This window comes from Globicephala melas, chromosome 19 (assembly GCF_963455315.2).
Source record: "Globicephala melas chromosome 19, mGloMel1.2, whole genome shotgun sequence".
Lineage (NCBI taxonomy): Eukaryota > Metazoa > Chordata > Mammalia > Artiodactyla > Delphinidae > Globicephala > Globicephala melas.
In genome coordinates this window covers 38,655,472-38,799,650 of record NC_083332.1, presented here as the reverse complement: position 1 = coordinate 38,799,650, position 144,179 = coordinate 38,655,472, and positions in this window count along the sequence as shown.

The following is a 144,179-nucleotide window of genomic DNA, read 5'->3' as shown; positions in this document are numbered from 1 at the left end:
AGAAATGAAGAGAAATGAAACAATCTGTACACTAATGCAGCATGAAGTATACGCTGTTTCATATTCTTTGATGAGAAGGATAAAAACTGGAAACACACCAGCAGGGCTGAATGAGGCATGAACCACATAGTCTTTGGCTGGGGGCTGGGAAGAAATATTTACGTTTTCCCAAACCTGAAGTTAAAATAACTTCTGCCAAAATAATAGGGGTATTTATAGTCAATATATTATCTCAAAAGGAATAGAATATCTGATGTGTAATTTTATAACCTGTGTATCAGATGCAAAAAAAAAAAAAAGCAAGAAAAGCCAAGTTGTTTAGTTGGTCTTTTTTTTTTTTTTTTATATAGTGGTGACATATGTCCTTTACTTTGTGTTGAATGAGTGAAATGACCCAGTCTTCACCTTTAGATCAGTAAATTTCATCTGGCTCTAAAGGCAAAAAAATAATGTGATTACACTATAGTTTCTTTTGAAAGACCAAATCGAAGTAATAATTAAAACCCTATAGCTTTAAACAGAATAACAAGCCTTGAAAAATATAGAGCATTATCTTCTGGGCTAGCAACAAATAATTCACCTAATTTGTTCTCTATTAAGTCTAACTGACTCTATTACTTAACAGCCTTAGGGGAATGGGGTGGTGGTATAAAGGGAGCTAGAAAGTGTTATTTTGGATTTTTTTTCTTTAAACATTTTATAGTTGAAGGTAGTGTTTCAGGCAGTCAAGGACTAGGTGATTCTGGCTAACCCTCTCACTCAGAAAACTAGAAAAAATGCCTGAAGTCACTGGAGAAATAGTCAAAAAAGTGAGAAATTAAGTTTTTTTTTTTTAAGTTCAAAAATTAAGAGTTAAAAAATGTTTGAAGTTATTATAGGAATACCAAGTCAGAAAAGCGAGCAATTGAGGGATAAGGTCTCAGGTGGGACAAAAAGCTCTGAGAGCTGAAACTGGCATTGTGCGCTGTGTTTCCACTGAGGCACTGGATGATTCCATAGGTTGTGTCCTGTTCAGTCCTACAAGACCCCCCCGCCCCGCAACCCCTAGCCAACTTCAAACTCCAATCGCAAGCTCAGGCTATTGCCTAGGCTTCTGGCCCACCAGCTGTAGATCAGAGGTCCCAACAACACCTTCCTTGGGTTTGATTAATTTGTTAGAGTGACTCACAGAATTTGGATAAACATTTTACTTAGTAGATTACAGTAGGACATAATTTCAGGAACAGCCAGATAAAAGCGCTGCATAGGGCAAGGTGTGGAGAAAGTGTGTAGCTTCCATGTTCTGAGTAGTCAACTCTCCCCAAATCTCTACATGTCCATCAACCCGGAAGTTCTCTGAAAGCCATCCTTCAGTTGTTGTTGTTGCTGTTTTTAATGGAGGCTTCATTACATAGTCATGACTGAATAAATCATTGGCCATTAGCAACTGATTCAACCTCCAGCCCCTCTGCCCTCCCCAGAGGTTGGGGGGCAGTGGTGAAACTGAAAGTTCCAACCCTCTAATCACATGGTTGGGTAGCCACCAGCCCCTGTCCTTAAGTTTACCCAGGTGCTTTCCAAAAGTCACATCATTAACATAACAATAGGCAACTCTATCATTCTCATCACTTAGAAAATTTAAATGGTTTTAGGAGCTCTGTCCACCCCAGAAAGCTGGACGAAGCCCAAATATATATTTCTTTTTATAAATTACAATATCACAAGGACCTAAGTTACAAAAGTTCAGATATGTGTCTGTGTGTTGCTCTACATATAAGATGGCAGATATACAATAAATCTAGAAATATTTGCAAGCAAGAATACTTTTTTACTCAAATTTGTTCAATGATATAGCCCTGTTACATTGAAAATTTGTTTATGGAGTATTATGTCCTCTTAAATGGCAAGAAGAAATCAAGCATCATTTTGAATATTTTATACAAATGTGCTTGCATAAAAGAGTATACTGCATGTGTGTCTGTGTGTAATATGTAATTCATAAGCCTCATTCTCACAATACAGACTGAAGATTCCAATAAAAATTGTATCCTCTTACATGAGAAATATTAAAGGGTGAGTGGCATGTAGATGGTCAGAGGAAGGACAGACAGCTGAACAGGATAGACAGAATCTGGAATAATCATCAGAAGTGGGATAGACAGGATTTTTGTCCCCAGTATGTCACCCTTCCCTGTATCCATGCTCTTTGCTATGTAATTTCATAATCCCTCCCCCTGAAGCTAGAATGTACTTCCCTGTCTCATTTTGAACTTGCTGATGCGATGTTATTTAGCACATGAAATATTAGCAGACATAACACTAAGAGGGGCTTGGAAAGTGCCTGTCCCCATTGAACTTTGGGCCTCTTGATTTCTGCCATTGCCATGAGAAGAGCTTTCCTAGATTAGCTCCGTGCCTTCAGTCTGAGCCACAGAAAAAGCACACGAGGACCAGAACCACCAGCTGGGCTCAGGCAGGATGAGCTTCTCCAGTCATACCCAGAGATCCATGATAGTGAGTGATGGGTATTTTAAGTGACTGAGCTTTCAGGTGGATTTTAAAGCAGCAGTATTATGGTATTTGTTTACTGACACAGATTGATTTGGTATAACTTTTGTGAATCTATATAATAAGATATTCTTATATGTATATAATAAAGCTTCTAAATCGGGAATCTTATTGTAATCTATCCATTTTTCTTTGATACATGCAGGAAGTCATGGCATTACTTGATTTCACAGATGAAGAAACTGAATCTCAGATATTCGGCTGAGACCACAGCTATCATGTGACAGAGCCAGGATTCAAAGCCAAGCTGTCTGACTCTCAGCTTATCGAAATTTCCCACTTCACTGTGCTGCTTTTTCAGAAAGATGAAGGGACAAGAAGAATAACGGAAGCAAATGTAATGATCATATAATCTGTTTATTCCATAACAAATTGCTTGAATATCCCTAAATTTGGGGGTAGATTTACTAACAGAGATCTAAAGACTAACTTTATTTTCACTTTTTCCACTCCCCATGCTTCTGTTTATGACAAAAGCCCATGAAGGATTAAGTGAAGAAATAAGGATTGGAGAGGAATGGAGAAGGGGGAAAAAAACACAGTAGCTAGATAATCCATAAGCTAAAACAATCAACCCTTAACTGAATGCACATGTGTAGACTGAGATGCTTCCCTAACAGTGAGGCAGTAGGCGATGATTAATGACTGGAAGAAATCAGTAAAGAATTCTTGCTGAGCTCTGAACTGTGCTCTGAATATAAAAATCTGTTGGAACAGGTGACATGTTGCCAAGGGTTCTGAGGAGCAAGACAGAAGAAATTGCAGATCTGCCAACAATTTATCTCCAAAGGCAGAGAGGAATGGTGATGTAGCAGTGTCACACAATAAAGCAGAAAGCTTTTTTATTTTTTCTTCTGTCTGAAGAATGGTGAGCCAGACTATGGTTTTATTATCAGAGCTACAGAGAAAGACAAAATGCAATAATTAAGAAATCCAAAGACTGTCATAAAAGACAAGATGAAGCAGGAAGTTGAACTTAAAGTGCTCCAAAAGCTCAGCTCGGAACTTCACTGCTCTAAGTATTTTGGAAGAAATGAAGAGTTACCTCAGGAAGAGGGAAGTGTTCCATTTCTAGACAAATAAAATTGAATACATAGGAATATTTATTTAGCCTCCCATCAAATATATCTTGAAACCCTACAATGCCCCCAAATGTAAATTTTGTAAGAGAAGAAACGAAGATACTGTTCGCTGTTCCATCCCCATCAACTAGAACAGAGTCTATTACATAGAAGACCCTTTAAAAATACTTAATCAAAGAATTAATAAGGGGTGACACTGCCCTCATGAGGCTTACAAAGGAGGGAGAAAGATATTTGGTATATTTCTGGATTTTTCTTTCAATTTATAGAATTACAAAGGACAGGTACATGAACACAGTCACGATGTAGCATATGAAACAATTATTCTCATACTTGTAATAATACTAATGTCTACCTCTTTACCTCCATGAATCTGAGTTAATTTATCTGAGTTGATGCCCAGGCATTGGTATTTGAGAAGTTTAATGTGCAGCTAGGATGGAGAAATATAAATATATAAAGGAAAAACTGACTTAGTCTACAAGTTCCGAGGGAAGAGGGAGGGCTTAACCAAGGCAAGGATAGTATATGTGGGGTGTAGCGTCCCAGGCATAGAGACAAATATGGACAAAAACCCTGTGGCTAGAAGAAACACAGTACTATTAACACACTTGAAGGGCAGCATGGCTTATACACACAGGAAAGAGACATGAGATGAAGCTGATAAGGTAGACAAGGGCCAGAACACACACATTTTTAAGTCTGTGTCTTTAAAACCTTTCATGGATTCTTATTCTTAGGATAATGAAGGTAGAAAGCTTATGGGAGGAATTTTGCCTTTCAAATCATTACTTTGCCATCAGGTTTAAAAATAAATGGAAGGGGAAAATATTTGTGCAGAGGACCATTAGGAGACTGCTGCAAACTTCTACACAGAAGCTAAGAACAGCTTGGCCTAGACAGAAGATGGAAGTGAGCAGTTCTGCCTGCTAATAGTCCCAGGCAACTGGTGTTCTGAGTTTCAGAGTTTAGAGGGTCCTGCTGTGGACCCTGTCCAACTTTTCTCTTTCTTATAAGGCCTTCAGTTTTTCTTCCAGAGCCTATGCAGACCTCCTTCCTCATATGATCTCCCAAGGGAGGCCCACACCATTGGTTTAAATGTATGCTAGGGGGTTGCTATTAGTAGTAGAGTGGCGGATAACGCACTGTAAGCTGGGGTGATCACATAGATGCGCACTAGCTTCTTCAGATGTGGATTAGAGGTTGGGGTACAAGAGAAGCAGGCTGGGCTTGGGGTCAGGCTCAGGCTTGTGGCCTGTATGTTCCACGTGTGATTTTGTGAGCGGCCCTGTATATATTAAGGGAAGATCTGGCAGTGAGGAGAGAGACAAGTGCAAGATGCATGGTCTCAAAATTAATAGGTGGAAAGGACAATAATACAATATCAGCTTCATCCTTTGAAATAATATTTAAAAAAAATTCTAGCATCTGTAATTTTCTAAATTATTTTTTGTTTACATTTTCCCTAATTATTGTCACAACAGTTCAGTGAGTTGATAAAAACAGATATTATAAAATGAAGAAACTGACATTTATATAGACTAGGATGTGGCAAATTGTTTTCTGAAAAGGGCAAGGTAGTAAATATTTCTGGGTTGCAGGCTGTATGTTCTCTGTCATCTCTGTCTTTGTGGGTACTCCTCTCTGACACTGTAGCTCAAAAGTAGCCATAGACAATATGTAAATAAATGGGTGTGTCTTTGTTCCAATAAAGCTTTATTTATAAAAAGAGGCAGAGGCCAGATTTGCCTCATGGGTAGTAATTTGCAGACTCCTGATGAAGACTGTTATTAACTGATGGATAGTAGATAGTATTTGTGGGACTAGAAGTCAGATCCTTAAGTTTCTGGTTCTGTGCCGGGTTCTTCAAAATGCTTCAGTGATAGAGAGATCAGATACTAGTTTATTGTCCAAGGGACATAGAAATCTCATCTGCACTCATTCTACATATGAGAAAACTAAGGACTATAGCAGTCAAATGGGCAAGTGAGCTCCTCAAGGTCTCAGGGTTTATAGAGCCAGAATTTAGAGCTTTTTAATTCTGTCTTGTGTTCTTTCCATCAACCCCCTGCAAAAGTCAATGACGCTATGAACTGACCTGGGCCAGCTCTGGCTTTTCTACTGTGTGCTCCTGTTATAATGTATCGTTAGAGGTCAATGAGCCAAGACCTAAAGAAAATTATAGCAAAATAACAACAGATTGAGCAAAGTTGGGAAGCACTTTTTTGGTATCTTCTAGGTTCCTAAAGAGGTTAATTTTAGCTCTGAAATTCCTAATTCTGCTAGTCTTTTTTAATTCTTTTAAACCAAATCACTCAGAAAATTACATTTCTATTTCGTTTAACACCTGCATTTTACATCAACTTAGGTTAGCCTTGCTGTGGTTGTATTTGCTATAGCTACTGTTGTTTCTGTGTATGCTCTGATTGAATGAGACATAGAGATACTCTGTAACCTCCTTGAAGCAGTAGACCACTTGATCCAAACTCAGAGCAGAGTCACAGTCTAGAAAATACAATCAGGAAGGCAGAAATAGTTCCAAGTTAGCGCAAGTGTTTTATTGCATTTCTTGAGCATGATGCAGAGTATCTTCTTAAAATTCACCATTTTCTCCTCATCACTTTCCTCCAATCCACAGCAGCACTTGTGTCCATATCTCTTCTCTAGCCATCACATTCCTTTTCTTCCTACCTCTCCTCTGTCTCCAGATTTTGCTCAAAGCACCAAGAATAAACAACCAGCAAAATATTGTGCAGAGAGAAGACGGAAATAGAGTAGGGAGATAAAACCAGAATCTTCTTCATAGAAGAGAGAGAGAAAGGCCAGGATTCCTCAGACCCAAATAATGTTCGTCCAGACACATTTTAAAAAATTACCCTTTTACTAAGAATACATCAACATTCATAGTTGTTTTTAATGAATGGACCAAAGGCCTCTTTTTGGAGACAAAGTGTCTGCTGGCAGACATACAGTATTTGATAATAAAACTTGAGCATGTCAGACACAATTGATAGCTTTCCTTGACTCTTGTTAGAGTTGGAAACCAATTCAGAAGGTGTAATTTATTTAGAGTTTAGTAAACCATTCAAAAAAGTTCTGCTGGGAAATCTAATAGAGAAATTAGAAGCATTCTGTCTGATTGAAACTACCAGCGTCCATCTACATGAAACTGACTGACAGACAATAAAATAGGTAATTACCATTAGTACAACACTGAATGGGGGATAAGATTAAAGGATTAGATTAGAACAGCCACCACTGAAGGCAGAATTTGGAATTTAAAATGCATTTGTAAGCTAGACAAGTAACCATTTAAGAAGCACTCTTATGTACTTCAATTGTATTGGAAGTGAAATACAATGAAATATGAAGAAAATTTCTTCAAGTTGAAGGTTTTACTTAAGAATAAAAAAGTGAAAAAGTAGTAAAACAACGTCCACACAAAAATCTCTATGCAAATATTTATAGCAACTTTATTAATAATCACCAAAAAAATGGAAGCACCAGAGACGTCTTTTACAAGTAAGTGGATAGAATAAACTGCGGCACACTCACACAAGAGAATACTATTCAGTGACAAAAAGGAACGGGCTATCCTGCCATTCAAAGACATGGATGAATCTTAAATGCATAATTCCAAGTGGAAGAAGCCAGGCTGAAAAGGCTACATACTATATAATCCCATTTATATGCCAACACTATAGACAATGTAAACTGATCAATGGCTGCCAGAGATCAGGAAGAAGAGGAGGGTAAATAGGTGAAGCACAGGGGATTTTCTTAGGGTGGTACAACTACTCTTTATGGTACTGTATTGGTGATACATGACATTATATTTGTAAAATCCATAGAAATTCATAGCAAAAGAGTGAAACCTAATACATGCAAATTAAAACTAAACATTATTTAGGAGGTTGGGAGGTCCCGGAATGGAACGCGGAATGTGACCAAGGAATCAATCTAGCCCATTGTAGAGGTGGGGAAAAGGATGCTGACCTAAACTTTGGAAGTAAGTGGAGTCTGTAAGATTAAAGACAAACAGAAATAAATATAAGCACTGTACTCTAGTTGATAAAGTACCCTCCCCACAGTGGTGCTGGTTAACATTTCTAAAACCACTATACATGTATACTGGAATGGAACAATTAAACAGAGGGATGGTGGATGGTGGATGGTGGAATTCAGGTTCCAACTGTTGAAGTGAAAGGTTACAAATAAGCAAAGGGAGCAAGCTGCAATGATCCATGTATAATGGTTTATAGTTGGAGACATCAGCCTAAACTAATGTTTAGTTTAATATAGATACAGACATACTTACTGACATGCATATATGTGAGTTAGTGTATACACACATACTCCTTTGCTCTGTCAGCTGAGAGATCCAAGAATCGACAACATCCCAGTAGCAATGAGCACAGCTAGTGTACAGAACTTTGTTTCTAATACCATTTTCTATAAAAAGAGGACCCAGGGTTTCTTGGAGAAATGGTGAATGCTAAGACCAGCGTGGCATCTTATAGTTCCAGAAAGGAAGTGTACAAAACATACACACACAAGGATGGAAGTATGTCAAAGGGATACAGGAGCCAACTGAAATAGCTCCCAATGGCAAGGCTACAATAATTTGAAGAAAAAGTAAAGTAGTATTGGATTATAACTCAAAGTATAAAATAAGTATCTGTAAGTTCATACTCCTATAAATAAATGATAGAATAAAAGAAATAAATGGAAGAGAAAAGTCTCCTATGTAGAAGTACTGTAAATAATGAATTATGGTATTATACCCTCAAGGAAGTGGAATATAAATCCCACTGTGCATATTGCTTTCTTTCCAAAAGTACACTAAGAAAATGGAAGAAAAGGGTAACTCTACATTGGAAAAGGATGACAAGCACTACAGCAGCTGGTTTAATCAATGCTAACATCAACAGTGATAAGTCATGTTAATAGTAGATACACTTGATTTGATATGATGTGACACTTGACCACCACGATCTTCCTCCCCCAAATCCAAACTCCAGTTCAATAATGAGAAATAACTGAGAAATTCCAGTTGAAGGACATTCTGTATAATACCTGATCAGTTCTCCTCAATACTCTCAAGGTAATCAAAAAAAATTTTTTAAGTCTCAGCAACTGTTGCAGCCAAGAGGAGCCTAAGAAGATCTAATAATTAAATCTAATGAAGTATCTTGGATAGGGTCTTGGATTGGAAGAAGAACATTAGGTAAAATCTATTGAATCTAAGAAGTTATGGACTTTGATTGATAATAATATATCAATATTGGTTAATGAATTCTGACAAAGATATCATAGTAACGTAACATGTTAATAATAGTGGAAAGGGTATGAGGTATACGAAACTTTCTACTATGATCACAAATTTTCTGTAATTATAAAACTGTTATAAAACAAAAATTTCACTAAAAAGCTGTTGAAGAGTTCAGTTTAGGAATATTTTTATTTAATAAGCATAACCCAATGCCAGGCACTAACAGAGTAATGTAATAATTAGACCATAGACTCTCTTTACAGTATTGGACAATTTGATTTTATGATTTCTCACATCCTCTAATCCTAAACGTAATTTTCATTACAGTGGATTGTATCTTATTTACCCTTATATTCTCATAGTGTCTAGCACATTAGTTTGTAAATACACGTGCTCAAAAGGTTTTGGTAGAATCGAAGTAACATACATAAATGGTTCCACAGAACTAGGTAGTGAATACGAGCATTCATAACTACTGCAAAAATTCAGATGCATCATTCATTGCAGAAGGGCTCTGACCACACAACATGGATTTAGTGGTCAGTAGATATAATTAATATTCATTGCAGACTAAAGAGAGAAGATTAAATTTCAACTGGTACTTGAAGTTTGAGTCACAGAATGAGCAGCATTTGAATAGGCTCTCAAGAAGAACCATGCACCTGGACTCAACATTGCCAAATTCTTGATTTTAGAAATAAGTGTGTACTGTATGTGTCCAGAGTGCCTCAATAAGTGTTTATTTAAATAAAAACATAGTAAATCTTTAATGTTCATCCATTCAACAACCATTATTCCTACTTCTGGAAGTAACTTGCAAGGTGTATAATACATCAGTTTGAGTCAAATTCATGCCTCTGTGCAATTACCAATTGCTATGTGACTGGTGAGCAGAATTAATCATGCAGCCTAGCTAAAAACACCCAACATCTTCATCTCAAACTAGTTTTGTTTCCTTGTTTAATAGTCACAGTGATTATTATACCTTCTGCTTATAAATTGTTTTCTAGTTTATTTCAGTGGACTTTAAGAAGCTTTTAAAAATAGTGAAAGTAAAATATGCACAAAATAAACATTAAAAGGAGTACAAAAGTGCATTCAATGAAAGAGTCGCCTGACCAAAATAGAACACCAGTATTTCTTTCTAGATATAACCACTATGTTTTATATTCCTATTCCATGCACAGAAAACTTGATTTTTTTGTTCCCCTTCAAGATTATTTTTTTTAATAAATGGAGTGTATTCTAATGTACAAGATTATTTTTTTTAATAAATGGAGTGTATTCTAATGTAACCAGGCTCCTAGTGATGGATATTTAGCATATTTTCAGTCTTATGCTCTTATCAACAATGTGACAAAAACCTTCCTTTACTTACAAATATGTGTAAATGTACACAGCCTATTTATATACATCTGTAGAATTCATTCAACAATGTTTTCGCTCACAAAACATATATGTGCATTTTTACTTTGGATAGATACTGCCAAACTGACCTCAAAAGAGACCACACAAATTTACTGTTCTACCGATAGAGTCTGTTTTCCCACATCCTTACCAAGTCAGTCTAGCTTGTCACTCTGACCAAGGTTTAAAAGTAAGATGCATAGGAAGTCACAAGAAACAAATAATACTTCCTTGAAATGACATGATAGACGTATGTATTGGTCCGGATCCTGAAAAAAGCAGATGCTTTATTAAAGTCTCTTCAATCATCTCTTTTTAATGTGCCAGTTTTTCTCCAGGGCCCTAATTAATTTACATATTTATCTCTAGTTTTAAATGAGATTTATTTCTTGTGTATATCCACAACATCCTATATTTAAACCTTGGCAAGAGACCTGTAAGTCAGGAGTTGTGGCTTTGGGTAGAGAAGGATATTATCAAAGTGCAGCTCAGCAGGAAAGCAGTTTGCATTCACTCTTTTTTCATCATCCAATCTCCACAGGCCAAACACAACGGAAATTCAAGGGCAAGGGAGCCCAGATGATACAGTCTATAGAGGCTAGCTTTCTGAGTCACAGAGTAAGGTTAGAAAAGGCTAGAGACTGTCATACTGAGTGAAGTCAGTCAGACAAATATCGTATGATATTGCTTATACATAGAATCTAAAAAAATGGTACAAATGAATTTATTTACAAAACAGAAAGAGAGTCACAGATGTAGAAAGCAAACTTATGGTTACTAGGGGGTAAAGGGGGCGGTGTGGATAAACTGGGAGATTGGGACTGACATATACACACTACTATATATAAAATAGGTAACTAATACGAACCTACTGTATAGCATAGGGAACTCTACTCAATGCTCTGTAACGTCCTATATGGGAAAAGAATCTCAAAAAGAGTGGATATAGTATATGTATAACTGATTTACTTTGTTGTACATCAGAAACTAACGCAACATTGTAAATCAACTGTACTCCAATGAAAATTAATTAAAAAACAAAGAAAAGGCTAGGAGCAAATCTGGAGGGGCAAAACTTTTTAAAGGTAGCATATTAACATATCCACAAACTTGCATAGTCAAGCTCTCATTTTGATTCCACCAGGAATATTAATGATCTACTTTGAGAAGAATACATAGATCCAAGTAGAAGAAGTTTCATGGTAGAATATAGTGGAAGGCAATATTGTTAAAAACAGGATCATGGATTACTTTGAACTTGAAATTCCATCAGAGATAAACATTTTAACCATTTCGTTTTTATAAATGGAAAAATGTAGACCTAGGAAAGTGACTTGTAAAAATGTGAGTCTAGTAAGGGAAAGTGCTTGATTCTAAACACAGGATCTAAATCTCCCCCAGGCCTCTGAGCTGTCTCTTCACCTATTCATGAAGTATCTTATATAACTGACTGAGGTATTTACACTTTTACCAAGAAGCATTCGTTTTGTGGTTTGTCCTTCAGAACGCCTCTTTTATAGGTGATCTATAGCTATTTAGAATAAATACAATGGTGATATATAAAGGAATGGGTGAAATTGTTTTAGGTTACTCATTCAGGCTACTGCCCTTCCAGTGTTTCATTTCCTGTATGGGATACTGGGTTTCCACCAAAAAGTTCAATAAAGATATTTTAACTTAAAAATAAAGATGTACATATGCACATGTGCATACATGTGCATATACATGTATACGTACACACATATACATGTATATATTTATGTGTGTGTATGCTTTATTCTGTGATAACAATAAAAATAAACAGATCATATCATAAAGCAGAATAAAACGATATAAACTGTCTTTAGAAACAGGAATAAGCAGCCTTGGGAAGGCAGAGGAGAGGAGGGCTATTGCTTTGCTAAATGTGGATAAATTTAAATGTTTTGTCGTATCTTTTCAATCTACCCACTATGGCTGAGGTCAGTAAGGAAATGCAAAAGCTCAGCATGAAATTTTAAGCAGTGATTCCAATGGAGTAAAAAAGACCTTGTCGCATACTCATGACATAGCTCACCATTTCCTTGGAGGGAGGACTACTGGCTGTTCTATTTCTGAAGAGGAGAGAGTGGAAAGTAAACAGCAGAGTCCAGAAAAAATTCCATCCTGGCAAACGAACCATGTGGCTGACAGGGTCTTGGTGCTCTGGCCGGGTGTCAAGCCTGAGCCACGGAGGTGGGAGAGCCAAGTTCAGGACATTGGACCACCAGAGACCTCCCAGCCCCATGTAATATCAATCAGCGAGAGCTCTCCCAAAGATCTCCACCTCAACACTAAGACCCAGCTCCACTCAAAGACCAGCAAGCTCCAGTGCTGGACACCCCATGCCAAGAAACTACCAAGACAGGAACACAAGCCCACCTATTAGCAGAGAGGCTGTCTAAAATCATACTAAGTTCACAGACACCCCAAAACACACCACTGGAATTGGTACTGCCCACCACAAAGAAAAGATCCAGCCTCATCCACCACAACAGAGGCAACAGTCCACTCCACCAGGAAGCCTACAGAACCCACTGAACCAACCTTACCCACTGGAGGCAGACACTAAAAACGACGGGAACTACGAATCTGCAGCCTGTGAAAAGGAGACCCCAAACACAGTAAGTTAGGCAAAATGAGAAGACAGAAAAACCCACAACAGATGAAGGAGCAAGGTAAAAACACACCAGACCAAACAAATGAAGAGGAAATAGGCAGTCTACCTGAAAAAGAGTTCAGAGTAATGATAATAAAGATGATGCAAAATCTTGCAAACAGAATGGAGAAAATACAAGAAACGTTGCATAACAACCCAGAACTAAAGAGCAAACAAACAATGTTGAACAACCCAATAAATGAAATGAAAAATTCTCTAGAAGGAATCAATAGCAGAAACACTGAGGCAGAAGAACAGATAAGTGACCTGTAAGATAAAATAGTGGAAATAAGTACCGTAGAGCAGATTAAAGAAAAAAGATTGAAAAGATTTAAGGACAGTCTCAGAGACCTCTGGGACAACATTAAATGCACCAACATTTGAATTATAGGGGTCTCAAGAAGAAGAGAAAAAGAAAGGGTCTGAGAAAATACTTGAAAAGATTATACTTGAAAATTACCCTAACAGGGGAAAGGAAATAGTCAACCAAGTCCAGGAAGTGCAGAGAATCCCATACAGGATAAAACCAAGGAGAAACATGCCAAGACACATGTTAATCAAAAATCAAAAATTGAATACAAAGAAAAAATATTAGAAGCAGCAAGGGAAAAGCAACAAATGACACACAAGGAAACCCCCATAAGGTTAACAGCTGATCTTTCAGCAGCAACTCTGCAAGCCAGAAGGGAGTGGCAGGACATATTTAAAGTGATAAAAGGGAAAAAGCTACAACCAAGATTACTCTACCCAGCAAGGATCTCATTCAGATTCGAGGGAGAAATTAAAACCTTTACAGACAAGCAAAAGTTAAGAAAATTCAGCACCACCAAACCAGCTTTACAACAAATGCTAAAGGAACTACTCTAGGCAGGAAACACAAGAGAAGGAAAAGACCTACAAAAACAAACTCAAAACAATTAAGAAAACGGGAATAGGAACACACATATTGATAATTACCTTAAATGTAAATGGATTAAATGCTCCAACCCAAAGACATAGACTGGCTAAATAGATACAAAAACAAGACCCATATATATGCTGTCTACAAGACACCCACTTCAGACCTAGGGACACACACGGACTGAAAGTGAGGGGATGGAAAAAGTTATTCCATGCAAATAGAAATCAAAAGAAAGCTGGAGTAGCAATTCTCATATCAGAAAAAATAGACTTAAAACTAAAGACTATTACAAGAGACAAAAAGGACACTACATAATGATCAAGGGATCAATCCAAAAAGAAGATAAATAAATATTTATGCACCCCACATAGGAACACCTCAATACATAAGGCAAATGCTAACAGCTATAAAAGGGGAAATCGACAGTAACACAGTAATAGTAGGGGGCTTTAACACACCACTTTCACCAATGGACAGATCATCCAAAATGATAATAAAAAAGGAAACACAAGCTTTAAATGATACTTAAACAAGCTGGACCTTATTGATATTTATAGGACATTGCATCCAAAAACAACAGAATACACTTTCTTCTCAAGTGCTCATAGAACATTCTCCAGGACAGAGCATATCTTAGGTCACAAATCAAGTCTTGGTAAATGTAAGAAAACTGAAATCATATCAAGTATCTTTTCTGACCACAATGCTATGATACTAGATGTCAATTATAGGAAAAAAAACTGTAAAAAATACAAACACATGGAAGCTAAGCAATACGCTACTAAATAACCAAGAGATCACTGAGGAAATAAAAGAAGAAATAAAAAAAATACCTAGAAACAAATGAGAATGGAAGCACGATGGCCCAAAAACTATGGGATGCAGCAAAAGCAGTTCTAAGAGGGAAGTTTATAGCAATACAATCCTACCTCAATAAACAAGAAACATCTCAAATAAACAACCTAACCTTACACCTAAAGCAATTAGAGAAAGAAGAACAAAAAAACCCCCCAAAGTTAGCAGAAGGAAAGAAATCATAAAGATCAGATCAGAAATAAAAGAAAAGGAAATGATAGCAAAGATCAATAAAACTAAAAGATGGTTCTTTGAGAAGGTAAACAAATTTGATAAACCATTAGCCAGACTCATCAAGAAAAAAAGGGAGAAGACTCAAATCAATAGAATTAGAAATCAAAAAGGAGAAGTAACAACTGACACTGCAGATATACAAAGGATCATGAAAGATTACTATAAGCAACTATATGCCAATAAAATGGACAAATTGTTAGAAATGCACAACCTTCCAAGACTGAACCAGGAAAAACTAGAAAATATACACAGAGTAATCACAAGCACTGAAATTAAAACTGTGATTAAAAATTTTCCAACAAACAAAAGCCTAGGACCAGATGGATTCACAGGTGAACTCTATCAAACAGAAGAGCTAACACCTATCCTTCTGACACTTCCAAAATACAGCAGAGGGAGGAACACTCCCAAACTCATTCTACGAGGCCACCATCACCCTGATACCAAAACCAGACAAAGATATCAACAAAAAAAGAAAACTACAGGACAATATCACTGATGAACATAGATGCGAAAATCCTCGACAAAATACTAGCAAACAGAATCCAGCAGCACATTGAAAGGATCATACACTATGATCAAGTGGGGCTTATCCCAGGAATGCAAGGATTCTTCAATATACACAAATCAATCAATGTGATACACCATATTAACAAATGGAAGGATAAAATCCATATGATCATCTCAATAGATACAGAAAAAGCTTTCAACAAAATTCAACACAATTTATGATAAAAACTCTCCAGAAAGTAGGCAAAGAGGGAACTTACCTCAATATAATAAAGGCCATATATGACAAACCCACAGCCAACGTTGTTCTCAGTGGTGAAAATCTGAAACATTTCCACTAAGATCAGGAAGAAGACAAGGTTGCCCACTATTATTCAACATAGTTTTGGAAGTTATAGCCACCACAATCAGAAAAGAAAAAGAAATAAAAGGAATCCAAATTGGAAAAGAAGAAGTAAAGCTGTCGCTGTTTGCAGATAACATGATACTATACATAGAGAACCCTAAAGATGCTACCAGAAAACTACTAGAGGCAATCAATGAATTTGCTAAAGTAGCAGGATACAAAATTAATGCACAGAAATCTCCTGCATTCCTATACACTAATGATGAAAAATCTGAAAGAGAAATTAAGAAAACACTCCCATTTACCATTGCAAGAAAAAGAATAAAATACCTAGGGATAAACCTACCTATGGAGACAAAAGACCTGTATGCAGAAAATTATAAGACACTGATGAAAGTAATTAAAGATAATACAAACAGATGGAGAGATATATCATGTTTTGGATTGGAAGAAACAACATTGTGAAAATGACTATACTACCCAAAGCAATGTACAGATTCAATGCAATCCCAGCTTTCTGTTTCTGGTCCCTGTGAAGCCTAATTGAACCTCTGTTCCTAAAGCTATAAAACATCATCAAACCATTATATATGTGAGAACTCACAAATATAATTGAGCAAGCTTCAGTAACTTTGGAGTTTTGATATAAAAATTGATTTGACTGATGTAGAAGTTCTCTGTGTCCCCATCTGACATTTTTCCTTGAATTGCAAATTCTCGTTGCATTAAATTTAATATGCCAACTATAAAGATATCTAGCTTTTAGAGAGCTCTACAGCATGCTGACAGAAACCCCAGAAATATCCATCGATTGTAGACACTTTCCCACAAAGCAGAAGTGACATCTATTCATCAAATACTGGGTCTAAATATTTCCTTCTAGGAATTTTGGTCAATTCATTGAAAGTATTTTCTAAAACCCAAAGCACTCATTTGCTTATTTATTTTATTTATTGTTTTATTATTTTCCCCACTGTTGTATTATCAGGTCCTAACAAAAATTCCTGAGGATGGCCCTTTTTAGGAGTATAATTACAGATCCAAGAGGACTTCATGCCCTCTAACATCTTGTGATCATCATAAATGTTCAAAGGCTTTGATGAATACTCAAAGCAAGATTAGAGAACCAAGCTGTCAGGAGCGCTAAAATCATTTAAGCATAACCTCTTTGTGAACTCAGCCACTATTCGACATTGCCAGGATCTAAGAAATATTAACGTTTTGGAAAATCTCAACTATCCATGAGGTAGAAAATAAAGGCTTCAAATCTAGGCCTTTTTACTTTTCTCCTGGGTCTATACCCACAGATAATATGGTGTTTTGGAGAAGTCTCAAACACTCTTACAATCACATTTAAAATAAAAAATAGAAAAATGGAGAAATTAAAATAAATGAGAGAAAAGGGGTGGGGGGAGTACTAGATTGGAAAAACCCTAAGCACTTTTAAGATACTTTCAAACATCTTCTCCACCAAAAGCTTCACTAATGATCAAAGGCTGAGAAAGTGAAAGGCATTTTCCAGGGTCATACAACTAATTCTGATGACTGAATAAATCTCAAGTCCCTAGTACCTGGTTTTTTGCTGTGATTAAGGAGCAAACACACTCAGGCTTAAACCAAGCCTGGATTTCTGACATAGGTACCATTCAGCTCATGTGTCCTTTAGACCAATCGGTCAGCAGCTTCATGCCTAGAGGAAAAGTTGCTCAGTTGGAAGTCTGTGGTTCAGATTTATCCAACTGCATGTTTTTGTTTTGGTTTCTGCTTTTGTTTTTGTGTTTCTGTCCATGCCACCTTTAAACGATTTTTACTTGGTCTCAATATTGAAAATTAAAGGGATTGCCCATAACATTCTGGATTTCTGGCATCTCCCTAAGATGAATGAATACTATCAACAGTGGGTCAGCATCACTGCCTTTCAAGTCTAACTACTCTGTTTAGACAGGAAATGCATGATTTAATCCCCCTCTGCTCCCAGTCTGCTTCATTTTTTTCTTTCTTTTTTAAAACTTTTTTATTTTATATTGGAGTATCGTTGGTTAACAATGCTGTGAGAGTTTCAGTTGTACAGCAAAGTGATTCAGTTATACATATACGTGTATCTATTCCTTTTCAAATGTTTTTTTCCCATTTAGGTTGTTACATAATATTGAGCACATGTCCCTATGTTATACAGTAGGTCCTTGTTGGTTATGCATTTTAAATATAGCAGTGTGTACGTCAATCCCAAACTCCCTAACTATCCCTTCCCCATGGAACCATAAGTTTGTTCTCTAAATCTGAGTCTGTTTATGTATTTACAAAACTGCTTCATTTATTTCTATTATTGTACTAGCCTAGCACTGACGTTTGATGTTCCCTTAGGTTTCATATTAACAACTTCATGTCATATTGGAGTTTCTTTGCAAAGTCCACCTTCCCTTTCCATAGAGAATGGTTCCATCTACAGTACACACATTATAGGTTAGTGGTTAAGAATGTGGACTTTGGAGTCAGACTCTTTCGATTCAAATTCTGTCTTTACAGCTTCCTAGTTGTGTGAGCTTGGGCAAACTATTTAACAGCTCTTGCCTCAGGTTCCTCACCTACAAAATGGTGTTGGTATTACTACTAAACTCACATTACTGTGTGAGCCATTGTGAGCATTCACTGACTAAATAAAGAATACATTTGCCAGAAAATATCTCATGTTCTTTTACATATAAGTGTTAGCTATTATTATATTGCTTAGATAGTCCTGTTGTCCCATAAAATGCAAATGTGATTTACGAAGCAAAGTCAATATGGGGAACTCTGGATTCACATATGTAGACTTTGTTTTACCCAAAGGACGTGTGTTTTCTTCTGTAATTAACTGATCCTTCAGCTGTAACCTCCACCCTAATTATCAACCTTATTGTATCTAAGTGAGTATATTAAGATTTTTAATATCTTTGTTCCTGTATTCCATTTTAATATAACAAAAACATAACAAGAAAAAAAAAGATCTGTTGGCAATAATCTTTAGAATAGTCCACCAATTAGAAATAAGTCAAATAGACTAGTGAACCTCTTCTTTCTTTTTTTTCCCCATATGAGACACCAAGGATGGAAAATATCTGACATCCATGTGTATGTTATCTCAACCTGTACCTACGGCAGACAAAACTAATCCATCCTGGTGCTCTTTCCCAAAGACTTTAGATTTGGACACACACTCCTTATCAGAGTGGTTCCGAAAGATACTACCTTATTATTGGAGTTGACCCATTTATTGAAAACTATTATTTTAGCTATTTTCTTATCTGTTAACTGTACTATCATTCTACCATACAAGTTCAATATCTAAGAGTCATCTTCAATTTTTTTCTCTCCTAGGAAGAGAGCATCACTTTCAATATTGTGCCAATTATACTCTTAACAAAGTCTTTTGAAACTGTCTCTTTCTCTCAGTTTTCATTGTCATTGCCTTGGTTTAGGCTTCCATTGCCTCGCACTTGGACAAGTGCACTGGCTTCCTAACATTTTCCTTGTCTCAAGCTCCCTTCAGGTAATTTTTCCCAAACTGATTTTCTAAGAGCACAGGTTAAATCATGTCATTCCTTCTTTTGTGACCCCTCAGTGTCTATTCCATTTCCAGCACAATTATGGCCCAATCTGCCATCTTCTGCTCTCAATTTCCATCTACAACCTTATCTCTAAAAACGGTCCTTGAATCTAGCCATAGTTCCTGCACTCCATTTCCTCAACATGGCTTTTAATTTTGTAATCCTTGTTTGCTCATGCCTTGTCTCTGTCTCCACATTTAAAATATATACTCATCTATCTAAAGTATCTCAAATGCTTTTATTTCATAATTACATATTCCATGGATTTTTATAGTGTATTGTATACATTTCCTAATATTCATATATCACATTGTGTTATAACTAGTTGTATGTAACTCGAACTCTAAAAGGAAAGAAATCTTGTGTTAGCAAGTATTTCTGAACATCAACTTAGTTTATATCTGCATTTCCAAGTACATAATCCATGTGTTGCACACAAACAGACATGGGAAAACAGGTAGACAAAGATGAAACAAACTAGTGTTGTTTTTGATTTTTTGCAACTCTGTGGTAATTCTGATCAAATATTAGGTGGAAGAGAATATTAAGACTTTTGACTGAAAGGAAATTTATGTACGGTCAGTAATTTTTAAAATTTTAATTAATTAATTTATTTATTTAGGCCACGCTACTCAGCTTGTGGGATCTCAGTTCCCTGACAAGGGACTGAATCCAGGCCATGGCAGTGGAAGTCCTGAATCCTAACCATTAGGCCACCAAGGAACTCCGTTTTTTGTTTGTTTGTTTTTGTTCTTAGTAATTTTTTTTTCTTGTTCTTAGTCATTTTTAATTATTCAGCTGCTGACACTTGTCAGAACTATGGAATTAGATTTGATCTAAAGATAAATTATTTTAGTCTCACTACATATTTCTTAATTTAGTACCTAAATTTTATCTTTAATTTTTAAAAATAAAAGTTTATCTCAATATGATGCCAATAAGAGTGCCGAATGGAAAGTATTACTGAGCTAGCATTTCTACAATTAGCTTAGGATATAGTAAGTGGCCTCTAGTCTTTATTTCAGATTTATGAGGGCAAATGCTTATCACTTGAAATCACTCATTTTGCCTGCCATTCCTCCAGTTTAATTGAAGCAGGCCAACCGATAAAACCATAGATCAAAGGGTCACAAGAGAAAGGGAAAGAAACATAAATCAATAGCTTGCAAATTCTGATATTGTCTTCCAATGAGTAGTTTCATCCTTTAGTCTTAATATGACAACAAACTGTGCAAATGAGTGATTTTTTTCAGTTAGCAATTTAGAAATTATGTATGTTTTTTTATACTATGTTGTTTTTTTTCCAAACAATTTTACACACATGTAAATGACACTGATGTACCTAAAGGTCACTCGTAAGTATTTGTAAATAGGTAATAAAATTATGTTTCTCTAAATCCAAAAGTGGTATGATCAAATAAGAAGCTAGCTAGACTTGGAGCTAGAAGACTATAGCTTGAGTACTTAGTAGCTGTGGGATGCTATGAAGGACTGGCATTCCCAATAGGTTCTTAAAGCAGAGACCTTGTTACTGAAACCAGCATAAACAGAACGGGGAAGGAATCCATTTACTCAACTTTCCCATAAGATAGGACATAAGGGAGGACTTTAGCTGTAGGCACATGAAGCAGATGGGTCAGGGAGCTTCAAATGTTACTTCTCATGTTGCCAATACACACACATACACATCCATAGATGCAGATTTCCATAATACATGCAACTCATTTCACACAGTCAAACTTTCTCTTCTTAAAATTTCACCACAGAGCAGCAGCCATCACAGCATTTTCCCATGATTTTCTTTGCCTTTATCCTGGAATTGTTTTACTTTCAGGAAGGAAACTATGATAATGTAAGATATTGATTTCAAATCCTTAGTTCAGGGGATAGATCAGAAAATGTATAATGAGCTAGAGTTTTACCGAAATGGACAGAGCGATCACATAAAAGTGCAAAAGAAAAAATATCTGGTTTGTTATTCACGATTTGAAAGGTACAGATACTGTGTATATGCAGCCTAATATTAATTGAACTTTCTCTACATTTTCATACATTTTTGTAAGATATCATTGAAATTAACTTTGGATTCTCAGATGTTAAGCTTAACAGGTTCATGAAACAAGATATCACCTGGGTAGTTAATGCAATATAACTTCATCAAACAGAGTCGGGCACTAGAAAGTCAAGACCATTAGTGGCTAGATGTGAAGTTCAACTCTCTAGTGGGTATGGCCACACTCTGGTGAACTCAAAGAGGCAATCATGAAATGCTGCTTTCTGGGAGTTACAACCAATACAATATGCGAGACTTGGAAAAACAACATCAAATGTTCAGTGCTGTCCTCAGGCTGACGAAATTTTTCTTAGCTTGCCAAATTTTGTCAGTCTGTTTCCTTCTTATGCCTTATTGTTTTGCAGTTCATCCTAAGTATAGAATATCCATTAAGTAGTCTTGCTACAAATCAGACACTACAGATGATATTTGAACATTTCCACTACCTAGTACTTAAAATGTTAATTTATTCTTGCCCAGGAGCAAATGGACCATCTGGAGCTACTTCCAAACAAAGTCACTAGTGCAGTTTACCTTCTGAATAGGAATGTGATGGGTGGGCTAGAGGGTAAACCAGTGGCATGTGTGATAGAAAGCAGGCATAGTAGAAAAAAGCAGAGATTTTAGTAACATGCTTCCTGTAAAAAATGGCTGGAACATTCATTAGATTCTTATTTCACTTGCAAATGGCTCTCACCTACCTTAAATAAAAAATTTGAAACTTTGACCTATGACTATTGAACACATCAAATTATTCATCTGTGGTGACAAGGAATCTATTAAAGATACCATGAGGTGGCAATTTGCATCTTTTTCACACCATATGGCTTGTCACCACACCCAAAGTTGGGCACTGGAGTTCAAACCCATTGGAAAAGCTGTAGGCGTTAATGATTAGAACTCTGGGATTGCTTATGTTCATAAAGAGAAGAAAATAAAAGGAGGCATTAATCTAATAGGTATGAGACATTGTGGATAATGTTAAAAATGAGGATAATTTTCTAACAATTCACAACTCCACATGTTTATTTAAGAGAGAGTACAGTCAATAAGAGGCATTATTGTTTAAGCAACACATATCGGAAATCTTGGGACCTAGGTTTTGGAATTTCTATACAAACTTATTAAAAAAATAACTTTAAAGCTCAGAGGTAGAGGACAGTCTTTCTGAAACAAGAAAGAAGCTCCTTTACAGCTCCACTCCCACCCCTTTCAGTGTGTTGATGTCACAGAATTACACCTTTATAGACTGTGTTTGCAACAATATAAACTAATAATCTTTTAAATGCATTAGTCTCTTAAAGTATGTAGAAAACCAGATTTGGAGTTACCAACCAAGGTTATAGTAATAGTGTTTACACTAATAATTATTCTTTTTTTTTTCTTTAAAGGTATTAGACTCTGAAACCAGGGAGGGAACAAAAAGTGCAGTTACAAACCAGTGTTACAATAATACTACCTTCTGTAATTGCCCATGTGTTTACCTTTATTGAGATATTTACTCTTCCATACAGCTTCAATTTACTGTCTAGTGTACTTTCACCTCTCCTTGCAGGACTCCCTTGAGCATTTCTTGCAAGGCAGGTGGAATGTGCATGAATACCCTCAGTTTTTGTTTATCTCCAAATGTCTTAATTTCTCCCTCACTTTTGAAAGAGAGCATTGCTGGATATGTAATTTTTGGTTGACAGTTTTTTGTTTTTGTTTCTGTTTTTTTCCCTTTTAGCGCTTTGAATATATTGACTCACTGTCTTCTGGCTTCCAAAGCTTCTGATGAAAAATCTGTTGATAATCTTATTGAGGATTCTTTCTATGTGACAATTTGCTTCTTTTTTGCTGCTTTCATGGTTTTCACTTTGTCTTTTGAAAGCCTGATTATAATGTGTCTCGTGGTGGATCTCCTTGAGTTTATCTTGGAGTTTGTTGAGCTTCTTGGATGTTTTATTTGTGTCGCTCATCAAATATGGCAAGTCTTCAGCCAATATATCTTCAGATATTCTCTCTGCCCACTCCCTTCTTCTGGAACATCCACAATGCATATGTTGCTGCTCTTGACGGTGTCCCATTGATCTCTTAGGCTCTGGTTTTTTTCTTCAATATTTTTTCTTTATGTTCCTCAAACAATAATTCCAAATATTCTATCTTCAAGTTCACTGATTCTTTCCTCTGCCTGATCAAATGTGCCTCTGAATTCCCCTAGTAAGATTTTTATTTCAATTATTATACTTTACTGCTCCAGAATTTCTTTTTGCTTTCTTTTTTTAAGCTTTCTAGCTCTTTATTGATGTTTCCATTTTATTCATACAATGTTTTCTTGACTTTCTCCCCATCTTCCTTTAGTTCTTTGAGTATCTTTAAAACAACTGGTTTAAAATCTTTGTCTAGTATATCTGCCATTAGGTCTTTTTCACAGACAGTTTCTATTAATTTATTTGTTTTTTTGAGTAGAACATATTTCCTGTTTTCTTGTATACTTTGTGATTTTTTTTGTTTGACATTTACATCTAATAATATAGTAACTCTGGAAATCAGATTCTACCTCTTTCTTAGGGTTTGCTGGATTTTGTTATTATTTTGTTGTTTTTGTTTGATTTTTGTAGGCTCTCTTCTCAGTTCTTTTCTGAGCCTTTCCCTAGACATGTATTGTCACTCTCTGATTTTTTCTGTATATGCAGCTGCTTTTGAATGTCCTAGTCTTTAATGTCTGGCTTCTAAAAGAGGAAAAATCAAAGAAATTGTGTAGGAGGGGAGAGCACTGGCCCTTTAAATCCCCTGGAAGTCATTTCATCTCAAGGGGAGGGGTGCTTGTGAAAATGGGAGAGGTGCAACAATAATGGCTGCCTGCCTCTTTGTCTGCACCTCTGTGATCAGAAGCAGAAATGAGTAACAGAGCAGAGCTTCCTGATATTTAAAGGACAGGGCATTTCTGCCCATGTTGGCTCCCACAAGCTATGTCCAAGCCTCTCTAGGAACACACACACAGTTGCCTGCCTGTCATGTGGCTGAGGGTGGAGAGTGGTAGCTGTTACTTCGCTAAGAGATAAAATTGACCAAAATTAACACAGTTTACCAGCAAAGCCTCTCTCTGGAAGTTGCAAGCCTTCTACAGACTCCAGAGTTCCAAAGTAGTTATATTAGACAGATTCTGCCAGTGAAGTTGTTGTCTAGGTGGGGAGACAGATTCCTGGTGCTAACTACTTTACCTTCTTCCCATAATCCTCTCTAGTTTCCTCACTTTTTAAGTTATCTGTATATACATCTATCTGTGTAATAAAGAGTTATAGATGGTATTCTACCTGATTAAAATATTTTTTTTTTCTTTTTTAATATATTGAAGGCAGCTATTAAAACTCAAATGTAAGGGGACTTCCCTGGTGGCGCAGTGGTTAAGAATCTGCCTGCCAATGCAGGGGACATGGGTTCAAGCCCTTGTCCGGGAATATCCCGCATGCCACGGAGCAACTAAGCCCGTGTGCCACAACTACTGAGCCTGTGCTCTAGAGCCCATGAGCCACAACTACTGAGCCTGTGTGCCACAACTACTGAAGCCCGTGTGCCTAGAGCCCACCCATGCTCCACAACAAGAGAAGCCACCATAATGAGAAGCCCGCGTACCAGAACAAAGAGTAGCCCCCACTTGCCACAAGTAGAGAAAGCCCGTGTGCAGCAACAAAGACCCAAAGCAGCCAAAAAAAAAAAGTCAAATGTAAGAGAATAAAGTGGTAAAATTTCATTAACTGATAGTATCACTAAAATTTGGTTATCAGTTTAACAACAATCCTCATACACTGTGAGCTGCCAAGGTGAATGTCATTAGAGTTCAATAGTAAATAATGTCTGTTGCCAGGCCTCCTATTTATTACAGCTTAACTGTAGAAACTGGACTCTTAAAAGGAGAAATAATAATTTAGAGTTGTTGTGCTAAGTGTTCACTGACTAACACAGGGTTCAAAACTGAGATAGATTTCAGAAGGCAGAGTATTAGGAGAAGAGTTTTTGAGGAGAGTGGTACTTGGCCCAGGTCTTAAAGGAAGTAATGAGGAGAGAGCATAGTGCAAACAACATTCAAAGTACATCACCAGTGTATAAAGAATGGCATGATTAGTTTGTTTCTAGCATCCTTTCTTTCCTCCAAACAAACCAGAGTGTATTATATTTTTCTCTTTTACCCCCAAATGAGTATCTTTTATATGTCATTTCCCTAAGATCCTTAAATATGAATGACTAGCTAATCTTGAACTACAGAATATTAACACAATAGAAGCTTGAAGTTGAATCAGAATTTGGCTGCATTTTGCCTGTGTCATCATAAGCAAGTTGCTCAAGGAAAAAAACTAACACAGTTGCATCTGCCCCATGTGTTCATTTGAACATTAAATGTGGTAATGCACCTAAGCTGCTTGGCCTGGCATCTCCTATGTACATATATCACATATGAGCATGGCACTTTCTGGAATTTTGACAGGGAGAAACGTTCCTCTCTAATAGTGCTCCTGGGAGATAAAATATTAAAGACATACTCCTATCTTATATTCATGTATTTGAATTACTCTCTTTTTGAGCATGGCATAGTGGATTAGCCAGGCCATAAGGACCTGGCCAAAAAGAAGGTCTGCTTCCCACAGTTCCAGACTATGATAAAAAATCAAAAGATGTAAGAAACCAAGTCAGATGGGAAACTTGTGAACTACAGAGGGAAGACGTAGCCATTAAAAACTTTTCAGTGGCTCCAAGGATGGTAAGGATAAAGAAATGAGAGAATAAAACTGTGGACCAGGAACTCAGTAAAGCAGGTAAGAACAGAACTTAGAAATCAGCATTCTCTTCATACTTTTTATGCTATAGAAGGGCCAGCTGTGTTGAAAATGATAGGGATAAAGGGATATTTACTAAAAATAAATGTAATTAAAGAATATAGCATATAGTGAAATAAAGATAGCAACTAGTTTGAAAACCATAACTCTCTGTGACAGTCAAATGCTAAATGGTAGCAGTATCTCCCCGTCTATACCTCAAAGCATGAGGCATGCTCTATGGCTCATCAGTCTAACCTGAAGCACCTTTCAGAATTCTAGAATGTGCTATTAATTATGTTACTTGTGTCACAGCCTCTACTCATTCCTCAGAGCTTTCTAGCAAAGAAAAAGGGAATTCCTACTTACAAATGACGCATTTCCCTACTGGTCACCATACTGGTCACCATCTTTTATTTCTTTCCCTTTTTATGCCCTGAATTGTTCTTTGTAGGTTATATAGGTGCCTTCTCCTCATTTGGGGGCCTTCTCTTTCCATTCAGACCTCTGGCATATTTCCTTCTAGAGAATATTCTTCTGTTATAGATATTAGAGATATAGATATGTTAGGTTATTCACCATAGAATATTTACAAAATGTTCCTTCTTGCTTCTCTTCCCTGCTTCCTCCTTCTTATTTTTCTTATGTGTAAATGGAGTGAATGGATGAAGAAAATCTCAGAGAGGCTGTTAAGAAAATTCTTTTTCTCTGTAGCAGAGAATAGCAATCCATATGAAAGGTACCGAATTTTATATGCCTGATACAATAGTTTTTCACCTATCATCATGCTTGATATTGGAAAGATTCTTAAAGTATTATGAGAATATAATTATACAACAGGTTTGTGGGGCAGCCAATACCCCATAAGCCACATATCATCAGCAGTTTAATTTTCAGGTAAAACATTGGATTTTGGTATCTAGAATACCCAGTACATTTACATGATCCTATTTTCCAATGCAGGGAGGTAGTTAGAAGTAAAGGTCAACCATGGCAATTAAAAATATAGATTTTAGAGTCACAGGTCACAATCAAAGTTCTGTGGTTTACTGATCTTGTGATCTTGAACAGATTAATTAACCTCCTTTAAGCTTTAGATTCTTTAGATTTGTGTATGTCAGGAAAATAGTTTTAAGATATTAGGGGGAAAGAAATAGAATATTTATTTCCTGCTTTCCTTTTCCACAATCTGAGCAAAGAGTTCTCAGTTCATTGCTTTAGGGAGGAGGGAAGGAACAGGGGAGAAGGCAGAAAACTCTTCCAGTTTCTTCCTTCTTTGGTTTTCAACAGCTTAACCTACTAAGGAGAGTAAGCTCTGTGGCTCTGAGACTAAAACATGCAGATAAGAGTATGATTATAAGTACAAAGAAAGATGAAAGAGTGACGTTTAAGAAGGATTTGAGGAACTTATCTACGCTGAAGACCAGGGCCCTACCTTCCACCCTTATCCCTCAGGCTGGTGGTTGAGGTTGGGTATGGATAACTAGGGAGGAAAAAGCTGAGAGAGAAACGATTTTATAAAAATGTCCAGACAGATTAAGGGCTAGAAATTTACCATGCATGTAGAAACAACCAGGAAAATATCAACAACCTTTGATCAGGAATTGAGTGAAACCAAATTCCACAGACGGTTCAGTCTTCTCCAAACAATCATAGCAAGCTATCCGTCACAACAGTGACCTGTGGCCTCAGGAGCCAGCACCTTGCCTGCAATACTCAACACAGTGGTACCAGTCCTACCTTGGGATTCTGTGAGAGAGGATTGCCTGTGTGGATTCAGTCAGATTAAGTCATCTAGAGACAGATTAAGGTACTGATGCAGCAATCGACCCCAAAGTATATCCTGGGCTATTGTATGTGATGGGAGGAGCAGGGGAAATGCTTTATCTCCAAGGGGTTTAGGCTATGGGAGTAGAGCTGTAACATACCAGCCTCATTAGGATTATTATCAGGATTACGTTATACTGAGAGACAGAAAAAGTGACTGTAGACATAAGCCAACATCCATACATAGTGAAAAAATATTGTGTCAAATATATATTCAATAAATGGCATTTTTCTTTAATAAATTGACTTCGCCATCGTCATCATCACAATCATCACAGATAAGAATGCCAAAGCCTACAAAGGAGGAAAATCACTTTTCCAACAGCACATATCGTATCAGAATGCACTGGAGAAGTACTGAGTGGTGAGGATAAAGATCCCTGAGCTGGGGTATCAGGATACCAAAGTCCTGACGTACTGCAGTTAATTGCCCGAGAAATTATAAGGTTCGGCTCGATAAAGTTTGGGTGCACAGCCTTCACATTGAAAACAAAGACAAATCTCTCAAAATACAATCAGTTCTGCTTTGTATTTGTTTTATGTATTTATTTTTTTGATTATCAGAACATTTAGCCATCATACCTGATAAATGCCAACATCTGCTACTCTGTATTTAATTTTCCTAAAAGGAAAAGCTCATCTGTGTGCCAGTGTGTCAGAAACTAGAGTACTGAATGTGTGAGTTTGGAGGGCAAAGCTGACCTTTGTTTCTCTGGCCAGGAGAACCTCTTTGATTGTATATCAGCCTATGATGGCATATGGACCAGCTTGGGGCTCCAGCTGGATTCTCATGAATTTAACCAGCTGGATGGTACCAAGTCTCACCGAGAGACTGAGATAATAAATACCAATGTGCTCCTCACCCAACTCTAAATTATCTACATTGGGGACAATATAGCCACAGTGGGCATTGATTGTTCATGCTCACCTGGAACATTTTTATACCCTATTTTGCATGTTTTGAAGTCTACACAGGCTTCCAGTGTAAATAAATAAAATGTCCAGCTTCCCCTATAGCTAGAATGTGGACATACAGGTTGGGTTCTGCCAACCAGTGATGGCAGAGGCAGCTTGATTCTGTGGTCTATGTTATTGGTGGAAGCTTCCAGACTGCTGCAGAGGCACAAGGTTATTAGTCAGTGATGACAGCAGCTCTGTAACAAGTTAAATGTAAAGTGTGGTCTGGGACACAGAGAACAGACCTGTGGTTGCCAAGGGGGAGGGGGTTGGGGTAGGCATGGACTGGGAGTTGGGTAGCAGATGTAAGCTATCATATATAGGATGGATAAACTACGAGGTTCTACTGTATAGCACAGAGAACTATATTCAATGTCCCTTGATAAATCATAATGGAAATGAATATTTTAAAATAATGTATATATATGTATAACTGAATTACTTTTCTGTACAGCAGAAATTAACACAACATTGTAAATCAACTATACTTCAATTAAAAAACAACAACAACAAAAATAAAGTGCGGTCTGGAAGTTGCTTCTATTAACTTAGCTTCCAGCAAATGCTTGCAGCCTCCCAAAGATTCTGTGCAATACTCAGTAGTTGTGTTAAATCTCTCCCTGCTTGCATATGTTAGAGTAGATTCTTCTATCTACAAAGAAAATACTATATATTTCCAGAAAATATATATATTTTCTGGAAGTATATAGTAGGGTAGTGATAAAGAGCTCTATGAACCTTGGACTTTTGAGCTGAATATTTCGCTTTTGTAAAAGGGTAAGGGACAGAATATGAGCTTCTGAACTGAGAGAGAGAGAGAGAGAGAGAGAGAGAGAGAGAGAGAGAAAGAGAGAAAGAGAGAGAGAGAATCTCTATCTTTCAGTTCTGTTTACCCTCTCAAACCTGACGAAGTTATGAGACCCCCACCTGGACAGAGCTTACTTGTACCCTCACAATTTAGCAACCTCAGCAGGGAAATATCCTTCCCAGTAGTTCTACCAATGGTACCAAGTTGCCTTCTTTTGGTCTTACCAGCTTCCCATGCCTACCTACTTCTGAACCAATTCACTGTGGTCAGGGGGTTGTAAAGATCTCACTGGACAGAACTGAGACAAAAATTCACACAAATCACAAAATTACACAAATTAAGGGTGGATAAGCAGTTGTCTCCTAAGAAAAATTAGAGTTTTATTCCCTGAATAAGAGGAACACGGTGCTGAGCAGATTCAAACAACTGATTGATTCTAGGTGTAAGAGGATGCTCTCTGCTTCCATCTTGCTGTAGCCATGATGTAACCAGGGGTGAACCTGATCTCTCTGACTATATTTTCTAAAATGGTGCTCTTTCAACAATTATTAAGATACTATGTTAGATAGACGATTTTTAATCTCTGATAAAATAATATTAGATAAAGCACTTTGAAAGCAAGTCTGTGAGGCTCATAGAGAAGATGGTCAAAGGATGACACTTTTCACAGGACACCTGCCTGATTATCAGAAATGCTTGCACCCTCTCCATGCTTCTCAGGTTTTAGAAGTTAAACCAAGACTCCCTTTTTTCACTTTTCTTCTGAGTACCCTAAACCCGTTCCTCTCCACCATGAAAATGCGTACCTATGGAAACAATGCTGTTTAGTAGGAATAGGTCTATTTAAAAATAACTGTAATTAGTACTAATTACCCTCCCCCTAGGCTCACAATGTTAAAGAGAGATTATTATTGTTATTAGTAGTATTTTATGACTGCCAGAAAAGACTGAGAGATCAAATTTACTCAAGAGGTCTTTATGCCTAGAAGTTAAAGCCTGAATGTATTAGACATGTATATCTGTACAAATGCATTTATGCTGATGTACGCAGAATGACAGATTCACACTCACACTTGTATGGTTGCATATATGGACCTAGATGTACTTTTCAATCAATACTTTTTTCAATAATTATTTCTTAATTATTCAGAAGGAGAGGAGCTACACCAGGTTCCACGGCAGGTAATCCAACTAACTTATGACACCAGAACACTTACTCTAATTTACACTTTACAAAGAAGCCTAAATATATCTTCCCCTGAGCTGAAACAGTAATTCAGCTTGTGCTCACTGTGGAACTGAAGGTGACATTTTCTTTCTGAGGTTAGAAATTATGCCTAATATATGCAATGTTTCTCTTTTGTAATGCTAATTAAAACAGAGACTGAAGGAGACAACCGATTTGTGTTATTTATGCTGAACTACCTGCACCTCCCTTCATTTTCATCAAAACAAAATACCAAACCACCTTTGGTTTGCACAGAGGTTTACCGTTTTTCCCTCCATTTTTATATGTAACACTTAAAAAAGAAATATTTGAATGTGATGTTAATTGAATGTTAATCATCAGGTTTAGTCTAGCACCTTATAGATACAGTGGTGTATAGATATACACCACTGTGGTTTAGATACTCAATGAAATTTTAGATGGTGAACCTAAATGTCTGCCTATTTAATGCTTAAAATGAGGACTTTACGGTCCCTTAGATGATGTAATGGAAACAGCCCTGGCTTGGGAGAAAAAAGATGTGGCCATGGTGATACTTGTTTTTTGGTTAAACCAGAAGCTTGGACCAGGATGTGATTACGTCCTCTATCTTTAAACTGAGGATTTATTAATATGTTATTGTTATTTTCTTTTTAGAAAGCATGGAATGAGCAAGTAATTTCCTTCTGGGTTGTTCCAGAGAGTCTGAGTTGAAATGGTGTCATAAAGGAAGTACTACGGCACCTAGGCTTCTGCCACTCATGTTACAGAAGGCTCCAATTTCTTTCCTGATAAAGGGAGTAGAATAAACAGTTATCCCCCTGTAACAGCAGTACAGGCAGAACCAGCCAGGCCCAGCATCCTCAGAGGGCTGTGCAACCACTGAGGAGACGCAAACAATGATTTCACCCTACCTATGGCACAGTGAGGGGGATTTGCTTCACAGTATTTTGATCAAAAAGATGCTCAACTTGCAGGAGACATTTGTTTTAAACATTTACTTTAGTAAATAAATGTCTAAAGTAAAATTACATATTTATTGACCAAAATTAACTCATTTAAACTAGTTGTTTTAGTGTTTGCTCATATTTATTTACTTATCTCCCTGCACTTCCCAACATCAGGATAGAGAGTGGGGGACTTTATGGACTGGACCACTGATATCCTGGGGACCCAAGCAGAGTATCTAGTGTCCATCAAAATCGTACAGTACAATCAAAATCCATCAGCAGAGGTAACATCCCAAGTGGTTCCTAGGTCAGCAGAAGCAATAGCGGTTGTAGCATCAGTGGTGGTGGTGATGACAGTAGTGGTAAAATGAGTAACAGTACGATCACTAGTAGCAGTAGCTAACATCCATGGGAGGGAGGTATACATAAGTCGCATCAGGCACCAAATTGACTATTTTACATGGATTATTCCATTTACGCCTTACTCTAACTATGATACAGATACTATTATGCCCATGTAACAGATATGGTATCTGAACCTTAAAAGCGTTAAATACTTTTACAAGGCTGTACAGCTATTTAGACACATAACCAATATCTGAACTGCTGTGAAATGGCACAAAGAAGATTTTTTCAGTGGTAAGGGGTGCATTAAGAAGACTGAGGCAAAAAGTGTAACTAATTCAACAGATTCAAGAGGGACTAAGGAGAGTAACTGCTTGAGGCAGTCTGAGAAGATAAAATTAAAAACGAATTGGGTGACTTTTCACACCTAAGTGCAGCCATGCACTGTTTGTAGCCTGGCACAGGCTGGGGACAGTTAGAAAGAATCAACACAAAGCAAATGGAAAGACTGGCACCCCAGCACACACCTGTGCAGGAAACATCCAGAGTTTGAGACAAAGTCAAGCATTAGTCTTTGGACAAGTAAATGAGAGTATTGATTGGTCTGAATTACAGGATGTTTTTCTAGTGACATGTTCATAGAAGTCTTCCCAGATTATAGCAATTCTCTGTCTCTCTTACCAGTTTTCTTCATCTCCTTAGATGCGTCCCCTGAGTCATACTGTGTATTAAATCCCCACACACAAGCTCTAGACGCAATTTATATACTCACCTCTGATCCAAGCTGATTTTCTAACTACAAATTTGGAATTGGAGCTATGAAATATCATTAGATTCTCATGGACAGTAAAAATTCAGGTTTTCTTTTTGGGATATTCTTTCTTGTGGACTGAATAGCACAGAGCTGGAGGAAATTTCATATGATTTCCAATTTCTGTTTCTTATCCTGTCTATGTTCCTGCTTCTGAATTCCATAAGCTATCTTAATAATAACACCTGGATTTAAAAAGTAGCCAGAGGAGAGGGGGAAGATGGCGGAAGAGTAAGACGCGGAGATCACCTTCCTCCCCACAGATACATCAGAAATACATCTACATGTGGAACAACTCCTGCAGAACACCTACTGAACGCTGGCAGAAGACCTGAGACCTCCCAAAAGGCAAGAAACTCCCCACGTACCTGGGAAGGGCAAAAGAAAAAAGAATAAACAGAGACAAAAGAATAGGGATGGGACCTGCACCAGTGGGAGGGAGCCGTGAAGGAGGAAAGGTTTCCACACACTAGGAAGGCCCTTCGTGGGCGGAGACTGCGGGTGGTGGAGCGGGGAAGCTTCGGAGCCGCGGAGGAGAGCGCAGCCACAGAGGTGCGGAGGGCAAAGCGGAGAGATTCCCGCACAGAGGATCAGTGTCGACCGGCACTCACCAGCCCGAGAGTCTTGTCGGCTCACCTGCCAGGGTGGGCGGGTCTGGGAGCTGAGGCTCCGGCTTCGGTCGGAGCGCAGGGAGAGGACTGGGGTTGGCGGCGTGAACACAGCCTGAAGGGGTTGGTGCACCACAGCTAGCCGGGAGGGAGTCCGGAAGAAAGTCTGGAGCTGCTGAAGAGGCAAGAGACTTTTTCTTGCCTCTTGTTTCCTGGTGCGTGAGGAGAAGGAATTAAGAGCACTGCTTAAAGGAGCTCCAGAGAAGGGGGCGAGCCGCGGCTAACAGCATGGACCCCGGAGACGGGCATGAGACGCTAAGGCTGCTGCTGCTTCACTAAGAAGCCTGTGTGCGAGCACAGGTCATTATCCACACCTCCATTCCAGGGAGCCTGTGCAGCCCGCCACTGCCAGGGTCCCGGGACCCAGGGACAAACTCCCCGGGAGAACGCACGGCGCGCCTCAGGCTGGTGCAACGTCACGCCGGCCTCTGCCGCTGCAGGCGCGCCCCTCATCCATGCCCCTCTGTCCCCGGGGCCTGAGTGAGCCAGAGGCCCCCAATCAGGGGCTCCTTTAACCCCGTCCTGTCTGAACAAAGAACAGACGCCCTCCAGCGACCTACACGCAGAGGCGGGGCCAAATCCAAAGCTGAACCCCTGGAGCTGTGAGAACAAAGAAGAGAAAGGGAAATCTCTCCCAGCAGCCTCAGAAGCAGCGGAATAAATCTCCACAATCAACTTGATGTGCCCTGCATCTGTGGAATACCTGAATAGACAACGAATCATCCCAAACTGAGGAGGTGGACTTTGACAGCAAGATTTATTATTTTTTCCCCTTTTCCTCTTTTTGTGAATGTGTATGTATGTGTATGCTTCTATGTGAGATTTTGTCTGTATAGCTTTGCTTTCACCATTTGTCCTAGGGTTCTATCCATCCATTTTTTTTGTATTTTTTTGTTATTTACTTTTAAAAAAAATTCTTTCTTAATAATTATTTTTAATTTTAATAACTTTATTTTTTCTTACTTTATTTTATTTTATCTTATTTCCCTTTTTCTTTCTCTCTTTCTTTGCTCCCTCCCTTCTTCCTTCCTTCCTTCCTTCCTTCCTCTCTCTCTCTCTCTCTCTTTCTTCTCCCTTTTATTCCGAGCCATGTGGATGAAAGGCTCTTGGTGCTGCAGCCAGGAGTCAGTGCTGTGCCTCTGAGGTGGGAGACCCAACTTCAGGACACTGGTCCACAAGAGACCTTCCATCTCCACGTATCAAACTGCAAAAATTTCCCAGAGATTGCCATCTCAACACCCAGCTTCACTCAACGACCAGCAAGCTACAGTGCAGGACATCCTATGCCAAACAACTAGCAAGACAGGAACACAACACCAACCATTAGCAGAGAGGCTGCCTAAAATCATAGTAAGTCCACAGATACCCCAAAACACACTACCAGACGTGGACCTGCCCACCAGATAGACAAGATCCAGCCTCATCCACCAGAACACAGGCACTAGTCCCCTCCACCAGGAAGCCTACACAACCCACTGAACCAACTTTAGCCACTGGGGACAGACACCACAAACAACGGGAACTACGAACCTGCAGCCTGCAAAAAGGAGACCCCAAACACAGTAAGATAAGTAAAATGAAAAGACAGAAAAACACACAACAGATGAAGGAGCAAGATAAAAACCCACCAGACCTAACAAATGAAGACGAAACAGGCAGTCTACCTGAAAAAGAATTCAGAATAATGATAGTAAAGATGACCCAAAATCTTGGAAATAGAATAGAGAAAATGCAAGGAACATTTAACAAGGACCTAGAAGAACTAAAGATGAAACAAGCAATGATGAACAAAACAATAAATGAAATTAAAAATACTCTAGAAGGGATCAATAGCAGAATAACTGAAGCAGAAGAAAGGATAAGTGACCTGGAAGATAAAATAGTGGAAATAACTACTGCAGAACAGAATAAGGAAAAAAGAATGAAAAGAACCGAGGACAGTCTCAGAGACCTCTGGGACAACATTAAACGCACCAACATTCGAATTATAGGGGTTCCAGAAGAAGAAGAGAAAAAGAAAGGACTGAGAAAATATTTGAAGAGATTATAGTTGAAAACTTCCCTAATATGGGAGGGGAAATAGTTAATCAAGTCCAGAAAGCACAGAGAGTCCCATACAGGATAAATCCAAGGAGAAATACGCCAAGACACATATTAATCAAACTGTCAAAAATTAAATACAAAGAAAACATATTAAAAGCAGCAAGTGAAAAACAACAAATAACACATAAGGGAATCCCCATAAGGTTAACAGCTGATCTCTCAGCAGAAACTATGCAAGCCAGAAGGGACTGGCCGGACATATTTAAAGTGATGAAGGAGAAAAACCTAAACCAAGATTACTCTACCCAGCAAGGATCTCATTCAGATATGATGGAGAAATTAAAACCTTTATAGACAAGCAAAAGCTGAGAGAGTTCAGCACCACCAAACCAGCTTTACAACAAATGCTAAAGGGTGAACTCTAGGCAAGAAACACAAGAAAATGAAAAGACCTACAATAACAAACCCAAAACAATTAAGAAAATGGTAATAGGAACATACCTATTGATAATTACCTTATATGTAAATGGATTAAATGCTCCAATCCCACCAAAAGAAATGGACTGGCTGAATGGATACAAAATCAAGACCCATATATATGCTGTCTACAAGAGACCCACTTAGACCTAGAGACACATACAGACTGAAAGTGAGGGGATGGAAAAAGATATTCCATGCAAATGGAAATCAAAAGAAAGCTGGAGCAGCAATTCTCATATCTGACAAAATAGACTTAAAAATAAAGACTATTAGAATAGACAAAGAAGGACACTACATAATGATCAAGGGATCAATCCAAGAAGAAGATATAACAATTGTAAATATTTATGCACCCAACATAGGAGCAACTCAATACATAAGGCAAATACTAACATCCATGAAAGGGGAAATCGACAGTAACACAATCATAGTAGGAGACTGTAACACCCCACTTTCACCAATGGACAGATCATCCAAAATGAAAATAAATAAGGAAACACAAGCTTTAAATGATATATTAAACAAGATGGACTTAATTGGTATTTATAGGACATTCCATCCAAAAGCAACAGAATACAACTTTTTCTCTAGTGCTCATGGAACATTCTCCAGGACAGATCATATCTTGGGTCACAAATCAAGCCTTGGTAAATTTAAGAAAATTGAAATTGTATCAAGTATCTTTTCCCACCACAATGGTATGAGAGTAGATATCACTTACAGTAAAACATCTGTAAAAAATACAAACACATGGAGGCTAAACAATACACTACTTAAAAACGAAGTGGGGCTTCCCTGGTGGCGCAGTGGTGGAGAGTCCACCTGCTGATGCAGGGGATGCGGGTTCGTGTCCCGGTCCAGGAGGATCCCACGTGCCGCAGAGCATCTGGGCCTGTGAGCCATGGCCGCTGAGCCTGCACGCCCAGAGCCTGTGCTCCGCAATGAGAGAGGCCACAGCAGTGAGAGGCCCACATACCGCAAAAAACAAAAAAACAAAAAACGAAGTGATCACTGAAGAAATCAAAGAGGAAATCAAAAAATACCTAGAAACAAATGACAATGGAGACACGACGACCCAAAACCTATGGGATGCAGCAAAAGCAGTTCTAAGAGGGAAGTTTATAGCATTACAATCCTACCTTAAGAAACAGGAAACATCTCGAATAAACAACCTAACCTTACACCTAAAGCAATTAGAGAAAGAAGAACAAAAAAAAACCAAAGTTAGCAGAAGGAAAGAAATCACAAAGATCAGATCAGAAATAAATGAAAAAGAAATGAAGGAAACGATAGCAAAGATCAATAAAACTAAAAGCTGGTTCTTTGAGAAGATAAACAAAATCGATAAACCATTAGGCAGACTCATCAGGAAAAAAAGGGAGAAGACTCAAATCAATAGAATTAGAAATGAAAAAGGAGAAGTAACAACTGACACTGCAGAAATACAAAAGATCATGAGAGATTACTACAAGCAACTCTATGCCAGTAAAATGGACAAACTGGAAGAAATGACAAATTCTTAGAAATGCATAACCTTCCAAGACTGAACCAGGAAGAAATAGAAAATATGAACAGACCAATCACAAGGACTGAAATTGAAAATGAGATTAAAACTCTTCCAACAGGGGCTTCCCTGGTGGCGCAGTGGTTGAGAGTCCTCTTGCTGATGCAAGGGACATGGGTTCGTGCCCCGGTCCAGGAAGATCCCACATGTCGTGGAGCGACTGGGCCCGTGAGGCATGGCCGCTGAGCCTGTGCATCCAGACCCTGTGCTCCGCAGCGGGAGAGGCCACAACAGTGAGAGGCCCACGTATCGCAAAAACAAACAAACAAAATCTTCCAACAAACAAAGCCCAGGACCAGATGGCTTCACAGGCGAATTCTATCAAACATTTAGAGAAGAGCTAACACCTATCCTTCTCAAATTCTTCCAAAATATAGCAGATGGAGGAACACTCCCAAACTCATTCTACAAGGCCACCATCACCCTGATACCAAAACCAGACAAGGATGTCACAAAGACAGAAAACTACAGGCCAATATCACTGATGAACATAGATGCAAAAATCCTCAACAAAATACTAGCAAACAGAATCCAACAGCACATTAAGAGGATCATACACCATGATCAAGTGGGATTTATTCCAGGAATGCAAGGATTCTTCAATATATACAAATCAATCAATGTGATACACTATATTAACAAACTGAAGGAGAAAAACCATATGGTCATCTCAATAGATGCACAGAAAGCTTTCAACAAAATTCAACACCCATTTATGATAAAAACCCTTCAGAAAGTAGGCATAGAGGGAACTTTCCTCAACATATAATAAAGGCCATATGTGAGAAACCCAAGCCCACATTGTCCTCAATGGTGAAAAACTGAAAGCAGTTCCACTAAGATCAGGAACGAGACAAGGTTGCCCACTCTCACCACTCTTATTCAACATAGTTTTGGAAGTTTTAGCCACAGCAATCAGAGAAGAAAAGGAAATAAAAGGAATCCAAATTGGAAAAGAAGAAGTAAAGCTGTCACTGTTTGCAGGTGACATGATACTATATATAGAGAATCCTAAAGATGCTACCAGAAAACTACTAGAGCTAATCAATGAATTTGGTAAAGTAGCAGGATACAAAATTAATGCACAGAAATCTCTTGCATTTCTATATACTAATGATGAAAAATCTGAAAGTGAAATTAAGAAAACACTCCCATTTAGCACTGCAAGATAAAGAATAAAATATCCAGGAATAAACCGACCTAAGGAGACAAAAGACTTGTATGCAGAAAATTATAAGACATTGATGAAAGAAATTAAAGAAGATACAAATAGATGGAGAGATATACCATGTTCTTGGATTAGAAGAATCAACATTGTGAAAATGACTCTACTACCCAAAGCAATCTACAGATTCAATGCAATCCCTATCAAACTACCACTGGCATTTTTCACAAAACTAGAACAAAAAATTTCACAATTTGTATGGAAACACAAAAGACCCCGAATAGCCAAAGCAAGCTTGAGAACGAAAAATGGAGCTGGAAGAATCAGGCTCCCTGACTTCAGACTATACTACAAAGCTACAGTAATCAAGACAGTATGGTACTGGCAGAAAAACAGAAATATAGATAATGGAACAGGATAGAAATCCCAGAAATAAACCCACACACATATGGTCACCTTATCTTTGATAAAGGAGACAGGAATGTACAGTGGAGAAAGGACAGCCTCTTCAATAAGTGGTTCTGGGAAAACTAGACAGGTACATGTAAAAGTGTGAGATTAGAACACTCCCTAACACCATACACAAAAATAAGCTCAAAATGGATTAAAGACCTAAATGTAAGGCCAGAAACTATCAAACTCTTAGAGGAAAACATAGGCAGAATACTCTATGACATAAATCACAGCAAGATCCTTTTTGACCCACCTCCTAAAGAAATGGAAATAAAAACAAAAATAAACAAATGGGACCTAATGAAACTTCAAAGCTTTTGCACAGCAAAGGAAACCATAAACAAGACCAAAAGACAACCCTCAGAATGGGAGAAAATATTTGCAAATGAAGCAACTGACAAAGGATTAGTCTCCAAAATTTATAAGCAGCTCATACAGCTTAATACCAAAAAAACAAACAACCCAATCCAAAAATGGGCAGAAGACCTAAATAGACATTTCTCCAAAGAAGGTATACAGACTGCCAACAAACACATGAAAGAATGCTCAACATCACTAATCATTAGAGAAATGCAAATGAAAACTACAATGAGATACCATCTCACACCAGTCAGAATGGCCATCATCAAAAAATCTAGAAACAATAAGTGCTGGAGAGGGTGTGGAGAAAAGGGAACCCTCTTGCACTGCTGGTGGGAATGTGAATTGGTACAGCCACTAAGGAGAACAGTATGGAGGTTCCTTAAAAAACTAAAAATAGAACTACCATACGACCCAGCAATCCCACTACTGGGCATATACCCTGAGAAAACCACAATTCAAAAATAGTCATGTACCAAAATGTTCATTGCAGCTCTATTTACAACAGCCAGGACATGGAAGCAACCTAAGTGTCCATCATCGGATGAATGGATAAAGAAGATGTGGCACATATATATAATGGATCATTACTCAGCCTTAAAAAGAAACGAAATTGATTTATTTGTAGTGAGGTGGATGGACCTAGAGTCTGTCATACAGAGTGAAGTAAGTCAGAAAGAGAAAGACAAATACCGTATGCTAACGCATATATATGGAATCTAAGAAAAAAAAATGTCATGAAGAACCTAGGGGTAAGACGGGAATAAAGACACAGACCTACTAGAGAATGGACTTGAGGATATGGGGAGGGGGAAGGGTACGCTGTGACACAGTGAGAGAGTGGCATGGACATATATACACTACCAAATGTAAAACAGATAGCTAGTGGGAAGCAGCCGCATGGCACAGGGAGATCAGCTCGGTGCTTCGTGACCACCTAGACGGGTGGGATAGAGAGGTTGGGAGGGAGGGAGATGCAGGAGGGAAGAGATATGGGAACATATGTATATGTATAGCTGATTCACTTTGTTATAAAACAGAAACTGGCACACTATTGTAAAGCAATTTTACTCCGATAAAGATGTAAAAAAAAAAAAAAGAAAAGTAGCCAATTTAAGTTGGTTTCTGTAATTTGAAAAAAAAACACCTCAAATAACACAACTGATTTAAGAAACATGGTATCTTATAAACTATATTATTATTATTATTTTGAGGAACAGGCTAAGGCTTTCTCAATAATGCTTTCTCATCCTTTATGAGCATGTAAGGCAGGGGACTCTGCCAAGTCCTATAATGAGCAGACATCTGGACTATGTAAATTTTATATAACTATGTAAGATTAGATTCTGGAGTTTAATCAGATAAGGTTTATTCCATTCAAAATACTGCTTTACAAAAAGTTAGGATGTGCTATATTTCATACTATACTATTAAATGTCTCACAATTCCTTACTTTACTGAATATGAATACATTATGAATGTGCAATTTAAAAATTCACAGATGAAGAAGGAGCACTTGACACAATCTATCACCTTGCCCAAATATAAAATTTGGTTTTAATTACACTAATTAGAAAATAGACTCTAAAAACTGTATCTAACTTTCAACAGGATAGTAACATAACTTTTTATGTTTCATAATCGGTTATAGAACTGTGAAATTCCCCATTGGTATCATTGCTAATTTATATGCCTCATACTTACAAACTTACTTTAGCTCTGATTAATAAAATAAAAAATGCCCACTTGCATTTCTTTGGGTGATGCACAGGGATTAAAGGATAAGTAGACTCTCATCCAGTTTGTGTTCACTCTGTAATGTAGTGGTGAGTCCTAAAAACAGTTACCTGCTGTCTGAGAATACTGTCGTCTATAATTTCAATATGATTGGTTGTTGACTCAAATCCAACAGTACTGCCAGTCTTGATTATGCTGCCATATAAGGCTCTGGTTCCCATCAACCACACTTGGATGCTTTTTGTGGAAATCATCATGCCATAGTCAATGGAGATATGACCCCTGAAAGTATCTAAATAATTAAAATTAAGTTTTTACTTATTTTTCCATTATGTTAAAATGACCGATGATCTTATGCCTATATTTACATATTTATTTTAGCCAATTTTGATAGGATCTTTGAGATGGGCTGAAAAATATGTAGGTAATAATATACATACGGAATTCACTTCAGGGCAGTATTTCTCAAACCAGGGAGGCAATTTTGCCTCTAGGGAATATTTATAAATTTTTGGAGACAAGTGCTTTGATGTAACTGGGGTGGAGGAGTGAGACTGGCATCTAGTGTATGAAAGTCAGAGATGCTGCTAAATATCGTACAATGCACAAGAAAGAAATCTTCCACCTAAAATGGTAACAGTACTGAGGCTGTGGAAACTCTGCTGTAGGGGGGCCCTCTATATACCCTAAATAGGTATTTTTAGTTATTTTGGTTGATGACTGAGTGAGATGTGAAACTACATTTTGCAGCTACTCACAGATAGGGAATTGTATGGTGATGTCAGATATGAGCCCCTTGGAATATAAGGGCACCCTCAATTAAATTATCTGTTGATCAAGTTGCTTCTCACATGGTCAGATCTTTGTAATTTACCCCAGGATGAGAAGTTAGAGTTTTTTTTTTTCTTTGAATTTAATGATGGACATTGAAAAATCTGAACAACAGAGTGAGAACAGAATTACTAATCAATGAATTAATCGTTTTCATAGACTATCCTACATTTGTCTCCAAGTATTTAACAGATTTTTTGTTAGATATTATAAGATGTCTTAAACGTAAGAAAAATAGGTAATTTTACTCCAACTTTGCGTATGGCAATTATGTGTCTCAAATGGGTAAACAGCCAGGACCCTGAACTCCTTCTGCAAATATGGTAATTTAAGTGCGTAACACTTGAAGTGTCATGTCCCCATTCAAGAAAAGATGATTTTCATTTGAAATCCCAAGCAGAAACTGACTCTGCTCCTTACAGGGTGAAACTATAAACCTTCCCAAGGGACAGTGTGGCAGAAAATGTTGATTGTGACCGAGAAGGTGACACATGGAGACAAGTATTTCAGAACACAGAAGAGCTGCAGCACCGTGAAGCCATTCCTAGCCTGAGAAGTAAAACAGGCAACTCCCATTTGATAGAACACTGAAAGGCAGCAGACTCTTCATGGTAATCAAGTGATAATGACTGTATTTAAAGCGGACTTTACGCTGATATCGGTCACTTCCTTTTTTAAGTGTACCATTTGCAGATAATTCTTGGTCTGTGCTAAGGCTCAGAAAATGTAAGAAAAGAATGCCATACTACACAGCAGGAAAAATAGCCATGATGCTAGAAGAAGTGAGAAATAAGAGGCACACTTATTCTCCTCACCCTCATGAGCACTGGAGTACTGTTCTGAGTCAGATTCCTGTCATCCCTTACCAAAGTTCTCGGACAAAGTGGTCCTAAACGGTATGTCGACCTTCAGGACACCCATCTCTCTCTCTCATACATACATACATGCATACACAAAAACACAATTTTAAATTGAAGGCCATTCTCAAAAGATGATAATGAAATTTAAAAATAATTATGAGTTCTTCAAATTCATCATTCTAGTAAGTTATATATGTTTCCCCTTTTTCACTTTTTATTTCTGTTCTAACAGTGTGGTGATCAAACAATATAATTTTTAATTCTAATTTGTTCTTACTATCTAATAACAATTTATTTTTGCTTTATAATCTCCATTACTAGAATTTTTACGGATATATAATTTTCAATATAGGTAATGTGTCACAAATTTACTACTAATAAGGACGTGTTAAGAAAACCTTGCTTATTGCTTTTCCCTTTATTTTTAGATAAAGATGCTCATTACAGTGTTACTTATTCTGAGCAATTAGGATGTTTCTAATGATTCTCCAACAGAAAATCAGGATTACACGGTCAATATATAGGATCCTTTTTTTCCCTGTTTCATAAAAATAACCAAACTGCTCTCCAAAAATGGTGTATACGTTAACATGGGATTCTGGTAATACATGAAGATATGTTTTAAAATATCTTCATTTGTACTTAGTGTTACCTTTATTTTTAACTTCTATTAATTTAAAATAATACATTGTCACCTTAACTGTAAAATTAGAATTTTGCATTGTGAGCCTAACGGTTAGGTCTATCTTAGAAAGGCTCATACTTATGAATACTCAGGGTATTGTTTGCCATAATTTTTGGTTTGTGATCATTCATCAAAAATAGCTGCAGATCACTTATGTGCAAAACTCAGTGATAAATAACAAAGAGGAAAAATATGTGGTCTCTGACTTCCATAAGTTTGTCACTGGTAGGAAAAACAAGTTGTGTGTTCAGATAACTGTGATAATGTGAAACATGATAAATGACGGAAAAGAGATGGTTACAGCAGTGAAAGTTTAGTAACGAAGAGTAGAACAGAGAAGCTTTTAGGAAGTTATGGCATTTAAGCTGGCTCTTGAGGAGAGAGTAATTTAGGAAAGGAAGACAGGACATGCAAAGGGGAGACACCTAAGCAAAGGAGCAAGGCAGAAAACACAGAGCAGTGGCTTCTAACGGGGGAAGAAGGCTTGTACCCTCTAAAATTGTAGCGCAAATGTGTGTGGGGGGGTGTGCATATATTTTAAAGTGGTCCAGAAGTTTTCATCACATTTTCAGAGCCATCACTGACTGCACCACTATATATGTGTATGTATAAGTGTATGTATATATAGGCTTGAAGCAATAAGTAGAGGGAGGGAATTCTCAAGATAAGCATACATTTGTTGTTTACAAATTAGCAGGGATAAGATTAGCTCATAATATCCAACATCTTGCTAATACCCAACATCTTAATTTATTTTGATATTTATGTTTGAGGAGATAGATTGAAACTCATTCCTTGGTGGAAATAACATCTTATGCATGATGACCACATTTTTCTTTAAAACTTTTTTTACTTATCTTTTTTTTTTTCCATATAGATCTTTTGAAAGAGACCCAACCAAATCCTATAAAGGAGAATATTATATATATATATATATACACACACACACACACATAAATATATATACATAATATATGTCTCTGTGTGTTATATAATAAAAGAAATTAGAACACTAACATCAAAATTATTTAATAACTCCATCAAGAAAGATTCAACAATGACACAGTGGCAGAGATGAGACTTATCTCTTATCTCTGGTAATTTGCCTCCTAATTCCATTCCCCTTGTACTATATCACCTACCCCTCAGGTCAAAGTCACTTGGAGTTTAGGGGTTGGAACAATGGGTTCTTAATGCACTTAAAGGTCACTCCCTTAATGCTACTTCTGTCAACTCCCATTTCTTGCACCTGTATTCCCTGGGCCTTCCCTCTTTTCCTGGTCTTCTGTGCTTTGCCACTTCTCCCTCTTTTCTTTTTTTTATTTCTGTAAATGTCAAAAAAGTTATTTCATTTTTTATTGTGGTAAGAACACATAACATGACATCTACTAACAAAATTTTCAGTGCACAGCACAGTATTGTGAACTATACTCACCATGCTGTACAGTAGATATCTAGACTTACTCATCCTGCATAACTGAAACTTTATACCGGTTCAACAGCAACTCGCCCCAGACTTTGGCAACTACACTTTTACTCTCTGCTTCTGTGACTTTGACTATTTTAGATACTGCATATAAGTGGAATCATGTGGTATTTGTCCTTCTGTGAATGGCTTATTTCACTCAACATGGTGTCCTCAAGGTTCATCCATGTTGTTGCATATGGCAGGATTTCTTTCTTCTTTCAATGCTGAGTAATACCTCATTTTAATATCTCAAGGCTAAAAGAATATAATACATTTTCTTTAGCCAGTCACCCATTGAGTGCATTGAGGAAAAAAATTACTGTAATTAGCACTGCATTGTACTGTCATAAAGATAGCTGTCTGTTTTCTTAAAGGGCATATGACTCTTATTTCCCTTCTCTTTCCAATGGCCATGCTATTTGACAACTGATGATTAAATGCCCTAAGGTGGATTTCCTGTTGTAAAATGTCTGTCCCCAAACATTCATCTCTCTTTCATTTATAGGATTCCTGGAAACTAACATGATCAATCTCTTCACACTTTAGATGTGGAATAGATTGCAGGTATTGTGTATTTTTTGAGCTAAAGAACTGAGTAAGGGGAAGGGAAGAGATCTGATGCACCACTGAGGAATGTAATGGAAACACAATTACTCATTTCTAAAGTGTCTCAAATATAATAAAGAGAAGTTACCTCTTGACAATTTAATGATGCAGAATAGAATAAGTTGGTAGAACTGTCATTTGAAAATGGAAAATTAGGGTTTTATAAAAAATATTGTATGATCTTGGTTATTATTCAGCTCTAATGTGAATTCACAAGATCTTTAGCAGCCTGGAAATTCCAAATGCACGTATTTTGTTGATCTTCAAAAAAATTCAGCTTTTATACTGATGTCTCTCAATACCTGGAACAGGATGTGAAAGCTTCTTCAGTGTCTAGTTTATGAGTTTAGCTATAGCTTCTTCTCAAATTTCTTTTTACATTTTCTCAAGGGGGAAACCAATTCTTCTAGATGCTTTAAAATACACATTGTTCGGAGAGCGTGTCAAAATTCGTTTCAAAAAGTTGACAGAAGAGTCCAACTCTTCTTTACCACTTCTAAGAGTGCTCACTACTCTTAGAATTTTACTTAATTCTCCTACAACAGGGACCAGACAAGATGGTTTCATGTCAGACTGTGAGGTAAATGACCCTGGCTGATGCTTCTTGGGACACCCCCTGAGAAGACAAGCACAGGGTCACCAGGTGCCACATAACAGCTAGGCATACCTAGATTAAAAGTTTAACATCACAGGAATTGGACGAGCCATATAGTTGTTATGTCATTAAGCTCCAGATAACTTGCCTTGGTTGCTGGGGTTTTCCCAGTTTAGTACTGAACATCCCATGTCCTGGGAATACATCCAGTTCTGGGCAAATTTAATATACAGATGGTTGCTGACTTAAGATGGTGCAAAAGTGATACTCGTTCATTAGAAAACATCCTCGGAATTTTGCATTTTCATCTTTTTCTCAGACTGACGATAGGTGGTATGATAACTCGTGATGCTGGGCAGGGCAGCAAGCCTGCAGCTCCCAGTCAGCCAGGCAATCACGAGGGTAAACCACCAGTACACTTACACCATTCTGTACCTAACCGTTCTGTTTTGCATTTTCAGTATAGTATTCAATAAATTACATGAGATACTCAGCACTTTATTATAAAATGAGCTTTGTGGAGGAGGCAGAGTCAAGATGGCGGTATGGAAAGACACGGAGTTAGCGTCTCCCCACAACTAGGGCACCTGCTGGCCGCTGGTGAGGGACTCTGACACCCAAGGAGATGGGAGGAACCCCACAGTGAACTGGTAGGATGTAGGGGGACTAAGCGGGGAGGAGAAGTGGAGGCCAGACAGGATCGGCGCCCCTGAGGCGGGGGAGATCAGGAGAGGCAGTGGGGAGGGGCTCTCCAGGAGGAGTGGGAGAGGAGCGGAGGGCGATTGCCCCGCCCACTCAGGCCTGGGGAGCCTGCTGAGCTCCCAGGCTGATCCCCTGCCCTCCAAAGTCCCCTCCAGGCCACGTAGGTCCTTGGGGGCATAGGAGGGAGGCTGGGGAGATCAGGAGCGGCAGGCAGGAGGGGCCCTCCCAGACCGGAGGAGGGAGAGGAGAGGAGGGTGTTTGCCCCACCCACTCGGACATGGGAAGTCTGCTGGGCTCCCAGGTGAGGTTACCTGCCCTCTGAGACCAGGTGTGGGGGGCATGCCTGGGCCCCTTCTGTTCCTTGAGCCTAAGCCCCACCCCACACAGCCCCCAAGGCCTTTTCCAGCCCTGTGGGTTCTGAGCATTGGTCCTGCCCGATGCCCAAACCTTGCCCTTGCTTAGGCCCCACCCTCCACAGCCAAAGCCTTCTCCCCCCCACCCCCCTCGCTTTTATTTTTTGGTCCTTTCCCCTCCTCCTGTTTTTTTACTATTGTGGTACTCATGTACCTTCCGGTTGCTGATTCAGCGATATATTAATTTTTATATTTTTCCTAACATATCTGTTAGTTTCCTAGTCTAATTTTATATTTTACTTTGTTATTGTTATTTATTTTTTTGCCACCCCAGGGAGGTGGCTTGCAGGATCTTGATTCATGAGCCCAGGGTCGGGAAGAAGTTCCTGTGGGGGGAGCACCGAGTACGAACCACTGGACTAACAGAGAACCTCAGACCCCAGGGAATATTCATCTGAGTGAGATCTCATGGAGTTCCTCATCTCAGCACTAAGACCCAGCTCTATCCAACAGCCTACAAACTCCAGTGCTGGAAGCCTCAGGCCAAACAACCAGTAAGACAGGAACACAATCCCACTCATTAAAAAAACAAACAAAAAAAGTGAGATGGCAAAAAATTACATCATAGATGAAGGAGCAAGTTAAAAACCTCCAAGACCAAATGAATGAAGAGGAAATAGGCAATCTACCTGAAAAAGAATTCAGAGTAATGATAGTAATGATCCAGAATCTCAGAAATAGAATGGAGGCATGGATTGAGAAAATACAAGAAATGTTTAACAAAGATCTAGAAGAATTAAGGAACAAACAAACAGAGATGAGCTACACAATAACTGAAAGGAAAAATATACTAGAAGGAATCAATAACAGAATAACTGAGGCAGAAGAACGAATAAGTGATCTGGAAGAAAAAATGGTGGAAATAACTGCTGAGGAGCAGAATAAAGAAAAAAGAATGAAAGAATTGAAGACAATCTCAGAGACCTCTGGGACAACACTAAACACACCAATATTCTAATTATAGGGGCTGCAGAAGAAGAAGAGAAAAAGAATGGGTCTGAGAAAATATTTGAAGAGATTATAGTTGAAAACTTTGCTCACATGGGAGAGGAAATAGTCACCCAAGTCCAGGAAGCACAGAGAGTCCCATACAGGATAAACCATGGTAAAAACACACCAAGGCACATATTAATCAAACTAACAAAAGTTAAATTCAAAGAAAAAGTATTAAAAGCAACAAGAGAAAACCAAAAAATAACATACAAAGGAATCCCCATAAGGTTATCAGCTGATTTTTCAGCAGAAACTCTGCAGGCCAGAAGGGAGTGACAGGATATACTTAAAGTGATGAAAAGGAAAAACCTGCAACCAAGATTACTCTACCCAGCAAGGATCTCATTCAGATTTGATGAAGAAGTCAAAAGCTTTTCAGACAAGCAAAAGCTAAGAGGATTCAGCACCACCAAACCAGCTTTACAACAAATGTTAAAGAAACTTCTCTAAGTGGGAAACACAAGAGAAGAAAAAGACCCACAAAAACAAACCCAAAACAGTTAAGAAATGGTAATAGGCACTTACATATCAATAATAACCTTGAATGTAAATGGATTAAATGCCCCAACCAAAAGACACAGACTGGCTGAATTGATACAAAAACAAGACCCATATATATGCTGTCTACAAGAGACCCACTTCAGGCCTAGGGATACATACAGACTGAAAGTGATGGGATGGAAAAAGATACTCCATGCAAATGGAAATCAAAAGAAAGCTGCAGTAGCAATATTCATAGCAGATAAAATAGACTTTATAATAAAGACTGTTATGAGAGATAAAGAGGGACACTACATAACAATCAAAGGATCAATCCAAGAAGAAGATATAACAATTATAAATGTTTATGCACCCAACATAAGAGCACCTCAATACATAGGCAAATGCTAACAACCATGAAAGAAGAAAGCAACAGTAACACAATAATAGTAGGGGTATTTACACCTGCTTACACCAATAGACAGATCATCCAAACAGAAAATAAATAAGGAAACACAAGTTTAAATGACACCATAGACCAGTTATATCTAATTGATATTTATAGAACATTCCACCCAAAAGTTGCAGAATACACTTTCTTCTCAAGTGCACATAGCACATTCTCTAGGATAGATCACATCTTGGGTCACAAATCAAGGCTTGGAAAATTTAAGAAAACTGAAGTTGAATCAAGCATGTTTTCTGACCACAATGCTACAATATTGGAAATCAATTACAGGAAAAAAATTGTAAAAAACACAAACACATGGAGGCTAATCAGTGTGCTACTAAATAACCAAGAGATTACTGAAGAAATCAAAGAAGAAATAAAAAAAATACATAGATACAAATGACAAAGAAAACACGACGAACCAAACTCTATGGGACACAGCAAAAGCAGTTCTAAGAGGGAAGTTCATAGCAATACAATCTCACCTCAGGAAACTAGAAAAATTTCAAATAAACAATCTATCCCTACACTTAAAACAACTAGAGAAAGAACAAAGAAAACCCAAAGTCAGTAGAAGGAAAGAAATCATAAAGATCAGAGCAGAAATAAATGAAATAGAAATGAAGAAAACAATAGAAAAGATCAATAAAACTAAAAGCTGGTTCTTTGAGAAGATAAGTAAAATTGATAAAACCCTTAGCCAGACTCGTCAAGAAAAAAAGGGAGAGGATGAAAATCAATAAAATTAGAAATGAAAAAAGAGAAATCACAACTGACACTGCAGAAATACAAAGGATTATAAGAGAGTACTCCAAACAACTAAATGTCAATAAAATGGACAACTTGGGAGAAATGGACAAATTCTTAGAAAGGTACAATTTTCCAAGACTGAACGAGGAATAATTAGAAAATATAAACAGACCTATCACAAGTAATGAAATTGAAACCGTAATTTAAAATCTTGCAACAAACGAAAGTCCAATACCAGATGGCTTCACAGGTGAATTCTATCAAACATTTAGAGAAAAGCTGACACCGATCTTTCTCAAACTCTTCCAAAAAACTGCAGAGGGAGAAACACTCCCAAATTCATTCTAAGAAGCAACCATCACCCTGATATCAAATTCAGAAAAAGATATTACAAAAAAAAGAAAATTATAGACCAATACCACTGATGAACATAGATGTAAAAATCCTGAACAAAATATTAGCAAATAGAATCCAACAACACATTAAAAGGATCATACACCATGATCAAGTGGGATTTATACCAGGGATGCAAGGATTCTTCAGTATACACAAATCAATCAATGTAATATACCACATTAACAAATTAAGGAATAAAAACCATATGATCATCTCAATAGATGCAGAAAAAGCTTTTGACAAAATTCAACACTAACTTATGATAAAAACTCTCCAGAAAATGGGCATAGAGGGAACCTACCTCAACATAATAAAGGCCATTTATGACAAACCCACAGCAAACATCATTCTCAATGGTGAAAAACTGAAAGCATTTCCTCTAAGATCAGGAACAATACAAGGATGTCCACTCTCACCACTATTACTGAACATAGTTTTGGAAGTCCTAGCCTCGGAAATCAGAGAAGAAAAAGAAATACAAATTGGAAAAGAAGAAGTAAAATTGTCAGTGTTTGCAGATGACACGATACTATACATAGAAAATCCTAAAGATGCCAGCAGAAAACTACTAGAACTAATCAACAAAGTTAGTAAGCTTGCAGGATGCAAAATTAAGGCACAGAAACCTCTGGCATTCCTATACACCAACAATGAAAAATCAGAAAGAGAAATTAAGGAAACACTCCCATTTACCATTGCAACAAAAAGAATAAAATACCTGGGAATAAACCTGCCTGAGGAGGCAAAAGACTTATACTCAGAAAAATATAAAACACTGAGGAAAGAAATCAAAGGTGACATAAACAGGTGGAGAAATATACCATGTTCTTGGACTGGAAGAATCAATACTGTGAAAATGACTATACTACCCAAAGCAATCTACAGATTCCATGCAATTCCTATCAAATTACCACTGGCATTCTTCACAGAATTATAACAAAGAATTTTACAATTCGTATGCAAACACAAAAGATCCCTAACAGCCAAAGCAATCTGGAGAAAGAAAAACAGAGTTGGAGGAATCAGGCTCCCTGACTTCAAACTATACCACAAAAGTACAGTAATCAACACAGTATGGTACTGGCACAAGAACAGAAATATAGATCAATGGTACAGGATAGAATGCCCAGAGATAAATCCACACACATATGGGCACCTAATTTACGACAAAGGAGGCAAGAACATACAATGGAGAAAAGACAGCCTCTTCAATAAGTGCTTCTGGGAAAACTGGACAGTTACATGTAAAAGAACGAAATTAGAACACTCCCTAACACCATACACAAAAATAAACTCCAAATGGATTAAAGACTTAAATGTAATACGAGACACTATAAAACTCTTAGAGGAAAACATAGGAAAAACACTCTTTGACATAAACCACAGCACGATCTTTTTTGGCCCACCACCTAGAGTAACAGAAATAAAACCAAAAATAAACAAATGGGACTTAATTAAACTTAGAAGCTTTTGCACAGCAAAGAATACCATAAACAAGACGAAAGGACAACCCTCAGAATGCGAGAAAATATTCGCAACTGAAACAACAGACAAAGGATTAATTTCCAAAATATACAAACAGCTCATGGAGCTCAATATCAAAACCACAAACAATCCAGTTGAAACATGGGCAGAAGACCTAAATAGACATTTCACCAAGGAAGACATACAGATGGCCAAGAGGTACGTGAAAAGATGCTCAACATCACTAGCTATTAGATAAATGCAAATCAAAACTATAATGAGGTATCACCTCACGCCGGTCAGTATGGCCATTATCAAAAAATCTAGAAACAGGGCTTTCCTGGTGGCGCAGTGGTTGAGAGTCCGCCTGCCACTGCGGGGGACACAGGTTCATGCCCCGGTCTGGGAAGATCCCACATGCCGCGGAGCGGCTAGGCCCGTGAGCCATGGCCCATTAAAAAACTAAAAATAGAACTACCATATGACCCAGTAATCCCACTACTGGGCATATATCCAGAGAAAACCATAATTCAAAAAGACACATGCACCCCAATGTTCACTGCAGAACTATTTACAATAGCCAGGACATGGACGCAACCTAAGGGTCCATCGACAGATGAATGGATAAAGAAGACGTGGCACATATATACAATGGAATATTACTCAGCCATAAAAAGAAACAAAATTGAGTTATTTGTAGTGAGGTGGATGGACCTAGAGTCTGTCATACAGAATGAAGTCAGTCAGAAAGAGAAAAACAAATACTGTACGCTAAGACGTATATATGGAATCTAAAAAAAAAAAAAAAAAAAAAGGTTCTGAAGAACCTAGGGGCAGGACAGGCATAAAGACGCAGATGTAGAAAATGGACTTGAGGGCATGGGAAGGGGGAAGGGTAAGCTGGGACGAAGTGAGAGAGTGGCATGGACATATATACACTACCAAATATAAAATCGATAGCTAGTGGGAAGCAGTCTTATAGCACAGGGAGATCAGCTTGGTGCTTTGTGACCACCTAGAGGGGTGGGATAGGGAGGGTGGGACGGAGACACAAGAGGGAGGGGATATGGGAATATATGTATATGTATAGCCGATTCACTTTGTTATAAAGCAGCAATAACACACCATTGTAGAGCAATTATACTACAATAAAGATGTTAAAAAAAAAACCAAATAAAACACAAAGAAACGAAATTGAGTTGTTTGTAGTGAGGTGGATGGACCTAGAGTCTGTCATACAGAGTGAAGTAAGTCAGAACGAGGAAAACAAATACTGCATGCTAATGCATATATAAGGAATCTAAAAAAAAAAAAAAAAAAAGAAATGTTACTGATGAACTTAGTTGCAGGGCAGGACAAAAAGAGGTAGACATAGAAAATGGACTTGAGGACATGGGGTGGGCGGGCGAAGCTGTGGCAAAGTGAGAGTAGTATCGACATATATACACTACCCAATGTAAAACAGCTGACTGGTGGGAAGCAGCCGCATAGCACAGGGAGATCGGCTCGGTGCTTTGCAATGACATAGAGGGGTGGGATAGGGAGGGTGGGAGGGAGGCTCAATAGGGAGGGGATATTGGGACATGTGTATGCATATGGCTGATTTGCTTTGTTGTGCGACAGAAACTAACACAGTACTGTGAGGCAATTATACTGGAATAAAGATCTATTAAAAAAAATGGGTTTTGTGTTAGATGATTTTCCCAACCGTAGGCTAACATAAGTGTCCTGAGCATATTTAAGGCAGGTAGGCTAAGCTCTGATGTTGGGTAAGTTAGTATATTAAATGCATTCTCCACTTATGATATTTTCTACTTACAGTGAGTTTATCGGGGACGTAACTCCATTGTAAGTCAAGGAAGATCTGTACATGTGTATGTATAAATATGTATGTGTACATATATGTATAACAGTCTGAAAGAATATAGAATAAATTATAATTCTTATTCACAGTGATCGGGTTATACATTTCCTTTTGTTTTTTGATTGAGGGAGAGGGAGATGCATATAAGTGAGCATTTCTTTAGAAAAATAATATTTTTAAAACAATTGAACATTCTAAACAGTATACACAGGGGGCATGAGTTTTGTGGCAAAGCTTATGTGCATCAGTGGTAGCATGAACGTATTTGTAATGAGAGTTTTAGAGTTTAATCAATATTTACATATTTATTTTAATTGAGAGTTTATTTATTCAGCTTTAGCAAAGCCAAACCCAAAAGTGGTGTGATGCGCACTAACAGGAGCCAGTTTTGCTTAGTCAGCTTTTGGATTCTAATAACTACTGATTCTCACTTCCCACTTGGCCTTGCGCAAATCAACTTCCCCTTGGAATCTCAATTTCCTGTCATTTAAAATATTAGGATTAGAGTAAATGAGTTTCAGCATCGCAGATATGCCATTTTGTTTTGTTTTTCTATTTTTGTGTAGAATCAAATTACAAGTCCCTACACTTATACCATCTAAGAAAGGAGCAAGGAAGTGGCTTCAGGGAGTGATGGAAGCAAAGAGAATTAATAAAGGTCCATAAATCATGAATAGAATGTGCTGCTAAAAGGTACTGTGATGCTCTGAAAGAGAAAATTGCCCTTAGCAGGGGCAGGATTTGACCTTCTATGCTTTGCTGCAACATCAACGTCAAGTCCCAAGTTCAGAAAAACATAATCCTTCTTCCTGTACTAGAACATTCTAAAAATTTGTTAGGAAATGAAGTTGTGGGCTTCCCTCGTGGCGCAGTGGTTGGGAGTCTGCCTGCTAATGCAGGGGACACGGGTTCGAGCCCTGGTCTGGGAAGATCCCACATGCCGTGGAGCAACTGGGCCCATGAGCCGCAACTGCTGAGCCTGTGCTCCGCGACGGGAGAGGCCGCGACAGTGAGAGGCCCACGCACCGCGTTGAAGAGTGGCCCCTGCTTGCCACAACTAGAGAAAGCCCTCGCACAGAAACGAAGACCCAACACAGCCAAAAATAAAAATAAAATAAATTAAAAGAAGGCTCAACATTAAAAAAAAGAAAAAGAAAGAAAGAAAGAAATGAAGTTGTGATTGAGGTGCAGAGGTGCCGAGGCTCCAAAGGGTCCAAAGAGTTCAAGAAATCAAGCTGACTTGGCCAAGAACATAGACAATGGTGATTTGGAAAAGATTTACCGAAATTTGGTCTTAGGATCTTTCTACAATGCAATCCAAGTCCAACCCTTCTTTTCTCCATGCCAAAACACAACAGAAGCATAGAATGGGAGCAGAGGAAGGGGAAAGGGTGAGAAGGTTTCTGATACATGTGTGCTCCTGGTTGTTGGAATCTGCAGGTCCCACATTAGAGTGGAGGTTTACTGCTGCTATGTATTTGAAACATTTATTTGTTATTTCATTCATACAATAAACACTTATTGAACATCTAGTATGTTCCAGATATTTTATGAAGCACTAAATATACAGATATCATGAAAGACTTTGAAGATTTATGGGAGAAGTAAAGAAACTGACAAGTATTATTACACTGATATATTGTGAACATCAGGATAAATAAAAAATTTTGAAGTAAAAATTTGGGGAAAAATTGGAGGGAATAAGAGTTTTTGCCCAGAAGTAATTATTTTGCAGTGTTAAGAGGGAGAAAAGATCTATGGTTTATTCCATAGTGGAAAACCTGGTGGAAAACTCAGTCAACCCAGGCAGTTTACTCCAGAATTCATGTTATTAATCACTCCGCTATGCTGCTTCATAGCCATCAGTAGCTGTCATTTTCTAATAGTAATAATAACAATAGCTAAAATGTATTGAGCACTTACATGTATACTCACTCATTAGTCACATTTAATCCTCATTACAATTTTATGATGTAGGTACCATTTTAAATTTTATTTTACAAACAGAAAACGAATTAAGAAAGATTAAATAACTTGCCCAAGGGTCAACAGAACTGGAAGTCACCAATCCAGGATCCCAGCCCAGTTCTGATTAACGTAAGGAACTATGCTTTTTATCATCAACTTACATCATGCTGCTGGTATGTCACATGAGCCATTTCCCCTCCTGCTCTATACCTCCTTCCCTCCTATTGTGCGTATGTTTGGTAGATGTTTCAAACTCTGATTTTCAAATGAGCCAACATCTTTTTATGGAAACATTAGTTCAACTTTACAATGTATTAGACTATCTGTTAACAATCATGCTACTTTAATAAAAGTACATTTTGTTTTGACTTTTTTCTTTTTTATAAAGTATTCTGTGAATGGAAATTTTGCAAACTGTGAATGCATATACACAATTCCTTTTGCTTTGAGTCAAGACTACAAGAGGACTGATATAGGTCACTGTGAAGGGATAAGGAACAGATAATCTTTTATTTGCAATCCATAGTTGCCATATATAACACAGAAGGCGGTATCAAATCCCCTGATTAACCCATCACTACTCCCCATAATAATTTATGTCCCTTGACTTTCACCTCAGACCCTCCTGAACATCTTCCAAAGAAGACTTTCCTGATACCCATTGTTACTTGTTCAATTTCCATCTTTCCCACTTAATCAAGCACTCTATTAGGGCAGCAGCTTTATCTGACTCGTTCCCAGCTGTATCTCCAGCATTTAACAGAGTATGATACCCCAAGATATGCTTTAAATCCAACCATGTTTCTTCCCTTTCACATCAACATTATTTCTCATTGTCTGTATTTCTACTCTTATTCTTTAACAAACTCTATTCTACAGAGCATCCCGTGAGACTTTTTAAAAGCATAAAGCAGATCATACCACCCCCTTAAAAGCCTCTAGTGACTTCCATTTGCACTTGGCATAAATCTAAGCTCCATAAGCTGGCTTAAGCAGAAAGATCACCTTCTGTCCTCTTTAACTTCATACCTTTCACTGTCACCTTCTTTCACAATGTTCCAGCCATGCTGATTCCTTAAACAGACCAAAGCTACATCTATATCTCCAAGCATCTGATCCCACTATGTGTATTAAAATATTCTTTTTCCTGATTTCCACTTGACTGGGTCCCTCTTATCATCCACTATGTAGAGTATATTTCAGCTGTTCAGAGAGGTCTTCTCTGATAATCCTTTCTAGACTCTCTAACCCCTTGCTCAGTTGACCTTATTTATATCATACATGTCTTATTAACTAAGAAAATAAGATGACTTTTGATAGTGATATTTTATTTCACCAGAACGTACACTGGAAACAGAAAATGTGACTATCTTCTTCTGAGCACTTAGAGTTCAAGGGTTAATAATGTCTAGCAAATAGTAAATATTCAAATGTTAATGGAATTACTGAAGCATGAACATAAGTATATCCTAGATGTATGCTCATGCAATGTTCATTGATTTAAAAAAAAGATCAGGTGGATAAGTGGACATCAGGTCATGTTTGGCTTCATATGTTTAGTATGCCTTTTTGGGGGAATGCACGGTACTACCTCTTTGCCTGGACCATGTTGCTCTACATGGGCATGCAATATCAGTTACTTTTAATCATATTTTCTCTCCTAAAAATGTAGATCTGAATCAAGGTAACACAGTTATGGAAGGCAGCTAAAACAATCATTTGAAGGAAATGAAAGCAGCAGAAACTCACAGATTGAGATTTCTTCAGTTGGACAGTGTCTTCTTTCAGATGCCCAACATATTTAATGCATGTCTTTTACTTGTGGAAGCTTATCAGAGTTGTTTTCTGTTGCTAAGAACCACACGACTGCCATAAATTATGGGAGAGATATGACATCAAGAGCTCGAGGTGAAGCAGAGGAATTAAAGTATCAGGAAAGTTGAGTTGGGGTAACAAGTGAACTGTTGGAATTGTGCCAGTGCTGTTACAATGACTCTAGCAGACTTTTAGACAGTTTAAGTAGGGTCTATACTTTTGTGGGCAAACAAGGTTTATTTAAAGAGGAGTAAAGTGATGGACAGTGGGAGGTATGACAGTGGCCTCCAGTTAGTGTGTCAGATGAACTACAATTTTTTTGAAAAGCAAAAAGAAGATGAAAATATTAAAAATATATTAAAAAGAAATCTCTTTTTGAAGTTACTTGTGATTTCCTATTGTTTTGTATCTCTCTGACACTTTAAATATTGCTTCTGAGTAAGTTTTTCTGAAGATCTCCTATTTACATTTTAAATAGCCAAAGAACAAAAATACCTCTATTCTGCATCTCTAAAAATGTACGACACACGATCAAAATGAGCTTCCTTGGGACTCATCTCAAACTTCTCTTCTCCTTGATATGTCTGTGTTTCCCAAAAGTCTCTATGATTTGGGTCAATTGGTTATTGACACTTAATATCTTCATTCTTCAGATGGGGATCTGATATAAGCAGAGCCCTCTTAGAACAAAGGCAGTTTCATTACACTGGATAATTACATTTTTGGATATAATTGTTTCCACTGGGATCTCATGAAAACCTAAAGCAACAGAAATATTAAAAGGCTATGGATAGCCTTCTACTGGGAGATTGGGATTGACATATATACACTAATATGTATAAAATAGATAACTAATAAGAACCTGCTGTATAGAAAATTAAATAAAATTCAAAAATTCAAAAAAAAGATGATTTTTAATAGAGAAAATTTCTATAATAAAACAAAATATTTCCTTGTATTACATAACTATGAAACCATCATTTTCCTATTCCCTTTCATTTACTCCCTTACATTCTTATTCAGTGTTTAATTACAGCCCAGGTAGCAGTTTAACACTATTAAAGCTATTAATATTGGTAGGCAATTAAAATTCACTTAACAGATATAGTTTCCTTTATATGCTTGCCTCTCTCTTAATTGTAACATGGGAGATGATTGACCTTCAACGTCAATGTAAGTAACATTTGTATAGTGTTTTCTGGTTTACAATTCACTTCTACTCATTCACCTGATTCCTAAATCTGTGCTAAATATCAATGTCTTCATTTTGCAAGGAAACAAAATAGGGCTCAGGAGATAAAGGAACATGTAGTCGGCAAATGAAAGAGCAGGGATTTGAGGCTAAGTTTATAGGGTCTCAAAGTCCACATTATTTTCCCCAAAATCATAGGAAATCTGTGGTCATACAAGGCTAAGCTGTATTTGGGGAGTGGTCAATAAGCCAATTCTTCTCCCTCTACTCTGGAAAAATAAGTTGCTGTTTTGCATTAAAATAGTTAATTGTGCTTGTAGAACTCTGATACTGATGCCCCGTCAGTAAACAGTCATGTCCAAATAGACACAGGGTCTCTAATTTTTATCTCATCTTATTGTTACTATTATTGTTGTTGTTGTTGTTTATGATAAGTAGGTGCAATCCTAAAAGGTGAGTGTTTTCTCACAATAATCAGATGCGATGATGAGTGTTTTATACCTGCATGACTGACAGGTAGATGAAACCAGGGAAGCAAGTTAGTACACCCCACCCAATCATACGCCACTTCAAATCTCCACACTGAGTTTCAGAGCACAGCAGCTTCTAGTGGTTCTTGGGAACAGAACAGTAATCCTGAATGTTATAAATAGGTTGTTTGGTCAAAATATTGACAACCTAATCGAAAAACATATATCCTACTATTTCACTGTTTGCTAGCCAGTGAAATGAGACAGAAACCCCAAGGAATCAGAAGGCTTCATACGACCTGCGACCTTGACTTATGTAACTGCATTACCCTGGCGAATGCAAGACCTTGTTTATACTTAGTTTCTTATCTTTTCCCCATCAACCTAGTCTACGAAGCAACTGTAAACAACAAATGTTGAAAAGACAAAAAAATGTTGTTAAAACTTTCTCGGCTTAAGCCTTCATGTAGGTTCTTCTTAAAGAGACAGGGAAGAAAATTACTGGTGCATCTTTACCTCACCCAACATCCACACAACGGAGCAGGGAATATTCCTATGCTTGGAAATAAAATACTGAAGCTGCTAGTGAACAAAATCAAGGTTGTTTAAGAGGACGGGGCCTTGGGGAGTGTCCTTCACATTCTGCCATCCTGATTCATTCATGATTAATATCCACATCTATGTATATTACAAAAGAGGAATCTGTTCCCTTGACTACTTGATTTTGTCATCCTAAAACACGTATTGAGCACTCTTTTGGGCAAAGTAATGGAGAAGACTCAAACCTGAAAGAAAATGAGAGATAGTAATACTCGCTGGATGCCTATGGAATCTCGCTGCTCAGCGTGGGTTTTGTGGAGGAGCCGCACAGACACATTATTTAACTTCTCTAAGCTACAGCTTTATTCTGTTAACTGGGGATAAATCATATTTACTTTAAGTCTAGTCATCAGACAACCACAAATACAACACTCTTAGTATATCACCTAGTTCAACACTTTCAATCATTGTCATGCCTAACTAACCCTATACCTGACACTTTTCTTCTTTTTTAACCATGTCACGCTGTATCTAAAATTAATATTCTTAAATTCCTTTTGGAAACAGCTTGCAATTCTCCCCCGAGACTTCTTGCTCATAATGCCTTAGAGGAGAGACTACTAAAATATTCATTGTTCTGTTTTTTAATTAACAGTACCCGAGTTTTTAATGAAACTAATGTGCTTAATTAAAACAAAACAAAACACATAAAAAACACTACATGTGAAGGAGATTTCATGGAAGTCCTTTCTGGCAACTTCTATTTGCATCAAATTGTCCAGAACTTTGTCACATGTTCCTGCTGAAGTGAATAGAGGATGGGTGATGTGGGACAGCAGACAGAATAATTGGGGGACACCATTATCTTTGTTGCCTTAACTGATACAAGAGTACTCAACTTCTTCTTGAGTAAATAAAAAAAGTGTTATGTACATTTTACCATATTAAAAAAAGACAGCATAAGCAAATTAAAAAATAATACATGAAGTATTAGAACTTGAGACCCTCTGAAGAAAAACTGTATTTTCTTAAGAGAAATCAATATAAAGAAAAGAGAAGGCTTTCAGAAAGAACATCTTTCACTCTTTCTCCCACATCCTATATGGAAGGTGGGTATGATGCCTGGAAACACATCATCCTTTGCTTTTTACCGTGAGTCAACTAAAGTGAGGAAAATTTCAATTACATTGCAGAAATGCTGATACTGACTGACCCTATTGGCTGTTGAACCAATCATAGCAGCCACCCATTCAGAAAGCATTTTGTAAGACCATTAGGACCCTATTCATTGAAGCTGCCAGTTCTTGAAATTGAAACCATTCCTAATGAATACACTTAGTTATTCAGGCTGTATTGGATCCCAAACAAACTTCTGTTTCCAGAAACAAGTTCCAATCTCTGTGATACACCTCTTAGGTTGGTTAATCTCTTCTCTTCTTTGAAGCCTCTTAGTTGAGACGCCTATCTCTCTTCTTGGTTGATCAAGTCACAAGGCTCAAATAAGTAGCAAAACTGGTATGATTCTTTGTTTAAAGAGGACATCTTCAGAGTTGGCTGAGTGTCACAGAAGAGTAATGAATAGGTCACCAAATCTTAGACCCTGATATTAGGAAGGCCTATGTGGTTATCTAATCCAGTGTTTCCCAACCTGGTTACATTACGTATGCATTGAGTATCATAAGTAGGGAGGGAGGGAGGGAGGGAAGGAGGGAAAGAGAGAGCGAGATTTCCTGGCTTCTCTCCAAAGCAACAGAATTTGTGGTAGGAGGAGATAGTTGATGGCAGGCAATCCAAGAGAATAAGATGCACATTTATTTTTATAGAAACTTTTCCAGCTGGGTCAGTGATTGCCAAGGTCAATTTGACAGCTGAAGGAACTTAGGCCCAAATAAGGGAATTGACAACACCTTTGGGGTCAAAGTGATTGATGGCAGAATCAACATTACAATCCTATGTCCAGGCTACCTGTGTCAAATTCATTCCACTGAGCACCTGTCTGGTGAGGTCCTTGGAGATATTTCTTTCTGGTCCCTTCTCTATAAGGAAACTGAAAACTGAATATTGGATGCCTTTTTGCACATGTCGCATGCATATCTCATATGCATGCGAAACTAAGACTCATTTTTTTCTTTACCCACCTATAAACAGAAAGTGAAAGGAAGAGGGGAAAATGGGGAAACTGTTAAGACCCACTATGTAAGGTATAGACATCATTAAAGTCCTTCTTAGGTGAGCAAAGTAAGACTCAGGCAGTTCAAGAAAATTACCTATATTCACAAAGCTGGACAACAACAGAGCTAGGATTACAAATAATCCGAATGCCTTCAACCTTTGTGTTGCTTTGTCAATATTGTGCAGCTACTAGTGAAGGACATGGCTTGCTGCACACACTGTTTAAAGAAATACAGGACTATTGAAATTGGGATCTGAAATCCCAAACAGCCTTGGTATTCTTTACTTGAAGGTCCCTCAAAGCAAACTGAAGTCTAAGTGTGAAAGCTGGATTTTAGAATTAGTTTTGTCCAAGGTAGAAATCATACACTGTTTTTCTTAATATTTGCAATGAGCTTGCAAAAAATTGAAAGAAGCAGAACTTCCATATTGATGCTGTTTTTAGGTCTCTATTTCGGTTTTTCTTCCACGTTCTCCCTAGGTTGTAGCCCACAGTCTTCCCAATTGCATAGAATTTATGTCAAAAGCAAGAAGATGAGAAAAGACAGTATACCTTGGAGTACTGATTCCAGATTTTTTCCAAATGAAAATGGTCAAATATGAATTTCTATACAGAACAAGTTTGCCAGGGGTAGGAACAAGACATGACAGTCAATTAAGATAAATATTTTTCTAAGCCTCATTCTACCAGTGTTACACAATCATCAGTCCTTTTTACTCTTCCACAGAATCATAGAATTATCTGATGAATAAATCTTGATTTCCCAGCTCTCAAAGAAAAAGTCAAACCCTGTGATCTCTGAAGCCCTGCAAAAGGATGTGATTTACCAAAGTCATATAAAGGCACCTCTTTCTGTAACTCTGGATGATAAAACAGAACCTAACTGGAGTCCCTGATTCTGCTCTTGCTCTCATAAAACTCTTTTCACAGCAGCAAGAGTTTAAAAAAGTAAACCAGATCAGATTCTTCTTCTTCTCAAAATCCTCCACTGGTTTTCCATCACTCTTAAAACTGAATCCATACTCCTTGCATGGTCTCCAATGTGTGACAATTGGGCCCAAGGGCCCCAGAGGGGACTAGGTAAGAGGCCCTTGCCCTCTTACCTAGTCCCATCTGCTTTTTTATGCCCTAGCACCCTCACCTTTTCTCATCAACTCAGCAAACTGGTCCTGTCTCAGAGCTCCTCACTCATTATTCTCCGTTCCAGGAATGTTCTTTCCAGATCTCTCCCTGGGTATGTCCTCCTGTTCAGGTCTCTGGTCCCAAGTTCCTGCCTCAGGGAGACCATCTCTATCCACCTTACATCCTCCCCCTTAAAAAAAAAATTCTGATAAAATATGCATAACATAAAAATGCCATCTTGCCCATGTTTAAATATATAGTTTAGTAGTGTGAAGTACACTGACATAGTTGTGGAACCAAACTGCAGAATTTTTTCATCTTGCAAAATTGAACCTCTATGCCCATTAAACAGCTTCCGATTTCTCTCTCTTCAGTCCCTTGTAACCACAACTCTACTTTCTGTTTCTGTGAGTTTGACTACTCTAGGTGCCTCATACAAGTGGAATCATACAGCTATTTGTCTTTTGGGGACTGGCTTATTTCCCTTAGCATTAGTCCTCAAGGTTCATCTTTGTTGTAGCATGTGTCAGAATTTCCTTCCTTTTTAGGTTGAATAACATTCCATTTTATCTATATATCACATTTTGCTTATCCATTCATGTGTTGATGGACATTTGGGCTTTTGGCTATTATGTACAATGCTGCTATGAACATGGGTATACAAATATCTATTGGAGAGCTTGCTTTCAATTCTTTATATCCAGAATTGAGTTGCTGGATCATAACGTAGATCTAATTTTCTGAGGAATTGTTTTCTACTGTGGCAGCACCACTTTACATCAACACCAACAGTGCACAAGTGTTCCAATTTCTCCACATCTTTGCCAATACTTGTTATTTTCTATTTTTGTGATAGCAGCCATTCCAGTGGATGTGAAATAATATCTCATTATGATTTTGATTTTCATTTCCTTAGTGATTAGTGATGTTGAGCGTTTTTTCATTTGCTTGTTAAAGGTTGGTATATCTTCTTTGGCGAAATGTCTATTCAAGTCCTTTTTAATAATTTCACAATAGTTTAGGTCTAATACTGGTAAATTAGGCTGTTTAAAATGTTCCCCTACTATAATTATTGATGTAATAATACCATTGTACATAAATAATGATTGATAATTCTTATTTTTCCCTCAGGAAAAATTTCTTAGGAGAATTACAAATACTAGGTCAAGATGTGAAGACATTTTATGAGATTTTGATTCATGTTTCCAACAGCTTTCCAGAAGTGATGCACCAGTTTACACTCCCACTAGCAGGGTATAAAAGAAATACCTCCATTTTAAGTACACAGTAGTAAGGTATCAATGTGCAAAACTGAAAAAAATATAAACAGTTACTAATTTAAGAGCTGAAGAAATGTCCTCCTATCTTACCCTGACTCACTAGAATGTTTTCCTTTTGCTTTCTGTAAATTGGCCTTATTAACTCAGATAATGGGGAAAATGTGATGCTAAGAGACCGCTCAAGAGCTGAAATTCACACATCAGTCTGTTCTGTGCTTGTCATAATTATTTAGACACAGTTTTGAAAGACACAGTTCTAATCTTGGAACAGGACAAAGCCAAAGAGAGATGGATTCTGAGACAATTTTGAGGACTTACGGAGAATCTGAGTATTACTGATTGTCTTCAGCAATTTAGGATTCAAACTTTTGGGTTTGTAGCACACTCTCAAATATTGTTCTAGAATTTCCTGTGGCATTATGAGAGGGACTGAAAACCAGCCATGGACGAGTCAGTAATATTAAATGTAACCTATCTCATAATGTCTATAAAAATAATTCATGGCTATTTCACCATTCTCTGGGTTGTCATAATGCCTTATGCAGCAGGTGGTTTGCAGCCAAGGCAATAAAAAGCTCTATTCACTCCATTTATTTGTATGTAAAATGTGAATATTGAACTGTATTCATGATTCTCAAACTGAGTTCCCTAAAGTCACGTGGGGTGCTGCAGTAGAGTAGGTCATTATATTTTGGGGGGAGCAGGGGATAATCTATGTAAGAGATCCCATAAACTGTACAGTCCTTTTTAAAAAAACATAGCAATAATCTTGGAAACTACTAGACTTGTATCTTTCTAACTGTGAGTCTATGGCTCTACCCTTTCCCTTCCATACTTCATTACATTTAGCAGCTAATGCTCACGACAGTTATAGGCAATAGAGAAAAGATGAATTTTTGATTACATTTTTTTTCTTTTTACGTGCCGATATGTATTTTCATGATACCTGTGTTACCTGTGTAACTCATATGTCAGCTGGAGTTTTCTAGCCCCTTTCAAGTAAATACATTGTTGAATCCATTCTTTGATCCCTATGAAAATCCAAAGACCTCTGGTAGATAGATTTCAGCCAACAAATGTTGGAGAGAGAATGGGGGAGGGTAGAGAGCTGTCATCCCTTGATTACTCTGCTTCTAAACCAGCATCTGTGTGCCCTGTCTCTGTTCTGAAAAGTATCAGATGAAATAATTTTCTCATATCCCTTAAAAATCTTGTTTCACAGGAGGCATTGTGTAGTGTAGTATATTTTATAAAATATAGAAGAATGGGCTGGGATTGTAGGAGTTGGGACATAATAGGAAATTGGCTTAATCACAACCACAACAACTTCAAAATGGACACTAAGTATACGGCTTTTAAAACAGTCTTTGGCTATTCCACCATGAAAAAAACATAAACTATTTTTCAGTCATAACTGCCCACTTCATATCCTCTCAAGATGTCCTCCCTTCACTCTCTTTCCCCATTTTTCTTCTTCCTTCACTCCCACATGGATTGCCAGGGAGTTAGTAGCGTCTTCTTACTCAATAAAGAAGAATCATTCATTTCTCCTGCACTCTTTCTGCTGTAATCTACTCCAAGCCCACCTTCCTACATCCAGACCAAATAGCAAACCAAAGCCTCACAAAGAGACTTTCCATTTAATAGGATTCACTCTTCCACAAAACATTCTGGTTGAAAATAATTATGTTGTCTTAATTTTCTGTATTTTTTAAAAATTCTAAGTTCTTTTAGGAAGACTCATATATGATGCCCATAATCACATGAGTCATACGTGTATTATCTCATATGGGTCATGCTTCGACTATGTAGAATGTTGTTCTACTCATTATTTAAACATTTTTTTTCAAGTAGTTTTCAAAGGTATTTTGCCCTTCAGTGCCCCAAATGTTTCTTTTAATAACGCTCTTTCCTGATCTCAAATGATTCAGAATTTTTAGTGGGCATTGAGAAGCTATGTCAAATCCATTTGTAAAAGCTTTATTAACTTTAACAGCAAAATCTCATAAGTTTGGCTTGCTTAATCTATCAATTTAAGGCTCATTAAGATAAGGAACACAAAGCTGGAAGAGAATGCCTCTCTTTTCTTTGAAAATGCTTATAAAATCAAGCACTCAGCTGTTTTCTCATTGTATGTGGCTTTGGAAATGTCAGGCGAGTTTGAACTGTCAAAGCCATCAAAAATACTGCTGAAATTGCAAAGGAAACAATGACCACCTGGGGAAAACACAGTAAACTGTAGGGCCCAGGAGTCTGCTTTTCCCATAAGAAGGGAAGTAAATCTTGAAAGGGCAAAGTTGGAGAGCCAAATTCTTCCATATGAAGTTTACAGAAGATTTATCAGTTGTGGGGCTGTGTGGTGAAACACAATATACTATTAGAACATAATTGTCTTATAAAGACTCTCCTCACTTTTGGGGATCACTGTTTCCACTCTATCCTGCCCACCTCTGCCAGTTGTGTCTTCCTTAAAAATCCAGAAAACCTATCCTTGTCTTTCCCCCCAAATCCTTCAACTGACTTTTGGTGGAGATTTGCCCTGATCTGGTGCAAAGAAGATGGTCATCTGAGTGAAAGAAAGTAAGTTCTGAAGGATGCAATTCCACATAATGAACCTTAGAATAATTACCCAGATGCTCTGGATGTTTTCACATTCTCCTGAAAGCAGAGTCTGAGACAAGGACTTAGTTCTCATTGTAGACTGCTGGGGAGGGGGGCCGGGGGGGTGGCCTCAATCCTTCTAGCTGATTTTTTTTAAATAAATAATTTATTTGTTTTTATTTTTGTCTGTGTTGGGTCTTTGTTGCTGTGCATGGGCTTTCTCTAGTTGTGGCAAGTTGGGGCTACTCTTTGTTGAGGTGCACGGGCTTCTCATTGTGGTGGCTTCTCTTGTTGTGGAGCACGGGCTCTAGGCACGTGGGCTTCAGTAGTTGTGGCTCGTGGGCTCTAGAGCACAGGCTCAGTAGTTGTGGTGCACAGGCTTATTTGCTCCATGGCATGTGGGATCTTCCCGGACCAGGGATCGAACCCGTGTACCCTGAATTGGCAGGTGGATTCTTAACCACTGCACCACCAGGGAAGCCCCTTTCTAGCTGATTTTGAAGTACCATGTGGAATGTGTCACTTTGAGGGATGAGATATAGAAACACTTTGTCCATGATTCACATTCTCCATGGGTAGAGGTTGACCACTTGGCATGCCAATTCCTTTACATGTGTGGGCTCTTCAATGTATCAGCTGAGCAAGCCCCTAAGAATTTGGCCAACAGTCCCAAAGTAGAAAACTAGAGAGATACAGCAGAAACTTTAGATGTAGCACTCTCATGAAACACAGGAACTGTCTGCCATGGTTGCATCTCTGAAATCAGAGGTTGATCTGAGAGATGTGAAATAGATTATCAAAAGTGTCTGCTACAGTGTATCTTCATATATTACCCATTGTAAAGATGGTTTTGTTAATACAAAAGTAATAACACAGCGCCCATTAATATCCTACTGACAAACTCAATGGTTATTTTCAATTTCTGCTTTTGTGAATATTTGGTGGAATTTGATGCAGTTGGTTGCACCCTTTTCTTTAAATGCTCTAGTCTCCGTTCAACTCTGCTTGAGTCTCTTTATTTCTGTCTCACTACTCTCTTAGTTTTCTTTCAGACTTCTCTCATTTACCTACTCCTTAATTTTAATGTTGACCAAGTTTCCATCCTTGGCCCTCTGCTATTCTCTGGAAGTCCTTTCCTAGACAACATGGTGACAGAAGAAGTCATCTGATCTGCAGATTATTTGGAGATTTTATTGTAAATGGCCACATGCTCACAATAATGCACTAAGTGCTTGACCTAGTTACTTATAAGCTGCATCCGCTAAGAAACATGCTTTATTTTATCCATATGAGCTTCTAGAGAAAATGGACTATATCACAAAACAATCCAGATTTTCTGCTTCTCAAAAAAATTGAGACAAAACTAGGTCAGCATGTCTGTACACAAAAACTGGCTTAGACCGAATAACAGCCTTCTAACTTCAGACCAGTGAGCTCCTAAAATATGTCCACACATCCATTTCCTCACCCATGTATGCTTTCATCTTATTCCTCACGAACGTCTCCAAATTTTAAATAGGATGGTAAGGAGTAGAAAACAAGATAACCTTCTATCCAATATAATTTAAGTCTATCATCCTATCATTACCTTCATGGTCAAATTCAATACTTTTTAACTAGCTCTTCTTAAAGTTTGACTATCCTTGGATCACTTGACTTCCCTTTTCTTCCTAACTTTACATAGAACACTGAAATTGCGTCTTAGTCTTTTTTTCCCTTGTATTCTTAGTCTTTATTCCCAGTATCCTGATACTACATGCTTAATTTTTGGCATTTTTTAAAGATTTATTTTTGGAATAATTATCTATCTATCTGTCTCACTTGTAGCTAACATTTGGGGAGACAGTATGGCTTAGGGAAAATAGCACCGGATTGGGGTGAGGCACTGTGTGTCCTAATCTTTCCTGAGTCAGTAAGTAGCACTTAGTGTTGAACTACATTATTGTGAAGGGTCATTCTGGCTCAATAGTTCTAATTTTGCTGCCTTTCTAACCTAGACAAGCTAAGTTCTCAAAGTAAAGAAGATCTCCTAAGTAAATTTTGACCAGATTTACTGTGCAATTTATTGTGCTTTTGATAAATTTTATGTAACTTTACATTTAAATTCCTAATAGCCCTCTTTCAGAGTATACTGACAGCTCAGTTATTTTTTGACAAATACTTACACTCTAGTAAATATGACTGGCCTGATATGTTTTTTCAAAAACTCCTTTTCCCCCATGTATGCCTGAAGGAAATTATCTTAGAAGTGAAAGGGTGGTCTCCAAGGAAACAGAGCTAAATTCTAAACATTGAACTGTAGCAAACAGTTTTTTTTTTCCAACAGAGTTAGAATAAAACTGCCTGTTTCTTCTAGGTTTCCCCAAGGGGTCAATCCCAGAATCTGAGCTTGGATCCAATGGCAGTGACCCTCCCTGACTTTCAATTCTCTTTTTATAATACCTTCATGCTTCTGAGAGGAAAGAGGTAGAAACAGCCCTCCAGTGGTTCAACAAATGCATTCAACATACCTATACAACGTTGGGCACAAACTAAGAACTGGGTACATATAGACTTTATTGTTTAATCCTCATTATTCTCATCACTACTCATGTTTGTATCTTTAGTTCTGTCGCAGCCAATGACTATGAGATTCATTGGTGAGTTACAGAACCGTTCTAGAGTTGAATAATATTCACCTCCTGGTGTTTGTGCAGATTCAGTCTCAGGAATGGCACAGGTTTATAACAGGTATCAACTGTGGACTTGGTTGCATCATTAATTTATTTGGGCCACAGTTTCTCCAGGAGGCAAAATAAGGCATTTGGGAGAGAAGATATTTCATTCTACTCAGTCTCTCTTTTTCTGTTCTATGATTTTAACATATTATTTCAGGGGGTTTTCACCTGGCATGTAAGGAAGATTCATGCCTTTGTTTCTTATAAATCCTGAAGTTCTATGATTTATTCCCTTAAATTTTATGAAGTAATTACTTGCAAGAGTTCTTCCTTGTATGAACTGTAATAAAAATGACTTAAGAAAAATGGTTAGTCTTTGCATAAAATTAAGCAGAAATTAAATTAAAAGGCAGGACATCTGTTCATTTTACATCAAGTCTTTGAGGACGTTCCCAATGAACTGCAGAGTTGGTGATGATAAGGAAAATTGGGGCAAATTTCGATTTCTATAATTGACCTTTCCTATCTCCATGCCATGGATCGCTCCATTTCCTATTTTCTGCCTAATCTGAGCCCAGACTTCTAATCGTGACACAGTAAGTTCCATCAGCTAATGAATCAACTGGTTCAAGAGGAATTTTCCTTCTTCAAACAGACCTTATCCAGGAGAAAAGAGTGAAACGCGAGGCTATATAATGTAGAGAGAATGAAATATAATAATAACTATCATTGATTGAGAACGTATGTCAAGAACTGTATTTACATTTACATTCATTATTTCAATAAGTCCTCAAAACAAACCAAAACATAATGAAATAAGTCCAAAAGGTTGGTTTGAAACATGGAATCATCTTTTCCAGAAAGGTACAGAAAGACGTGTAAAGATATGAGGTAATAAGAGCTAAAATTTACTGACCACCTGCTGTATACTTTTGATGTAATTTGTTTTTCTAAATCTCAGACAATCCCATGAGGTGTAATGTCATTAATCCCTGTTTTCTAGATTAGAAACGTGAAGACAAAGAAAAATTAAGTAATTAGCTCCAGGTCACATGACAATGAAGTTCACTTCGGATTAAAGATTGAAAATTAATTATAATCTTGCGTCTCTAAGTTCACAAACAGACATTGCTTCACAATGCTTTCCATCCAGCGACTGAATGTTCCTTCGTGGAGACATGAGGACACAGGGAGAGTTTTCTCTAATAAGCTGGACACAGAAACACTTGCTCTTACGATCACATCATATAAAGAAAGAAAGAAAGAGAGGAATAGTTATCAGAAGCTATTTCTGGGACGGATGTAATTTGGAAGAAAGTAAAGACAAATGCGATATTGCTATTGTATTTTAATATCATTATAAAGTCATTTTGCTTTTTTATAGGTTCCTTTGTTTTTTTCTCAGAGTGTTAGGGAAAATTGGGCTTATTTCTTTTGTCAAACGAATTTCCTCCAGGTCAGAAAACCAATCACAGAGGAGGAGGCAGTATTTCTTGGGAGCATATAAACAAGTTTCACAGTTTACAAAGGATTTTAGAGTCCCATTTTCTCCCACTAATGTAGTCTGCAAAAGGAAAAATAGGTGATGGGTACACCAAGGCAGCTAAAATGGCAGAGAAGGTGAGAGAGGGAGAGAGAGAGGGAGGAAGGATAACTTCAGGAAAGAAAAGTTTTCCTGCTAAGAACCCCTAGAGTTCAGGGAATGATCTGGCAATGGTCACTGCTGAAGGATTAATACAGAAGGCATCTGCTGGGGACAGGTGGCAGCCCAGCAGAGAGGGAAACAGAGGCATTTGGTATCAGAAAAAGAAAACAAATAAAAATCTCTTAATTCCACTCTTCCATTTTTGCAAAAGAAAACTAGTTGGTGTGTATTAATGATAATATCTCCATTTTAAATGAGAATAGGTATTGTGTTTAGCCTCCATGTGTTATCTGCATATGAAATTTTGTTGAAGAAAAGGATGTAATCAAAAGTGGAGATACATAATCTGATGCTATATATAGCAGGCATTCCCAGAAGTGTTGGGAGGAGAAATTTCACATTACACAGAGATTTTTAGAAATTGTGACTAGAAGAAACTGAACGAAGTGTGCTGGACGAAGTTTCCCCACATCAGTGAACCATGAGAGAGAAAGGGGATTCCCTTCACAGAAACACTCTTGTCTACTGAGACTCTAACACAAGAATATTCCTGCCATTTACCAGCACAGAGGTGAACACTTCATTCCCCTCACAATCCCTTTGACTCCACCATTGTTGAAGCAAAGTTCTGCTTAGGATTCTACCCGTCCCTTTTTCCTGGTAATATCCTCTTCAAGCCACATTTTGATTATGAATTTGTCTATTTCTATCACTTTAATTATTTATTGCAGGAAGTATAACTGATAAACACATTTAAAAAAGAGACACAGGGCTTCCCTGGTGGCGCAGTGGTTGAGAGTCCGCCTGCCGATGCAGGGGACACGGGTTCGTGCCCCGGTCCGGGAAGATCCCACATGCCGCGGAGCGGCTGGGCCCGTGAGCCATGGTCGCTGAGCCTGCGCGTCCGGAGCCTGTGCTCCGCAACGGGAGAGGCCACAACAGTGAGAGGCCCGTGTACCGCAAAAAAAAAAAAAAAAGAGAGACATAAAAAGTAGAAATCAATAGAAGTATGATGATGGGAGTGCTCCATAAAGGAGCACTGACAGTGTAAAACTGTAATTTTCGTTTTTTAAACTGAAATTGTTTACTTTGGCATCTAGTTTATGATGGTATTACTGAGTGTCAAGTGAGACCTCCTTTGAGTGAGTGTCCTGTAGTTTTTGTAAATTTTGTCTTGCTAATACTTGCCTCAATCTTTTAATGCTGGGCCAAGATAAGGTTGTCCATGTTCTGAGAATTTCTGGGAGATCCCAGGAATTTATCTGTTAAGTTTTTCTCTTTTTTAAAATTCTCTTTTCTTTTGCATTACCCATTTCTACCTGGCTATTACAAAGTAACGGTAGACAGCAAAGGAAACCAAACAGACTTATTCACAGTGTCTATTGAGGCACTGGCATAGTGTCTATTCTGGCATTGTTGCTGCTTACACTGGGAAGCCTCTCACAGGCACTGGGGTCTGGCACATGGACAAGACACCCTCTGACTCAGGCCCAGGTCCTTGGGAGTTGAGGCCTCTACAGATAAATACCTGTAGCTCTTTATGGGAGGAGGATGTCTGGCAGAGGCCAGCATGCTGGCTGCTAAAGCCTGTATTGGGTGCCCTGGGAGTACATATCAGCTTCTGTCTTCAGAGGATGGTGTCCTGGGCCCCTGGTCCTGTGTTTGAGTGCTGGTATGGCTCTTGAAGAGAGAGTTTATTCTCCTTTGAAACAGATATGTAGGTAGCCAACAGGCACCTTAGAACTTGGTAGGAACGATGTAAGAGTGTGTGAGTGGGGCTCTGGTCAGCACTGAAGAAGTGTGATTGAAACCAGCCTTGAGCCCCTGGCAGCCTGGCTAGAGAGCTCTGCGTGGAAAGGGGTATCTGTGGCTGGGCCAACGAGAGTACTTTAGGCTTCAGGGAGCCTAAGTTAAGCTATTGTGTCCAAGGAATTATTGTTTTGGCAGCCTATTAACAGACTGTAATAAGGAAAAGAAGAGGTGTTCCCAACCTTGTCACAGAGTATCTTAAACCCTTGATATCAAGAGCAACATGATTACCTTACCTGTCTCAGGACACTGTGACTTCTAAAAACCAAGGCTTTTTTTCTAGGTTAACCTTGACTTCTTTGGTTTTATTGCTTAAAATGATAAGTTCTATCTTTGGAAGCAGCTTGGGTCCATATGCAAATTAAATTGTGGGCAGGCTCATCACATACCTTTGTCCCATTCAGGCTCTTTCGGGATTCAAGAATAAGTAGGCACTGTGACAGCTCAGACTATCACATTTTCCCAGAATCTATCTAAAGACGTGGTATAAATAAATAGAGGAAGAGACGCATAGAGGCTAGAAATGGAGTTCCCAGCATATACAAATATAGCAATATTTCAAGCATTATCCATGGAGAGGGCACAGGGCTATGGACTCAAATATACCTACTGCTCGATGGCTGTAATTCCACAGTGGAGATGAAACTGCCAGGCTCACAGTCACAGTAATCACAAACAGTGATGTCCCTGAGCTGATGCCCTTTGTTCTGATTCCATCTAGTTAACTATCTACCACCCTATTCTAATCGTGTCCCCTGTCAATCACGTGCTAATAACTTTTCTAGGTATAGAGGACACAGTGATGAATGAAATAGACCATGAAGTCCCTACCTTCCTGGAACTTGCATTCCTGTAAGTGAAGCAAAATTCAACAAATAAATGTATGACACATTTGTTGTGACCCACACAACGGAGAACAATGAACTCTGGCAAGGAAGATAAAGGATGCTGAAGGACTGGCGGCTTTATTTTATGTGGGATTATCAAGGAGGACTTCACCAACGAGGAGGGCATCTTAACAGAAGAAGTGAGGTCTGAAGAAGTGAGGAAGTAATCTTTCTCACTGGAGGAAGAATGTCTCCAGCAGAGGAAACAGCAAATACAGAGTCCCTGAGGTGGGAAAAAGCCTGAGCTGTTCTGTCAACTGGAAAAAAAAAAAAAAAAAAGTGTCAAGGAGGAGAGGTGAATAAGGGAGTGGAAGAAAGGGTGAGGGGCGAGGTCAGAAGCAGTCGAAGGACAAGTCACTTGGAAGCATTGGACCATTGTAAATACACTGCCTTTGCTCTGAGATGAGAAGACTTTGGAGAGTGCTGAGCAGTGGAGTTACATGATTTCATTTACATTTTAGCAGGCTCATTCTTCCCAGGAGTTTGACAAAAAGGCCACAAAGAAGTGAGGTGGGAGATGTGATGTGGGAGGCAATAAAAATTTTTGTTGTGGAGAAATTAAAAGCATTTTTATGTGTGTTTGGAGAAAATTCACCAGAGGGGAGGGGAGTCGGGTTTTAGAATGCAACAAAGGAATAGAAGAATTATCACAATGATGGAAATTAGAGAAGGGATAGAATCTAATACATTGGTGGGAGGATCGATTTATGTGAGAAGACAATTCAAATTAATTGACAGAATGCTGATCTATATAGGGGACTATACATAGACATGGATAAACATGACGGTTTGGTCATGTGGAAGTCCTTCCATTTTCTTGATGAAATAGAATGCAAGAGTATTAGCCGAGAATGAGCATTAGGGAGGTCATATGCATTTTGATCACCTGGCTTTTTTCTTTCAAATCCCTTCCTTTGCCCAAGTCACCCTTCCTGGGGTGCACAACGGGCCCCGCCTGCCCTGTGCCCTTGCAAGAACTGAATAAGTCTGCCCAGGAAAAGTCAGTGGGACTTACACTGCAGTCATACTATGAAACTTCTAACTCGAGGTGATTTTTTTCAGCCAGAGGGGCCTAACCTTCCTTAAATGTTCTTCACAGAAGCAATCAGATCCAGAATTCATATCTTTAGAAAAGCAGCCTTCCTCTTTCTCAAAGCAAACCAGGCACATAAGAAGTATTCTTGCGATAGCCAGCCTACTAAGCCACATAAAACTGGGCCATTATTACTTGTGTCCTTGTAGGTATTTTAGCCTTTAAATGGTGATACTATCATTTTAATTAAAGCTGAGGTTTCTTCAGAATTCAATTCAAAAAGAGACTGCAGGGCCCCATTTTACAATAGAAACTAAATCCTCAGTCCACAAGTAAAACAAAGTATATATATGAAGGTAGGCAGAGTTGGAAGGTTTCAAAATTTGATGGTGGGAGATCAGTGTTACAAGGGCACAGCAGACAGATACTCCCAGGACTATGAAATTATAAAATTCCTTTTATGAAGCACAAGATGAGATACAGAAAAAATCTATAAATCGGGGACTGTGTAGGGAGTGAGATACACCTTGTGGAAAATGTTACTCTACTTTTATCCCTGAGTGATATGAGTAATTTAATTAATATGCCCATTTTACACATAGGATATGGAGATACTGAAATCTTCAACCTACACAATACTGGAAAATAATTAAGATAGAGCAGAGTGTTGCAATGGCAGCATTATTCACATTTGGAGCTGGAAAATCACCTGTCGGAGGCTATCCTGTGCATCATAGTATGTGCAACAGCATCCCTGGCCTAAACCCATGGATGTCAGTCGTACTTCCTAACTGTAACAAACAAAAACGTCGCCAGGTGTTGATAAATACCCCTTGGAAGGGCAATATCAACATCACCCTTGACTGAAAACCACTGGTATAGACAAAGTGCCCAGCATTGTGTATGGAGCATAATTCTTGCCCTGTAAAGATAATTTCATAAAAATAACAAAAGTCAGAACGTTTCCCACTTCCAATACAATAGGGCCAGGATTTTTTTCCTCAGCAAAGTTTTTGTTTCAACAGCTTTTAAAAAAACTTTATTTAGGAATAATTGATAAATATAATTGTATATATTTAATGTGTAAAATGTGATCTAGGTAATTAACACATCCATCACCTCACATAATTAACTCTGTGTGTGTGTGTGTGTGTGTGAGAGAGAGATAGGAATGCTTCAGATTTGCTCTCAGTAGCTTTCAAATATACAATTCCATATTCTTAACTATAGTGACCACAGGGCATTTTAGATCCTCAGAACTTATTTTCTTATAATTGAAAATTTGTACCCTTTGACCTACATCACTCCATTTCCCCCTCCCCACAGCTCTCGGCAAATACCATTCAATTCTCAGTTTCTGTGACTGAGGTTCTACACTACATGTCAATATTCAATAGGTTATTCAGTGTAAATATCTCCCTCAGAGACACATCAATTCTTGGATGTAGTATCACCTTGGATTGAATAGGTGGAGCCTGTATTTGGGGCCTTGTGTCTCAAAGTTCTTTCTAGAAATTTTCTAAATCCCCTTCGGTTCCTGGGAGCCACCAGGCTGGCAGTGAGTGACAAAGGGGTGAGGTGCCCTGAGCCCAGATGGGACCCCCACCATTGAGTCCAGTGATCAATGTCTCACACACTTCAGGGATGGCCCTGTCTGGGTACAGGACAAGATTGAGTATAGGATCCTTCAAACAAGTACTTGTTTCACTTCACCCATGAATCCTGTTTGGAGTTGTGATAGTTATAAATATTGTCTAGAGAGGCTAATTACTGATATAAATTTTATTAACAGATTGACACAATTATCAGCATTATTGGATGATAAAAATAAGCAGAGGTTACTTATGTAAGGAACACTGAGAGCTTCAAGGTGTCTCTGATGCCCCTGAACAAATGTCTATATGTGTCCATACGTGAATTATTATTGGGAACGTGTTTGTGGATTTCCTCAGATTCTGAATCAATCAGCAATACAATTCTGTACTATTCTCGAAAAAGAATTTGGATTTGGAAAATGTGGGTCCACGTCGAGCATCTATGCACTTAAATGCTTGCCTTCCAAAGGCTTTTCTTCTGGGAGTTTTAGTGATTTGCAAATTTCTCGACAAAAGCTTTTTAAGTTTTATGGATAATTTGTGAAACACAGGAAGACTGGCACATTTATAGGTGAGTCAATAGTTTTAGGGTTGCAATGATATATTTTCCATCTCGTTTAGATCTTAGAAAAAGTTTGTCTGATCTTTCTTTCAGAGACATCCTTGGTCTCCTCACCTCTTTCTGAAAAAGTCTTACTTCAATACCAGTGACCTTACAATGAGGAAGAGACTCTCTGGCATGTCTTCTTGTAACCTGTCACAGTTTGCCAGTCAGATATGCTGTACATACTAAAGGTCTTAACTAGGTCAGATCATTTTTCTTTTCTTAAATTTCAAATGTTAACACTTCACTTAAAGGAGGTTCAATTAAAGTTCTCATCTTAGATATTCTGTGATAGTTGAGTATTTCTACTACTTAACCTGTGACATTCTCTTTCAGTATACTATTATGTGAATGATATGTCTTAGTCTTATAGCTTTTATAGGGTAGGTTCCAAATTCCATTAGTGTTACGTTACTAAATCTGCCTAAATTCTATTAACTCATTTTCAATAAAGCAACACTCTCTGTTAGTCTGTAGATGTCTATGGCTGTGTGGAGCCGTGTGGAGGACAGGCTCTTGGTGCTCCAGCCAGGCATCAGGGCTGTGCCACTTACATGGGAGAGCCAAGTTAAGGACACTGGTCCACAAGAGACCTCCCAGTTCCACGTAATATCAAACGGCGAAAATCTCCCAGAGACCTCCATCTCAACACCAACACCCAGCTTCACTCAACGACCAGCAAGCTACAGTTCAGGACACCCTATGCCAAACAACTAGCAAAACAATAACACAACCCCATCCATTAGCACAGAAGCTGCCTAAAATCATAATAAGGCCACAGACACCCCAAAACACACCACAACATGTGGACCTGCCCACCAGAAAGACAAAATCCAGCCTCAACCACCAGAACACAGGCACTACTCTCCTCCACCAGGAAGCCTACACAACCTACTGAACCAACCTTAGCCACTGGGGACAGACACCAAAAACAACGGAAACTATGAAACTGCAGCCTGCAAAAAGGAGACCCCAAACACAGAAAGTTAAGCAAAATGAGAAGACAGAGAAACACACAGCACATGAAGGAGCAAGGCAACAACCCACTAGACCTAACAAATGAAGAGGAAATAGGCAGTCTACCTGAAAAAGAATTCAGAATAATGATAGTAAAGATGACCCAAAATCTTGGAAATAGAAAGGAGAAAATACAACAACCGTTTAACAAGGACGTAGAAAAACTAAAGAGCAAACAGTGATGAACAACACAATAAATGAAATGAAAAATTCTCTAGAAGGGATCAATAGCAGAATAACTGAGGCAGAAGAATGGATAAGTGACCTGGAAGATAAAATAGTGGAAATAACTACTGCAGAACAGAATAAAGAAAAAACAATGAAAAGAATTGAGGATAGTCTCAGAGACCTCTGGGACAACATTAAATGCACCAACATTCGAATTATAGGGGTTCCAGAAGAAGAGAAAAAGAAAGGGACTGAGAAAATATTTGAAGAGATTATAGTTGAAAATTCCCTAATATGAGAAAGGAAATAGTTAATCAAGTCCAGGGAGTACAGAGAGTCCCATACAGGATAAATCCAAGGAGAAACATACCAAGACACATATTTATTAAACTATCAAAAAATAAATACAAAGCACAAATATCAAAAGCAGCAAGGGAAAAACAACAAGTAACACATAAGGGAATCCCCATAAGGTTAACAGCTGATCTTTCAGCAGAAACTTTGCAAGCCAGAAGGGAGTGGCAGGACATATTAAAGTGATGAAGGAGAAAAACCTACAACCAAGATTACTCTACCCAGCAAGGATCTCATTCAAATTTGACGGAGAAATTAAAAGCTTTACAGACAAGCAAAAGCTAAGAGAATTCAGCACCACCAAACCAACTTTACAACAAATGCTAAAGGAACTTTTCTAGGCAGGAAGTAAAAGAGAAGGAAAAGACCTACAATAATAAACCCAAAACAATTAAGAAACTGGTAATACGAACATACATATTGATAATTACCTTAAATGTAAATGGATTAAATGCTCCCACCAAAAGACACAGACTGGCTGAATGGATACAAAAACAAGACCCATATATATGCTGTCTACAAGAGACCCACTTGAGACCTAGGGACACATACAGACTGAAAGTGAGGGGATGGAAAAAGATATTCCATGCAAATGGAAATCAAAATAAACCTGCAGTGGCAATTCTCATATCAGACAAAATAAACTTTAAAACAAAGACTATTACAAGAAACTAAGAAGGACACTACATAATGATCAAGGGAGCGATCCAAGAAGAAGGTATTAACAACTGTAAATATTTATGCACCCAACATAGGGGCACCTCAATATATAAGGCAAATACTAACAGTCATAAAAGGGGAAATCGACAGTAACACAATAATAGTAGGGGATTTTAACACCCCACTTTCACCAATAGACAGATCATCCAAAATGAAAATAAATAAGGAAACAAATACTGTATGCTAACACATATATATGAAATCTAAAAAAAGAAAAAAAATGGTCAGAAGAACCTAGGGGCAAGACGGGAATAAAGATGCAGACCTACTAGACAACGGACTTGAGGATACGGGGAGGGGGAAGGGTAAGCTGGGACAAAGTGAGAGAGTGGCATGGACATATATACACTGCCAAACGTAAAAAAGAGAGCTAGTGGGAAGCAGCCACATAGCACAGGGAGATCAGCTCAGTGCTTTGTGACGGCCTAGAGGGGTTGGATAGGGAGGGTGGGAGGGAGGGAGATAAGGGGGAAGAGATATGGGGACATATGCATATGTATAACTGATTCACTTTGTTATAAAGCAGAAACTAGCACACCACTGTAAAGCAACTGTACTCTAATAAAGATGTTATAAAAAAACAGGCCAAATGAAAATCTTATTCATACTTTATAGCAATTCTGTGCTGTAGGTTCCAGTGGTCCCATTTTAAAGGTGATGAAACTAAGGTTCAAAGGAACACTGGACTGGTTATTTCTAAATATAGAAGCAATACTTTGATCTATAGGTCACCAAAGCACATACCTTTCCTTAGGTTATTCTGAAATATTGTAAAAGAGAAAAGAAAATAATAAAAAGGTCTTTGTTGGGAAAATAAAGGTCAGGAACCACAGGACCATCTGGCTGTGGTCTTACAAACCCACGGAGTTTATTAAATAATAATCAACTAACAATTCATTATTAATCAAAGGAATATACAACATACAAATCATAACTTTTTTGTTTATATGAGAAAACCAAAGTTATCAGCCTTAGTTCAAATGAGAGCACGCATATTAACAAAAATATGAGGATGCTTTAACTGGGGCAGGAATTTCCGCCATTACATTTATGATTCTTAATAAATTTTAAAAATTTGCTCTAGAATATAGGGTAAAGAGCCTCACTGTTAGCTTTGTAGACTTTTTGTTTGTTTGTTTTTTGCAGTACGCGGGCCTCTCACTGTTGTGGCCTCTTCCGTTGCGGAGCACAGGCTCCGGACACGCGGGCTCAGCGGCCATGGCTCACGGGCCCAGCCGCTCCGCGGCACGTGGGATCTTCCCGGACCGGGGCACGAACCCATGTCCTCTGCATCGGCAGGCAGACTCCCAACCACTGTGCCAGCAGGGAAGCCCTGTAGACTTTTTTTAGGAATTCAGGAACTTGATTTGGAACCAATGGTTGGTTGACCCTCTACTTATTTGAGTAAATGAAACATTTTCACCAAATGCCATAAGACAAATTAAAAGTAGATCCAGAATTAAAACCCATTTCTTCTGTCCCCCTAGATCATTAGTCTCATGATTATTTTGCCCCTTTGCCTCTTCTTTCATGGCCCAAATACAATTTAACATTAAATCCATTTTCTGCCTTTAACCTCACCTCCATATATATATTTTTTGTTTACAAAAAGTCTTAGTATAAAATCTAAGACAAGAAGTCAGAGTAACAGAGAAAGGTCATAACTAGTAAAGGTAATTTTAGATATTATTTTTAGTCATTTTACTTAAGACTGTTTAAGAATATCTTTCTCTAATGAATTAAAACGTGTATTGATTTCAGAAAGTTGTATAGGAATAAAATAGAAAGGAATGATAGTGACAAATGTATTGGCTTATATAACTCAACAGTTAAGGGATAGTTTGCTTCCAACTCAGCTGGATCCAGGTGCTCTGATAATGTTTTCAGGGCTCTGCACCTCCTCTACATTTCTTGGTGCTGCTCTCTTCTGTGGAGACTTCATTCTTAAACAGACTTCCCTCACACAGTTTGGAAGATGACCAAAAGCAGCACCAGGGTTAAGTGGTTTTGAAACTTGCCTTTCCAGATTTACTAGAATGTGTCCTTTGAAATAACTCTGAAGGGTACTGCTCTAGTCATGTCTACCACACTTAGACCAACAGTTGTGGACACAGGGTACCATGTTTGCCCAAAACCAAGTCACTCCTTCATACCCACAACCACAGGTGGCTCTGTGATTGGCAGTCTCCAGAAACTATATGAGGTGGGGAAGAGGCAATTCCTCAAGCTAAGGGAAACTGGACAAACATCTTTCCATTACAACTTTCCATAGAAAAGACTACTGAGATTATAAAAGGCCATTTATTTGACAAAACACCATCACAGTAGTCCCTCTACTCAATAACCTACATTTTGCTTAAGGTTAAACTATCCCTAAAAATAAAGGCTATATATCAATATTTTACATCCTTAAGCAGTTAGAACTTATAATGTATCTCTTTTCCTAATGCAGTCAATGGAAAATTATGTGGCCTGTTCTCTCATGTAGTAATGATCATATCAATGATATCTATAATATCATTATCAATGCACTTTCCACAAGAGCAGCCTCAGAAAGTTTTGCTTTCACCCTCATGATTTTTTACATTTTTCTTAATATAATATGCAGTTTAAGACTTGGAAAGGTCAATTCTCTAGGTAAAAATCAGCTTCTACATGTGGGTTCTGATACTTGCCTGAGATTCTCTTGGATTGATAGATAGCAAGGAGATGATATCCTATAGTCCCTCAATCCCGGAGGAGAAGGAGGAAATGATTTGCATTCTAACAAGTAACACTTTGTACTAAGCATCTGGGATGAGAGAGTAAAACTCAGATGAATAAGTTACAGGCTACCTGTCCTCCTCAACTTTTAATCTTTTCCTTATGTTCATTCATCTGCATTTATTCATCTCTGAATGCCTAACATCTAAAACAGCTCCAGGCGTTGATAGGAGTTCAATAAGATTTCTCTTAAGGAGGAAAGAGTGACAAGAAAATCAATGATTATAATGCAGAATATAAAGTTCTTTGATGGAAGAAGTAGAACAGAGGAGAACTAATCAAGCCTCAAGAGGTACCATGAAGTATTTACATAAGAAGCTATCGGAGCCGATCCACAATGGACCTCTTACACTCCTACACATCTTTCTGAGTATGTAAAAATTGCAAGGCACTGATCTTGATGGTTCTTTCATCCAGACCACTTCTCGGGATTGAGTATGTGGTTATAAATCCTGAAAATTCGAAAACACAGCACAGGAATGCACTGTGAGGTCCTACAATGCACCTGGTCTTGTTCTGTGCGAACTGCTTACACTTGCTATAAAAGGAGAGGAAATTTACCCTAAAATGACACCCAGCAATATGGAGATATATATGTACAAAGTAATTCAATGTAGCATTGTTTGCATTGTTTGTAATCTCCTACATGCCTTTAAATTGAGGAGTGGTTGAGGAAGTTGTGGTATATTTAAAAACTGAACTGCTGTGTATCTATAAAAAAATGAAATTCTATGAACCAACATGGAGAAGTTTCCAGGATATATTGTTAAGTGTAAAAGCAAAGTATATAAAAGTATCTTTAGAAGAAAATAAACAGGAAAATACACCGCTATCTACTCATTTTAAAAAAATGAAGAAAAAATAAACAGAGACTAGTGGGATTGCTTACCTACAAGGAGTGGGTGAAAACAAAGTGAAAATGATAGAAGAAATGTGCTGAATGGGTGAAGACACTTCTCTGAATATACGGTTTGTACAGTTCTGGCTTCTGCAACCATGTTAATGTTCTGCACACTCAAGAATATCACATTTTTAAAAAAATCAGCAGGGTTGGGCACAAACCCTAGGACCACAAAACAAATGAATCAAACCATGTTTCAAATGAATGACATAACCTTACTGAAAGAGGAAAACAGAAAAATAACTTTTGAATATAGTATTTATAGAAATGTAAACAAATACTGAACTCTAATTGGTAGGTTTTTTTAAATTTTACAATTCTGACACTAGTTTCTGACTTTCTGTATATTCTAGGATTAAACAAATTGGTAAATATATTATACATAGATATCTACAACTTACTTTCAAATGATTCGGAATAAAATTCATAATTATGTGTGTGTGTATTATAAGGTCAAATACAAATTAAAAATAAGAGGCTTAATTTTCCTTATTGAAAATAAGGAAAGGGGGACACTTCCCTTTTTTTAGAACATTTACTTTAGAAAATATTTAATTGTAGACTCTTTCTCTGTCTTTTTGAAATGTATGTAAATCTTTCAAGAGGCTAAATATGACTCTTACCAGCTGGATAATGATGCAACAATATATACAGTCAATATATATATAAGAAGATGAAATTATATACATACATATGACATATATACATGACAATATGTATAAGAAGATGTGATATTAGATATAATATAGTAATAGAATAATAATCTACATATAATATATGTAGAATAAGATAGAATATTATTCATCCATAAGAAAGAAGGAAATCCTGTCATTTGTGACAACACGCATGAGAACATTATCCTAAGAGACCTTGAGAGCATTATTCTAAGTGACAAAAGCCAGCCAAAGACTAATACTATATGAGATAACGTATATGTAGAATCTAAAAACTGAACTTATAGAAACAGAGGGTAGAATCATAATGGCTGTCAAGCCCTGGGGCGGTAAGGGAGGTGAAGAGATATATTGGTCAAATGGTACAAACTTCCAGTTATAAGATGAATAAGTTCTGGGAAAGTTAATGTACAGCATGGTGACTACAGTTAACAATTCTGTATTATGTACTCGAAAGTTGCTAAGAGAGTTGATCTTAAAAGTCCTCACCATAAAAAAGAAATGGTAATTATGTGAATTAATGGAGGTATTAACTAACCCTACTGTGTTAATCATTTTGCAATCTATAAGTGTATCAAGTCATCGTTATACTTAATGTTATATGTCAATTATATCTCAAAAAAGCTGGAAAATTTTTCTTTCTTTTCCAAAAAAAAAAAAAAAAAGAGTGTTTCTTATGCTACCCATGTTACAGGTTCTTCACCGTAATGCACCCTGCTGCATGTTCAGGCTTCACCTGGCCCTTCACATCAACCTGTAGGATTTGGATCTTGGGTAACTGGCATGAATGGATAGCCATTAGGAAGATTGTTTTAATGAATGTAGCATGATTGTATCAATTGGTGTTATTAGCACATATATTAATAAAGGCTTGCAATGAAGCAGGTAGAGTGAGTGAGGAGAAACCATTCTTAGTAAAGTAGAAAAGAGAGAAAGAGAATGAGAAAGTAGGATTCTTGACACATTCCATGTCCCAAAGGAAGCTTGGAAGGCTTTGAATGTCAATTCTTAGACCTGCAGTCAATGGCATCGTTCTAGTAGGGACTGGTATCTGTGATGTTTTCATCAAGAAGATGACTGAAGCATACTTTTTCAGGTGGAACAATACTTATTGAATAGCCAAGTGGTTGCTAACACTGTAAATCATGTCAAGATAGACCTTATTTCAAATTTTAGCTTTAGCCATATGCACTATCTCATGCAGTCCTCATATGTAGGCATATTACAGAACAGGAAATAATATGAAGGTTAAGTAATTGAACGAAGTCTGCCATATTTAGTACTGTGCTTGGTGTGTAATAAATATTAATAATTTCAATAGGTAGCTAATTATTATAATGAAGAGAAAGATGATGATGATTCTATGGTTACCTATGTAAGCCACTGAACAAAGACATAAACAAAATATCCCTAAACCTCTCAAAGTTCTCACAAAATGATGAAAAACACTTATATGTTAGGAAGTAGACTCAGAAATGTTAACTGACTTGCACAAGGTTACACACTAATGATTGATGATGCTGGAATTTGAGTTCATATCTGTCTCGATACAAAGACAGTATCTTAATGACATTTTGCATATCTATACTGAACTCCATCAGCATTCAACTGTTTTATGCAGCCTGTGCAAAAGTCCCTCCTCCTTCCCATACACTAACCGGAATAGCTTCAGGGTATTTGGTTTCCACACATAAGTGTCCTTTCCTTAAAGCAGAATGTTTGCCCTTTAAATAGGATGAACATGCCTTTTGGTCTCACAAGTATATCTGTGAGAGACACGGATTAGCCTTGACATCTGTTACTAATTTAGGACTTTAAGGATCAAAATGCTTTAAAATGGTTAAAGCTCAATCCTATATGTTTAGATGGGGAAGCTAGGAATAAATAGTTCATTTTTGCTATCACCATTTAAAACTTAATTTAATAAACAGCTATTATAAACCAGTCCCTGACAAAAGTTGTACACGTTTAATCTTACTTAGTATTTTTTTAAAAATACCTTCTGGCTTGGTTATTTTAACATAGTAACAAGTATTTTAAAGGTAATACCAGGAAAGGATCTTCAAGATGGTGGAGGAGTAAGATGTGGAGATCACCTTCCTCCCCACAAATACATCAAAAAATACATCTATATGTGGAACAGCTCCTACAGAATGCCTACTGAATGCTGGCAGAAGACTCAGACCTCTCAAAAGGCAAGAAACTCCCCACGTATCTGGGTAGGGCAAAAGAAAAAAGAAAAAACAGAGACAAAAGAATAGCGAAGGGACCTGCACCTCTGGGAGGGAGCTGTGAAGGAGGAAAGGTTTCCACACACTAGGAAGCCCCTTCACTGGTGGAGACTGCGGGTGGCAGAGGGGGCAAGCCTTGGAGCCACGGAGGAGAGGGCAGCAACAGGGGTGCAGAGGGCAAAGCGGAGAGATTCCCGCACAGAGGATCGGTGCCAACCAGCACTCAACAGCCTGAGAGGCTCGTCTGCTCACCTGCTGGGGCAGGCGGGAGCTGGGAGCTGAAGCTCCGGCTTCGGAGGTCGGATCTCAGGGAGAGGACTGGGGTTGGCTGCGTGAACACAGCCTGAAGGGAGCTAGTGCACCACAGAGAGCATGGAGGGAATCCAGGAAGAAGTCTGGAACTGCCTAAGAGTCAAGAGACCATTGTTTGGGGGTGCACGAGGAGAGGGGATTCAGAGCACCACCTAAACGAGCTTCAGAGATGGGCACAAGCCATGGTTATCAGAGTGGACACCAGAGACGGGCATGAAACACTAACGCTGCTGCTGCAGCTACCAAGAATCCTGTGTGCAAGCACAGATCACTATCCACAGCTCCCCTCTCTGAAGCCTGTGCAGCCCGCCACTGCCAGGGTCCCGTGACCCAGGGACAACTTCCCCGGGAGAATACACAGCGTGCCTCAGGCTGCTGTAACTTCATGCTGGCCTCTGCCACTGCAGGCTTGTCCCGCATTCCATACCCATCCCTCCCCAGAGCCTGAGTGACCCAGAGCCCCCTAATCAGCCACTCCTTTAACCCCCTCCTGCCTGGGGGAAGCACAGATGCCAGAGGGTGACCTAAATAAAGAGGTGGGGCCAAATCCAAATCTGAACCTCAGGAGCTGTGCAACCAAAGAAGAGAAAGGGAAATTTCTCCCAGCAGCCTCAGGAGCAGCAGATTAAATCTCCACAATCAACTTGATGTACCTGCATCAGTGGAATACCTGAATAGACAACGAATCATCCCAAAATGGAGGCGGTGGACTTTGGGAGCAACTGTAGACTTGGGGATTGCTGTATGCGAAAGACTAGTTTCTGATTTTTATGTTTATCTTAGTTTAGTTTTTACGCTTGCTTTCATTTGTGGATTTGTTTATTGGTTTGGTTGCTCTCTTTTTATTAATTTTTTACTTTTAATAATATCTTTTAGTTTTTATTTTAAAACTTTATTTTATATAATAACTGAACTTATTTATTTTCTTTCTTTTTTTTCTCCCTTTTCTTCTAAGCAGTGTGGTGACACACAAAGGTGGTCTTGGTGCTACAGCTGGGTGTCAGGCCTGAGCCTCTAAGGTGGGAGAGCCGAGATCAGGACATTGGACCACCAGAGAACTCCTGGCTCAACGTAATATCAATTGGTGATAGCTCACCCAGATATCTCTGTCTCAATGCTAAGAACCAGCTCCACTCAACGACCAGCAAATTCCAGTGCTGGACACCCCATGCTAAACAACTAGCAAGACAGGAATACAAGCCCACCAATTAGCAGAGAGGCTGCTTAAAATCATACTAAGTTCAGAGACACCCCAAAACACACCACTGGACGCGGCCCTGCCCACCAGAAAGGCAAGATCCAGCCTCATCCACCAGAACACTGCCACCATCCCCTCCACCAGGAAGCCTACACAAGCCACTGGACCAAGTTTACCCACTGGGGGTAGACACCAAAAACAATGGGAACTACGAACCTGAAGCCTGTGAAAATGAGACCCCAAACACAGTAAGTTAAGCAAGATGAGAAGACACAAAAATATGCAGGAGATGAAGGAGCAAGGTAAAAACCCACCAGACCAAACAAATGAAGAGGAAATAGGCAGTCTACTTGAAAAAGAATTCAGAGTAATGATAGTAAAGATGGTCCAAAATCTTGGAAATAGAATGGAGAAAATAGAAGAAATGTTGAACAAGGACCTAGAAGAACTAAAGAGCAAACAAACAATGATGAACACAATAAGTGAAATTAAAAATTCTCTAGAAGGAATCAATAGCAGAATAACTGAGGCAGAAGAATGGATAAGTGACCTGGAAGATAAGAGTGGAAATAAGTATTGCAAAGCAGATTAAAGAAAAAAGAATGAAAAGAATTAAGGACAGTCTCAGAGAGCTTTAGGACAACATTAAATGCACCAACATTCGAATTATAGAGGTTCAAGAAGAAGAAGAGAAATAGAAAGGGACTGAGAAAATATTTAAAGAGATTACAACTGAAAACTTCCCTAAAATGGGGAAGGAAATAGTCAATCAAGTCCAGGAAGTGCAGAGAGTCCCATAGAGGATAAATTCAAGGAGAAACACACCAAGACACACACTAATCAAACTATCAAAAATTAAATACATAGAAAAAATATTAAAAGCAGCAAGGGAAAAGCAACAAATGACATACAAGCTAACACCCATAAGGTTAACAGCTGATCTTTCAGCAGAAATTCTGCAAGCCAGAAGGGAGTGGCAGGGCTATTTAAAGTGATGAAAGGAAAAAACCTACAACCAAGATTACTCTACTCAGCAAGAATTTCATTCAGATTTGACGGAGAAATTAAAACCTTTACAGACAAGCAAAAGCTAAGAGAATGCAGCACCACCAAACCAACTTTACAACAAATGCTAAAGAAACTTCTCTAGGCAGGAAACACAAGAGAAGGAAAAGACCTACAAAAACGAACCCAAAACAATTAAGAAAAATGGTAATAGGGACATACATATTGATAATTACCTTAAATGTAAATGGATTAAATGCTCCAACCAAAAGACAGAGACTGGCTGAATGGATATAAAAACAAGACCCATATATATGCTGTCTACAAGAGACCCACTTCAGACCTAGGGACACACACAGACTGAAAGTAAGGGGATGGAAAAAGATATTCCATGAAAATGAAAATCAAAAGAAAGCTGGTGGGCTTCCCTGATGGTGCAGTGATTGAGATTCCCCCTGCCGCTGCAGAGGACGTGGGTTCGTGCCCCAGTCTGGGAGGATCCCACATTCCGCAGGGCAGCTGGGCCCGTGAGCCATGGCCGTTGGGCCTGCGCATCTGGAGCCTGTGCTCTGCAATGGGAGAGGCCACAGCAGTGAGAGGCCCGTCTACAGCCAAAAAAAAAGAAAACAAACAAAAAAAACGAAAGCTGGAGTAGCAATTCTCATATCAGAAAAAATAAACTTTAAAATAAAGACTATTACAAGAGACAAAGAAGGACACTACATACTGATCAAGGGATCACTCCAACAGAATACACTTTCTTCTCAAGTGCTCATGGAACATTCTCCAGGACAGATCATATCTTAGGTCACAAATGAAGCCTTGGTAAATTTAACAAAATTGAAATCATATCAAGTATCTTTTCTAACCACAACACTTTGAGACTAGATATCAATTACAGGAAAAAAAAAACTGTAAAAAAATACAAACACATGGAGGCTAAACAATACGCTACTAAATAACCAAGAGATCACTGAGGAAATAAAAGTGGAAAAAAAAAACCTAGAAACAAATGACAACGGAAACACGACGGCCCAAAAACTATGGGATGCAGCAAAAGCAGTTCTAAGAGGGAAGTTTATAGCAATACAACCTTACCCCAAGAAACAATAAAAAATTCAAATAAACAACCTAACCTTACACCTAAAGCAATTAGAGAAAGAAGAACAAAAAAACTCCCAAAGTTAGCAGAAGGGAAGAAATCATAAAGATCAGATCAGAAATAAATGAAAAAGATGAAGGAAATGATAGCAAAGATCAATAAAACTAAAAGCTGGTTCTTTTAGAAGGTAACAAAATTGATAAACCATTAGCCAGACTCCTCAAGAAAAAAAGGGAGAAGACTCAAATCAATAGAATTAGAAGTGAAAAAGGAGAAGTAACAACTGACACTGCAGAAATAGACAGATCATGAGAGATTACTACAAGCAACTATATGCTAATAAAATGGACAACCTAGAAGAAATGGACAAATTCTTAGAAAAGCACAACCTTCTGAGACTGAACCTGGAAGAGATAGAAAATATAAACAGACCAATCACAAGCAATGAAATTGAAACTGTGATTTAAAATCTCCAACAGGGCTTCCCTGGTGGCGCAGTGGTTGAGAGTCTGCCTGCTAATGCAGGGGACACGGGTTCGAGCCCTGGTCTGGGAGGATCCCACATGCCACGGAGCAACTAGGCCCGTGAGCCACAACTACTGAGCCTGCGCGTCTGCAGCCTGTGCTCCGCAACAAGAGAGGCCACGTTAGTGAAAGGCCCGCGCACCGTGATGAAGAGTGGCTCCCGCTTGCCACAACTAGAGAAAGCCCTTGCACAGAAACAAAGACCCAACACAGCAAAAATAAATAAAATTAATAAAAGGCAGAAAAGGTGATAGTGTGCCCTGAGCACACTATTAAAAAGAAAAAAAAGAAGTCTAGTAAGTAACTTGTGAGCAGCACTGTGATGGGGCTTTTAAAAATAATAATAATAAAAAAAATAAAATCTCCAACAAATAAAAGCCCAGGGCCAGATGGCTTCACAGGCAAATTCTATCAAAAATTTAAGGAAGAGCTAACACCTATCCTTCTCAAACTCTTCCAAAATATAGCAGAGGGAGAAACACACCCAAACTCATTCTACGAGGCCACCATCACTCTGATACCAAAATCAGAAAAAGATGTCACAAAAAAAGAAAACTACAGGGCAATATCACTGATGAGCATAGATGAAAAAATCCTCAACAAAATACTAGCCAACAGAATCCAGTAGCACATTAAAAGGATCATCAACCATGATCAAGTGGGGTTTATCCCAGGAATACAAGGATTCTTCAATATATGCAAATCAGTCAATGTGATACACCATATTAACAAAGTGAAGGAGAAAAAGCATATGATCATCTCAGCAGATGCAGAAAAACCTTTTGACAAAATTCAACACCCATTTATGATATAATCTCTCCAGAAAGTAGGCAAAGAGGGAACTTACCTCAACATATTAAAGGCCATGTATAAAACCCAAAGCCAACATCTTTCTCATGCTGAAAAACTGAAACAACTTCCACTAAGATCAGGAAGAAGACAAGGTTGGCCACTCTCACCACTATTATTCAATATAGTTTTGGAAATTTTAGCCACAGCATTCAGAGACAAAAGAGAAATAAAAGGAATCCAAATTTTAAAAGAAGAAGTAAAACTGTCACTGTTTGCAGGTGACATGATACTATACACACAGAAACCTAAAGATGCTACCAGAAAACTACAAGAGCTAATCAATGAATTTGGTAAAGTAGCAGGATACAAAATTAATGCACAGAAATCTCTTGTATTTCTATACATTAATGATGAAAAATCTGAAAGAGAAATAAAGGAAATACTCCCATTTACCATTGCAACAAAAAGTAAAAATACTTAGGAATAAAGCTACCTAAGGAGACAAAAGACCTGTATGCAGAAAACTATATGAAAGAAATGAAAGGTAATCCAAACAGATGGAGAGATATACCATGTTCTTGGATTGGAAGAATCAACATTGTGAAAATGACGATACTACTCAAAGCAATATACAGATTCAATGCAATCCCTATCAAACTCCCAATGGCATTTTTCACAGAACTAGAACAAAAAATTTCACAATTTGTATGGAAACACAAAAGACCCCGAATAGCAAAAGCAATCTTGAGAAAGAATTGTGGAATCAGGCTCCCTGATTTCAGACTATACTACAAAGCTACAGTCATCAAGACAGTATGGTACTGGCACAAAAACAGAAATATAGATGAATGGAAAGGATAGAAAACCCAGATATAAACGCACACACATATGGTCACCTTATCTTTGATAAAGGAGGCAAGAATAGACAATGGAGAAAAGACAGCCTCTTCAATAAGTGTTGCTGGGAAAACTGGACAGCTACATTAAAAGAATGAAATTAGAAAACTCCCTAACACCAACACCATACACAAGAATAAACTCAAAATGGTTTAAAGACCTAAATGTAAGGTCAGACACCATCAAACTCTTAGAGGAAAACATAGGCAGAACACTGTATGACATAAATCACAGCAAGATCCTTTTTGATCCACCTCCTAGAGAAATGGAAATAACAAAAATAAAGAAGTGGGACCTAATGAACTTAAATGCTTTTGCACAGCAAAGGAAACCATAAACAAGACGAAAAAGCAACCCTCAGAATGGGAGAAAATATTTGCAAATGAAGCAACAGACAAAGGATTAATCTCCAAAATTTACAAGCAGCTCATGCAGCTCAATATCAAAAAAACAACCCAATCCAAAAATGGGCAGAAGACCTAAAAAGACATTTCTCCAAAGAAGATATACAGATTGTCAACAAACACATGAAAGAATGCTCAACATCATTAATCATTAGAGAAATGCAAATCAAAACTACAATGAGATATCATCTCACACCGGTCAGAATGGCCATCATCAAAAAAGCTACAAACAATAAATGCTGGAGAGGATGTGGAGAAAAGGGAACCCTCTTGCACTGTTGGTGGGAATGTAAATTGATACAGCCACTATGGAGAGCAGTATGGAGGTTCCTTAAAAAATTAAAAATAGAACTACCATATGACACAGCAATCCCACCACTGGGCATATACCCTGAGAAAACCATAATTCAAAAAGAGTTATGCACAGAATGTTCATTGCAGCACTATTTACAATAGCCAGGACATGGAAGCAACCTAAGTGTCCACTGACAGATAAATGGATAAAGAAGATGTGGCTCATATATACAATGGAATATTGCTCAGCCATAAAAGGAAATGAAATTGAGTTATTTGTAGTGAGGTGGATGGACCTAAAGACTGTCATACAGAGTGAAGTAAGTCACAAAGAGAAAAACAAATACTGTATGCTAACACATATATATGGAATCTAAAAAAAAAAAAAAAAAAAAGGTTCTGATGAACCTAGGGGCAAGACAGGAATAAAGATGCAGACGTAGAGAATGGACTTGAGGACACGGGGATGGGGAAGGGTAAGCTGGGACGAAGTGACAGAGTAGTGTTGACATATATACACTACCAAATGTAAAACAGATAGATAGTGGGAAGCAGCTACATAGCACAGGGAGATCAGCTCGTTCATTGTGACCACCTAGAGGGCTGGGATAGGAGCATGGGTGGAAGATGCAAGAGGGATGGGATATGGGGATATATGTATATGTATAGCTGATTCACTTTGTTATATAGCAGCAACTAACACAACAATGTAAAGCAGTTATACGCCAATAAAGATGTTAAAAAAAAAAAAGAGGATAGCTCCAGTATTACACTTTTACTAGTGGAATTCAGAATCTTACTTTCAGTAATCATGTTTGTGCACACACATATGAACACACACACATCACAGTGTAGAATAGATCATGCTACATTTTAACATAGGTTAAAGATACATTGTCTGAGGGAAGAAGAACAGAAGTTGCCATTCTAATAGTCAACTGATCCTCACCTTCTCAAAAGACATGTGTCACTTTACCTAGACTTTGGGTCACTCTCACTGGCCTTCATCACTAATTGAGACAAAACTACATCTCCTTGGACCAAAGGAAACTAATCCATCTAGAGTCCTCTTCTCACATTACACCACGTTTTCCCTCTTTCTTCTATTCCGTTTTGTTCCAATAAGCACCATACTGGACAAATGAGTGAAACATGTTAATAAAGAACTGATACCAATAATAATAATAATGGCATCGTGCTTGCAACTAGGAAACTTCTCAACACATGTTAACTAATGTATCATATCTCATTTAATCCTTACCGTTTTATGTATGGGAAATATGGGGTGAGAAGGTTTTAAATCATGTAACTGTAAGTATCCACATGTAGAAGTATTAAATCCTGGTCTTTCTTACTTGAATTGTGATACTGCAGAGCTTTCCAGTAGTTTTCTAACTGTAGTCATTTATTCCAGTTAAATGACTCTGAATATTAGTTCAGAAGAGTTATTTGTATATATAAACTCAAATGTTATGACATTCTTTCCTGAGGAAGTATTATACCTTTATATCTCAATGTGACGTATAGGCACAGTATTCAGGTAACCAATAGTAATATTAATGACAATAAATAATTGGTCAGACTTTGATATCAAATTTCACTTGTTAGAATATTCAAATGTGAAAAAATAAAAACAAAGTAAAAAACTGCTCTGAGCCAGTTGGAGTTTATAGCATTAATTGAAACCAACCTCATTTAAATTATTTTGAAAGGTTTCATCTGCAACAATAATTGCCTGAGGATGACAAAGCAAATATGTCAGAAGCCTCAAGGAAAAAGACATGTCACTTAACCACTGGGGAGAGAAGGGGGTAAAAACTGCATATATGAAGACAGTAAGTTTCTAAGATCTACATCTTTCACAGGCAGTTAAGTTTACAACTTATAAGGAAAATCAGCAGAACAGAGTCTTTGCTTTTAGAAATTGAATGGATAAATAATAATCCCAGTTATTTATTCATTCATTCATCTATCCCTCCATCTATTCATTCATTCATGTATTCATTCATTCATGCATGCATTCATTCATTCATGATTTATTTGTTCCTTAAATATGTATTTAATATTTATAGTGTGCCTGGCACTGTGCTAATTGCTTCAGAAGGAGCAGGAAATCAAACAGACCCATTGGACTGTGATCTTCACAAGAAGGACTTTCGACTTCTGGGTTTGTTTGGATGGGTTTGAGTCTACCGGTCACGGTCTTGACATGAAAAGGTGGCACACTTCAACTAGGTAACTTGAGAAGAATGTTAAAATAGGCTATTTGCAAAGGTTACCAGTAGCATTTAGAAAAAGAAGTAACAGACAGTATACTGCTTCAGGGGTTGGCACCATGGGAAGATATTACCACCCCCAGGCTTGAAGGAGCAAGGATAGGGATCCTTCCCCAGAATGCTGAGAGAAGGTAATGAGAGAAGCTGGCCAAAGGCGCTATGGCCATAAATATCCAGATCATAGGAGAGAAGGCACCTGGGGAATAAATGCCTCAATTCACTCTCCTATTACCCTCTGATTTTCTTCCCATCTTTCTCATTGCTCTGACTCAACCACAATCTAGAACGTGGGAAAACCCATTGAGGCACTGTCCACGTCAGCCTTCTGGGGCATAGAGCAGGTAAAAATGAGTAGAGAGTGGGTGGAAGGCTGGATGGGTGAGATCCAGCATACTGAGTGAGCATTTAAATCTTACAATTCTGTGATAATTAACTTTAACATTTGAATGGACATGTAAGTAAAACGTAAATTTTCTTTCATCTACTTATGTCTCTCCCCAGAATTAATTCTTTAAATTTGTATAAAACCTACTAGGGTGACCATTTTAAGGATTACATTAACAGAGGAAAAGTCCAATACTCAAAGACTTTGGGGTAACTTGTACATTACCCAATTACTAAATGGAGCCAGACATTAAACCCAAAGAGTTTAATTATGGACTGTTCTCTTAGACATCACCCAATACTAGTTTCTTCTTTGTGAGTTTTATGCAAAGGCAACTGTCAAGGCATATAGATCTATTTCATTTTTATAGGCTATATGTTACACTATTTTTAATGTACCACATTTTGTTTAAACAGTGAAAAACTTGAAAACAACCTAAATTTTCATCAATAGATAACAATTACAAACAATGTCACAATGAATGTACTTATGTAGTTACTGTCAGAAATGGGCAAAGACGTCTTTAGGATAAAATTGTATTTGCAGATTTACTAACACAAAGGCTGTGTGCACGTAAAGTCTGGCAAACTCTCCTCAACTAAGTAATGATGTTTGAGAATTTATATTTTAGCATATCTGCTTCAACACAAGATCCTATACATCGACTATTTTCTACCTATGATATTAACTGGATTCATTTGGAAATGTAGGGTAGTTGTAGGTTTCTAGGAAAATCCCATCGAAATACTGATTTAATAATTTCATCAATGAGTACCTCTCCACAGCATGAAAAAAAGAATGCCTTGCATGTTTTCCTTTTTTACTATCAGACTTTGAAACTACTTCAGAATCTTTGAGACCTTCCACTGACATGTTTGTCTATGGTATGTGATTTTTCTCACTGGTAGAGCAAGACGCAAGCAAATATCACTTAAACATCCTTTTTCAAATAAAATAGCATAAAATGGAAACAAATGAAGTTTCCTTTTAGACAGATTCAAGCTGCCCACCCAGAATACGACCTTTTCTCTGAACTTTCTTCTTACGCTACCCTAGAGAGCGACATATAGAAGAGGAAGAATTCTACAGAAGTGTGGTGAGGATTGGGGGTCCTGTTCACATCTAAGCAGAAAGACACCAGACAGCCTCTTTACAACTAGAAAATACCAGCCTCTAGCCATACATTTAAATTGTAAGCGTGAAAAAACGATGCCTGGAAACCACACCGATATCAAACTATGTCACATAGCTCTCTTATGCCTTGTGCCAAAAGCCTGATATATGTACCTTATGATCTATGAGGATACTTAAGATTGGAGAGACCAGTACTACATATTAACTTTGCTTAGGAGGTGCCTTGACTATACTGATTCCTCAAATTATCTACGACTACCTGCTGAATCACATTATGTATGTATTTTTGAAAAAGAGGAAAAAAATCTAATGAAGTGGAATATTACTACCTGCTGCAATTAATGATGCTTTCTAATTTATTTTAAACTTCTTCAAATTTAGAAATAAAAAATATAGATGTGCTTTAGACTTTTTTTTTTTTTGCTAAAAAATAATTCTTGGTTGAATGCAATGCTGTGGGACATTTATCAAACCAAGTTACAAATAAAAATGGAGACAGAAGTCTGACTTCCGTACACTGGCTCTGGGGTAGGACATAGAAAAATCAAAACCAGTCACCTGTTATGGATTGATACTATAGGAGCAGAAGCTGAAATGCCCTATTATCCCGGAGTGACTTGGACGGGTCCTGAATCTCCCTTAGTCCCTCAAGGCTCCAAGTATCAGAATGGAACAATTTCAAGAACTGAAGTGGGGTAAGTAGCAGGGCTCAGAGTCAAGAACAAGAGGCAAAATCAAGCACAGAGGGGAAGTCCTGCGTTTCTCCACTTTATGAATCCAAACCACCAGTGAGACAAATGATCGTAAGTTAGATTTAAAGCAATACAATCACCTAGATCTGATGTCTAGCGTGGCTTCCTCAGTGTTAACATTCTGATAAAACTGAAATGGGACTGTCAAAAATGGTCACATCCCAGCCACCTGGTATAAATAACCTGTCTGCAGAGGATCCAGTTCCTTTGGTACCTTTGATACTGTTCTTGCTAGCTGCCTTCCTACACAGTCTGACACAACCACTATAATAGGGAGGCGTCAGAAGAGGAAAACACACAGGTTGAAGAAAAGAAAATACTGGTGCTATTTTACTGTTGTTGAAGTTGCTATGTATTTCTTCCCTACGGCACAACACTGAGTGCCTCACTACTGCAATATGCAAATTCCCTAATACTGACCCTCTTTAAAACCCAGCCTGTAGCACTTATTGTTTGTGTGCTCAGGGGCCAAATTCAGTTCATTTGTCCTACAAAATGAAGATAGGTCTACCCCATTTTGAGTACTTTAAGAGATAATAATACTGCAAAGAGCTGATATTTATTAGGAGCTTCCAATGTTCCAAGAAATACCCAAAACCCTAAAATGAGGTTTACAGTTGCAATAGTTAATTTGTGAGGTAGATGTTATCATCCTCGTTTTCTAAGTAAATAAATGAAAGATCAAGGAGTTTTAAATGACTGTCTGATCACAATGAAAATAAGTGTTTAAGCTGGCATATAAACCCAACTCAATTACTGATCCCCAAACTACGGCCCTAATCTTAGACAAAATGTTTTATCAGCTCAGCTTTCCGGATATTTCCTTGATTGTGCAGACAATCATTATATGCATCATTATATGATAGTTCTATGCTAATATCTTTTTACTGTCATTGGACTGGAAAAGAAGGAAAAACTACCAAAGATAATCCTTTTAAATTTTTCTCTTTTTTAAGGTTTCAAAAATATTGAATGCTTTCCATATTATCACTAATTATATTAATAGATTTGTGGAAACAGGGTATTAATAGATACGTGGAAACAATGTAATACCTTCATGTAGTATTAATGCACTAATGGATGTGCCAAGCTATTATTGTCATTCAAACTGATAAGGTATTTTGCCTTTAATGGCTTTGAGTGTTCATCTCCTTGAGAAGTTTTAGAGTCCATGCTAGCTAGTATTTTAATAAAAGCCCTTCCTGTTGACTTGATATTTCACAATTAAATGGAAAATGCTCTGTAACTAATGTGTTTAGAAAGTAGTGATCAGTTACCTATTGAAAATAATAAGTCACAATTTTGGAGCATCTGTGTTTACTGACTTGCAGTTGTCAAAGTAAATTAGTATTTAATTAGGGGGTGCATCTTTATCAGTGATTTGTAAACACCTAAGCTATACCAAGGGTAATGAAGGAACTACAGTAATTGTTGAAGTTAGTAGTCAAGTTTTGTTTTCTACATGAAACAAATATTTCAAAAGTGTTGGAAAAAGACAGAAAAAAAAAAAGAGACAGAGAGAGAGAAATTATTACTGAATTGGCTCAATCTGTTCTCATTTTCTAGAATCTAACAACTAATCCTAGAATTATGAGAATGTTGTCATCCTAGACTATTCTCTATCAAAATATGCCAGTGGATTTATTTCTCTTGTTTTGACTCTATCAGTCATATTGCAGATTGATAACTATAGACACATTGGTTAAATACAATGTGATATCAACCATAATGATTAAACAAATATGTTTCTCTCTCTCTCTCTCTTTCTCTGTATTCGAGAAGGAATCATCTCTATTTCTAAAGGAAAGATCTGCACCTGAGATTGTTCTATAAAGCCAGAATTTATTTAAAAATCTCACACAACTACCAATTATAGTATTGTTTTAGAATACTGAGGTAGAATATTTATTACAGAGCTTGGAATAATGCTTGGGTAAACTAAATAGTTTGATACTTATATAATTTTCAAACATGAGAATTAAATCTGTTGGAAATAAGTCTCCTTAAACCATTTACAACCTATGTGTAAAGCAATTCCTTAGTTTAGTTGACTTCTAATAATTTTCTTATGGGATGAGCAAGTTCAGCAAATATTACAGTTTGAATATTTAATAAAACACATGACATTCATTTTAATACATAACACTTTTTATGAAGAGCAATGAATATAAAAGCATTTTCCCCAACATGCGGCAAATGCTTAAGTTAATGTTATCATGATCAAAGGTGCTTAAAACACTCTCCACGCACATCAAAATTACTGTACCTACCTCTTCTTGTTTTGCGCATTCAGATCTATCTTTACTTTGACCATCTTAGCATTATTCCCAACAATTTAAGCTTAATGAAAAGATTTCAAAATATGACACTGTGTCCAAATTAAATTTTAGAGAAACATTCTGTATTATTATTATCTTGGATTCAATAGGTTTATGAATTGCACCAATGGGCAATAAATGAGTTGAATATGTTGAGGATATAGTATGCAGGCACTGAGTCTCTGGAAAGTTTTTCCAAAGTAGCACAGCACCAGATATTGTGTTGAGGTTGAGGAAGAGGATTTCTGTGTCTGTGTCTAATACAGACAATGGGCAAGGGCTTTGTCTTACCAGGACCGATTTAGAAATCAGGTGACTAGATCAGACGTGGTCTTATAACCAGGAATTCTTGTGCATCACAAAGTGAGAAGTAATTCATCAAGGTTTGACTGTGAGGGACACTTGGTTAGGTGCTAGGAACACAGAGATAAATATCTGAAGCTATGATTTTATAAAACTTAACAACTGGTTGAAGAAACCAACTAGAAAACCAATGGTCTATAAACATCATGGTCACCAAACTAATAACGAATTGAGAGCAAGGGATTTAGAAGTGTGCTCTAGATTCTAGAGGAAATAGGTCCTGCCTCTGCCACATGCTTAGCTGTCCTGATTTTAAACAGTGAGGAAAGAGAATCCATACTACATCAATAGTGGGAATTTGATATTCATGACTTATTACAAAGGTGTTAGCAAAACTTACAGGACAAAAGTGACCAATGAAGCAAGAAATTAGTATCAACAAAAAGCCATTATCACCTTTACAAGCTAGGGATATAAAAAGGAAAGCTGGAGTTACCAGAGTTGAGTAGCTGAAGCCATCTGGCATCAGTAGGATAATGGGGGAGGGGTATTCAATAGGCAGTAGAACCACTGAAGGACTGCAGTCACTTCTGAAGATTCTACGCCATATAGACAGAATTGGGGCTATACTGGCTTTTTCCCATGCTCCACACTCCAAATTCCTGCCACTGCCTCTACTGTACTGAAAAGAAATGTGAAACCAGTTGGCGAGGGAGACTAGGAAATGTAGGTTTCAAGACACTTCCCACCACCCAGGACAAAGAAAGTGCAAGGAAGTTACCAGATAAAGAGAAAAATGACTACGACTAGTGCAGATAAATTACTTAAAATCTATGAATTCTGCTAAAAGTCATCCAATAGCTTCCCATGGCATTTAAGCTAAAATATGAACCCCTTACTTTCACACACACACACACGCGCACGCACACGCACACACACTCTATGTACTCCAATCCGCATAGATTTACCCAACATCTCAGTATTATCCCCTATTCCTAGTGGACTTCAGTTTCATTCTTATGTCAACTTCTTCCTGTTCAAGACCTACTTTTCTCTCTTCCTCAAATGGAGTTCTCTCTAGATCTGCTTGGTTGGTTCCACACTGCAGTGCAGATTTCTGTTTAAATAACATTTCCTGGTAGAGTTCTTCTTGGACCACCCAATCTAGAGCAGTCCCTTATCCACTTATAGTCACAATAACCTCAGCGTGTTTCTATTCTTTGCAAAGCTCTTTTACTGTTTGATATCAAATGCTGAATTATGAAGCAATATTGTAAAATTTAAAAACAAGAATGTCTGCCTGTTCCTACAGAATATAGATTCCATGTGAGCAGGGACTTTATTTATTGCTTTATTTAGTACCTAAAGAATGCCTCTCAAATAGTTGCTCCCCAAAGTATATTTTTTAATAACTTGGATGAACCTGTGCTGCTATGAGAAATATCAGCCCTGCTTTGTACATGAAAAAATTGATGTTCAGAAAGTTTAAATACAGTAAGATATGTGAATTTATATAGGTGTTTTAATTTTTTAATTGAAATATAGTTGATGTATAATATTATGTTAGTTTCAGATGTATGACATAGAGATTTGACATCTTTATACGTTATGAAATGATCACCATAAGTCTAGTAACTATCTGTATAGCATATACATTTTAAGTGTAGAATCTAAAATAAAAAAATATGCAGTCAGAAGAAATTTTCTTTCCTCTTCATGCCAAAGAAAAAGAGAAAGATAGACTCACGTGTATAAATCTGTCTTGCTTTCCAGAATGATAGTGGAAAAACATATTTCTAAGGGTTTGACAAATTCCTCAATAAAAATATATTTTATCCTAGAACTATATGTTATAACAATACTTCAGAGGAGGATTCCATTATTTAATTATAGACATATTAATCAAAAAACTTTTGATTCATTTTATTATCAAGATTTACTAGCATCATGGGGATCATTGTTATTTATTAGGGATTTAGGATTGTGATTATTTAGGGATTTATTTCTTTGTGTTGACTGATTTATTGTAAATGTGTACATAGCATGATGTATGGTTTCTTTTTAATGTTCATCAACTATTGGATTGGAAAAGGTCTTGTAGTAACCTGGATATGAAGTCCAATTATCATTTCACATCCTCACTTTTTATTTCTGGCTTCCCTTCTTTCACTGGTCTCCATAGTTTCCACAGAACAGGTTTATTTTGGTTTAACTTTGGATAAAAGTACATATTTCTTTTATTTTAAAAGTAATGTACTAATAAGAACCTACTGTATAAAAATAAAATAAAATAAAAAAAATAGTAATGTACTATACTTCCATACTATGGAACTGTGGATAACACAATAGCACACTGTTGTAAAGAACTAGGGCAAATGAACTGGCCTTATAACTTATTTGTCCAATAGAATGTGGCTAAAGTGACACTGTGCCAATTCTGGGTTTAGCCCATATGAGTTGGGGGGCTTCTGATTTTGCTCTTTTGGAAACCAGCTACCATGCCAAGAAACTCAAGCTAGTCTACTGAACGATGAGAGGGAATGTAGAGAATAAATGAAAGAGGTCACATGGATAAAAGCCATAACTCACTAGCTGGCCACCAGCACCAATGTCTTGGACATATGAATGAGGGTATCTTGGATATTATAGCACTGGCCAAGCTCACAGTTGAATGATGCCAGCTGAGTGACCTCCCCCCACCAACCTCAAGTGGAGTACAAGTGAAACAGAACTGCCTAGCTGAATTCAGCCAACCTACAGAATTACAAAAATTCATAAAGCATCACTGCGTCATTATTTTAGGTCACCAGATATGATTTATTATAAAGCAATAAAAAATTGAGAAAGTGGATCTGTTCGCATTCTCAGGATGCAGCTGGGTCAGATACAAGATCGGGGTAAAACCAGGAGTAGAGGTCTTTCACATATATCAGTAGAAGCTGAGCCCCTGACTGCTCATCTTTTCCTCATTACACCTCTGTTTCTTCATGGGGAATAATCCTCAGACTTTGTATAATGTAGAAAATAGTCACCAAAATTCACTGTCACAGTTCAACTAGTATAATTCATGGTCTCATCTTCTCTTTTTCAAAATACACACTTTATTAAGTAGGCTTCATTTAACATCTGCATTATGAAAGTTAAATGATAAAATCTGAGTGACCTTTATTATTTTGCATGAGGCTGCTCTCATCACCTTATCTCAGTTTTTGAAAAGGTCATCACCAGTTGTACTTGGGGATCCGTTAATAATGTGTTAGTGTCTGCTTTGTAGGCCAAGGAATTATCCACAAATCAAAATACACAAACATTATGAAACTGAGTTTACAACTATGTGAAGCAACTTGTGTGGGATGGGTGTGCTAATTTTGTATAGGCTTATTGCCTGGCAGTAACTACAGGAGATTAATGATACAAGTATAAAATGCTACCTCTTTGAATGCACAAGCCATATTAAAATAATGGTAAGATGGGGGAAAAAAAGCTTAGACAGGCTTGATTCCAGCACAAGTTCTAACATTGATTGTATGACTGGAAACAAACTCCTTGGCCTCTTTGTTTAATTTCCTTTTCTACAAATTGGGAAAAAGCTCCTTTCCAGACCTAACAATAGTATGGCTGTGAAAGGCAATTGCAATACTGTTCAAAGCGTTTGTGAACTGAAAAGTTCTTTACTTCAAAACTTGCCCCAAACTAATAAATGTCCTTTGTTCAACTGAGGTTACCCCATTACTTTTTTATCTTTTTCAGAGAAACTGTATATGGTGTGGGGGGAAGCAGTGGTGATGGTGGGCAAAGCTGGGATTGAACTGGAGCCCCACCAATTACGAGTTGATCCCAAGTTGAACTTGGGTTGTCACTCTCCCACTCTGAGTCTCAATTTCCTCAAATGAACTATGGGATAATCTTAAGGGTGTGATGGGACTTCGAGGTAAAGCATCATGCAGGTTACCCTCCATGTCCCCTAAATATTCGTAGTACCTTCTCTGCCCTGAGTCCCAACTGGATGATCTCTATGAACTGTGAAGTCTGGGTCCCCTGTGCTTTCCAGCTTCTTGTTGGGTTGAGCTAATGAAAACCATTTATAGGAGATTGTAGAATAGGAGGAAAGGGAGGCTGGATATTTTACGCTGTCATTGTCTGAGTTTCTTCAAGGCTAAGATTCCTGATGGGAGCTCCTCCCACATTGTTCCAGCTCTCACTGGCCTCCAATAACTGTAGTCTCTCCTGCTTCTTCCATCTTTGAAGAATTTAGGACTTCTTGGCATGTCAGTCCCTTAGTGCCCGGCCATCCCTTATTAGTTCCTTTAATTCTCCACCTTCCTTTATTTTTGGAAACAGTTTCTTTATAAACCCTTTTGAGTATTCCATCTGTTTTCCTGACAAGACCTTAATGCTTCAATGTGCCAGTCACATATTAATCTCTAAAAGCTGTTAGCATATTTTATGATAATAATTGTAGTACGTTAGGTAATAAAAAGTCTGATCTTTATGAACCCGCACTTCTATTTCCTTTCTTTCTAACTTTAATATTGTTTGCTTTGGGGGGAACATCGACTACCTGAAATCATTAGGAAAAGAAAAAGGAGACCCAAATTTGTGGAACACTACTGAGTAAGGAAGAAGTCAGGGGAGAGCATTTGTCTTCAAGGAACTAGGCAGAGAATTTGATCCCAAGATATCTCAGGTGATGGCTGTGAATGAGTTTTGAGTATGTATGACTAAATGAAAATGCACTACTAGAACATTCTGACCCAGAACCCAAGTTCCTGTTTTATCCATGCCCACCTTAGACTGGGGCTCTGAACAGAGACATGACACAAGCCAAACTCTCCCTACTCATACGCTGACCCAGTGTGCATGACAGGTAAGGTTTAACTATCATTGCTCTTTGGCTCTACGGCTACATTAAAATGCCTCACGTTTCTTTCAGCCTTTTTGAAAAGTCCCCTAAACCACTCCAAAGTTTTACTGAAGCTATTAACTGTCTTCATAATGCTTCCCATTCACCAGGTAAAAATAGAAATTCAGGTAATAGATACCTATGCAGACAAATAAATACAATGATATTTAGCTAGCAAGCTTATTAGATAGATAGATGATAGATCAATAGATAGATAAATTGAGATAGGTGTTAAATAGACAGGTAGGTAAGATTACAGTAAGATGGTATATCTTCTGTATGAGTATTTTAAAATTTATTTCAATTCAAATGGATTTCTGTCACAACCCTATTAAGAAAGAAACAAACCTCCTATCTCTGTTCAAAAATTTTCCAGACCACTATACTGCTGTTGCCATAGGTTATTCAAGCAAAGTTTTCTTTAAGGGATATAATTTTCAGTATCTCTCCTCTCAACCCCTAATCCTCTCCCAAATGCCCATTAAATATTGTCCAAAATACTTTATTTTGATCCACCCATATCTTGGTTCCTTTCTTTTTGTTTGCATCTGAAATGGAGCAGACATCTTGTTTACCAGGGACCATAGTAAAGTGAGTTCACTTATTGATTGACATTATCAAGCAGTCAGACAGACACTGTAGCAGGTAAAATTGCTTTTTTTGTGTGCTGTTGTCTGCCAAACTTTAACAGAGAAAGTGATGTGCTTTTGCTAGGCAGGGCTACTATACAAGTAGGTCTTAAAAATGTTGCAAACATTAATGGTGTTGGATCAATAATAGTACTACCACAGGTAAAATGTTATTACATATATTATTAAGACATTGCTCAAAATGGAGTGACTCAGAGGACTTGGAGAATGTATGAGTAATTGCCGTATCACTGGTACAATAAAATGCTAATGGAAGTTTTGCCATACAACATGCTGCGTATATTTTTCCCCAAGATTTTACAAAGAGTGATTTTGCATTAATGCACGATACAGACCCCCAATTGCTCCATCACAATCTCATCTTCCTCCTCCACATGAGCCAATTCAGAATGCAGAAGATGATATTCTTTCTCTACTCATTATTTTTTTTTCCAAAATCTCCCATGAAATAAAAGGCAAAATAGGATAAGCATACCTTATTATGCTTTATTATTCTAAATATTTAATACAGGATTAAATAAAACTGGCTTTAATACTGTCATCTGAGCAGCGTGTAATATCAAATGTTAGTTCCAGAGAGCATTGTGGACTGCCATAAAAAAAAAAAAAAAAACTTTATTTACTAGTAGTTCCCAAAGATAAGCAACTGTGTTCTTTCACTGAAGTTAGGAAAACATGAGCTAGACTACTTCAGTGTGTTAAAAGAATATTACGCAAATATTCTTATTTTTTCAACTAACTTGGTCCTTATATGTTCTATATAGAGAACATGTACACAAAGATGATGGAGCTGGTAGATACGAGAAGATCTTGGATCTTGTGTAGCTCTCTTTCCCCAAATATTTATATAGTTGTCTACTTATTTTTATTGATTTAAATATGTATCACTGGATTTATTTTAGTTGAAGTTCTGTCTCTTGAAGAAAAAGGTAAAGATAAAAAAAGAAGAATATCCCCATTTTTAAAGATGAAGTAAATCATTTTACCTAAAGTCACCTTCTGTCTGAGTGTGCAGAGCTGAAATTTGAACCTAAGCATGGCTGGCACCAAAGCTGAAGGACTTTACACTGTACTTCATAAGCTCAATTTTTAAAATATGCATCTTGTATGAAAAGAAGATAATTTGAAATGATGTAGATTAACCAATCCAATGAATAGATGCAGTTTATGGATCAGTTCAAACACCAAGAATTACCTGTCTTTGTCTTTGTTTTAAAAAAACACAACAGTGGTTTTATATTTTAGAAATAATAATGTTATCTGCATGATCCAACTTTAATATATATTTATAAATTAATATACATAGCTTATTTCTGGAAAGAAAATCAGAATAGTATCTGGAGAATGAATGTTGTCTCTCTTCTGTACTCCACAAGAGGCCATTTTGGAACCAATAATGCATTTAAGTGTTTTTAATTATTAAGTGTGTCCAGGGGCAGTTGCCATGTCACACAGTTGCTCTCTTTATACTATCTTCTAAATGTTGCTAGTCTCATTACTTTAATTATTTTTGCAATTGATTCCTAAATTTTACCATTAGGTAATTTAATTAACGATTCCATTGATAACTCCATGCTGTTAAAGCATTTTTAAAGTAACATTTCAGCTTAGATAAACAAACTCTGGATTTAAATTTTTCATTAATAATTATGAAATTTGTACCCAGAGTACAAGAATGACCCTTGGGGGATTTTTCTGTTATTGTAAAGTACAGAGCATTAAAAGAACTCTGAGCATTGATCAAGTGGAACAGTTCTCCAGTGATTAAAACATCAATGAAGATAATTCTCTACCCTCCTTTGATGGGTAAAAAGAAGAGCAAAGATAATTACACTCTAGGAGTGACCCTAACCATTAATTAGCTGCTTCTTCTAAGTAGGTTTATATCTGGGAGGAGGGGAGTGACAGCTATTGCTTTCCTACTAAAGCATGTATCTGATTGGGTCACTCCCTTGCTGAAACCCTTTGAACGATGTGCCACTGCACCAAAGATGAAGTGGAAAATGCTTAGTTTCCCTAGAAGGCTCTACCTAGTCTAGCCCCTGCCCACCTCTCTACACTGATGCTTTCTCTCCTTCCTTGTTACAGACTCTTTCAGCTCCTCATTCACAGCACTACTCCTTCCTGTCATAGAACATTTGTATTAATGCTGCCTCTGCCTGGAAATCCCTGTCCTCCTGCTTCCACTGAGTCACTTTATCATTTCAAAGTGAAATCATCTTTGACCACTCACATGATGCCAGATTTCCTTATTATTAATGTCTGAGCACTATGCATACCTCATTATTAGCAATTAGAATTATAACGTTACATTTATGTGTGTGACTGTTTGATTAAAGCATGTTTTCCCCATTAAATTGTGAGCTACATGAGAGGCAAGGTCATGTCTGCTTCTACTCAGCAATGATCATAAAACATGGCACACTGTGATTACTCAACATATTCATGTTAATGAATGAATGAATACATAGTAAGCTTTTGGATATTCTAAGAATAGTACAGTATAATCAATATAGTCTGGTTGAGTCGAAGGTTAATATGTGTTTTAGAAATAGAAACAATTGTGTACAAATGATGTCGCTTCAATTCGACAAATGTCTCATTTACAGAGTGGGCATATTACCAGATGGGACAATTTCGAGGATTAAATGAATTAATTTTGTCATTGTGCTTCAACCAAATTTAGCTAATTCATGGAGTTGTGAAACAAGTAACTTACTGATTGATTCATTCAAGAAACATTTATTGAACATACATGGTATACATAAAAGGCTCTGTGCTATGGGTTATAAAGTGAAACTCTTCAGGACTATTCCCCGACTTCACAAGCTTTTCTGATCCTAACTGTAATGCCACCATAGTCGCTGAAGGACTAAAAGAAATGCACATGAGCCACCTTGAGATCGTGTAAAATGGTAACACTTCAGATTCATAGGCATCATGGAGTGTTGCCTATTATACCTTTATTTTGTGATGATATTATTGTCATATTTCAACTTTTGACATCCTGGGGCTCTTTAATTGAGTTGAGATCCACAAACTCTAGTATGTTATTATGACCCCACAGTTTTATATCTGAATGACTCTTACTAGAAATTTACTTAGGAAACACAGTGTTGTTTTTGTTTTTAGTTTCCCTTGATTGAAAGACTACCTCTTGAGTCAGTGACTATTCACTAAAAAGTGTGGGAAAATGATGAGTAATGTGAATCATTTCCAAAAGGTTACTAAAAAAAAAAAATGGAGTGACCTAGATTTCAAGTACAAAACTAGCAAACTACACATCACTGGCAAAAGTTCAGCTTGGAGTCTGAAGTAGTTGATCAGCTTATAAAATCTTGTGAGTAGCAGAAGAGAGAGTCTCTAAGGTGACAGAGTCACAGACTCTGCAGCCCATTTTACAAGTGGAGTTTGGTACTCTAGAAAGGGACTGATTGTACAATTGATATTTTTTTAATATAACATGATTTTGCACATGAATCCTAAACTATATTTTTGGGGACACTATGATATTCTTCATATAATTATTCAGACAAAGTACGAAGGGATATTCAAAGCTTTGAAAATGGCATTTAAAATGAGATCAAGAAAGGAAAATAGTAGCTACTCAATTAACTGTACCAGACACTTAGTGTGGGCAGAATCATCAATGATCCCAATGACCATTAGGCTGGCATACTATTTTTTCCCCATTTTATGGATAGGGAAATTAAGGCTCAATGACGATAAGTAACTTCTATAAATAATATGGCCAGGGCTTCCCTGGTGGCACAGTGGTTGAGAGTCCGCCTGCCAATGCAGGGGACACGGGTTCATGCCCCGGTCCAGGAAGGTCCCACATGCCGCGGAGCGGCTGGGCCTGTGAGCCATGGCAGCTGAGCCTGCGCGTCCGGAAACTGTGCTCCGCAACGGGAGAGGCCACAACAGTGAGAGGCCCACGTACAGCAAAAAAAAAAAAAATAATAATAATATGGCCAACTAATTATTACTTACTAATATTCTTTACTAATTATTAATGTTATTAATTATTATTGATATTATTCATTATTATTAAAGTTAATTCTTTATTATCTGTTTCTCTGGACTAGAATACCACCTCCAAGAGAGCAGAAACACCTTCATGGTTAATTACTCAAAATTCCTTAGAACTTATAACTTGTCAAAAATAGGTGCTTAAAAATATTTTCTTGAATTAATAAACTATTTTATATATTTTAAATACTCATGACAAATTATGATTGTGAAATAGCATAAATATAAAGGGATTGCACAACTTACAAATTCAGTTGATCGTTTTATTTTTATTAATTTCACTCTTCTGAAACCATTAGCACAGTAATCTCCTTTTTAATAATTAGTATAATTTGAAAAAAATTAAAACTGTGTTTGAACTTAATCATTTTTTTAAAAAATAAATCCATCAATTAAACCCTCTATCAAAAGCTTTCTTCCTAATTTTGTAACTTGCAGCTACATTAGCCTAACTTGAAAGCAGTTTAATCTTCATACTGCCTCCTGATGTTTTTATTTTCATCTACATATAGGCCTTTTTATGTTTTTGTTCTATCACATTAAAAAATAATCCAGGAAATGGACTAATCTCATTGTGCCTTAACCAGGGTTTAAACTATTTAATGTGGCATTGGTTGCTTCCTACTTTCTAAATAGGTCTTTTAAGCTTCAGAAGTTCTAGTGATCTATTCTGTAGAATGTGTGATAGGCCCAATTACTCATCTCTAGACATGTTATATCCATCGTCAATTTACAAGTCACCACACTTCAGTAACAGAAGGGAGTTAATCTGGATCAGGAAAGTGGTCCAGAGGAGATACAATTAGGACCAAGTCAACATACAGTCCCTGTAGTAACGAGAGGGAATTCCTGAATGGTTGGATTCTATCTACTTAAAATAGGTGGCAGTAATCATTATACAACAGCATGAGTTCACTAAGTGAAAGTCATGTCATACTAACTTCGTTAACAGTCTTTCCCTAATTAGTTTCTTTAAGAGTATCTCTAGATATAGTTAAGTATTAGGTTGGCGAGAGTGTTCGTTTGAGTTTTCCGTAACATCCCATGGAAAAACTCGAATGAACTCTTTGGCCAACCCAATAAATCAGCCTATTAATCACAGAAACAAAATGACCTAAGCGGTGAACATATGTTATAGTTGGCAGAGCTTGACTGATATTCTGAGGAGTGGAGAGAATTTAGTTTGTTAATAGGGAAAATATCTTTGAAATGCTATAGAAGTTTATTGTTTACCTGTCCATTTAATACTTTTGAATGACTGGTTTTACTTGGACCCTCTTATGTGTCAGGCACTGTACTAGGCAGAGGATAAATGCATGGGCTCAGAATCACGGAAGGAATAAATCCACTTAATCAGGGTATTCACATGGTGCTTCCCAGATCCTTATGATTTTCTCGGCAAGACCTCATCTCTCATGGTTGTCAAGAGTAAGACCCAGCAGCAGGGCTCCCAATTCAACACTGTTCTTTCCAAGGGGTTTAAGTTTTTATCTATTTCATATATTGATTGGCTAAAAAGTGCACTTGAAGTTTAAGCTCAGTGGCCTCCAAAATGTTAGAAAACTACTATAAGAATCATGGCAATTTAGTCATAAAATGTTAAAACGGTGAAACCCAGGAATGTAACTCATAATATGGCAACTTTGATTTATAAAGGCCTGTCCTCACAAATGTTTATTAAGGTAGATATTTTCAGCATTCAGAGGAGGGAATGAAGGGTCAGAGGTGGTTAGTGACTTGTCCAAGGGCAAAGGCTGTGCTGTGACATGGCGGGTCCCAGTACTCTCCGTATCCACCAAGGGCATTGGGGAAATACTAAACAATCTTTTTGCTGAGTGATCTGAGAGGACACTGATGCCAGCCCCTTTTTCCTATGAGGAATGAGAAGAGTGATGTATCTCTAAAGCAAATGAAGGCACTTCTGTTGTTGGCAGAACACCTGCAACAAATGTCTGAGATGACACTTAATAACACGAGCTTTTGAATCGAAGGAAAGGAACTTAAACCTTAATTTATTATTAAACACTGATTATTAATTGCATGAATATGGAAAAGTTACTCCCCTTCCTTAATCTTCAATTTCCTCTTCTATAACGTATAGATAATAAAAACTCCCCTATAGAGCTACTGTTTGTGTTAAAAGTTAACGTTATTAATAAAGAGCCTAAAACAGTGACTGGAAAACAGATGCTAGTTTCAGGGTGCCTACTTCAATTTTTCTACTACATCTATGAATATCATACTAAGTGAACTAAGTCAGACAGAGAGAGACAAATATTACATGATATCATTTATATGTGGAATCTAAAAAAAGAATGATGCAAATGAACTTATTTACAAAACAGAAACAGACTCACAGACTTGGAAAACACACTTATGGTTACCAAGGGGGAAGAGTAGGTGGGAGGGATAAACTGGGAGATTGGGGTTGACAGATACACACTGCTATAGATGAAATAGATGATCAATGGAGACCTACTGTATAGCACAGGGAACTCTACTCAATATTCTGTAATGACCTATATGGGAAAAGAATCAGAGAAAGAGTGGATATATGTATATGTATGAACGAATCACTTGGGTGCACACCTGAAACTAACACAACATTGTAAATCAACTATGCTCTAATATAAAATGAAAATTAAAAAAATATAAATCCCAGTATATAAGGTCAAAAATGTACTTCAGGAACTTCCCTGGCAATCCAGTGGTAAAGACTCAACACTTCCACTGCAGGGGTCATGGGTTCAACCTGTGGTTGGGGAACTAAGATCCCACAAGCTGTGTGGTACGGCAAAAAAAAAAAAAAAAAAAAGTACTTCAAAATCTGCAGAAGTGCTCAAAATGTTCCTTGATTTTTAAAAATTTATTGTTATAATATTGGTAAATTGGGAGCCACGTAGGTGTCCAAAAATATAGAAACATTTATGCACGTCATTGTTTATATTGCAGATCTTCAATACAGATTGTATTACTAAAATAGATATTGTCAATATCAAAATAAATAATTTCAAAATGCATAGTTTTATGTCCATAACATAATATAGATATGTAAAAATTAACCTTAAATCTATGACCTACAGAGTCCAGTGATACTATTCTGAGATCACTCAGATGTAAAAAAAATTACCCAAATTATTGGTCAAAGCAACTAACAGGAGCAAGGCAGAATCTGCTGGGAATGGACTACACAAAGCTGTGACTATATGGAGGAAATAGGGGACTTATTGTGACCATATGTGCAAACAAGCTACCACTCAGAAAGATTAATAACACCTACTTTACAGACTTCTGAAGATTCAGCAAAATAAAGCATAAAATGATGCTGAGGACAGGATATCACTTGGAGTTTTCATTTATTACACATATATTTAAGCTACTGTTGATAATGAGATATTGAAAGTATTTTAGCTAGAAAAGAGAAGATAAGTAGAATATAAGAATTGCCTTTATATGTTTAAATAATCACTCGTACATGCCTAACCTTCCAAATTCCTGGTTTTGGCATCTGAAACCATACAAAGGGAGGAAGCAAATTTTAATTCAGTATCAATAGATACAGCTTAAAAATATGGAAACATAAAAGCTTGCTTTAACATGAATCCTCTTATTTTTAATGGATGGTCAAGATCCCATTCTGGAGACTGAGAATGGACTTGAGTGGCTATAGAACTTACTTTCTCTCCTTGGATGTAAATGTAATGCAAATTAGAAAGTGACTTTTAGGAATACAGCAAGAAAACCATATCTATTCAGGAGGATGAAGAGAGTTCATGAAAGGAGGAATAGTTAGGGCAAGCTGAGCTAGGCACCTGCAAATCCCTTGGCTATTCCATATTCACCTATTTCTTCTTACATGATGTTTGAAAGCACAGGGATGGACTAAAAACAAAATGAGGACTAACTCCTTGGTATTATTGTCCAAATGAGCTGACAAAACAAAAATAATTTTCTATGGAAAGAGTAATAAAAATAGGATGATTTTGTAGAGACCAATGTGCCTTTTATTTTCAAATTTGGAGAAACAGAAATGGAAGGGAGGCATTTGCTATGTACTAAACTATTCATGAATAAAGCCAATACCTTTCAATTTTCCCATCTAGGGACTTGACAGATGTGGTCAAAAGCCAACATGTAGCGCTCTTTTCTGAACGTGAAGCATCAAATTAAATGTGAGCCCCTGGTCCTGCAATAATAGAATATTAACATCTGACTCCGACCTACAAAAACTGATCCATTGTGATACCCGACCTTACTATGTAATGCAGCTCATATGTTATGGACGCGTAGATTAGGCTCTGAAGTTTTTATTTTGAGAATCTTATGTGATCAATCCAGGGGTCCCCTTTCACATGTCACGTCTACAAACTCATCCTTCCTTAACTAGTATTTACTGAAAATGAGTTTTGAACTTTTCTTAACTTTTCTAAGGAATTAGATCAATACCCTCTTTCAATGTTACTTGAAAAAATTTTCCTTCACACTACAAAATGACTAATCACAAAGAACTCATTTGTAATCTCCTAAATAATAAATGATTTTCATTATGCTTTTGCTCCAAAAACTGCTTTTTAAAGCCAAAAATGGCACATGGTTCCTGTACTATGAAAATCATGTTGGATGATAGTAAAATGCTTGGTTGGTAGTGAGGGTTGATGCTAAGTTACTAACTAAAATCATAAGTCAGAATTCCTTTTAATTCCTATACGAGGAATAATATTAGCTATACTATTTAGGATTCATAGGCCTTGCTATGCATTATACAATACCTGAAAAATATCTCCCTATGCAAAGCACCATTAAAATTAATGACGCAAGGAAGCAGCCTCATAAAATTATGCACTCATATTCTCATAAAGAGCAATGACAATTGTGATCAATTTTTACCAGGCAGTTTCTAGGGTATAAGTTAGAATACTGTGTCTGTGGGGGATTTGCTCAGTAGAGGTCTCTGTAGCATACCTGATGCAAAACTTCTTGGGTGTATTAATTTTCTTCTCCATAACATTAAGTCCCCTCCCTTTAACATGACATACATATGGTCTTATAATAATCTATAAATTCATTAAATAATTACTCAAAGTAATGTTTTAATCTGTTAATGAGTATTTGACACTTAGTCAAGGAATTAGTGCAGTCATAACACTACAGTGGATAACAACAGTGGATAAGACACTTAGCTCCACCGAGTTTGAAATACTCTCTCTCTCATGTATGGGAAAATATCAAATGGAATTTGAATGACTGTTTCTATTTCTAGTACTACAAGAATTAAAGTCCAAACTCCTAACAATTACCACATGTGTGATTCTGGAAATGGAGAAGGTAAATTAATTGGTGTCCATACAAACAGATTTTAGTTTTGAGTTCCTAAAACAAAGCTCAATGATTTATAATATTTGATGGAAATGTGATCCTCTGGAAAGATCTTTTAAGGCCACCCCCCAGGATAAAGTCCAAGTATGAGGGAGGGAGATAAATTAGTCAAATTATCTCTCCTGATTATGTTACTTAAAAAACAAAGAAGGGGCTTCCCTGGTGGCGCAGTGGTTGAGAATCTGCCTGCCAATCAGGGTACAAGGGTTCGAGCCCTGGTCTGGGAAGATCCCACATGCCGCGGAGCAACTGGGCCCGTGAGCCACAACTACTGAGCCTGCGCGTCTGGAGCCTGTGCTCCGCAACAAGAAGGCCGCGATAATGAGAGGCCCGCACACCGCGATGAAGAAGGGCCCCCGCTCTCCGCAACTGGAGAAAGCCCTCGCACAGAAATGAAGACCCAACACAGCCAAAAATAAATACATACATAAATAAAAATACATTTTTAAAAAAACACAAAGAAAACAGTATAGCAACAACCAAAATAGTGACTTCCCTACAAAGAAATTATTCAGTTTATTTGATTTGATATTAAAAGTCATTCTCATGAGGTTCTTCATATATATATATATATATATATAAATTATTTATTTATTTTTGGCTGCATTGAGTCTTCATTGCTGCGCGTGGGCTTTCTCTAGTTGTGGCGAGCAGGGGCTACTCTTCGTTGCGGTGTGCAGGCTTCTCACTGCGGTGGCTTCTCTTGTTGCGGAGCATGGGCTCTAAGTGCCCAGGCTTCAGTAGTTGTGGCACACGGGCTCAGTAGTTGTGGCTCGTGGGCTCTAGAGCACAGGCTCAGTAGTTGTGGCACTCGGGTTTAGTTGCTCTGCGGCATGTAGGATCTTCCGGACCAGGGCTCGAACCCGTGTCCCCTGCATTGGCAGGCACATTCTTAACCACTGCACCAGGAGGGAAGTCCCCATTAGGTTCTTATCATTGGTTTTTATTTTAAAAATTTGAATCAGGACAGTTTGATGTATAACCTACTGTATGGCAGGTCATGCATTAGTCAACGGGGATACCAAGAAGAATAAGTATTTCTCACCACCAAATGGCTCACATTATCATAGTAAACCGTGCACAGAGTTCTCAAAAGTCTGTTGCACTGTTCTAAATGGTTCTAAAATGGTTCTAAAAACCATTTGTCTGTATTTGGTGTCATCTTTATAACTGTAGGTTAAAAAGATTGTTAAATATTCTTCTTGCTCCAGATGGATTTTAAGTAAGTCTGGATAGTAGCTAAGAAAGTCACTCAGATAAACAACTACTAATTAATTTATGTGTAAGTCAAAATAAAGTTCTAAATCTTTCTGTACCACATTTGGTTCATAACAAAAAATCGTATGATACTGGTCATCTTATTTTAATGTCTTAATATTTTGTCCCTCTATCATACAAGGAGATAATCACTAACTCATACTGTTGTTTATCTGACACATTATTAACACCTACCATGGGTCCAATATCATGCTAGTCACTAGGGTGCAGTGGTGATATAAAACTGGTATTTCTCCTGACTCATGAAGTACATGCTCTAAAGATTATGCACATAGGGTGGCTCTTGGTAACTGGCAAATATTTTAGACATGATAGGTTTTCTTCCCTTTGTCTGCTTCTTCTTAAAGAGTGAGAGACTCATCTGAAGAAAAAATAAATTCTTATGTCTCATTCTCCTTGTGGATACCTAGTGGATAATTTATTACATATTATAAATGCTAATCATTTAAAAGCTGTGCCTTGCTCCCTGTTCCTTCTGTGTTTTGGAACAATGAAGACTGATGGCTACTGAGTAGATCAGATTTCTAGTGTGGACTTAGAATTGGTGAATAAATTTGTCATTTACCCTTTCTATGTCAGACCAACTGGTCAACTTGAAGCATGCTGACCCCCACTGAGGCTTTCTCTAGCTACTCATCTGAAAACTGAGAGGAAGAAGAGACAAGATAAAGGGAGAAGGGAGAATGAGTAGAGTCAGGTTGAGAGCAACAGCATGTGATTCTGTTCAACTCTTCATTTATTATCTTACTCTGACATTATGATCATTAATGCTCACAATGTTTTGAGACAGCAACAGTCTGTCACTGACCCTGACTGCCAACTGCCTCTGTCTTTAAAGACCTAGCTCTTATATTTGCTCCCTAACACAAATATATAGAAAGAAGAGACTGAGATAGATTATCTTTGCAGGAGACATCAAGTTTCCCACCTTACTTTAAGAATCTAGTCTTCTGATAAAATACCACATGAGCATCCTTAGACAAAAGAAGCTGAAAGCACATTCTTCATCTCTAAAAGTCTTTGCTGTCTGGGCTCAGAAATCTCTAGTTTTAAAGTGACGTAAGGGATCCTACTAATCAGTTGATATTTGTTACGTTATTTTTAATTTAAAAATAATCTCAAGGGAATGATGCTGAGTTTTTCCCACTGGGTAAAGGGTACTTGAGACCTCTCCTACATTTTCTCACGATTTTCCATGAATCAATAATCATTCTAAAACAGAAAGTTAAAAAAAAGCAACAAAACAGGAAGTTAAAAAAAAGCAAAAAAAAGTTTAAAAAATACTCATTAAAAAACCAATAAATAATAAAGCAAAAAATATTAAAAATAAAAGCTCCTTGTTACGGTAATTCCTTTGACCAGGTAACCAACTTAAATGATGACTACAGACAATGTCCAGATTGGACATAAATGAAGCTATTATATGTATACCTATTCATGCTATAATTCTGAAATTCCCCAGTGCTTTTGACATCTTATAGAACTCATTTATTCAAGTCACAGTCTGCTGATAACTATTCAACTCATACTAATGCTACAGAATAAAATTCTAAGAAAAGAAGTACACAATTTACAGCCCAGTCTTAGACAGATGGTCTGAATGATTATTCCCAAAAGGTTCAGCTCTGTGACAAGATCAATTGCTGTAACAAATATATATGGTGTTTCACACTTCACTCAACTCTACTGTGCAAAAAAAAAATATGGGAAAACCATCTAATACTGAGTATATCCCATGTTTACCCCCATTAAAAATGGATCTCAGCATTCAGTGATGTGGGTCTCTTACCTGAAATCGGGAGGATAAAGAGAGCTTAATTAATGGCACAAGAGGTGTGAAAATATTGCTGCGTGATGGGAAGCACATGGAGTTTTCAACTATGCAACCTAAGAATTGGCAAGGATTTTCATGTCCACTGCCAGCAGTTCTCTTCCTCTGTTCCTCCAGATTTTGGCAGCTGGAAAGCACAGGCTGTGCTCTTTCCACTTTCCCCCAAGCGGTGAAACTTGCTCTGCTGTTAGACATCCATACAAATTCACACAAATAAACCTCGCCTGGGTTTCAAGAAATCAATAATTCAAAGTGTTGAAAATGATTAAAAGCAACATATAGAACTGAAGGAATAGAAATTTATTACTAATTTATTTAAGCATCTTTCCCTTGGTGGTTTGCTCACCAGGAAAACAGACCTACTCGCCAGCCACACAGAAGAGTTCCACAGAAGCAAGAGTGTTCATTTTCACCAATAATTTTGCCCATAGCATGTTAACCTTTCAGGAGTATTTGACACAGTTGCTTAGTCTTTCTTCTTTAAATGTTTTCTCCTCTGTAATTAATGACAAGACTTCCTAGGAAACTTTTTCTAATTTTATGAACTCTCCTACTCAAACCCTGCCTCCCCTTCATCCATTTCTTTCTCTTTTTTTCTCCCTTTTTCTCTCTATCTGACACACACACACACACAATTAGTTTTAAATTTAGAGAAAAACTGAGAAGATAGTAGAGAGAGTTCCCATATACCTGCCACTCAGTTTCTCCTGTAACAAACATCTTGTATCAGTATGGTACACTTGTCCTAATTAATGAATCAACATTGGTACATTACTATTAAATAAAGCTCATGCTTTTTTTTAGATTATATAATTTTTGTACCTAATATCCTGGAGTTCTATGACCTTTTAAATGATTTTTTTAAACTTTGCATACAACAAGGATCATTCTTTGTGCTGTAAAGTACTATAGGTTTTGATGTAAACACTGTGTCATGTTTTCATCATTACAGTATTATAAAATAGCTTCACCACCCTAACAATCCCCTGTGCGTCACAAAGTCAACATCCTCCTCGAACCCCTTGCAAGCAGTGATTTGTTTACTATATCTGAAGTGACACTTTTTCTTCAATATCATAAAAATGGAATTTAGCAGTATGGAGCCTTTACACACTAGCTTCTTCCGCAATGGCAACGTACAATTAAGATTATCCACATCTTTATGTGGCTTGACAGCTCATTATTTTTTTAACACTGAATATTGTTCTGTTGTATGGATGCATCAAAGGTTGTTTACCCATTCACCCATTAAAAATACCTTATTGCTTCTAGTTTTTGGTGATTAGGGACAAAGCTGCCACAACATTCACATGCGGATTTTGTGTGGACCTAATTTTTCAAATAAGATGAGCAAACACCTACGAGTGTGACTGCTGGATTGTATTGAAAACCATGTTTAGTTTTACAGAAAACTGCCACACTATGTCCCAAAGTTACTGCACCCTTTTGCATTTGTAACAAATGAGAGGTCCCGTTGTTCACATCCTCAGTTAACTGGTACCACCATTTTTGAAAAACATTAGTTATTCTAGTAGGTGTGCAGTGATATCCCATTGTTTTTTAATTTTTTAAACATCTTCATTGGAGTATAATTGCTTTACGATGGTGTGTTCGTTTCTGCCGTATAACAAAGTGAATCAGCTACGGATCACTGTTTCTTTAATTTGGATTTTGCTAGTGAAATATGATGCAGAGCATCTTTTCATATGCTGTTTGCCATCTTTATATTTGCTTTGGTGAGGTGTACCTTCAGACTTTTCCAATACTTTAAATTGGGTGTTTATTTTCTTATTGTTGAGTTTTCAGAGTTCATTGCATTCAATTGAGCCCTTAACATTTTAAACAGATAGTTAAATTCCTTCTCGGACACCTCCAGCAACTGTGGAGTTGTGTCAGATCTGAGCCTGGTTCTGACAATTGCTTGGTCTCTTCAAATTTTATCTTCTCTTGCCTTGGCCTGTCTTTGAATATTTTTGCTGAAAACTGGCATATTATATCAAGTAATTGCAACTGAGGTACATCATCATTTTGTATTTTTCTGGCTGAGAACTGGGATGAGTATAACATTTTTTGTAACTATAGGTGTCAGAGCCTTCAACTTCCTCTAAGGACTTTGTCTGATGTTGTTTCTCTTGTTTTTCTGGGCTGCCTTATGAACTCTTCCTCAAAGAAAGTCTATGTCTTGCAGCTCTTTCCTCTGCAGTCCAGGGTTAATACGCTGGATCCCTTTTGTAGTTGTAAGGTTTTGGAGATGGGAGCATTCTCCAATTGTACAATTAATGTTCCATCTTTTAGTGGATGTAGCTCAAAGTTGTGACCTTAACAAGTGTTTCTTCATTGGTATAGCTCCTTTCTCCTGACCCATAATCCCTTCCCTGGCAGCAAAATTCCCAGTCTATTTTGTTGACTCCCTTTTCCCTATTAACGTGTTTTCTTTTTGCTTCTTCTCTATACAGGAAGAGTTGCAGTGGCTAGAATGGGGAAAATAGCCCCCCCACCAGGTCTGGATAAGGCTGTGGCAAAGTTTTGTTTGTTCAGTTCCCCCCTCCCCCACCCCCATACATTAAGACTTTGATATGAAGAAGGTTCTAGACATATTTCACAATAACTTATTTTTCCATCTCCTTCCTCTACTCCCCCACCTCCTCATTATAATAGAGTCAAGAGGGGGTCTTTCTCTTGACTCAGATCTCCACTGTGAAAAGCTAGTGGGGTTCCTGGAGATAAAGGTTATAAAAGTGTGGAAACCCCTAAAACTGTGGTGCCAAGTAGCTTCTTACTCTCAGGCTAGTCCACTGTCAGCCTGCAGAAATTCATCAAAAATTACCATTTAATTTTGCCCACCAGTTTATGGCTCCAATGGCTTCTGCCCAGGGTAAGCAGACCTCTACTGTGTTTCTCTGGATCCACCTGTCTCTCCATGTTTTGGTTTGGCAATTTGCCTGTGTAACCATCAGTTCTCTGATGGGTGCAAGAAAAATTGTTGATTTTCAGTTTGTCCATCTTTTTCTTGCTGTAAGGATAGCAGTGATAACTTCCAAGTTCTTTACATGGTGAAGCTGAAACTAGAAAGTATTCTCTTTTTCTGGCTTTTTTACTTCTTATTTTATATATGTAACAGTAGATGCACTACATTGTTTCTCTCCTTGGCTATACCATATCCAATCTAATACGTTTAATTCTCTTACTGTATTATACACACATCTGTCTCATATCCCTGTAGCATCTTTTGTGCTAGCAGTTTCTTGTATCTTATACATCCCCTCAAAACAATTTTGAAGGATAAATTAATTATAGAATAAAATAACACTTTTATAAATTTAAAGCTAAATTTGGAATTATTTATAATGCTGAATACTAAGGATGGCAGCTGAAGTAAAGAGACAATAATGAGAACAAAAATAAAACAAGACAAAACCCAGAGGTTTTCTAGGCTACAAATGCCATAGGCCTTTCCCAGAGGTTTTCCAGGCTATAAATTGTCTAAAATCAAGGTATATTTACAATCCAGCTTCAAAAATGCTTAGTCGTTTTTAATCCTTCGATATATGGGCAAAATAAGATATCAAAATTCTGGAGGTGTTTATGGTAACCATTTGTCTTGAAATGGAATCAAATGTTAGGCGGTCTATGGAAGGAAACATATATTTAGGGGTGGTATTGCAGAGGATAAAGAGTATATATCCATAAATGGCAAAGAAATGTTTAAAAATTCACAAATAATCTCTCTCAATATGAAGAATAAATGCAATTTCAGGGAATTCTTGGAGAACAACATCAAACTTATTTAAAAAACCTACCATGACAAAGACTATGGTCTGTGATTTTCTCATTAACTTGTCTCAATAACCTTGACTCTAGGAGGATATGTCAGTGAGGTGAGGATTTTTCCTTGCCCATTCTTCGGTACAGAAGTAAGAAAAAACCTTGGCGATATTCCAAAATAACTGTTAAGGAGATGCTCAGCCTTAATTTAGAGTGAGTTTGGGTTCTATTTATTCAAGTGGGGTTAATGAAACATGAGAGTATCTATGAGTCTGTCAAATGTGCACTATATAAATAATGGTTAACTGGTTATTATCAGTGAACCAGTCCATTGCTCTGACATTAGCATGTCTTAAACTTTTTATCATGGTTTAATAAAATGGAATAATTAAATGTAGCTATGGAAAATTCAAATGGTGTCATCTGTAGAAACCATCCTCGTGACAATGACATTCTTCACATATAACTTAGACCTAAATTTGTATAAAAGGTAGCTTGTCTAAAGAATTAATCTTTCAGAAGAAATATTCATATCAAAAATACTACACGTTTTTATAGTACCTGCAAAAGAGTATCTCAGGAAAAATTTCATAGAACAGAGCTTTATACAAATCATATATTAAAGGCTCTCAAAGCACATCAGAAACCTCTGAAGTGGGAAGCTGTAGGTACAAGAATAAACAAAGTTGAATATTCTTGTTCCCATGGCTAAAGTATAAAGATGACTTCTGCTCAATGCAGGGAGTGCCAAAGCCTGCCAAGGCGAATGCAGATATATGAGGCATTGTGAGATTGCACTCATATATTTTTCCATGCCTGTGATTATTTGCTGATTTACTGTTGTCAAACTCCAGTGCTCATTCATTTAATCACAAGTCCCTTCACGACATAATTTAAGGTGATCACTCATGAGAATCTGGGGTGTGTCAGGAGCCTGAGGAACCACAGTGAGTTAGTGCTCTTGTGGATTCCTCGAGGAGCAATGAATTTCACTCCTCAAATGGGTCCAAAAAATGAGGTTAGTAGCCATGTGTTTGCAGAGTTTCAAACACCGAGACAGTCGGCAGACTGGGTAAGATTTCTTCTCAAGAGACTCCTGGAACTAGAATCAGCAGGCTGGTGAAGCCCAAAACTACAAAGTGGCTGAGGGCCTGTGGCCAGAGCATTGGCAGAGACTATCCCTTTGCCCATGTCAAGTGGCTTCAGCCATCAGATTCATCTGCTCCCTACCATGTTTCACGAGAGACTGAAAATAGATCCTCACTTCCAAAGATAAGCCCCAACTATTTGTGAGATTAAATGGACAGGTGAGTTGTCATCAAAAATATATCAGGGAGAGAACAGAGTTTTGTTTAAGACTTCTTAACCAGGGACTTCCCTGGCGGTCCAGGGGTTAAGACTTTGCCATCCAATGTAGGGGGTGAGGGCTTGATCCCTGGTCAGGGAGCTAAGATCCCACATGCCTCAGGGCCAAAAACCAAAACATAAAACAGAAGCAGTGTTGTAACAAATTCAGTAAAGACTTAAAAATAAAAAAAAGACTTCTTAACCTCATGTTTGTGGTTGGGGAATCACGGTGCTTCTAACCTTGGACTGCGAAGCATGGCATTTTAGTTGCATTTTTAAGGATCTACAGTGCCTAGCATTTTGGGGAGATATTTTAATAATTCTTACTAACTCCTTAGCTTATCATTTAAGAAAAAATGTTTCACATAATTTAAAATCCATGGGATATTTGGGATACACTGGGTTAGTAAAGTTAAAGTATTTATACAAGCTTCTCAGAACCTTTAATATGGTAATATGCTTTCTGAATGCCCAAGAGGAAAAGAATAAAATATACTTAGAAAACACTGCACACTATTCTGAGCTTTGTAGGACCAAGTGTTCAAGTCTTACAACCCAAAGATATTAAGTGACAATTAGTTCTCTTCAGCTTAATGAGCCATCAACCAATTAAATGAGGTAATATATGCAAAATCACTTAATAAGGACTCAATAACTATTAATCATTATTATATGGTAAGCCTCGGTATTTTTTGTTTTTAAAAAACATGTTTAATCTTTCTGATTTCATTATACATAAAATAAAATGTATAATCCCTAACTATGGTTTAGTCTCACCTTTCTCTCCAATTCCTTGTGCCTCCCCCCACCCCACACTTTTCGTCTTCTTTCTATATAAATGCATTTCTTTGAGTCCCTAAAATACCCCTAATTCTTCCTGATATAGGGTCTTTACACCAGGCTGCTTTTTCAGCCTAGAGCATCCTATAAGCCCACCTCCTCTCTACCTGGTTAATCTCTATTCATACCTCCAGTCCCAACTCACAGACCACCTTCTTAGGAAAGTCTTTCCTAAACCTCAGCACTTGACCACATGCGTCAGGCACTTCTTCATACCATCATGCCAGTAACTACTAAATAAGTTATTATAACCATCTTACATATATATGTTTTCTTACAAGCTTGGCAAGGGAAGACAAAATTGTGTTCTGTTCATCAGTATATTTTTACAGCCAGCATAATAGCTAACACATAATAGCTGCTTTATAAACATATGTTGAATTAATGAATGACTGAAAATAGAGATAGGTTAGCTGGTTAGCAGGAATGATCTAAAATAATTCCAGCCCCTGTTTAGAGAGAGAGAAACTCAGACTCTCAAGGCTTGAGGACTATGAAACCAATATTCCAAACAAACTCTTTATTGATCAAACAGTTTTCTACTGTGACAACATTTAAGAGACATTTTTGCATCGTAAGTGCCTCTCAAATGCTTTCATTTTAAGTTCATTGAAAATCACCTTGGTTCTCTGACAGGTACTTTTTTCCAGTGCTTTCAAGGTTTGGCACCTTAACGGGCATCTGCCTAAATTTTTTCAGTTTGGCTTGTCAGTCTACAGGCCAATTTCTGATATATTCCATACATTTTACTTCTATTAAACTTTTTTCAAGTGAAATGTCTCCTTATTTGTGATGACTTTGACTCCTCATCTACTCTTTCAATTTTCTTGCACAAATGCTCAGGGAAATCTATATTTTCTATTTGAAAATGTACTTTAACCATTTAGATAAAAAAAAATTCCTTTCCATATCTCCCTCAGAAAGCACCACATTTCTTTTTGTTCTGCTTGTGAAGATTTTTTTTCCCTTGAATCCTTCTGCCAAAAGAAGTATAGAGATTCATTTTATCTTGCTTGGGAAGTGATGAAAGATATTCTTAACCCTTTGATGTCTGTTTTTGTTAAAATTTACCTGGACAACTTTTTGCATTAATAAGTTAAGAGGATTATGTTTGTCCTTATGTGGGATATATATCCCAAAGGGTCTCAATCTGATTCAAAAATTTTCAGATTCAGTTTCCCCAGGGGAGCTGAGAGTCAGGATGTACATGAGGTATTTGTATACATGAAAATGGGGAAACAGTTGAAAAGTTACCTGAAAACCAGATTATATGGACACGGCCTCAGGCTCCTATAGTCTGTCTCTGCTGTACAGACTGGATTGTGCATGTAATTACAGAGAAAATTTTAATAGCGTTTTACCTTGGCCATATTCACTGGGAGACCTTATCCCTTTGATGATTCTCGGTTCTTAGCATGAAATCACTGCAAGTTTTCCTGCTGGCTACCTACTAGTACTTTGTAGACAATTATTAAAGGAAATACTTTGTATTTTATTGAAGGAAGTATTTTAGGATAAAGTTACTATTTCTTGATTGTAGATAATGTGAAAAATAAACCTGCATTTATTTATAAATAAAAATCATAAGGGGAAAACAGAAATCACCCATAATCTACCAATCTACTCACACTGATTTCATCAAAGTAGCTTTTTTTTCTTTCTTTAAAACACAAAAGTGCATCTCCCTACACACCTCTCTACCTTAGCTCTGTCACAAGCCATCTTGTAAATGTGGTTTTGCATCTTTTCTTCCTTTCTTTTGAGAAATTTATCTTGTGAGCCTTTCCTGTATCAACTATCTCATAGAATTATGAAACAAAAATATGTCAATAGGCCTCCAAATATCTTAAAGTACAATATCCCTATCCCTCACCTACTTCTGTCCTATTTCCTTTTAACCTAATTATTTAGGAAATTTAGGAGACTTTCCCCATTATCTTTATCCTTCCTAAAATTCTATGAAATGAAAATGCTCACTTTTTATAAGCACCTCCACAATTATTAAATAAATGGCATACCAAAGATAACTTGTAGTCATTGCAGAATAAGTCTTTCCAAGTGCAAAGCGAAGATTAACATTCAATACTTGTCCAGTAAGAGGGTTTTGATATATGTAAGTACAAGTAGTTACACCTTTTCACTTCCAAATACATTTCTAAAATATTGAAGCCAGCATTGTCCATACAAGCCACACGTGAATTTCTAAATTTCTTAGTGCCTATACATAAAAATTAAAAAGTAACAGTTTAAGTTCACTTTAATAATATTTAAGCCAATACATGAAAAATCCTACATTTCAATATGTAATCTATATTAAAAATTATTAAGATATTTTTGTACTAGGTCTTTGAAAACCAGTGTGTATCTGATGTTACGCTTATAACACATCTCAGTTTGAACGAGACATAATTCAATTGCTTGCTTAATAGCCATGTGTGGCTAGTGGGTACCATATTGGACATTGAATGTATAAACATTTTTTTTCTGTGGAAATAAAAAATCCGATGGGGGGAAAAAAGCTTCTATTTCAGAATTAAATTTGAGGTTCAAAAAATAAAATGGTTTTTGATGCTTCTACTGTTTTCTTCTAAGGAGCAGTTCTTTCTAATCTTCAATTTTAAATATCATGGGTATCATATGATAGTGATGCTCCAAGCTGAGCTTGATAATTTTTGACAAAAGTAAGTTATCTTTAAATAGACATTTCTCCAAAGAAGACATGCAGATGCCCAAAAAGCATATGAAAAGATGCTCAACATCACTATCAGAGAAATGAAAAGCAAAACTACAATGACATATCACCTCACACCAGTCAGAATGGCCATCATCAAAAAGTCCACAGACAATAAATGCTGGAGAGGGTGTGGAGAAAAGGGAACCCTCCTACACTGTTGGTGGGAATGTAAATTGGTACAACTACTATGGAGAACAGCAAGGAGGTTCCTTAAAAAACTAAAAATAGAACTACCATAGGATCCAGCAATCCCACTCCTGGGCATACATCTGGAGAAAACCATACTTTGAAAAGATACATGCACCCCAATGTTCACTGCAGCACTATTTACAATAGCCAAGGCATGGAAGTAACCTAAATGTCCATTGACAGAGGAATAAATAAAGAAGATGTGATATATGTACAATGGAATATTAGCCATTAAAAAAGAATGGAAAAGTGTCATTTGCAGCAACGTGGATGGATCTAGAGATTATCATACTAAGTGAAGTAAATCAGACAGAGAAAGACAAATGTAATATGATATTTCTCATATGTGGAATCTAATTTTAAAAAAGATACAAATGAACTTATTTACAAAACAGAAACAGACTTGCAGTTATTGAAAACAAACTTATGGTTACCAAAGGGGAAACATGGGGGGGAGGGACAAATCAGGAGCTTGGGATTAACATACACACACTACTATATATAAGATACATAACCAACAAGCGCCTACTGTATAGCACAGGGAACTCTACACAATATTATGTGATAATTTACATGAGAAAAGAATCTAAAAAGAATGAATATGTGTATATATATTACTGAATCACTTTGCTATACACCTGAAACTAACACAACATTGTAAATCAACTATAATAAAATAGTTAAAAAGTAATTTATCTTTAACATATACAAACCTGCTGTGGTTTTTTTCTTTATAATTTTATTCTTTAGATATTTAAAATATTTCATAATTACTGAAAGCATAGATCACCGACCAATTTAGCAAACATTTTATATTATTAAAGCTTTACAGCTCTGTGAAGAAAATTGCCAAATTTTTAATTTCAAAAACAATCTAGAGTCCCGATGGAGTTATGGAAAATGTTTTTAGATCTTTACCAAAGACTGACTTGTCAAAACCAAAAAAACACCACCAAATATTGCCAAATAAAATAATCTATGGTTATTTTACTAATATTTAAAAAATTAAAGACAGGAAATGGAAGAGGAAGAAAGTTTGTGGGTTTTTTTCTCTTTTAATTGGGGAAAAAATAATTGAAAATATTTAATACTAAACCATATGAAGCATTATTATGTGCTTACAACTAAACATACACAACATTATCTAACCCTAAAAATTTCTCTTTCTTATTTTTCTCACTTATAAGTTGTGTTTGAATTTGCCTAAGTGACAGGGTAGTTGAGGAACAATGTATATAATAAGATGATAGACTTATTTTTATAGTTACTTATTACATAGCTATCCACATTTCTCTGAACTTTAGTTTCCTTGTCTGCAAAGTAGGATGATCATATTCTTGAGTAATCATTTATTTGATGTACATAACTTGAATCTTTACTAAGTGTCTGTTAACATCTTGATTAAAGATTAAAACTAAATTCAAACTGTCCCACCCCCACTCCATTCTTTTAACTTATGTTTCTTTCTAAAATTCAGGAGGCTTTTCTCATCTTTATCTAAACTTGAAATAAACTAAAGGAAAAACAGAGACACTTTTTTTGATATAGGGCTGAATGCTATTTGGAATGAAGATTTCATGAGAAAATGCAATGGAAAACTCTTTCAGACATGCACAGTATTGGGCAAATGTGAAGATTATTTTTGTGAAAAATGTGTTCTGCCATTTGGAGACCAAAAAAATGCATTTACCCTTCTGCCTTTTTCCTTACTTTGCCTTCCATCAGGCATCCTGAACTAGGAAGCAATGTGTACATTTCACACAAAGAGTGAGAAAGTGAGTCCATCTTCCCTGTGTTTTACACTGTACAGTAACTGACACTAAACAAGTTGGCTGTACCACATGTCTATTCAAGCTCATCTGTGCTAAGGGATGATTATTCCAAAAATTTCTTGTTACTGAAATATGATGTCAATTTCTGTCTTTCTGGGGAAAAAATATATGCAGGGAGTTATAAAAACCCCTTTTAGAGCAAACGCGAGGTTCCTTTTTGGAAAGGGAAATTGATCAGCTTGGAAGGGAGGGCTCAACCGTGTTCTTTATTGAAATTGTGTCTATTTGCAAAGCTTGTTATTAATCCTGCCTCGGTGTGTGGAGAGAAAGGGAAAACCTGAGCACTCGTCTGTTTATGTTTACAGTATCGAGTCAATTTGCATTAATAAAGATTTAAAACTAGCAAATTAATTTGCGAGGTGACTTGTTTGAGGGAAGGCCTTTAAACACACTTGGGAGAGCTATTTTGAAATCACTCAACACGAGGCACTATATTTAGAACCTGTGTTGTGTCTCTGAAGCTCAGTAGCAATAATGGCCGATTTCCGAAGTGAGGACTGCCTCCATGGGGAATTCCACTGTGAAGAGAAGTGAGAAGGTCCCTGAATGAGAAGGACTTAGTAGCCTCAGTGGTGGATCAAAGAGTCGTTCTAACATGGTCTTCAAGGTCAGGCAAAGATCCCTTCGTTTATTTCTTTCAATAAATATTGAATATGCATCTATTTTTCTGCTGGTCCATATGCTACACTCTGGGAAGACAGCACAGCCAAAACAGATCATGCCCTGTCCCCATGGAATTTGCATTCTAATAGGTATTCAAATAAATAAAATAATTTTTGATAGTGAAAATCACACAGAAGGAAATCCACAGGTGATGAGATAGAGTAATGAGGGAGATTTAACAATTTTTTATGGTGTTCGGAACACTTAACGTGAACTATGCCTTCCTAACAAAATTTCAAGCATATGATACAATATTGTTAACTATACATACAATGTTGTACAGCAGGTGTCTAGAACTTATTCATCGTGCATAACTGAAAATTAATACCCATTTAACAGCAACTCCCCATTTCCCCTCCCTCAACCCCTGGAAACCACCATTCTACTCTCTGGTTCTGTAAGTCTGACTTTTTTCATATACCTCATAGAAGTGGAATCAGAGAGAATTTGTCCCTCTGTGACTGGCTTGTTTCTCGAGGTTTTATATCTTTGGTAAGGTGAGTCAAGCAAGGTGTATCGGAGAGATCTGAGTGTTATTAAGAAACCAGACCATCAGATGAGAAGCCCGGAAAGAGTTTTATCATCACTCGAGAGCCCACAGCTTCAGAAAGAACTTGTGTATTTGATAATCAGATGACAGATGCTAATTTTAGTCTATGTTTTGAAGTTGGAAATTTAAATGGAAATTTAATAGATGGTGTTTAAATGATTTTTTTCAGAGAGGTTTGCTTTTACTAGCACCCTTTCATCTACTGTGTGTTGAATGGTTTGGAGCCAGACAAGAATGGAAGAGAAAGATCAACAAGGTCCAGATTGGTGACAGTGGCAGCTTGGACTAGGGTAGTAGCCATGATGGTGGATCAGAATGGATGTTTTCAAAATGTGGTTGGAACAAACAGATAAAGAATTGGATGTAGAGAGTGAAGGAAGACAGGGATTGAAATACCTCCTGGATATTGTGATGAGCATGTGAGTAAGTTGTGATGGCAGGTATTAGCATGTATTGGGTGAAGACTGTAGGAAGAAGACATTCTGGAGAATAGAAATCAAATACCATTTTGGACACAGTAATTTTGAGATAAGTATATTATGTTCAACTTCCTACTGGATATGTAACTTTAGAGTTCTGGAAAGAAGGCAGTCATCTGAGATATAGGACTTGGAGATGATTCATGTTGTTCAATAGAGAAGTTTCTTCATAGCTTGGCAGTCAGTGTTACCTGACTACTGTTACCTAGGTAGGTAGAATTCAGTGTATAATGAGTCCTGAGTGCTTGATAAATACTGAACAATTTATGGGACATAGAAGCTTTCAGTGCAGTATGAGTCCCATACTTTCCAGAGGACAGTACTGGGAATGGGGTGGACTCTTCCCTTATAAGCAGTATCCCTACTAAAATTTACATGTGGGCAGGAACTATATGCCTCCCATGCACTGCTGCCATGCCAAGGTCTGGCTTAGGACTTGGAGCATCATAGTTAGCTGCTCAACAGGTATCATGGAATAAGTGATGTGAAGGCAGGTCAATCCAGAGAGTAATATTTGAATCATCAACTTTCTCCCTTTTCTTGGAGAACAGTTTAGGATTGAAGCCTACTGAAACTAATTTACATATTTGTATTTGTCATCCTCCTTTTCCTTCAGTGTCAAAGATTATTTGAAGTAACATCAAAAGAAGTCTGTAAAAGAAACAAATAAGATGGGTACAGCTGACTGCAAATTAATATTACCCCCAATCCTTCTCCTGTGCTGGTAACTTAGAGGCTTCCTAAACATTGCTAGGAAAAGAACAGCTGAATGAACTTGTGCCTCCTTCAGTGTCTCTCTCTTCAGAAGAACAACTCTCCGATTTTGCTGGTTGCTCTTGAGGTCCTCTAGGATGTTTTACTTTTCTCAAAGTGATTTGTCTTCAGAAACCAAAGTTAAAGGTCTTTTTCCTCCTTTAAAGTAGTTCCCTCAAAAGGATGGATATTCATTTAGTCCAACGGTACCACTTAGACTCAGAAATCTTGGAACTTGGGAAATCTTTTATTATTATTCCAGCTTAGGAGACGGTTTTATGTGTTTATAATCTTATTGCATTTTCAAGTAAAGACAAACCTCTGCGAATCTGATCAGCTGTACTATTCACACACATGATGGAGCATGGTGTTTGCTGTTTCCCAAGGTTACTTCTGATCGTCAGAGAGGGTGTTCATAGAATAGGGCATGGGACTCAAAAGGGCTCAAAAATTATTGCACCGATCCCTATCACAATCAGCTTGCTCTCATGTATGGTGGAGAGGTTTACACCGTATGGACAGTCATAGGTCTTTCAGGACTTACATTCTAAGTTTCCAAAGCTCCTAAGAACGTCCTCTGGGCTAGCAATTGTCTGCCCTTAACTAATCATCTAGAGGAAACTGGAAATTTCCAAAAGAAGTTTAAACATGCTTTTAGAGTAATATTGGAATAAGTATATACCAACCAATGGGATTACTTGAGAAAAAGGGCAAACTCATTCTGGAGTTTTATTTTTAAAGGTCTTTATTTTATTATATTATTCTCTTTTTTTTCATTTAAAATTGTTATTGAGCTCTTGCTAAATGCTGGCACTAAGCAAGGAGAATCTTGTGGACCCTGATATTTACTGCAACTTTCTTGCTGCAACTCTTACTCTGAATATAACAGAATGTGCTCATAATTAACCCCCCTTCCTTAAAAAGAAAACAGCAAGTTCTGTTTCTATTATTATAAGCATTAGAGCCTTTGTAAAGGATGCATTAAAAAATCGCACCCAAATACAACAGCTGACAGTCTGTGACAATCTAACTGCATTTCTGCCATCCCAGAGAAGCTATCTGTTGTCACTAATAATGATGCCATAAATTGACAATCAACTGGAAAGAGACAATTTTAAATCCATCCTCTTCACAATTTAAAGCAGGTCTTTGGCATTAAACACATTACTAGGACAGCTAAGTGTTCTTAGAAAGTAAATGTGTCTCTCCTCCTTGCTTATACTACATGCCATAATCAAAAGGGGAATTGCAAGGTGGCAAGGCCTCCTCAGAAGCACTAACAGTGGGGAAGTGATGGGTGGCATTCTCTGCATTTTCTTCTGCTGGTGAAAGTCCCCTCCATGTCTGAGAGCCTAGAAAGAGCTACAAATGGAGCAGCTCAGAAATCACTCCCTTGCATCTTTTAAATGATGTACTGCAGGGCAGTAGTTAAGAACATGGAGTTTTGAAGGCATGTTGGTTTGATTCCAACTGTTCACTTTGTAGAGCGGCACTGTTCAAAGGAGAAACCAGTAGCCATGTGTGGCTATTTAAATTTAAATTAATTAAAATTACATAAAAAATTGGAAAGTGAGTTCCACAGTCATACTAATCACATTTCAAGGGTTTAAATATAGAATATGTCCATTGTCCCAGAAAGTTCTACTGAACAGTGCTATTCTACAGTAATCATTTTTTATTTCCACCATTGACATTCTTTTTTTTAAATTTTATTCTATTCTTTTTTTTTCACCCTAAAATTTGCCAATCACATTTATTTTTCTTGATTGGTGAAATCTGACCGCTATTAAGATCTAAGTGTTATTATATTTTTCACTTGGATCTGAATGTTTTACAAAGATGTCCATACAAAGAAAACCTCAAAATATTTTACAGTTACATTTCTATGTAAATATGCACAGATTGTTTTGATTTTAGTTGCTCTATAAAAATATTTATACCACTTTTCTTGTATGCTATAATAATGTTTCCTTCAAAGGTGAATGCATTTTTTTGTTGTTCTTGTTGATTATTTTTTTCAGTTATGCATATACATGTATCTATTCTTTTTCAAATTCTTTTCCCATTTAGTTTATTACAGAATATTGAGCAGTGTTCCTTGTGTTATACAATAGGTCCTTGTTGGTTAACTGTTTTAAATACAGCAGTGTGTACCTGTCAATTCCAAACTCCCAATATCCCTCCCCCCTACCCTTCCCCCCCCAGGTAACCATAGGTTTGTTCTCCAAGTCTGTGAGTCTGTTTCTGTTTTGTAAATAAGTTCATTTATATGTGGAACCCGCAGCTGACATTCTAATTCAACCCATCCTCATTGCCAATCTCTGAGCAGTAGTCTCTCTCCTTTTTCTTTTGCTCCCCTGTAATTTCTTCTTCACTCAGAAGCCATTGACATCATTTAAAAACTTAAGTCAGATTGTTTTATCCTCTTCCATAGTTTCTCTTTATGTGAGAATAAAAGCCAAGCTCATTACTGTAGCCTACAAAACTACACAGCATGGTTACATACATCTTTCTTACCTTACACGCTGCCACTCCACATGCTACCACTCGACATCTCACCACGTCCCCCCTGACCACCACCCTGCCCCCCGCCAGCCCCTGCTCACCCCTTACTTCTTTAAAGCCACAGTGACTTTTTTCTGGTCTTTGAATGCTCCAAGCATGGTATCCGCTTCAGGGATTTTGCCTAGATATTCCCCTCACTAGAAATGTTCTTCCCCTTTACTGCCATATGATTTACCTCTTCTCTTCAATCAAATTTTAAATTAAGGTTAATTCCTTCTGGGAGACCTTGCATGACCATTTGCTTATATTGTATCATCTCCATTTCTTTAATTACCTGTTTATTTTGGTTATTCACATATTTTCTTATTTATCATTTGTCTTTATCTGCTGTAATATAATCTCCATAAAGCCAGGCTCTTGTATTTTTTATTCTATCCTCGACCCTCATTGCCTAGCAAATTGTCTGACATAGATAGGTACTCAATAATTTTTTTAAATTAAACTTTATTTTTTAATTTTTTGGCCATGACACGCAGCATGTGGGATCTTAGTTCCCCCACTAGGGATAGAAACCACACCCAGCGGGAGTGCAGAATCTTAACCACTGGACCGCCAGGGTAGTCCCGCTCAATAAATACTTTTGAATGACAAAATGCAAAATGCTGAATACCTCTCTTAGCCACTGAAAATTTTAGATGTGTTAGATTATTTAATTCTCACAACTTGCTTCTGAAAGAGGTAATAATAATACTTTTTTTTTCCAGATAAGGCAAGTGATTAGGCAATATTTGGCACTCTTTACATGTTTAATAAATGGTAGTGCATGGCAACTGCTCTGGATTCCCTTGCAAATGCAGTGGTTGGAAATCAAAGCGCCTAGCTTCTGCCTCATCTGTCTAATGCTTAAATTATATCTTTGTGGTTCCTCTTGTCACACACTTGCCTCAACTCTGCCTGATGCTCCCTACACCCCTAATCCCACAATAGACTCTTCCATTTCCTAAATATATCACACACTTCCCCATTTTTTACTTTACTCTGACAGAACTTCCTACTTGGATTTTTCATTCCCACATTTATGGTTAAGATGAGCCTGGGAGGTACATCAGATTTCAACATTTAGAGAAGTGGAAGAGAGAGGTACTTTCTGTCCCACAACATTAAAATTAGCAAGTCTTCCTATAGCATTTTCAGTAGTATGATGACCGTCCTGTTCTAGTACTTCCTTAACTCATTCATCAGTTATGGAATGCCTACTATGTGCTAAATTAATATGTTATTAAACTTTACAGTTACCAATAAACAATCTGTTTTATAAGCTTCTTAAGGTCAAGGAGCACATCTTACTCATTTTTTAAAATAGCCCACACCTACTAATGCCATTCCATAAACATGTTAGGAGCTCAATGTATATTAAATAAACAAAAGCATGATCCATCAGCTTCAAAGTGATTCCTGAGCCAGAAGAAACTCAAAGAAACCACTTGACAGAAAATGAATAGCTCAAGTCCACTGTACACTGTGGCCAAACCCATGCCTCACTTTCAGAAATACTGAATCTGGGTCAGATATCTGGATAAATCTCATGCATCAGGAAAGTGACTCACTGTCTGAACATCTCCCCTGGAGGTTTAAGCAAAGGCCAGTTGATTTGAGTACCTGGCCAAATAGGAGCATTCCTGTGGGGGAGGAGGAGCTGAGGACTTTGAGAAGATTTTGACCAGCATGAGATTCTCCTCAGGAAGGGAAACAGTGAGGAGATGGTATCTGTTAGGCAGTTTATGGATGGATGGGCAGCCAAACAGCTTGATGAGATAAGAAGAAACAGTTCTAAGGCCACCCTCCCCTCCCCTCAAATAAATTCTCCCATCCATATGACAGGACTGGGCTATTTTCCAGTAGCTTGGTCTACCAGACTATATGTTTCTTGATTCCTAAATGGAAAAGAAATACCAATACTGGAATATCATTTAAGAGGTTGATGTAATTATAAACATACATTGATATAGCTATATCTATTTACATAGATATAGATACTATAGCTATTGTCTGATTATCTGTAGAACAGTGACCGGTATATAATGGAGGGTATCAGAATCATTTGTGGAGTTTTCAATAAAGATATCATCTGAATAACTGATATCTGAAGTTCATAAAATGAGCATTCCAAAGAAGCATCTCCTATCCCCTGTAACATGCATCCACTGAGGTGACTGTAGTTCTCTTTTTTCCATTTCTCCCCTAAAATGATGTTTGCAATCAAATAAGCCCTCTAAAAAGAAACAATAACCTCATCTTTAAGTACTTCATACATTTTTAGAGCATAAACATTAAAATTCACATTGAGTTTGACCCTTTATTATCAAACTGTAGTATATCCTCTTAAATATGCCTTGCATGTGGCCACCCAACATTTTCCTATAGTATACACATACTATATATACGATATATAAATATATATAGTATATATATACACACTAATATATAGTATATATAGTATGCAGTATAATATACATAGTATGCATATATACACAAACAGCATATCTTTATTGTTCCATTCTTTTCCTTTGAGATCTCATATATATAGTTATCTCTAGATAACTTATGTCTATTGACCTTAATAATTCACTTTTTAATTTTATTTTAAAAAGTCAAATTTTTCTTTCACAAGATGGCACATGTTAACAGACACCTCCCACGGCTATACCATATGATGTTTCTAGTCTCTTCCAAATTACACATCCCCAGTGCACAATGAAAAAAGGCGTTTTCATATCAAGTATGAAAGTGTTGTATTTGACAACCATTTTAAACCCACAAAGGCTACAATTTTATATGTTTCAATCTAATATTTATAACATGTGTAACCTATTACTTTCAAATATTAAAGGCAGGCTAAATACCCTATGATCCCAACATGCTCATTTTTTGTATTAAAGATTGTCTTAGAGCCAATACACTACCACTGAGTAGGCTCAGAAGAGTAATATGCTTACAAAGTGTAGAATTAGAGAGAGGAAGGAGTAGTTTACTCTCTCAGGCTTGAGAAGGCAGTCCAGAATGCATAACAGGAATATTCAAATGGGGTTTTGAGGAAAGAATAGAAGTTAACTAGGGAGGCAGCAAAGGTATGACATTCTAACCAAAGTAAACTGCATATACAAAGGAATTAAAGTATAAGGCAGAGTGAGTTCAGCAAACTAAAAGCAGTTTGGTTTTGCTGGAGCATAAATGTGTGTGTGTATTCAGTTTAGAGCGGTCAAATATGAAGGTGAAGAGATAGTCTAGGACCACATTTTGTAATGTTTTACATGTCATATTATAGGGCTTGATTTTATGGGGGCTTTAAAAGTCTTTTTAACTAAGGTAGAGATTTTATCCAACAAGTGTCTTAGAATAGTCTAATTGGCAGCCCCAAGTGTCTTAGAATAGTCTAATTGGGTTAAAGAGTGAAGGAGGAAGAGGAAGGAGGAAGGAATCATTAGAGGATTTTTCTATATAATTTGCACAACCATTGTTTCTTTCCTGGAGGAGAAACATGGGATGGAAAGAGTAAGTGATAGAAAGAGTAAGTGATGGGTTTAAGTAATATGTAGAAAGTAAAGTCAGCAGAACTTGATGTGATTGGCTATCAGGAACAAAAATGGAAGAGCAGTCCTAATTAACACCCTATTCTGGTTTGAGTGACCCAGCAAAATAGGGCTCTTTTCTTGAAATAAGGAACTCCAGGCTTGGAGAACAGCAAGAGCCACTGTGTTGAAAAAGTGATGACATCACAGTCTTTGGTATCAATATCCTGGCATCCTCTTCTTTATACCCACAACTCTTCCACAAAGGAAATCATGTGGGACAGAGCCATTCATCTAGATTCAAATCTTACAATTACAGAGTCTAATAAATATCACTATTTTACATGGATAAAAGGAAACTCTGTAGTGAGGTGAAGATTTATTTATAGATTAAAGCAAGAAATGAATGCCAAAATAATCAACGTTGGGATAATCCTCATTGCTTGGAAGCTTACACCTATGCATTGGGATAACCCTGATTTTTTTCTTATAATCATTTGAGATAAAAGTAATATTTATTTTTACTTTGGATGCAGAGAATGAGAGGGTTAGTTCAGATTGTTGGAAGGATCACGGCAGATTCTAAAGAATACAATATAAAAATATTTTAAGATTAAGGAATATTGAGATTTCAGGGAGCGAAGATGGAAAAGAACTAATATTCATTAGTCATCATAAATCTTCAACTTCACATAGAAAAACTGACATAAAAGCAAAAATATGCTAAAAAATTATACCCATTTTACATATTAAAACAAAACTGTAGAAAACCATTTTACAAGTGCTTTTAGAGTTCAGCTGACATTTCCTGGGTATGTCTTATGTGTTAGGTGCATTATGTACGGTGGTAGGCAGCCCCTAAAATGGACCAATAATCCCGATCTTGAGGGAACTCATGCTCTTTTATCATCCCCTCCCCTTAAGCAGGACCTGGACTTCTAATGAATATAATATGGCAGAAGTGTTTGTATGTCACTTTTTTTTTTGTTTGGCGATACGCGGGCCTCTTACTGTTGTGGCCTCTCCCATTGCGGAGCAACAGGCTCCGGACGCGCAGGCCCAGCGGCCGTGGCTCACGGGCACAGCCGCTCCGCGGCATGCGGGATCTTCCTGGACCGGGGCACGAACCCGCGTCCCCTGCATCGGCAGGCAGACTCTCAACCACTGCACCACCAGGGAAGCCCGGTATGTCACTTTTGAGATCGGCTTCTATAAAGACTCTTGCTCCTGTCTTGGGTGCTCTATGCATGCCCATTCTCACTCTTTGGGACCTTCTTTCTCTCTTGGAATACACACTCTGGGAGAAGTATGTAGCCCTGCTATGCGCAGTCAAATGAAGAAACCCACATGATGAGGATCTGGGGTTTCCTTCCAACACTCAGCAAGGAGATGAAGTTTTGCCAAACAGCCCCATGAGTAAGGTTGGAAGCAGATTCTCTAGTTCCAGTCGAGTCTTCAGATGACTGTATTCATCAACCTCATGAGAGGCCCTAAACCAGAACTGCTCATCTAAAGCCGCTCTGGATTTCTGACCCTCAGCAACTATGTGAGAAAATAAATGTTTATAGTTGTTTAAGCTGCTAAATTTTGGAATAGTTTGTTATGCAGCAATAACTCTCACATACACTTGATTTAGTTCATTTTATCCTTATAAATGTTGAGTATAGATACTAACATCCCCATTTGACAGAAATCACTGACTCCCACAGAGGCCAAACTGTTACTGAAATTTTAACTCCATTCAGTCTGACTCCTAATTCTTTCCATCACACCCGAATGCCTCTGGGAATTTAGGGCTCTCTAGAACTAACTGTAGTAATTCTGATGTTTACGCAACATCTACTGCCTTGGTTTCATTTCTGACCATTTTCTGATCACTCTTGCAGGGACAATCCAGTTAAGACTAGGCGCTAATATATTGTACAGCTACTTCGAGCAACCTACTGCTTTGGCTGCAGCCTGGAACAAGCAACTCTCCCAGCAAGCTCTGATTAGCATTTTGATCTTGACAAGCACTTCTCCTTCTGAATGCCAAAGCAGGAATGACTGTTGTCACTGCCACACCTTAGGGCTTCTACTGTAGCTTACTCTGTGGTTTGCCTCTGCTTACTGAAAACACAGGCTCTGCTACTGACGCACTCCATGTGTAAGCCATTTCCCCTGATTTTCAGGCATGTATGACCTTTGAGGAGAAATGATTCCACATAGATTGTGCTCACTATGGATGTGAAAAGTATCTGGGTTGGCATCTTTTAGTCCCTTTTTATGATATATTAGCCTATTTAATACCTACCTGACAAAGTTTTTGAGGATTATTTTACTTCCTGTCCCTTTTTTTTTTTAATTTATGAGGTGGAAATAGTAACTTGTCTATGTTTACAGATGATTGATCTAAGTTTATCTGACTCATCTCTAACATAGAATTATTATAATTAATTATTATTTTCCTGTGACCTGTGGAATACAGCAATGTAAAGCTCTATGCCAGCATCTTGTGAGTACCTACTGCATATTTTATTCTCCTTCTTTTTTTTAAGAGGTGATAAGGAGTGGTCAACATATTTGTCCCAGAAATGCACACACCTTTTATAATTTACTTTTTTTGAGGCCTTAGAAGACTAAAAAATCATTTCAAAGAATGGCAATAAATTCTACTTGGGTTATGTAGACGCCCAATTCACCTTTCCATAAGTCAGTCTGTCTTACTGCTAAATGAGCCTCACCAAAATGTACACTTGGGTAGCAGAATGTTGCGTGACTGCTATTGGTAAAGGTGGTTGAGGAAAATTAGTGGAAGGGCTGTCATCCCAAAGCTGTCCTTTAAAATAGACCTCTCTTCTCTTTGAGTGGTATAATAGCCATTATTTATTGAGAACTTACCACACCCAGAATACTTTAGCTCTTCCCGATAACATATAGCTTCTCAGTCTACAAAATGGAGATGAGGATTTAGATAAACATTCCAAGGTCATAGACCATCAGTAGTACTTAGGACATAAAAAATGGTTGGTTTATCTTTCCTTGATCCCCAACACAGAACCCTGTTCACTATATTCTTCTGGCCATTATTATTTACAATAATCATCACAAAGGATAAAGTCATGATGGAGAAAGTAACTTATAAAAAAAGAATGAAACCAGGAGAGAATTATTCCAATAAACGGAAAGGATGAATAAATAAATAATAAATAAATAAGTAATCAGTTAATTAATTAATTGTGTTCATGAGTATATCTGACAGAGGGGTCCCAGAACAAAACAATAAACTCTGCTCCATAAAGTATAGGTAGTAAAAATCACAATCGTAAGCGGTTACTATGTAATGGGTACTTTTCCATTAGGATTGTTGTAGGAATTGTAAGAGATAACCTGTACTAAGGATTGTCTTTACGTCTATTTTATATATGAAGCATATAAGGTTTAGGGAAGGTAAATAACTTGCCAATAGCATCCAAAGAGAAATCAAAGGGACATAAATTTACCAAGTAGTCTGACTTCTAGGTCATCATCTTAATCTCTTAACAATACTGTTTTTTGTCAAATGCTGATGTTTCTTATCAAGGAATGTTTTAAGGGTACAATGGGTTGACGTAACATTTTATTTCAGGTGGAAACAAGGTCTCCTAAAAATCAATTAATTACATTGTAATTCATAAATTAATATACTTTATAAATAATAATAATAAATTAATGGTCAACACAGGACTATGTTGGTTCAAGTTGGGACCCAGGGCAGTCTACCCCAAAATATGCCTCAATGACATATTGATTATTCTGAATTCAAGTTACTAAAAAAACAGACAGTGGGGAAAAAAATGTTAAAAAACACTATGAACTCCCTTTTTACCCCAAATATGGAAAATAAATCTCCCATGTGGAGGTATCCTCCCTATACCAGGAGGATAGAAACCATCCTTATCACCAAAGTTAGGATATTCAAGGCTAAGAAAGCTGTCTAAACAAACTTTGTTACTTCTTCATTAGTCTGCTCCCCCAAACGTAAGCCCCTTTGTTTTGTTAAATCTTCACATATAATTGTTTCTTTGTCTAAAAATGATATGTAAATAGTCTGCTTTGACTACTTTACAATTCCCATTTCTATGAGACCTCAGTGTATATGATTTTTTTCTCTTGTTAATCTGTCATGTGTCAGATTAGACAGCCAAAGGAACTCAAGAGGGGTTGGGAGGAAATTTCGCCTCCCACGAAATTTTACCACAAAAGGTAATTTTTCTCCCCTAGATTGTAATACTTTTTAGTCATTCTGTACTAATTTAACCAACTGGATTGGTTAATGGCAATGGAGTACACAGACCATACACTCAGGATGACAAGAGATGACAAATGTAGCCTGACTGTGGCCTAGAGAGATCACATTGAAAAAGGGCCTGCTCTGAATCTTTATGATTATTTTTTCATTGGACACAGGTAGTATTGGTTACATAGGTAACTACCAATGGTTTCTACTTTCTAATTATCTAAATTATAGATATTGAGTTTCTGTAACCTTGTGGCTGGGAACTGCTATGGTTTAAGGTTACCATTTTAAGCCAGTACGACACTCTAGAAAGTATGTTGGAGATGAAATCAAAAGACATGATCTTGAATTTTTTTTAGCTCTACTTTGACTGTGAGTATAGTTGCCAGATAATATACAGAATCCAAGTTAAATTTAAACCTTAGATGACATTAGATATTACTTTTTGTTTGTTTAAGTGTAAGAATATTTCAAATATGGTATGGGAGACGCTTACATTAGAAATTATTCATTATTTATCTGAAATTCAAATTTAAATGGGCATTTTCTGTTTTTATTTGCTAAATGTGAGTTTGAGAAAGTTCCTGGACTAAAATTTTTCCAACTGCATAATGTAAATAAATAATTATTTCTTGCCTACCTCACAGATTTGTTGAGGTAACAGATCAAATTCTACCATTCATGTCAGTAGTTGTGTCAACAACTTATTTAATAAAGCTAATATCCTGTTACATTAACACATTAAATAATCTTTCCCATTGACTATGATATTCTTTGTCCCACTGATATAATATAACCTTACGTTTAATTTAGATGAATGTTTTTATGTTGCTCATTTGAGTGTTACACTTGGATGCATCTAAGTGTATAAAAGAATACAAATTGGATTCGGATTGTCCTAAAGAGAACAGCAAAGCCCTCTTAAGACCTGAACTGGTGATGCAGGTCCAGCCTCAGCAGGTGCACACCCTCTCTTGTAACTCCACATTCACTGCGACCCTCTGATGCTGTGTGGCTGACAGGGTCTTGGTGCTCTGGCCTGGTGTCAAGCCTGAGCCTCTGAGGTGGGAGAGCCGAGTTCAGGACATTGGTCCACCAGACACCTCCCGGCCCCATGTAATATCAATCAGCGAGATCTCTCCGAGAGATCTCGGTATCAACACTAAGACCCAGCTCCACCCAACGGCCAGCAAGCTCCAGTGCTGGACACCGCATGGCAAACAACTAGCAAAAGAGGAACACAACCCCACCCATTAGCAAGAGGCTGCCTAAAATCATACTAAGTTCACACACACCCCAAAACACACCACCGGACACAGCCCTGACCACCAGAAAGACAAGATCCAGCTCACCCACCAGAACACAGGCACCAGTGCCCTCCACCAGGAAGCCTACACAACCCACTGAAACAACCTTACCCACTACGGGCAGACACCAAAAACAACGGGAACTACAAACCTGCAGCCTGCAAAAAGGAGACCCCAAACACAGTAAGTTAAGCAAAATGGGAAGACAGAGAAACAAACAGCAGATGAAGGAGCAAAGTAAAAACGCAACAGACCAAACAAATGCAGAGGAAATAGGCAGTCCACCTGGAAAAGAATTCAGAGTAATGATAGTAAAAATGATCCAAAATCTTGGAAATAGAATGGAGAAAATAGAAGAAACGTTGAACAAGGACCTAGAAGAACTAAAGAGCAAACAAAAAATGATGAACAACACAATAAATGAAATGAAAAATTCTCTAGAAGGAGTCAATAGCAGAATAACTGAGGCAGAAGAACAGATAAGTGACCTGGAAGATAAAATAGTGGAAATAACTACTGCAGAGCAGAATAAAGAAAAAGAATGAAAAGAATTGAGAACAGTCTCAGAGACCACTGGGACAACCTTAAATGTACCAACATTCGAATAACAGGGGTCCCAGAAGGAGAAGAGAAAAAGAAAGGGTCTGAGAAAATATTTGAAGAGATTATAGCTGAAAACTTCCCTAATATGGGAAAGGAAATAGTCAATCAAGTCTGGGAAGTGCAGAGAGTCCCATACAGGATAAATCCAAGGAGAAACACGCAAAGACACATATTAATCAAACTATCAAAAATTAAATACAAAGAAAAATATTAAAAGTAGCAAGCGGAAACCAACAAATAACATACAAGGGAACCACCATCAGGTTAATAGCTGATCTTTTGGCAGAAACTCTGCAAGCCAGAAGGGAGTGGCAGGACATATTTAAAGTGATGAAGGGGTAAAACCTACAACCAAGATTACTCTACCCAGCAAAGATCTCATTCAAATTCGACGGAGAAATTAAAACCTTTACAGACAAGCAAAAGTTAAGAGAATTCAGACCCACCAAATGAGCTTTACAACAAATGTTAAAGGAACTACTCTAGGCAGGAAACACAAGAGAAGGAAAAGACCTACAATAACAAACCCAAAACAATTAAGAAAATGGGAATAGGAACATACATATCGATAATTACCTAAAATGTAACTGGATTAAATGCTC